Source organism: Schistocerca nitens, chromosome 1 (assembly GCF_023898315.1).
Source record: "Schistocerca nitens isolate TAMUIC-IGC-003100 chromosome 1, iqSchNite1.1, whole genome shotgun sequence".
Taxonomy (NCBI): Eukaryota; Metazoa; Arthropoda; class Insecta; order Orthoptera; family Acrididae; genus Schistocerca; species Schistocerca nitens.
The window spans coordinates 409956876-410101054 of record NC_064614.1 but is presented as its reverse complement, the minus strand read 5'-3'; the positions used below and the strand labels follow the sequence as shown (position 1 = coordinate 410101054).

General features: G+C 42.0%; 1 protein-coding gene across 1 annotated transcript; it reads left to right on the top strand.

Moving 5' to 3' along the window:
* Positions 1–91763: 91763 nt before the first annotated feature.
* LOC126235859 (protein lin-37 homolog) lies at positions 91764–136219 on the top strand. The gene is made up of 6 exons (XM_049944748.1): positions 91764–91961; positions 92718–92871; positions 115331–115531; positions 121754–121943; positions 131582–131730; positions 135470–136219. Exons 1-6 carry the CDS (start codon positions 91940–91942, stop codon positions 135483–135485), a joined length of 732 nt encoding a protein of 243 aa, XP_049800705.1. The 5' UTR covers positions 91764–91939; the 3' UTR covers positions 135486–136219.
* Positions 136220–144179: the final 7960 nt, after the last annotated feature.

The following is a 144179-nucleotide window of genomic DNA, read 5'->3' as shown; positions in this document are numbered from 1 at the left end:
AACCCCGGTGCACACTTGTTATTTGCGTATCGTTTATGTGAATTCATACAACATTGACTTTATCTTATCGAGTTTGGGTTCGAATGAAGCGTCTTGATGTGTGGAATATGATCGTGAGGGCGAAATATGTAAGCAATGAAGGTCAGGAGACCACGACGTCTCACAACTCTTAGCAAGCAGTTCTGCAACCAACTCTCTCCAAATACAGAATGCTAACATCGACTCTATACCTGCGACTAATAATTCTGTCACTGTACCTATGCAAATATATTTTATTTTCTTCCACCAATACACTCTGAAAGTCTTCATACTTTTGCGAGCTGGCTGGTACCTATTACCACTCCAGAAATATACCAATAATTCTCTTTGAATTTCTGAAGACGAATATTCCTGCAGGAATTTTTCTTTGAAGTCTGCAGATCATTGAAAGTATTGACTATGTCATTATCCCAGTGAAATGCATTTCCTTTCAAATGTCCTACCATGAAAACAATTTCTTTTCGTGTTGACAATTACAATGGCAACATGTTCATGAAATTTCTATGAATAGTAACTGAATTTGTGAAACCAAATGAAGATCGCTTCCACTGAGGTAACAGAGTAGTGCTTACTGCAGTTTTTGACAACTTTAAAATCTCTTCGTCAGTTTTGACAAATGTCTCGTCAACAATATGCTTATGTGCGAGCTGTTCCTTGTGAAACGACTCATGCTCTTTTCTCTCAGCATCCAATGTCCAATTCGTTCTGTTACATGACTGTCAGAATTAGGATGCCGATCGAGCATAACAGTATTACCTTTATTAATTAATTTTTTTACTTACTGCCTCCTACGTTCTCTGCAAAAATGTCATATACAACTTCATTTACTTCCAATTTTTTGTGACTTGTAGCTCAGAATCCTTAGCATATGTTACACAGTTTTAGCTTACAGTACCGAGTTCTTATTCTACTTTTGAAACAATAGTTTTTGACCGCAAATCAAAACATTCTTCTAGTTGTATTTATGTTGGGCAATCTAGTTTTCAGTGTCGTTCTTTACTTCCGATTTCAACGTTAACATTTCCGTTAAAACGTGAGTTCTCACACTGTCAACCTCGGTTTTTACATTTTTATTCTCCATTTTTACACTGGCATTATCAGTACTAGTTTTCCCTTCATAATTTTTCATTATCCTTTTGCAATTTGGACTTGAAATTTCGTTTTGTCTCTATTTATGACAACATGCTTGACATCTGGAGACATTTGCTCCGCTACTGACCGAATGGTCATTGCCCGAGTGTCATCAGGACCAGTAGATACTGAATCGCTCAGTTCGAGTACAACTGGTTCATTGCTGAATTGCCCTAGTGAAACGATCTAGGAGATTCTACCACGGTTACTAGCATGCCCAATAGTTCGAAAATAATTTGATACCTTAGCTTTTGCAGACTACTGAGCCATAACGCTCGTAAATGTATTCGTTGTTTTTGCTGAGATGTAAGTCCACCGTCACAGGCTGCATGAAGCCTGTCTCACGCTGACTTTATTATCTGTACTTTCCGCCAACATGTTTTATGACCTACAAGCCGATCTCATCTGTACTCAGCTACAGTGCTCGGGCCCACTACACTCTTCCTTTTCTGGCATTAAAAGGGCAAGCGAAAATCATCAGCTGTAACTTTTCATTGTTGCTTCGTAAGCCCACAATATCCATGGAGAATCACAAAAAATTTATTACTCGCATACCATTTCTACAGCAATAATCCATACTAATTCCCGATACCGTGTCGTTCCATTTTGGAAAATGGTTTACTTTCCCTTGGTTATGACACTAATACGGTTTAGAAATGTTTAATTAATTATAATAAAACATACCGTACACAAAACTTCACGGATAAATTATTCCAGCATTGTACATACACCGAATTACACTAAAGAGAAAGAACCAGCCAAAACCACGCTTCTGCAACGTAATATTGAACAACATGCCTGGGACAGTAAGTGTTGGTCTAACAGGGCTGCGTAACTTAGTTACAACAAGGATCTAGCTTCTCATTCTGCGTACTTGATGTCCAGTTGCACAAAATGGATCTGTTAACCTACGTGCCCTTACATGTGCTGCATTTCTTCATGTGCTCCTCTCTCTTCTGTGAACCTGATTGAAATTTGTCTGAATACAACAATACTCAGAAAGAACAAACTAATCTGTTAAAAATCAAATATATTATTTAGTGCCTTTTTCCTCCAGAGAAATGTGGTCCATATGTTACAACATTTGTGCAAAGCCGGCCGGGGTGGCCGAGCGGTTCTAGGCGCTTCACTCCGGAGTCACGCGACTGCTACGGTTGCAGGTTCGAATCCTGCCTCGGGCATGGATGTGTGTGATGTCCTTAGGTTAGTTAGGCTTAAGTAGTTCTACGTTATGCCGGCCGGAGTGGCCGTGCGGTTCTAGGTGCTACAGTCTGGAACCGGGCGACCGCTACGGTCGCAGGTTCGAATCCTGCCTCGGGCATGGATGTGTGTGATGTCCTTAGGTTAGTTAGGTTTAATTAGTTCTAAGTTCTAGGCGACTGATGACCTCAGAAGTTAAGTCGCATAGTGCTCAGAGCCATTTGAACCATTTTTTCTAAGTTATGGGGGACTGATGACCAAGATGTTAAGTCACATAGTGCTCAGAGCCATTTGAACCATTTGTGCAAAGTTGACAATAACACCCATCAGAATTCAAGAAGCTTGCGGGATTGAAACTAATTCCGTTTGACAAGACGTTATGCCCCATCGAATTAGCTATTCCTACATACCATTACAATCATCGTTCTGCCATATGGGTCTTAGACACAAACTGCCAGTGTAGTTTTAGAATAACTGGCAATAAGTCACTTGATTTCACCATGACACAAAACACCATAACCACATCAGCAACCATCTATAAGAACACTTAGCAGTACATAGTTAGATAGTCAGCATCGTCCAACTTACCATCATTCGGTTGAGTGATGATGTATGACACATCATAAACTTTGTTAAATTAACCCAGCTACCTCTAAGTCTGCAGATGTTGTCACCATCAAAAATATACTCTTAAGCGCCAAATAGAAGCACAGCCTATGTGACTGTACATAGACAGACTTAATCAACATCAAATGAACAAATAAAAAGCTTGTGAGGTAACTAAGATGGACTGCCATGTGGCATAGGTCTGACCTCAGCCAAATCCCGGCGGGCTAGTAATTTCCCTATTAAAATTGTAGTGTCCTTAAATGTTTTCCCCAGTGGAAACTGCACTGGAATACTGCCTCCTTAATTCTCACTCACATAAAATATGTTTTTCAGATGGACTATTTTCCTTTCCCTGGGTTTCCATTCCTAGTACTCATTCGCCTGCCTGTTGGAAAGGGGTGTCTGTCCTCGAAAATTACGAAGAAGTTTTTGTTTTAGATCTTTGTACTCTTATGCCAGCTTCCTGAAAACCTACCGTAGCCATACTTTCCTGCCCGCCATGATGAGTTGGTGTCCTTCGGCACTCTGTCGCCTCTGCTCATGACAGTTGTTGCCTTTGGCTGACGTGTGTTGCCACGAATTTTGAATTCAGTACTTAATTACAATTTAAATATCTCGTGATCCATAACTATGATCGCCATGCAGTTTTCAACAAACTCTCTTAAATGAATGAGCACATCGATACATCTTCTGTTCCATCCTCTTCCTCCTTTATGTAAATGTTGTAATGTATGTAAAACAATCAAACTGGAGGAGAAAGACGCTGAATTATATATTTGCCTTTACCAGATTAGTTGTTCTTTCTTTAATGGTATACTGCTCTTGTACAGAATACTGTAGTATTCCGACGAAGTTCAGCCAGGTTCACATAAGAGTGCAGAGCATAAGGACAACTGCACCACAGATAACGTCAGCTAGGTCAACGGGTGAAGAATGTGTGGCTGTACTTCAAGTAAGCACCATCACAAGGTAGATTCGTATTGCTACTTAGTCACGCACCCGTGATTTTGGCTGGTTCTTTCTATTTGTGTAAACCGATATATGTACAATACTGGAAAAGTTTATCTACGAAATTTTGTGTGTGGTAGATTTTATTCTAATTAACCTGAAATTGCTAAACTACATTAATTTCATAATAGAGAGGAAGTAGATCTTGTTGCAGGTTGAAAGGCTGCCTTCATTGCAGATGGAATGTTCCGTGGATACAAGTTGGTTGGTTGGATTGCAGAGAAAGGGACCAAACTACAAGATCATCAGTCCCTTCTGTGTAAAAGTGTTGACGCTGGGAGTTGTGGTGACTACTGGAGGCATATACCCACAGATACAGATCGGCGTGTGTAGGCTTTATGCAGACACTGTGTCCCAACTTGCCATCTGTTTCACAAGGACATCATGAAATGGGAGGACACCACCCTCTACCAGATCTTTGGTAAAGTATATGTTCGAGTGAAATGGGTTGAGGTGATGGAGAAATTCACTTAAGGTGTTCCATCAGTGGGTCCAAACGACAAACTTGAAATCTATGTAACGGTAGAAACAAGTTGGTTTTATTATTGCTTGCTCAAGGACCTTCTCCTCGAATTCGTCCATGAACAGATTCACCATCATTGGTGGCAGGTGAGACCCCACGGCTTCGCTGTCCATCTGTTCATAACAATTTCCATCAATTAGGAAGTAAGTTGAGGTGAGCACAAACTCGAAGAGTGTCGTAAGATTGGTCCCTAATTTCTTGCATATCAATTCTATGGAATCCTTCCTTTAGTGGCGCCTTGGTGAAGAGTGGCACTAAGTCAAAATTACAACAGATCACTATCATTGAGACGAAGTTCTTGTAGATGAAACTTCCTGGAAGTTTAAAACTGTGTGCCGGTCCGAGACTCGAACTCGGGACCTTTGCCTTTCGCCGGCAAGTGCTCTACCAACAGAGCTACCCAAGCACGACTCACGCCCGTCCTCACAGCTTTACTTCCGCCAGACATCTTGTAGATGAATAGAATCCCAGATGTGATGTTAGCATTTCCCCAATGATCTACTCAGGAGAGCAGTCAGGTGTTTGGTTAACCTGTGTGTTGCTGGTCCTATATTTCTAACTATGGGCTACACGGGTCTTTTGGCAGCCCATACAGTCGTGGCGGAGCAGCAGGTTATAGTCGCTGTTTCTCGACAGTTTTTTCAGTTTGACAGTCTTTGCAGCATCTGCAAGAACATCGTCTCAGTGAGAGTGACCTGCTGCTGAATTTTGACGACGAGTCCCTCTTCACCAGTACTCCAATAAAGGACTGTGGACCCGATAATCAACACTTAGAGACCAGTACAAAATTCATTTGGTAGAACCTAACAGTCGGCGACAAATAAAGCATATGCTGTCATACTTACGATCGTTTGTGTAACATGTCTTAATGACTTTTCGTATGAACTACACTTGTGTGGAGACGGCCATTTGCTCCACCAATCTTTAAAAAATTCTATATAGCCAACGTCGATGTTCCAGTCATCAAAAATGGTCTCCTGTTCGCTGTGACGTTATAATTCGAGGTGAAGAATTAAGACGACGTCACTGAGTTACCAACAAACCAGCAAAGAAACTACACAACTAAAGAATGTCCATATTACTTTTTCACTAATTAACGATCTGTCGACTGTTTCGCAATGCATAGTTTCTCTGTAGTTAAAATTTTAAACCGAATCTTTCTTTTTCGTTCATCATGTATGTACATATTTTTGCTCAGACACACACTACTGCAGGTTGTCACAAGAGACAATAATCTATACTACATTGGTGGATGTGTGACTAAACGAGTTTACTGTTGATACCGTGGCAGCATTTCGGCGCTGCATCTGCTTATTTATATGTGCTTAACAGATTTTTGTTTTTGTGTAATCGATTTTTTTAAAGTTGTTCACAAATTGCAACACCCTCTAAACTTTTCATGCTAATTAAGGCAAAAGGAGACGCAAAACAAAATTAAATACGAGTTACTTCAGATGACACCATATGAAAACTCAGGAGAGAAAAGCGTGGTAAAATTCTTTGATACAATGGACAAAAAGAATCAATGCCTAGACAAACCATACAGTAACGGAGAGCTGATACGTCTATGTAGAATGAAATTACCGGTAAAGTATCAACAGGCGACAGTAGGATGGCTTGGCTCTGAGCAGTATGGAACATCTGTGGCCATCAGTCCCCTAGAACTTAGAACTACTTAAACCTAACTAACCTAAGGACATCACACACATCCATGCCCGAGGCAGGATTCGAACCTGCGACCGTAGCCGTCGCGCGGTTCCAGACTTTAGCGCCTAGAGCCGCTCGGTCACTGCGGCCGGCGATGCTACAATGCTCGGCAGGTTTCTGTACGGTGCGTGGCACCGGGTTTCTACATAAAGGTTGCGCAATTCCCGTAAATTTCGGGTCGGTGGTCTGCGGGTGCGGACCAGGCAACCATAGCGACCCAGAATAGTTCTATAGAATTCAGACCAACTCAACTTGGCGGTCACAACATCAGCCTAAGTTCACCTTCTCAAATCACTGTAAAGCTCCTCAGACCACTGTGGCACGATTGTGGCCTTGTCACACTGTCAGTTAGCCTGCCAGAAGACGGCAGTGGTGTCGAAGAAGAAAATCGTGAAAGAATGCGTTCATGTGGTCCACAACTGTTATTGTGACTTCGATAACTATCGTGGAAGCCCGGGTAAATGTCTCCCATTGCATTAAACTACCTCTGGCAGCCTGTGTCAACAATGCGCGTGTTTCGAGCGTCCTTGCTTCTGGATGCTGGTATACCCGGACACGATGATCGGCCTGGCGCAACAATAAACGCGATCAGCCGACTAGGTGACACGTTTCCATCGATTGTTGGGTCAACATGGGAACATGTATGGGGCATCCGCCGTGGACGCCCCAATTCCAACAATGTGCGTTGGAAGGTATGCTGCGAACACTTGTGCCTGCACCAGCAGTTTTCTCTGTCAGCAGATTGTAACACTATAACACAGGCGATTTTTTAAAAATATTTTTACTAACTATAATCCAATTTTTTACAATCAAAAATATCTGTTTTTCTGTAACTTAGAAGTACCTGTAAGTAAAAGAAAATATATTTTTCGTATTTCTTACGCATCTTGTAACATACATTCTAATAACATTTATAACTATATACAAATTATTACAACACAATGCCTCTGGGTATTGCCTTGTCACGTCAGAGTACGCACAATCGGCACTGCAATGCCAGCAGTGACAGTCAAGCAAGACGAGAAGCTGGTCGATGGGGGAATCAAAGATATCGTACTCGAGATAAACGAGCAATGTTTGCTCTGTGGATTGGTTGCGGTTACAACTCTCTACAGCCTACAGTAATGAAAATATGTACGCTCGAAGATGCGATGCGCACAGTAGGAGCGACATATTTGGTGAGATGAATTAAACGCCAAATAGCATCAAGACCATCCCCCAAAATCATCTGCAATCAACCATAGTGTTCGTGTAACGTCTGGAGCCAACGGAGCATTGTCACAGATGCCAACACCGTCGTCTCAGCAGCATCGACAACCTGTAATAGTTCATATTGAAACGTTTTCATCGACTGCCGTCGTAACTGATTGACTTTGATATACTTACGCATATCAGACTGATGTTGAATATAGAAACACAATGGAATTATAATGGATCTACATCTGACTATAATGAATATACTCATTTTCCTTTTGCTCGTGCCTTTGTCCCACATCGATACAGGGTCGGTATGGTTTTTATGAATTTGGCATCGTTAATTCAAAGGGTGGCCGGATGACATTCCTTTCGCCACCCTGTTACTCCCGGGAAAGAGTATGTGAACACCAACTGTCTGCGCGCTGTGTTATTCGTGTAAAAGTGAGCGGAAGTTTTTCTGAATGCTTGCGTGTAACTGAAGCTGCACTTGGGTGCAAGCTTGGTATTTACTTAGTGGCTGGGGCAGACTTAAAAACCACATCCAGGCTGGTGGGCACTTCGATCTTCGCCGTTTATCCGTCTTATAGGTTCAGTCTGGGGCCAGTGCACCTCTCCGTCCCGGAAGCGGCTATGCGGGTGGGTCCTCTAATGAATATATATCTGACTATACTGATTATTTAAATGCAACGCATAATGTTTATTAACTCCAGTGAAAACAACCGTACTATCTGCTCTAATGTATACAACGACACTTTAAATATTCTAGCAGGCCTCTCGAGTTACCACTTACTTTTGATACTGCCTGCAGCACGCTTGATACTACATCATAAAATTGAAAGAGAGCGATGCTAAACTCTTACGTCTTCTTGTGCAAATCATCTTATTCTATTGACTGGTATAATAGATTAATATTCAGGCAGGAGGTATGTTTCTTGCATAAAAAAAAAGAAATCGAAACTCTGGAGTTGAAACGGCGTTGGCAACATGTACGTGGGTTCACATATTTTCGACTTCGTTTCAGAAGTTTAGACAGATAGCCCTTATGCATCCTCCATATAGTTCCGGTCTCTACCCGTGGGATTTCCATATGTTTATAACCCTGAAGGAAGACATTCGTGACAGTTGATTTGCTTCAGACGAGGAGGTGCACGACTGAGTACAATCATGGTTCCGTAGGCAACCGCAAACATTTTTCCATGAAGGCACTGACCGTGTTGTCTCACAATGGGATAGATGTATGAACAGCTATGGTGATTAATTTTGAAATAATGAACAGTTTGCTTACTTTTTTCCCATGTGTTTCGTTTTCATTGGACTGCCCCTGATAGAACATCGACTCATTCCTTCTCTGGTTTCGGGTCTTGAGGAAGAATGGGCTGCCATTCCTCCTGACACATTCAAGACACCTTTTACAAATTCACTGAATTTTCCCAGAGCTCTTCCAGTAAATCTAAGTCTTCTATTCGCCTTGCCTAATACTGATTTTACGTCATAGTCCCATTTCATATTGCTTTGTACTATTTGATGTATTCAAGACTTTCGCCACTTACTACACTGAAGAGCCAAAGAAACTGGGTACACCTGCCTAATTTCGTGTAGGGCCGCCGCGAGCACGCAGATATGCCACTACACGACGTGGCATGGACTCGACTGGTGTCTGAAGTAGTGCTGGAGGGAACTGACACCATGAATCTTGTAGGGCTGTCCATAAATCTGTAAGAGTGCGAAGGGGTGGAGATTTTTTCTGAACAGCACGTTGCAAGGCGTCCCAGACATGCTCAATAGACAAACTGCCTATTGGCTTCTGTCTCGGGTTCTTCGGCCGACGTTCATCTAATGATTTTTCTGACGTTTCGCCAGGACGAGTGGCTGGCATTGTCAAAGCTTCACCCTCCATTGCCGGTGGTGAACTGGAGGCGAGCTCGCGGCCGCAGACTATATGTACCTGGCGCGCCAACGTCCGAGGGCTTCTCCGCGGTCATTTCCGGTGCGGTTCTCCTCTTGCTACCTGCGACGGTCGTTCGCTGCAGTACGGGAAGCCAGGAACCGTTTACCTTAAGGCTTTCCTCTTTCTTGTTGAAACTGTTCGCGTGTTTTTGGATTTCTACAGCTTCTCTGAACAAGCGCGTGTGATAGTGCTTCTCTACAGCCAGCACTATCACACGCGCTTGTTCAGAGAAGCTGTAGAAATCCAAAAACACGCGAACAGTTTCAACAAGAAAGAGGAAAGCCTTAAGGTAAACGGTTCCTGGCTTCCCGTACTGCAGCGAACGACCGTCGCAGGTAGCAAGAGGAGAACCGCACCGGAAATGACCGCGGAGAAGCCCTCGGACGTTGGCGCGCCAGGTACATATAGTCTGCGGCCGCGAGCTCGCCTCCAGTTCACCACCGGCAATGGAGGGTGAAGCTTTGACAATGCCAGCCACTCGTGCTGGCGAAATGTCAGAAAAATCATTAGATGAACGTCGGCCGAAGAACCCGAGACAGAAGCCAATAGGCAGTTTGTCAACAAGTGGCCACGAAAGCCTTAACAATTTTGTATGCTCAATAGAGTTCCTGGAATCACTCTGTGGCAATTCTGGACGTGTGGGGTGTCTCATTGTCCTGCTGTAATTGCCGAAGTCCGCTGGAACGCATAATAGACATGAATGAATGCAGGTGATCCCCGTGTGGATTTGCTAGTCTCCCATCGGGCGCCTCCCCGGGTGGCGGATAGGGGAATGCTCACCAGATATGGTGGGTACCGGGGAAATAAAATACCCAGAGCGGACCATAACTAGCAAGCCTCCGCCCCTCTAACAAGGGAAGGGGGTTGGCGGCAGGAAGGGCATCCGGCTGTAAAAACATTGCCAAACCAACAGGAATGATGGATGTTTCTCAAGATAAATGTTCCGGAGTAATAGCCTCCCATTCGGATCTCCAGGTGAGGTGTTTTGCGAAGGATCCAAAGGTGTTCAAGATCAGAGTTGGAACTCTAAACGTGGGAACATGACGGGAAAGGGAAGATAAATAGTAGACATGATGCAGAGGAGGAAGATAAAGGTTTTGTGTGTGCAAGAGACAAGGTGGAAGGGCAATAAGGCAAAGATCTTAGCTGAAGGCTATAAGCTACTTTATAGTAGTGCAAGCCCGGAATCAAGAAATGGATTTGGAGTTATTCTGCACAGAAAGCTTCAAGAAGAGGTATGTGAAGTCAGCAGAGTAAATGATAGGATCATGTATGTTAAGATGATGTTTGGCGGAGAAATGGTAACAGTGCTGACAGCCTATGCACCCCAAGCGGGATTTTCGGAGGACGAGAAGGAAAAATTTTGGAGAGATTTGGATGGAGTAATGGTCGGAATACCAGAGAATGCAAGAGTGATAGTCGGAGGGGATCTAAATGGTCATGTTGGCGGAAGGAAATGTGGGGAAGAGTGGTGGTTTGTAGGATGGGGGTATGGCGAGAGAAATGAGGAAGGAAAAAAGATAATGGAGTTTGATAATGGAGTTTGATCTAGTGATTACTAATACCTACTTCCAAAGAAAAAGAGAAAAACTAATAACATACAGGAGTGGCGAAAATAAAAGCCAAATTGATTACATATTATGTAGAAGGAAAAATAGTGGGGAGGTGCGAAATACTAAGGTCATATACGGTGAAGGAATAGCAACACAACATAAGTTGATTGTAGCGGATTGTGAGATGAAAGTACGTAAAAGACAGAGGCACATAAATCAATGTGAAAGGAAAATCAAGTGTTGGAGATTAAAGGATAAAAATTTGAGAGAGGAGTTTAGTGAAAAAGTACTGGGAAAGGTAAAATTGGCAGAGAGTGTGCAGGAGTGGTGGAAAATAAATAGTGCTGTTATAAGGAAGACCGGGGAGGAAGCGTTTGGGTTAACATCTGGGAGAGGGGTGCCAAAAGATAAGGAAGCATGGTGGTGGAACGAAGAGGTGCAGAAAGTTGTGAACGAAAAGAAAGACGCTAAGGGGAATTGGGTATGTCCGGAAGTGCTGAGGATGGGCAAGCATACAAAAGTGCAAAGAAGGAGGCAAAACGAGCCGTGGCTAAAGCTAAAGCTGAATCAGTAAAGGAGGCATACGAACAACTACAGAAAAATCAGGATATGAGACAACTGATACGGATAGGCAAATCAAGAGATAAAGCTTCTAAGGATCTAACAGCAATAAAACAAATGAAAGATGAAACAGGAATAATTCTGCAATGACCATGGAAAAATAATCCAAAGGTGGTTGAATTATTTTGAGAAATTGTAAGAGTGAAAACTGAGGAAGGAGGGGCAAACGAAGGATTAACCATGGATATAAGTAGAGATGAAGTCGAACGGGCAGTTGAAAGGATGAAAAATGGGAAGGCAGTTGGCCCAGACCAGATCCCCGTTGAGGTATGGAAGTGTCTCGGTAAAAAGGGAATTGAGCTCCTTTGAGATTTAATGAAGAAGATTTGGCGACAGGAGGAGATGCCGGACGAGTGGAGAACTAGTGTACTGATTCCAATATATAAGGGGAAAGGTGATGTGCAGGACTGCAGTAACTATAGAGATATTAAACTGATGGCACAAACAATGAAAATTTGAGAAAGAGTTATAGAAGCATGATTAGGCAAGGAGACTGTGGTGTGTGAAGAACAGTTTGGGTTCATGCCTGGAAGAGGAAGGACTGATGCAATACATGCTTTAAGGCGGATAGTGGAGAGACACGGGAAGCTACAAGTCGATCTACATATGGCTTTCATTGATTTGGAGAAAGCATATGACAGAGTCCCAAGGGACGAAATATGGAGAAGCATGAGAGAGCAGTGCATGCCAGAGAAGTATGTGAGGGTAGTGAAGGAAATGTACAGAGGAGCAATGACACGGGTGAGAAGCAGTGTGGGCATGACAAAGGAGTTCCCAGTAAAAGTAGGGTTACATCAAGGGTCTGCGCTTAGTCCCTACCTCTTTAAGCTGATTATGGATGTGCTGGTGAAAGATGTGAAGAAGGAAGCGCCGTGGAATATGATGTTTGCGGATGACGTGGTTCTTTGTGAGCAGAGCATCGACAGTCTTGAGGAAAAGCTGGAGGATTGGAGGAAGGCACTAGAAGAAAGAGGGATGAAAATTAGCAGGCAGAATATTTAGCACTGAAGGATGTGCAGATGAGGTCTTGCAAAATCCAGGATGATGAGCTGTAATCGGTCTGCAAATTTAAATACGTGGGGTCGTACATACAGAAGGACGGATGACTGGAAAGCGAGATACAACACCGAATAAATTGCGGTTGGAACAACTGGAGGAAAATGAGAGGAGTGTTGTGTGACAAGAAGGTGAGCACTTGGTTGAAAGGGAAAGCGTAAAAGTCGGCGGTAAGGCCTGCTATGATATACGGGGCAGAGACATGGCCAATCACAGTAGCCCAGGAAAGGAAGATGGAAGTGGCGGAAATGAGGATGCTGAGGTGGATGTGTGGGGTAACAAGGAAGGGCAGGATTAGAAATGAATTTGTTAGAGGAACTGTAAAAGTGGGACCCCTGGGGAAAAAGATACAAGAGTGCAGACTAAGGTGGTACCGACACTTACAGAGAAAAGGGGAAGAGTATATCGGAAATAGAGTTGAAGATATAAAGATTGAAGGAGCGAGAAAGAGAGGAAGACCGAAGATGAGGTGGAAGGATAAGATATCCGGGGACCTAAGGGAGAAAGGATGGAAGAAGGAAGAGGCAATGGATAGAGTACTATGGAGGAGAAGGATCCAGAAGAGCAATGCCGACCCTACGTGACGTGGGACAAGGCGACGATAAAGAAGAAGAAGAAGAATGCAGGTGATCAGACAGGCTGCTTTCGTACGTGTCATCTATCAGGGTCGTATCTAGACGTATCAGGAGTCCCATATTAATCCAACTGCACACGTCCCACAGCATCACAGAGCCTCCACCAGCTTTAAAACTCCCCTGCCGACATGCAGGGTCCATGGATTCGTGATGTTGTCTCCATACCCTTACACGTCCATCCGCTCGATAAAATTTGGAACGAGACTCGTCCGACCAGGCAACATGTTTCGAGCCATCAACAGTGTAACGGGCCCAGGCGAGGCGTAAAGCTTTGTGTCGTGCAGTCGCCAAGGGTACATAGTGGGTCTTCGGCTCCGAAAGCCTTTGTCGATGATGTTTCGTTGAATGATTCGCACGCTGGGACTTGTTGATGTCCCAGCATTGAAATCCGCACCCATTTGCGGAAGGTCTGCACTTCTGTCACGTTGAACGATTCTCTTCAGTCGCCGTTGGTCCCATTCTAGCAGGATCTTTTTCCGGCCTCAGAGATGTCGAAGATTTGGTGTTTTACAGGACTGCTGATATTCAACATACACCCTTGAAATGGTCATAGGGGAAAAACCCCACTTCGTCGCTTCCTCGGAGGTGCTGTGTACCATCGCCCGTGCGCCGACTATAGCACCACGTTCAAACTCACTTAAATCTTCATAACCTGCGATTGTAGCAGCAGCAACCGATCTAATAACTACGCGAGACACTTGTTGTCTTACATAGGCGTTGCCGACCGCAACGTCGTATTCTGCCTGTTTACATATCTCTGTATTTGAATACGCATGCCTGTACCAGTTTCTTTAGCGGTTCAGTGTATTTTCTTCTTCCTTCTTGTCACAGGCGTTATCTTACACGCATCCACATTTAAAGACAGCTGCGATCCACTCCACCAAGTGTAAATTTAGTTCAGGTCTTTCTGCAATTCCTTACGATCGTCTAACGACGATACTCCTGCCTGTACCTAACAGCACTGACAGCAAACAGTGTTATAGTGCTGCTTGTCCCGTATAAGTCGTTTATGTATGTTGTGAGCATCAGAGATTCTGTTACGCGTCCTTAGTGCACACCCGAAGCTACTTTCGTTTCTGTGGAACGTTCGCCATCCAGCATGACATACAGTGTCCTGTCAGCCACAGCAACTAAAAACCCAGGTTGAGAGCCACGGTGGGGAAGGGGTGGCAGCAGCGAGACGTTACGGCAGCGCAGCAGATGTTTACGTGGCGGCGGCTGACGTCGGTGGCGAATCCGCGCGCCTGCAGCGGCCGACGCCGGTCACGAAGTCGTGACCGCCGCGCGAGCAGGTTTCCCGCGCCACGCCACATCCGTCCGACGCCCCAGCTAGCCGCTCCCTGGGACGAGATGACACCTCGAGCCATTGTATCGCTATCCGGCAACCTTTCGATGCTGTCCAAAGTCCGGTGGCACTGATTTCTTGCTAACAGACTTTATTTACACCGAGTGTCACTTTCCGATGAATAAAAACATTAGTATGACGCGTGCATTCGCTCTCTTCGCATCCTGTTGAAACTGAGCTCTAAGTTCAAAGGTACTTTCATTTTCCCCGTTTCGTATCATTGTACTTAGTTACGTGATCACTTGTAAGACGTTACACGGTTGTGAAGTTTCATGGGGCACAATTTTCCCGGCGACAGTTGTTTACTTGTTATTTCACTGTGCAGTGGTATTTTGTATTGAAATGGTACGCTAAATGACCATTAAACTGTAATACGCAAAGAATAGAGGCAACAAATGACTGCAGCCGGCCGGAGTGGCCGTGCTGTTCTAGGCGCTGCAGTCTGGAGCCGAGCGACCGCTACGGTCGCAGGTTCGAATCCTGCCTCGGGCATGAATGTGTGTGATGTCCTTAGGTTAGTTAGGTTTAATTAGTTCTAAGTTCTAGGCGACTGATGACCTCAGAAGTTAAGTCGCATAGTGCTCAGAGCCATTAGAACCAAATGACTGCACAGACAATACCAGAGATACAGACGACAGTAGCAGGGATCAGACGACTGCGGCACAGGCGAAGACAGCCAAACACAGAACAAGCGCTAAACGTATATTCACTGGGGTGTCACGAAAACAAATGTTCGTTAAACAGTAATACTAGGTCGTAGGAGAAATGTAGAAATAGAGGACAGCACACGCTGCCATGTAGAGTGCCCTAACCTAGATTTAGAATCACGCCACGTGAGAGCGAGAGCCTCGAATCACGGCTTAGGTCCTCGTCCTCGGATGGCGATTATTAGTAGATCTGGCGGTGGCTGCCCAGAAGCGAGATGGTAGAGGTACTGTCTCCATATTATATGCTGAGGTGACAAAACTCATGTGATAGCGATATGCGTATATACAGGTGGCGGTAGTATCGCGTATACAAAGTATAATAGGGCATTGCTTGGTTCAAATGGCTCTAAGCACTATGGGACTTCGCATCTGAGGTCATCAGTCGCCCGCATCTCGTGGTCGTGCGGTAGCGTTCTCGCTTCCCACGCCCGGGTTCCCGGGTTCGATTCCCGGCGGGGTCAGGGATTTTCTCTGCCTCGTGATGCCTGGGTGTTGTGTGCTGTCCTTAGGTTAGTTAGGTTTAAGTAGTTCTAAGTTCTAGGGGACTGATGACCATAGATGTTAAGTCCCATAGTGCTCAGAGCCATTTTTGAGCCATCATGTCCGCTAGACTTAGAACTACTTAAACCTCACTAACCTAAGGACATCACACACATCCATGCCCGAGGCAGAATTCGAACCTGCGACCGTAGCAGCAGCGCGGTTCCAGACTGAAGCGCCTAGAACAGCTCGGTCACATGGGCCGGCGGCGGTGCATTGGCGTAGATGTCATTTGTACTCAGGTGGTTCATGTGAAAAGGTGTCCACACGAAGGGAATTAACAGACTTGAACGAGGAATGGTAGTTGTAGATGGTCGCAGCATTTCCATTTCGGAAATAGTTAGGGAATTCAATATTCCGAGATCCGTTGTGTCAAGAGTATGCAGAGAATACCAAAGTTCAGGTATTACCTCTCACTACGGACAACGCCGACGGCCTTCGCTTGACCGAGAGCAGCGGAGTTTTCGTAGAGTTATCATTGTTAACAGACAATCAACACTGCGTGAAATAACGGCAACGAAAGTATCTGTCAGGACAGTGCGGCGATGTTTGGCGTTAATGGGCTATGGCAGCAGACGACTAATGCGAGCGACTTTGCTAACAAGACGACGTCGCCTGCAGCGCCTCTCCTGGGCTCGTCGCCATATCGGTTGGACGCAACAAGACTGGAAAACCGTGACCTGGTCAGATGAATCCCGATGTTAGTTGGTAAGATCTGATGGCAGGGTTCGAGTGTGGTGCAGATCCCACGAAGCTATACACCCAAGTTGTCAACAAGCCACCGTGCAAGATGGTGGTGGCTCCATAACGGTGTGGGCTGTGCTTACATGCAATGGGTTTGGTCCTCTGGTCCAGCTAAACCGACCATTGACTAGAAATCGTTATGTTCATCTAGTTCATTTGTTCCCAAGCAACGATGGAATTTTTATGGATGAAAATGGGCCATGTTATCGAGCCACAAATGTTCGCTCTTTGTTTCAGGGACTTTCTGGACTATTCAAGCAAATGATTTGACCACCCACATAGCCCGACGTGAATCCCATCTAACATTTACGGGACATAAACGAGAGGTCTTCGTGCACAAAATCCTGCACCGGCAACACTTTCGCAATGAAATGAAATGAAACAATCGTATGGCATTTTTAGCCGGGATATCCGATGGGGGGTATGCAATTGTGGCCATCTATAGAGGTAGCACGGCCCAATATTTCTGCAAGGGACTTCCAACGACTTGTTTAGGCCATGCCACATCGAGTCACTGCACTATTCCGGGCAACATGAGGTCCGACACGATATTGTGGGGTATGCCACGCCTGTTCTCACCTCAGTGTAAATCTGAATTCACTGACACCACGATTGCTGGTGACACCCTTACTTCACTTTCTTCGCAGGAGAGCAGTTCGAGTGCTTATGTTCTTGAAGTTCCCCAAATTGGTGTCGCCACGGGGAAAGCATGAACTGACCGTTCAGAAATGAAGGACAGGAAAGATGCATTTTCTGTTTGTGTGCTGCGTTTGGCGTATGGGCATGCCAACAGACTGCACTGTGCAAAAAGAAGAATAACCCTCAGGTCCTTATCATCATCATTTCATCCCCATCGCCGAAGTGGCGTCAACTCGAAAGACTTGCACCAGGCGAACGGTCTACCCGACGGGAGGCCCTAGCCACACGGCATTTCCATTTTACACATTAATTAACGGCTTCCCTTTTTATTATTCAAGACGACTACATTATAACCCACTAGTTTTATTGTCCACCACATACAAACAAATTTAGTTTCAACCAATAACAGCTACATCTGCGAGGTACAAGAAGTAACAATTGAGTGGCGCGTATATCACCAAGACCAAACACACGCCATTTCAGGGTCTAGTATGCGAAACTACTATATCTAAATAGCAGGTCCCTGGGCGAAGTATCCGTTACAGCAGTTCTACTGGGTTATTTGATGCGGCAGTGCTACATGTTTGGAATCAGCAGATAGGAGAGCGCTGTACGTATAGACGGAAGGGGAATGTGGCCGCAATACGGAATGAGCACCAAATTTCCGACGTGGACCTAACGGGTACTACTGCTCAGCCCACAGTGTTGGATCGATACAGACGCACCACAGCCGATGTGAAGAGATGTGTGAACTGTTCCACACAGTCTGCGTGCGTTTGGGCGGTGACACGCATTCTTTCTGGTTACCTTCCACGATTCAGAAACCTCAAATACGCCAGACTACAATGACGACATGAACTCATTCACTGATGTGCTGACTAGCATGATGTAGAATTTTCGGCTGCTATGCTGGGTCCCATTTTAAAATTGTACACACGATCTGGTGTGGGTGGGGAAACTCATATCATTTTATTGGAATGGAGGAAAGGAGAGTGTAGTTTTGTATGAGATTTGAATATATATTTTTTTGCTGACGGGCCTAACGTTCAGATATATCTGAATACTTTCTACATACAAATTTTTAGTAGCTTTTAGCAGTGGCTGGCAACACGAAAAACGACATCGTGAACTGAAGGTACTAAACTAAATGGTTCAAATGGCTCTGAGCACTATGGGACTTAACATCTGTGGTCATCAGTCCCCTAGAACTTAGAACTACTTAAACCTAACCAACCTAAGGACATCACACACATCCATGCCCGAGGCAGGATTCGAACCTGCGACCGTAGCAGTCGCGCGGTTCCGGACTGAGCGCCTAGAACCGCTAGACCACCGCGGCCGGCAGGTACTAAACTACTTGAAGCTCTTAGGACCCAGAACTGCCTGGCATTTTAAGCTGCAAGGAGAACACAAAACGACTAAATGCAGAAGGGCACATGAAGGACCAATGCTTTGCTAACATAACCAGTATTCAAGCCAAGGTGACGCGTGAATCGAACCACATTCCAAAGGACTTTTCTGACAGTTTCACATGGTTACATGAACTCTCTCACCGTTGTAATCTCGTAGGGAGAGACTATGTGGAACATCTGAAGCATTAAAACTGCCATCTTAACATTTCTCTTTTTTTTTTATTAATCCAGTCTCGAAACGTTCTGGCCTGACGGGATATTTGTAGATTCCTCACTCTGCTTCTTGAAACTTTGTGAGTAGGCTTTCATGGGATAGTTTCCGTCAAACCTTTGTAGACTAGTACTGCAGTTCTATACATTCGCTCACTATCCCCAGTTATTCCGAGTTGTTATGGATCCCACACACAAGAGCAATATTCTGAGACGTTACTTAAAAGTGACAGACGGGTTGCATATTTCCAGTATACTACCAACGAACCGAAGTCTGCCACCTGTATTACCTACGACTGAACCAACGTGGTCATTCCATGTTACTACAAGTGTTACACCCAGATATTTCTACAAATTGACTGATTACAATTCTGGCTCATTGATACAGTCATGGATACTATGTTTCTTTCGGAAGTCAAGAAATACTGCATACACCTTCTCAAACAATTACGTTCGTCCATTTTTGCTCTTCGTATCATTGCTAATCTTGGAAACAACCGTATCAACCTTCTCACATATTTTCCACATTTCCACTCAGTAATGTCGTACGGAATAATTTTTTGGGGTAACTCCTCACTTAGAAAGAAAGTATTGACTACACAAAAGCGAACAGTAAGAATAAAGTGTGGTGTTCACCACAGACGTTATGTAGGTACCTCTTCTAGGAACTAGGCATTTTAACTGTACCATCACAATACATATTTTCGCTAATGACATTCTTCCTAAATAATCCATCATATTTTGAGAAGAACAGTCATGTACAGACCTACAACCTAGAGGGAAAAATGACCTTTGTTACCCATTGTTAAGGCTGTCAGTACCTCAGAGAGGAGTTATGCATGCAATAATAAAATTTTTGATTATTTGCCCAATAACATAAAACATTTGACAGGCAGTGAAGCAAGTTTTGAATAAAAACTTAAAATTATTTCTTCTGTGCAACTCCTTCTATTTCATCGACGAATTTCTACCTAAAAATGTATAGGTAACTAGATAAAAAAAATTTAAAAATCTTGTTTTTAAGGATACAGTCGTGCTCAAAAGTATCCTAACGACCTGAATTGCATTTCGCCTGATTCGAATGCAACCCACATAGCGCAGCTGTCTAGCAGGTCCTCTAATCGCCCCTCGGTACAGTCGTTTGACTATTGAAAATGGTTCCAACAAGTCACCACTAGAAAACACTGCTCTGTATCGCAATAACTCAAGATGTAAATTAATACCAAGGTACTGCAAATATCAGGGAACATCTTATCACAGATAAGACGGTTCTTCAGGCTTGTAAGTTCACATTTATTACAATAAATGACATACATGAAATATTACCACTCTCATTATTACGTCAGATAGGTAATTCACGTAGTAAGTTCGTCGTATTCATGATTTCCTCTTCAAAATAACATACCGTACTTATTATTTAACACAAAATGACATTAAAAATTTAAGTTATTCACGAGCAGCTAGTTGAGAATATGTATGAACTTCAAATGACACGACGAACCGTCTCGTTCTGCATATGCATTCAAACCCAGGACATGCAGACTAAGCAAAGACTTCGTGACTGACGGAAACTAACAGGCATTCCTGACTAGGCACACAGAGAGTGATATACCTCGATTATAGACGGTATCAGTTAGCAAATATCAACTTTAAATTACATAACGTAAACATTGTTAACGGACGCGAATTCCTACCCAGCATCTATTGTCGTTGTTAACGAACTACGAGAGATGTTAAATATTGCTTCTTCACAAGTAACTTACTTGAAATGCAGTGAGGTAAAGCTTTGTGTTGGACAGGGATTCGAACCCAGAACCTAACTGGATTGTCATTGAAGCACAATCAACTGCGACATATCGGATTTTCTCGGCAGTAGCTAGATGTTTTAACTGAAATGACGAGACGAAACATTAATTTTTTCTTTCCCAGGACTCCAACCTGGCACCTATCGCTGTTATATTCTAGAGAAAACGAACGTTAAAAATGGGATTGTTACACCAGCAGCGACATGTGAGCATGTCTGAACTAGAAATAATATGACGAATAGTTCAGTGCAGACTGGGAATCGAGCCCCACACATATCGTTGTTGACTGCACACAAAGAGACGTCAGCTACCGAATTTTTCTCCACCAGCAGCTCGGAATAACATCCTTGAATTTACAATGATTTCGCAAACAGTTCTGTGTCTCACTGGGACTCAAAAACGTCAGATACCGTTAGTGTTGACAACGAATGAAAATACATTAAAAATCAAAATTATTACCCACCAGCGGATAGGTGTTCTCATGCTAGATCTTGATAATACGTAATGAAAGCTTTAGTGCTGGGCCAGGATTCGAACCCTTTCACGCGCAATATGTGGAGATGTTGAGGAATCTGCAGTTTTGAACAAACAACAAATTGCAGTCGAGCTGTATTGTCACGAAGGGATCAAATTCCGCATTAAGGGCGGTCTGAGTTGCATTCCCAGATAAGAACCAATTTTATCGACATACAGAAGCTCAAATAAAAGATGGAATAAGTGTCCTGTGACCCTACATAGCGTTTGTTTCGTCACTAGAAATAAATAACTAGTACAACAAAGGTTACTGTTGATACAGTTTCTACGTGTCGCGACTTCTGACTTTATTGTGGTTCAGCCTAACGTCTACTTGGTAGAGAAGGAATATCATGTTTAACATGAATGTCAGACCATAATGCCATTATACCTTCTTCACTTGGCGTAGCCAGAAGACAACAGAATTTTTCTCTCCTTATCAAAAATCATCAGCAGAAGTTGGAATCCAACCCAGACCCTAAGAATATGAACCTAGCATCAGTCCTAGAGACCAACAAGTTCTTTGCTGTATCACTCCTGTTTCTATCATAACAATGATGCGCCACACTGAATGAGCATTCTGACACACAGACTCCCTGTAGTGGTTTGCAGCATGTTCAGTACATTCATTTACTTGGTTGACCGAATCGCCATGAACTAGCTGCCTCGGCTACCCACTGCATACATTCGACTCACCGAAATAAAATCACGTAACTTACACCTACACAGAACTGCCAACAGTGTAGGATGCAGAAATTTAAACAGAAAGTGTTCCTTTCGACTTGAGCTACTCTATTGCGCTATCTGTTTGTTAAAAACCCCGTGCAGTGCAAAAGAAAAGCTGTAACTGTCTGTCTCTCAGAAGTCTAGATCCGGCCATATGCATTATCTCACAGCACTGGGCAATGCGCAAGTTCTGGAAGAACTGTTGTTGAGTTCTCGAGGTGTTGTAGCTACGTGTCAGCTAGTAGCCTAACGGCAAGCGTCGCGCACTGTGGATAAGACGTCGTGAGTTTGGGCACAATCACCGCTACATTTTTTAAAACTCCATACTGCTGTCTGCTGAAGTTATCGATCTAATGGAACTTTGAACATAATTCCCTTCACTTCTCAACCCAAAATAGTCGCATGTGGAAAAAGGGCTAACTTCTGCGACGTTTTGTTCTTTTCAGGTTTAATAGATGGCCAGGCTGCAGATGCATCTCGAAACTTTTGTATTATGTATGGGGAGAGCGCATCATGCCAAAATAGTCAGAAAAGTATTTTCTACATTATCTGTCGTGTGGCAGTCGCATTTTATTCTTCATAAAACCTCGTTTGATAGCTTTAACTCAGAACAAGTTGTCTGCATGCATGTAATCAATAAACTGCATGTGCATTGTCAGACTGTTATAGATAACATCAGAGAATTCGCATACATCGTTGATGATTAATTTCTCTCTCATGTTAACTAATGTTTTAACAACACTAAAAGAAACTGTACGAAAATTGTGCACTGTATTATAAGAAATGAAATAAAACTACCCACGATAGCCTTACGACGAAAGTCTGTTTCAATAAAACTGAGTATCTGTACACAAGCATGCCTCTATCGGCACGACTTAGTAAAATACTAATCACTTAGATTTCGATTGGGTCTGTGTTTGATTGGTATGCTGTGTCATACTCAAGTGGTATGCAAATGTGGCATTTCATAAATAAAGTTATGTATTCCTAGAAACCCAAAATTTGTTTGTCAGCAGCGGAAAGAGGCGTTACTTGTTGTGCAGCATTGTAAGTTTTCCACCATTGCACTATGAGCCGAAAGTATTTTCTTGCGATTTCCTTATCGATGTGTGATCTGACTGCTTGTAGCTCTTTCACAGAAAGGATAAAAACGTTACAGTCAGCAAGACTGGAACCGCAAACCATAACACTCGCTTTCTCTCAGGTTAGCACGTTTCCACAGAGCTAGGGAAGAGGCATGCGTCTAGGTCTAATCTTACGAGACCAGTAGTGGCTAGAACTCGTAACCGTTATTTGGACGAGATTAGATGCGATTTTCACGTGCAACGACTTTCCTGGGCTGAAAACCGTAAATTTACAATCTTTTGTTACAGCTCAAGCGTTAATAATAACTCAGATTATTCAATGGAAATTACAGGAAAAATCAAGTGAACTTTGAGGCTTAATTCCGTGCACACCAGGAAGTAACTCGCCGATCACAGAGTTGCCAAATATACCTTGCCTTGTTGCCAAATCTCAGTTACATTACCAGCAGGAAGAAGACGAACCGATGCGATCCTACAGTGGGCTGGGAAGTGACCATAGCTGACGTCTCAAAGACGCGGCTGCTACGGCCTGGAATACGTAATGCGTCTGATTCGCATTTCTGTAACTAGGTTTAGGGACTGGAGCGTAGTTACTAATAATACTCAGAGCTGACTGCAAACTAAGCATCATAAATCAGTAACTCTCATAGTTGTTTTCATATACGAGGCCTGTTCAGAAAGTAAGCTCCGATTGATTGCCAAATTGAAACCACAGTGAACATCAGAAATGTTTTACTTGTAACAATTAGCTACACCTTTCAGCTACTTCTCTACGTAGTCGCCGTTCTGACTTAGACTTTTGTCATAGCGTTGTACCAACTTTTCAATAGCCTCATCATAGAAGGCAGCCGCCAGTGCTTTCCGCCAATTCTCCACGCTGGCCTACACCTCGTTGTCTGTGTCAAAATGTTGTCTTCAAAGACAGCGATTCATGTGACCAGATATGAAACTCAGGGGGAGACAATTGCGGACTGTATTGTGGGTAATCACACATTTCCATTTGAAAACGATGCAGGAGCATCTTCATTGCCCCTGCAGAATGCGGCTGAGAATTGTCTTGAAGAAGAAACAGCACGACAGTTATGTAATGTTAGCTGCATAGCTTCAGGCGAAATTTCTCACCAGGCCCTCGTACTTGGCGGCAGACACTATTTTCTAGACATCTTTACGCACTCACTGCGAGCTCAGAAATGAGAAGAGCGACGTGATGCTAACTGGGGTTATACTAGAGACACTACCCAACACATCTGTGCAAAGCTTTATCGGATTTTCATAGTCGTTTCCATTTCGCGACCGATCGGAGCTTACTTTCTGAACGCCCCTCGTATCTTTCGTAAGTGTACTCAAAACTAAGAAAATCTTTGACGAACGTTTTCGTGCCTCACCGATAGTCGAGCACAACAAACAAATAAAAAAAGGCTATGTGTGTGTATGTGTGTGTGTGTGTGTGTTTGAGTGTGTGTCAGAGAGAGAGAGAGAGAAAATGAGAGAGAGAGAGAAAATGAGAGAGAGAGAGAGCAGAGAGAGAGAGTGGGGGAGAGAGATAAAAAAGAATGAGAGACAGAGGGTAAAAAATTGTTGCAAAGAATCTGAATCATGGTATGTAAGGAAATCTTTCATTAAACCGTTCTACATCTTTACGTAATTTCGTATTCATGATCTATGGAAGAAGTATTAATCTAATCTAATCTAATCATATCATATTGCTGACTAGTCATGAAAAGGCACGAATTACACAAATTTTCCCAATATCAGTAACCAAATCTAAATTTGAAAAAAAAAGACGACAGTTTTTATAATAAACAGGGACTCCATTAAAGACCCTTTCGTCCCCGTTAACTAACCACGAAAGATGTGTGATATACCTCCATTCAGAAGGAACAAAGTGTTCATGTATTTAAAGATGAAGCGCATGATGTGAAGTTCTGTGACAGAGATACGAACCCAGCACGCAATCGGATTGTTAACTAAGTAAAATCAAATGTTACGTATCGGTCTTTCTTACCAGCTGCTAGATGTTTGAATCTAAAATAAGGATACAAATTTTTTTGCCTGAGCGACAATCGAACCGCACACCTACCGTCCTTCTTTATCATCCATGAACATAGCTTAAGTAACACTTGCTTACTCACCAACAGTAAGATGTGTGCGTGTTTGACCAGAAATAACGACACCTATTGCGATTGTTGGCAACACATGAACAGACATTAAAAATGCACGTTAATTTTCACTACCAGACTGGTATGCACGTGATAGGGCTTGAAATGAAATTATGAATATTTTTGTACTGGATCAGGATTCGGACCCACATACTTACCTTTGGAGGAGACCTAGAGAAGATTGCAGTCTTGGGAAAAGGAACAAAATTATTGAACTATACTGTTCCGAGAGATTCAGATCCTCGAAAGATGAGATACGAATTCGAATCACAGTCCAGCACCTAATTTTTCAACGTGTTTAGTTCAATCAAGTACAAGAAAAATAAGAGACCTGTTCCTTTAAATGGCTATCGTTTCATCAAATAAAATAAAATTTTCTAATGTAAGTATGTTTACTGGAGACAGTATTTCTGTTTACCATGACTTCCGCCTGTGTCATTTCCCAACGTAAACCGGCTCTGCCCAATTGGTAATGAAGGAACGTGATGTTTAATGCGGACTCCGGATTATAACGTCTTTCTCTTGAGGTTACCAGAGGTTAAGTAAATCTGTTTGTGCCTCTTAAAAGTAAATGCCTGATCCCACGCATTGCTCCTGTGATAGTTCGTTCCACCACACCATTGTGACCACATTTCCCAGCCCCAGGAGTGTGTTGTAACGGGTGATGTGCTTAGCTTACAAAATTAGTCACTCTTCTAGGTATCACAGCCTCGATGTAAAGCCATTTTGAAATATTCACTAATTCAGCAAATTTCTTAGTTCGAGAAAATCCACTGTGAAGTGTGAAGTTACCGGGTAATTTGATTATTACCGTCATTGTTACTATCATTTTCTTCATACAATTGCTGGAACGCATGTGCTTGAAGATCATTTAATTCCTTTTGGTCATTATAGAAGTTGTTGCCCAAGAAGAGGTTCTTTCCCTGTCCACGGAGTCCTTTTCATGTTAATATCAAACACCAGCAATTACTCGCAGATTACATTAAAACTAAAGTAATTGATGAAGACGTTACTTGACAACAAAAACGCGCTGCCTTTCTTAATTTACTTGCGCCTAGAAATGGCTGTCGAATACTGCCAAACCAAAAGCCAAGGGATCTTATTGCCTTCCGTTATACGTCGCTGTCAGTTCTTCCACATGATTTGGTCGACGTGACCTGTTTCAAGTTGTGTATGGCAGAGAATGTTTTAGAAAATCAATTGTTTTCCTTTGCAATAAACAGAAAGATTTTCATTGTAAGCTATCCAAGTTCAAAATTTTCGCATTATTAGTTCAGATTTAATATTCACTTCTATAATGTAGGAAAGTATTTTACAGTTGCAAAACCCCCATCCGACTCATTGACCTAATACTTAGTCACTGACCATAAATTCTAGCTCAGAGTGACACCAGTTTAAGTAACCTATTGTAGCGAAGACTGTTTGCCAGTGCTCTTTTTCACCGGAAAATATGCAATTCACTCATTGGGCTCCAATAGTACACTGTAACAGTAATTTCTGTGTGTATGCAATGCATGCGGATTGTGGAATTTAGTGGTGCTCTCTCTTCCACTTCTGTATACAATATGCCTGACCTAAACGGGCCCTTTATCCTTACAGGCCCAGGGCAGTGCAACATCATTCTGACAACAGTAATGTGCTTATACTGACAGCCTCACTGTTCGTTTTAGCTGATTTTGTAATCTTTTAAATAAAACAACATGACCTTCCAGTGGGAGGCATTTCGTCCCCCTTTTCCTTGTGTGAAATTTGTCAGTAAGCTTTTTGCCTTCCAACCAGCGAAATGCGGCAGAGTACAGCCAGTAAACGATTCACAGACCACGATTTAGTGCCGTTAAGACGATTTCTTTAAACATTGTCGTAGCTGAAGGAATTTAGGTTCTTCTTAAATCGTCTTATGCAGCAACGTTCACAGATATCTCTAATAGGAATAGCTCTTTATCCAGGTACGAAGGTTGTGAGACAAACATCCCACAGTTTGTGTCAGCTTGATCTTTTCGTCTTATAGCACTGCATAAGTATTTTGTCTAAGAGGTATCACAAGTAGTGTTCCTGTAGCTGTGGGAATCATTGGTTGAAAACGAGTTTAACGCCAATAGGTGCAGTGCTGCCAAATATTCAAAATGATTATCAACCAAGTCTGAGTTCATCCACAAACTGAGGCGTATTTCTAATACTGTAGCTATACTGTGTATCTTTGTCTTCTTGGAGTGGGCATTGGAAGACATTTACACACACGTATACAATACTATGAATACTTCGAACGCTCTAGCTATCGTTGCTCTCAAATCTAATTTTGGTAGATGGAAGGATACAAAGAAACAATCAGATACATCGGTGTGGACAGAAACTAAAGGGCAGATGCGGGCACTGTGCAGATCTGCATTTTTTCTTCTTCCGATCTATACAAATAATGTATACATATCAGCGTATGCATTGCTTTCATAATGTTTCCCTCTTGTTTAGTCTTCTAATGATGAAGTGGATCCACACCCATGAGTCTGATTGTTTCTTTGTATACTGCCAACTACTATATTTGTGTGTTACTGCTCGGTGTTCAAAAAGCAATAAATTATGCCTGCTCCCACGAGGTATTAGAACGAGGTCTCAAGAAGGCTAACGAATTATAATCAAAATACACTGAGACGCCAATTTGTCCGTCGTCATGGTGTTAAGTCGGTAGAAGTAGTTGGGTATTATTGCCTGCATCATCGGCATCCCATTGCCGTCTTCTCTTTCGTTTGTGTGTTGCGCATGCTGCAAGAAATATTTGTGTTTTGCTTGCTTCTGTGACGGGTTTCAGCCCACTGAATGCGAGCAAGCTCACGAATAGACTGTCAGTAACTGGAATTACGCAATAATACACTTCAAATGTGTATTTTTGCATTATGTATCCCGATGAAAATAACTGTAAATAGATTATATGCCTACTTGCTTATTACTCGCGTTTCTCGATGCTTTCCTCAGAAAATAAAAAGAGAAAAAAAAGAGACAGAGAGACAGAGAGAGAAAACAGAAATGTGTTTCAAATATCAGCTCGGTGACGCCATGTTCGTCTCGTGATGTAAAGCAAGGATAGTTGGTAGGTAGTATCTCGTTGTACTAGCGATATGTATGGCTACAGGGGTCTTTCTTTTCTCTCTGCAAACAACCAGAACAGAATTCAGTAAGAAAGAGATAAGACGACCTATACAGTGCGACAATTAAACACTCATTCTTTCTTGGTTATTTTGTTAATCCTTAACAATCGTCTATAATGCAGTAAACATCTTTGATTACTGATTTTTTATTACTACCATTATCATTGTTATTCGTCACCTCACATCAGATTTCCTATCACTCACTGCTGCTGATGCACGTTACGAATGGATCAGGATGAATGGAATGTGGGATGTTTCGTCACGGAGAATATACATATTTCTCTCAGCGTCTTATGTTCAGGGTAATATGAAAATCTCAGTAAGAGCAGACGACAACGGGATGCCAGTGATACCGGCAATAATATCCAACTATTTCTGTCGACTTAACACCATGACGACAGACAAATTGGCGTCTCGGTGTATTTTGATTATAATTCGTTAGCCATCTTGCGACCTCGTTCTAATACCTCGTGGGAGCAGGCATAATATTTTGCTTTTTGGACACCGAGCAGTAACACACAAAGATAGTAGACGGAAGCTTACAAAGAAACAATCAGACTCATGGGTGTGGATCCAGTTCATCATTAGAAGACTAAACAAGAGGGAAACTTCACGAAAGCAATGAATACGCTGATTAGTATACATTATTTGTATAGATCGGAAGATGAAAAAGCGCAGATCTGCACTTTACTTTCTGTCTTAATGGGCATGATTTTTAGTTCCTTCTCTTCTGAATTTTCAAATGAATTGATTATTACATGGCACAGAATAATTAGTTAACTGCGTTTCTTACAGCTTCCATTCGCACCAACATTTTTCTACATTCTCGTTCAATTCATGAAATTCTACCTTTCTGATCACAAGACTGCACATAGATGCAAAAGATGTCGAGGTGCATAGTGTTTGTTATCTTACTTTTTGTGACAGGTGGGCAAAGTTTATTTCCAAATACTTTTTATTGTACTGAAATAATCTTTTGTGACATAGTAACAGGGTAAGTGTTTTATTTGTATATATTTTGTGGGAAACTGTAATCGGTATGGAAGATTATACACCTAAATGTTTGACACAACTGATAGGAGAAAACGCTGCATATTAACCAAACCACACGCCTCCTCTCCGTATCCTGCTATGACATGAGCATGGGATTCTCCTCACATACCGCTACAGAGCTGTTCCTAGCACAGCTGAGAATTGGCAACATCGTCACAAACATTTGGCAACAGTGTGACTCTGCAATCACTTCTACGTATGGTACCGAATTGACTCGCTAAATTCGCTTGATATTCCCTTTCCATTTGAATGACCCGTGATATATAATCCTCATGTAAACTAAGACACTGAGACTGAAAATTCAATTTTTTGACTAAAGAAATTCTGTTCTTCACATAAGTGACAACTTTTATTATCTTTCACGATGCGTTATGAGGCTGAGCGACCAATACCATGATGAGAGTGGAGTGCTCGCAACAGTGTGTCCCGAGCCCCGTGGTACAGCCCGTGTCTCGTGTCGCAACGGCTCAATGAATCGTCAGTTCTAACCGCGGTAGGAGCCAGCGTGTGCGAGCTGTATTTTCTGATTTATTTTATGGAGCTACGAATTTCCAGAAAAAATTCAGTAACGAAATCGGAAGAAAAACCTTTACACTTCAAGTCCTCTTGGTAGCTCGACCCAGTAAGTTGTGTTAATGGTCATAGATCTTGGCTTTCTGACTGTCAAGCTGCTTCACAATACAAGCGTCTCTGAAGAAATTCGAATCGACCGTCAACGATACAATTTTCAGTCTTGTTCTTCACATAAGACTCACATGCCAGGGTGATAAGCATGAAGGGAATAAACCTCTTGATTACTGTAGGGCCTCTATGCTAAATTTCCACAGTAGCAGTTAGGAATTCTCTGCAGACATTTACTAACAGCGACTCTAGCGACTTACTTTTTCACTGGGTAGCTTCAAATATGGGCAATTTTGTCGCCATAAATCCAACTGAATATTTTAAATATCACTTCTGAACAGCGTTCACTTCTCCATTAATTAATGTATAGACCTCAAAACAATCAATATGCCTGAGTAGCTATGTAGCGGGTTCTGAAAGGTATTGACACTATGTTTTGCATCCATTTACCAGAGGGAAAGGAACCAAACACGTTACACTGCATTTACTCTCTGTGCCTTGACTAACACATATGAATCCATGAAAAAAATAAATTATTTGAAGAATCTCTTGTGGAAGGAAAAAGAACAGGATATGACACTTTAATTATAGCGCACTGGATCACAATGAAATTAAACCTGTGCCACACTGATGTATTGCATACTAGTGTAATAAAATACCAAATAAAAACGGTTTTGTGCCTCCGTTGCAAAAGAGTGTGAAACACAAATCGTAGACAGATTTTATGGGTCACCACTCAACAACATTAAAGCATTTCACATCCTCGAGAGTGAGGAGTGGAGCAGACGTTGCCGGCAGAAGGCAGCGCAGTGCCTCAGTCCCCGCCGGTAGGCAGTAAACAGGTCACAGAGAACTCAGACGCATGTGGTGTTCAGAGGCGGATGGTCGGCCAAGAAATCTCTCGCTAAAATATTGTTGAACCAAACTGTTATTACCAATGTGACAGAAAGCGAAGTATTTTGTAGATTCGCTTGAAATACACTCATAGCTTCAGCACCGAGAGGAAAGGGGTGATAATAATTATGTCAACGTGTGCTCTCGGTTGCCAGATGTCGTAGTAGCTAGGCCTGCGTTTTACCTCAAGACTACAGTCGCAGTGGAAAATGATGCACTCAGACTGCACTCAAGACTTCTTCCAGGCAGTGACGCAGACTACAATGTAGCCAGATCAAGCATATTGCCGGACATAGAATTCTGATGGCAGCACGATTGTATTGTCCACCTTACGGACAATTTTTTTGTTTAAGACTGTATTTACAACACATATTGCACGCTGAACACCCAGAAAAATTTAAAAAAATATATTTTATGAGAGCAACGTCAGCTACAGCGTTCGAAGTATTCATAGTATTGTATACGTGTGTGTAATGCCCACTCAAGAAAGACAAGGATACACAGTCTAGCTACAGTATTAGAAATACGCCTCAGTTTTTGGATGAACTCAGACTTGGTTGATAATCATTTTGAATATTTTGCAGTACTGTACCCACTGGCGTTAAACTCGTTTTCAATCAATGATTCCCACAGCTACAGGAACACTACTTGTGATACCTCTTAGACAAAATACTTATTCAGTGCTATAAGACGAAAAGATCGACCTGACACAAACTGTGGGATGTTTGTCTCACAACTTCCGTACCTGGATAAAGAGCTTTTCCTATTTGAGATATCTGTGAACATTGCTGCATAAGACGATTTAAGAAGAACCTAAATTCCTTCAGCTACGACAATGTTTAAAGAAATCGTCTTAACGGCACTAAATCGTGGTTTGTGAATCGTTTACTGGCTGTACTCTGCCGCATTTCGCTGGTTGGAAGGCAAAAAGCTTACTGACAAATTTCACACAAGGAAAAGGGGGACGAAATGCCTCCCACTGGAAGGTCATGTTGTTTTATTTAAAAGATTACAAAATCAGCTAAAACGAACAGTGAGGCTGTCAGTATAAGCACATTACTGTTGTCAGAATGATGTTGCACTGCCCTGGGCCTGTAAGGATAAAGGGCCCGTTTAGGTCAGGCATATTGTATACAGAAGTGGAAGAGAGAGCACCACTAAATTCCACAATCCGCATGCATTGCATACACACAGAAATTACTGTTACAGTGTACTATTGGAGCCCAATGAGTGAATTGCATATTTTCCGGTGAAAAAGAGCACTGGCAAACAGTCTTCGCTACAATAGGTTACTTAAACTGGTGTCACTCTGAGCTAGAATTTATGGTCAGTGACTAAGTATAAGGTCAATGAGTCGGATGGGGGTTTTGCAACTGTAAAATACTTTCCTACATTATAGAAGTGAATATTAAATCTGAACTAATAATGCGAAAATTTTGAACTTGGATAGCTTACAATGAAAATCTTTCTGTTTATTGCAAAGGAAAACAATTGATTTTCTAAAACATTCTCTGCCATACACAACTTGAAACAGGTCACGTCGACCAAATCATGTGGAAGAACTGACAGCGACGTATAACGGAAGGCAATAAGATCCCTTGGCTTTTGGTTTGGCAGTATTCGACAGCCATTTCTAGGCGCAAGTAAATTAAGAAAGGCAGCGCGTTTTTGTTGTCAAGTAACGTCTTCATCAATTACTTTAGTTTTAATGTAATCTGCGAGTAATTGCTGATGTTTGATATTAACATGAAAAGGACTCCGTGGACAGGGAAAGAACCTCTTCTTGGGCAACAACTTCTATAATGACCAAAAGGAATTAAATGATCTTCAAGCACATGCGTTCCAGCAATTGTATGAAGAAAATGATAGTAACAATGACGGTAATAATCAAATTACCCGGTAACTTCACACCTCACTGTGGATTTTCTCGAACTAAGAAATTTGCTGAATTAGTGAATATTTCAAAATGGCTTTACATCGAGGCTGTGATACCTAGAAGAGTGACTAATTTTGTAAGCTAAGCACATCATCCGTTACAGCACACTCCTGGGGCTGGGAAATGTGGTCACAATGGTGTGGTGGAACGAACTATCACAGGAGCAATGCGTGGGATTAGGCATTTACTTTTAAGAGGCACAAACAGATTTACTTAACCTCTGGTAACCTCAAGAGAAAGACGTTATAATCCGGAGTCCGCATTAAACATCACGTTCCTTCATTACCAATTGGGCAGAGCCGGTTTACGTTGGGAAATGACGCAGGCGGAAGTCATGGTAAACAGAAATACTGTCTCCAGTAAACATACTTACATTAGAAAATTTTATTTTATTTGATGAAACGATAGCCATTTAAAGGAACAGGTCTCTTATTTTTCTTGTACTTGATTGAACTAAACGCGTTGAAAAATTTGGTGCTGGACTGTGATTCGAATTCGTATCTCATCTTTCGAGGATCTGAATCTCTCGGAACAGTATAGTTCAATAATTTTGTTCCTTTTCCCAAGACTGCAATCTTCTCTAGGTCTCCTCCAAAGGTAAGTATGTGGGTCCGAATCCTGATCCAGTACAAAAATATTCATAATTTCATTTCAAGCCCTATCACGTGCATACCAGTCTGGTAGTGAAAATTAACGTGCATTTTTAATGTCTGTTCATGTGTTGCCAACAATCGCAATAGGTGTCGTTATTTCTGGTCAAACACGCACACATCTTACTGTTGGTGAGTAAGCAAGTGTTACTTAAGCTATGTTCATGGATGATAAAGAAGGACGGTAGGTGTGCGGTTCGATTGTCGCTCAGGCAAAAAAATTTGTATCCTTATTTTAGATTCAAACATCTAGCAGCTGGTAAGAAAGACCGATACGTAACATTTGATTTTACTTAGTTAACAATCCGATTGCGTGCTGGGTTCGTATCTCTGTCACAGAACTTCACATCATGCGCTTCATCTTTAAATACATGAACACTTTGTTCCTTCTGAATGGAGGTATATCACACATCTTTCGTGGTTAGTTAACGGGGACGAAAGGGTCTTTAATGGAGTCCCAGTTTATTATAAAAACTGTCGTCTTTTTTTTTCAAATTTAGATTTGGTTACTGATATTGGGAAAATTTGTGTAATTCGTGCCTCTTCATGACTAGTCAGCAATATGATATGATTAGATTAGATTAGATTAATACTTCATCCATAGATCATGAATACGAAATTACGTAAAGATGTAGAACGGTTTAATGAAAGATTTCCTTACATACTGTGGTGTCACCGCTAGACACCATACTTGCTAGGTGGTAACTTAAATCGGCCGCGGTCCTGTAGTACATGTCGGACCCGCGTGTCGCCACTGTGGGATCGCAAACCTAGCGCCACCACAAGGCAGGTCTCGAGAGACTGAGGAGACCTCGTCCCCAGTTGTACGGACAACATAGCTAGCGATTGGACGTGCTAAGCCTTGCTCTCATTTGCCGAGAGATAGACAGTAGAATAGCCCTCTGCTAAGTTAACTGGCGACCACCTAGCAAGGCGCCATTTGTATCAGTGCCTATAGCTTACTAATATTCAAGAGAGATGTATTCCAAGGACTAATTAAAAGTTAAGTAACAAGCATCTACGTACTTTTCTTCTTATTCATTTATAAGTCTCATGTTCCAGACTTCACGCCCGTCTGCGTTAGCATTGCGTGCCCTATCGGCTACAGCATTGTGTCTAGGCTGTATGGTCTAGACACAACATTATTGGCGACGAGAAAAAGAGTTTGTATTAATTCGTTTGTGTCATGGCTTCGCCACATTCTCCGGATGTACTGTCCGAATTTTATCGCTTGCAGAATCAGCAGACGCAGGCGTTATTGGATGCACTTGGACAGCTCGTCCAGGGTCAACGTGCGCTGCAACCCGATGCGGCAGCCGCCGCTTCATCGCTACCGCTGCCACAAAACGCTGTTGCACCGCAATTTAGACCATTCGTGGCGGCCGATGAAACATGGCAAGAATGGTCCCGCCAGTTCCAGTTTCATCTAACAGCCTACAGAATTCAAGGTAACGAGCGGCAGCCGTTTTTGCTTTCTTGTGTCGGTGTGTCTACCTACCGTGTGATAGTGAAATTGTTTCCCCGTCGCGACGTAGCAACTCTGACCTACGAAGAAATTTTGTCTGCTTTAGATGCCTATTTCAAAGAAACAGTGAATGTCGTTGCAAAACGGTATACGTTCTTTCGTACAAAACGTACGGCCGGTCAGACTAATAGGGAGTGGGTTGCAACTTTGCAAGGACTTACTAGGGAGTGTGCATTTGAATGTGACTGTGGACTTCCTTATTCAGATACAATGGTGCGTGATGCAATAGCACAGAACGTTTCTGATGTTCGCATAAGGGAACAGATTTTGAAACTCGTTAATCCCTCCCTTCAACAAGTGATAGACATATTGGATAGGCAAGACACACTTGACTTTGCTCAGGACTCATTTGAAACTTCGCCAGCAGTGTGTCACATTAACCGGCCCGCCGGGCCCGCTGCACGGGACGCTAAGCAGCCCTCGCGCCCGTTACCGCAGCGGCAACCTACCTTGCAAACACGTGCGCCGCGTAAGCAAGCAACTGCAGTGAAATCATGCCCGCGGTGTGCCACTAGACATTCGCGTGAAAATTGCCCGTCACGCCAAGCTATTGGCTTTTACTGTCAAAAGAAAGGACATGTTCAAAGTGTTTGCCAGAAAAGGCTTAGATCAGACAATCACAATAATTCCAGGCCCTTTGCTTCGCGCCGGAATCGAACCCAGGATAATCAGGCTCATGGACCTTCGCCCATGGACATTCATGTAGTTCATTCCCACCCGTCCAGTGACACTTTAGCTAACAGTGACTGTGTTAGTCCCACACACAGAGTGCGTCGACGTCGCCGAAAATCCCGTAAAGTCGCAAGTGCTTCTGTACCTGTATCAGTTCAAATTGCACGTGACAGTCGCTCTTGTCGTCAGCAGGACAATAAACTTTTTGTGGACTTAGACTTTGAAGGCAAAGTGATACCATTCCAGCTCGATACCGGAGCTGCAGTTTCATTGCTCAATCACGACGCGTACAAACAACTGGGCAAACCGCCATTGCGTGCCGCAAATGTTAAGTTACATAGTTACTCAGGACAGCATATCCCTGTGTTAGGACAGTGCAGCCTTCTTGCAACATACAAGGGACAAACGAAACTTGTTTCATTTTACGTTCTTCGTTCTTCTACTGCAGTGAACTTGTTTGGTTTAGATTTGTTTCAATTGTTTAATTTGTCTATAGTAAATCAGGTCCTATCAGTGAATCAGACTGTGCCTTCCGCCAGTGTTTCTAGTCTTTGTGAAGAATTTGCAGACATTTTTGCACCGGGCCTTGGTTGCGCTAAGGACTATGAAGCGCATTTGGAACTGAAAGAAAACGCACAACCGAAATTTTTCAGAGCGCGCAATGTTCCCCACGCATTGCGTGATGAGGTCGCAAGAACATTACACGATTTAGTATCACAAGGTGTAATTGAACGTGTGCAGGCTTCTCTCTGGGCCTCACCCTTAGTAATTTTACCAAAACCTTCCGGAAAATTGAGACTTTGTGTGGACTTCAAGGCAACTGTGAATCCTCAACTTGTGACTGCTACTTTTCCTTTGCCCCGCCCGGAAGATCTTTTTGACAAACTGTGCCCGGCAAAATATTTTTCAAAATTGGACCTAGCAGATGCGTACTTGCAAATACCTGTGGACGCAGAATCCCAGCGCGTCTTGGTGGTAAACACGCATCTTGGCTTGTATCGCTTCAAAAGACTGCCATTCGGGTGTGCATCCACCCCTGCTTTGTTTCAGCAATATTTACAAACTGTTTGTGCGTCGGTCCCTACTGCTGCGAACTATCTGGACGATATTGTGATCTCAGGAAAGACAGAAGCCGAACATTTGCAAAATCTCCGAACATTATTTCAGGTCTTGCGTCAGAATGGTCTTCGCTTGAGGAAGGACAAATGTGTGTTTTTTGCTCGGGACTTACCCTACCTGGGGCATGTCATAAATGCCCAAGGTATACATCCGAGTCCAGAGCACCTCCGTGCCATACAGGAGTTGCCTTCGCCACGGGATGTTAAACAACTACAGAGTGTGCTGGGTAAAATTAATTATTATGCAAAGTTTGTGCGCAATGCTTCTTCCATTTCAGCTCCGCTTCATCGCTTACGCCGTAAAGGTGTTCCGTTCGTCTGGACGACGGAATGCGAACGCGCCTTTCGCCAGTTGAAATCGGCGTTACTTTCAAATACTTGCCTTACGCCATTCGATCCCCGAAAATCCCTTTTGTTGAGGGTAGATGCATCGGATTTCGGGATCGGTGCTGTGCTTGCGCACAAAGATGGCTCGCATGATCGCCCTATTGCCTTTGCGTCAAAATTGCTCTCCTCTGCGCAAAGAAATTATTCACAGATAGAGAAAGAAGCTTTAGCTCTCGTGTTTGGTGTTACAAAGTTTCACGATTTCTTGTATGGTCGTCACTTTACAATCATCACGGACCACAAACCGTTGACATCGCTTTTTCATCCGACCAAGCTTGTACCTCCACGTACAGCGCAGACATTCATTCGCTGGTCACTTTTTCTCTCGCAGTACCGCTACGATATCTTGTATCGGTCCACTGCTAAGCACGGAAACGCTGATGCGTTGTCCCGTTTGCCTGTTGCTGAGGATAAAGCATTCGATTCTTCCGAACTTGCTTGCATGTTCATTGATTCGGAAACCGATGACGTGGTCGAATCGTTTCCGATTGATTTTCGTCGTGTAGCTACAGCCACAGCTGCTGACCCTGTCCTTGCTACTGTTTTGCGTTTTGTTGCTACGCAATGGCCCTTGTCAAAGTCACGGATCGAGGATCCTTTGGTTCGCCGTTTTTTTGCCCACAAGGAGAGACTTTTTGTACGACGTGGTGTTTTGTTGTTGCGTTCTGATAATGATCAGTCCAGAGTCGTGGTCCCACGTTCGTTACAGTCCTCTGTCTTAAAGCTTCTCCACCAAGGTCATTGGGGTATAGTGCGTACGAAACAACTTGCTCGTCAGCACTGTACTTGGTTCGGAATCGATGCTGCGATTACGAATATGTGCTCCTCTTGCGTGGCGTGTGCCGAACAGCAATCCGCACCGCCGCGGCAATTCTTTGCCTGGCCGAAAGCCACTTCCCCTTGGCAATGCTTGCACATCGATTTTGCTGGTCCATTCTGGAATGCTCGATGGTTGGTTGTGGTCGATGCTTTCAGTAATTTTCCTTTTGTTGTCCGGATGTCTTCCACGACGTCTTCTGCCACTATCCACGCCTTGTCTGCTATCTTTTGCATTGAAGGTCTTCCGCAGACTATTGTTTCCGACAATGGCCCACAATTCATGTCCACAGAATTTCAGTCCTTCTGCGAGGCCAATGGTATTCAACATCTGACATCCGCGCCGTTTTCGCCTCAGTCAAACGGTGCCGCTGAACGATTGGTCCGGACTTTCAAGTCACAGATGTTGAAATTGAAAGAGTCGCATTCTCGGGAGGACGCTTTGTTGCTCTTTTTGTCTTCGTATCGCTCTCAGCCCCGCGATGGTCGCTCGCCGGCTGAATTGCTCCATGGTCGTTCTCATCGCACCTTGATGTCTTTGCTGCATCCGCCACATCAGGTTCCTGTGCAGCGGCAGACTCCTGCTTTTGCTCCTGGCGACGTTGTCTATTATCGCACCTATCGCGGTTCACGGCGTTGGCTCGCAGGGCGCATTCTTCGCTGCCTCGGCCGCGCGATGTATTTGGTTTTGGGGGCCTCTGGTGAGGTGCGTCGGCATCTCAATCAGCTGCGCCTCTGTCGTCGCCTGGGTTCTGCCGCTCCCCGTCTGCTTTCAGCGACGGAGCCGTCCGGTCAGCGCCTTGGGGACCCATCTACTGGCTCGTCTCATCCCCAGGTGTTACCGACGCTGCCTTCCCTTTTGCCTCATGGCGTCGCGCCGCCGCCGCAGCCGCCACCGCCGCCGCAGCCGCCGCCGGCGCCGCCCGCAGTGGACGCTTCGCTGCAACCGCCCGGCGCCTCCCAGGGTCACGCGCCGCCGCTAGCTTCCCGTGACCAGCCGTCCTCCGCCATGGACCTCTTGCCCGCTCCGGACCAGATGTCGTCATCGCGCGTCGGATTCCCCGACGCAATGGATGTCGACCCTTCGGCCCCTCCTGTCTCATTACGTGCGCATACACCGCATGTTGACGTGCACCCTGGACTAGGTTTTCAGGCGTTTCCTAGCTCCCCTCGGACCGAATGGCCGGGTGCGGGTGGCACAGCCTCGCCTGTTGTTAGGCTCCCCACCTCATCGCATACGTCAACATGCGGTCCTCCCCACGGCGGGCGGAAGCCTTATCTCACGACCGTTCGCCGATTTGCGGGGGAGGAATGTGGTGTCACCGCTAGACACCACACTTGCTAGGTGGTAACTTAAATCGGCCGCGGTCCTGTAGTACATGTCGGACCCGCGTGTCGCCACTGTGGGATCGCAAACCTAGCGCCACCACAAGGCAGGTCTCGAGAGACTGAGGAGACCTCGTCCCCAGTTGTACGGACAACATAGCTAGCGATTGGACGTGCTAAGCCTTGCTCTCATTTGCCGAGAGATAGACAGTAGATTAGCCCTCTGCTAAGTTAACTGGCGACCACCTAGCAAGGCGCCATTTGTATCAGTGCCTATAGCTTACTAATATTCAAGAGAGATGTATTCCAAAGACTAATTAAAAGTTAAGTAACAAGCATCTACGTACTTTTCTTCTTATTAATTTATAAGTCTCATGTTCCAGACTTCACGCCCGTCTGCGTTAGCATTGCGTGCCCTATCGGCTACAGCATTGTGTCTAGGCTGTATGGTCTAGACACAACACATACCATGATTCAGATTCTTTGCAACAATTTTTTACCCTCTGTCTCTCATTCTTTTTTATCTCTCTCCCCCACTCTCTCTCTCTTCTCTCTCTCTCTCATTCTCTCTCTCTCTCTCTCTGACACACACGCAAACACACACACACACACACATACACACACATAGCCTTTTTTTATTTGTTTGTTGTGGTCCACTATCGGTGAGGCACGAAAACGTTCGTCAAAGATTTTCTTAGTTTTGAGTACACTTACGAAAGATATATGAAAACAACTATGAGAGTTACTGATTTATGATGCTTAGTTTGCAGTCAGCTCTGAGTATTATTAGTAACTACGCTCCAGTCCCTAAACCTAGTTACAGAAATGCGAATCAGACGCATTACGTATTCCAGGCCGTAGCAGCCGCGTCTTTGAGACGTCAGCTATGGTCACTTCCCAGCCCACTGTAGGATCGCATCGGTTCGTCTTCTTCCTGCTGGTAATGTAACTGAGATTTGGCAACAAGGCAAGGTATATTTGGCAACTCTGTGATCGGCGAGTTACTTCCTGGTGTGCACGGAATTAAGCCTCAAATTTCACTTGATTTTTCCTGTAATTTCCATTGAATAATCTGAGTTATTATTAACGCTTGAGCTGTAACAAAATATTGTAAATTTACGGTTTTCAGCCCAGGAAAGTCGTTGCACGTGAAAATCGCATCTAATCTCGTCCAAATAGCGGTTACGAGTTCTAGCCACTACTGGTCTCGTAAGATTAGACCTAGACGCATGCCTCTTCCTTAGCTCTGTGGAAACGTGCTAACCTGAGAGAAAGCGAGTGTTATGGTTTGCGGTTCCAGTCTTGCTGACTGTAACGTTTTTATCCTTTCTGTGAAAGAGCTACAAGCAGTCAGATCACACATCGATAAGGAAATCGCAAGAAAATACTTTCGGCTCATAGTGCAATGGTGGAAAACTTACAATGCTGCACAACAAGTAACGCCTCTTTCTGCTGCTGACAAACAAATTTTGGGTTTCTAGGAATACATAACTTTATTTATGAAATGCCACATTTGCATACCACTTGAGTATGACACAGCATACCAATCAAACACAGACCCAATCGAAATCTAAGTGATTAGTATTTTACCAAGTTGTGCCGATAGAGGCATGCTTGTGTACAGATACTCAGTTTTATTGAAACAGACTTTCGTCGTAAGGTTATCGTGGGTAGTTTTATTTCATTTCTTATAATACAGTGCACAATTTTCGTACAGTTTCTTTTAGTGTTGTTAAAACATTAGTTAACATGAGAGAGAAATTAATCATCAACGATGTATGCGAATTCTCTGATGTTATCTATAACAGTCTGACAATGCACATGAAGTTTATTGATTACATGCATGTAGACAACTTGTTCTGAGTTAAAGCTGTCAAACGAGGTTTTATGAAGAATAAAATGCGACTGCCACACGACAGATAATGTAGAAAATACTTTTCTGACTATTTAGGCATGATGCGCTCTCCCCATACATAATACAAAAGTTTCGAGATGCATCTGCAGCCTGGCCATCTATTAAACCTGAAAAGAACAAAACGTCGCAGAAGTTAGCCCTTTTTCCACATGCGACTATTTTGGGTTGAGAAGTGAAGGGAATTATGTTCAAAGTTCCATTAGATCGATAACTTCAGCAGACAGCAGTATGGAGTTTTAAAAAATGTAGCGGTGATTGTGCCCAAACTCACGACGTCTTATCCACAGTGCGCGACGCTTGCCGTTAGGCTACTAGCTGACACGTAGCTACAACACCTCGAGAACTCAACAACAGTTCTTCCAGAACTTGCGCATTGCCCAGTGCTGTGAGATAATGCATATGGCCGGATCTAGACTTCTGAGAGACAGACAGTTACAGCTTTTCTTTTGCACTGCACGGCGTTTTTAACAAACAGATAGCGCGATAGAGTAGCACAAGTCGAAAGGAACACTTTCTGTTTAAATTTCTGCATCCTACACTGTTGGCAGTTCTGTGTAGGTGTAAGTTACGTGATTTTATTTCGGTGATTACAAAATAGAGTCGAATGTATGCAGTGGGTAGCCGAGGCAGCTAGTTCATGGCGATTCGGTCAACCAAGTAAATGAATGTACTGAACATGCTGCAAACCACTACAGGGAGTCTGTGTGTCAGAATGCTCATTCAGTGTGGCGCATCATTGTTATGATAGAAAAAGGAGTGATACAGCAAAGAACTTGGTGGGCTCTAGGACTGATGCTAGGTTCATATTCTTATGGTCTGGGTTGGATTCCAACTTCTGCTGGTGATTTTTGATAAGGAGAGAAAGATTCTGTTCTCTTCTGCCTACGCCAAGTGAAGAAGGTACGTCACAGGACACTTATTCCATCTTTTATTTGAGCTTCTGTATGTCGATAAAATTGGTTCTGATCTGGGAATGCAACTCAGACCGCCCTTAATGCGGAATTTGATCCCTTCGTGACAATACACCTCGACTGCAATTTGTTGTTTCACAAAATTGTTGAGGCTTTCGTGGCCACTTGTTGACAAACTGCCTATTGGCTTCTGTCTCGGGTTCTTCGGCCGACGTTCATCTAATGGTTTTTCTGACGTTTCGCCAGCACGAGTGGCTGGCATTGTCAAAGCTTCACCCTCCATTGCCGGTGGTGAACTGGAGCCGAGCTCGCGGGCGCAGACTATATGTACCTGGCGCGCCAACGTCCGAGGGCTTCTCCGCGGTCATTTCCGGTGCGGTTCTCCTCTTGCTACCTGCGACGGTCGTTCGCTGCAGTACGGGAAGCCAGGATCCGTTGACCTTAAGGCTTTCCTCTTTCTTGTTCAAACTGTTCGCGTGTTTTTTGTATTTCTACAGTTTCTCTGAACAAGCGCGTGTGATAGTGGTTCTCTACAGCCAGAACTTCCGTGTCGGCGAATTTTATTACGTGGTCGGTCTCATTCAGTGCGTGTTCTGCCACGGCCGATTTCTCCACCTGCCCCAACCTGCAATGTCGCTTATGCTCCTTGATCCTGGTGTTAATGGATCGTCCAGTCATCCCGACATAAACTTTTCCGCATGTGCATGGTATGCGGTATATTCCCGACATTGAAAGTGGGTCTCTTTTCTCCTTCGCCGATCTAAGACACTCTTTGATCTTCCTTGTCGGTTTGAAGATCGTCTTTACGCCATGTTTGCGCAATATACGGCCGATTCTGTCCGTCACTCTGGGAATGTATGGCAGAAAGGCCGTACCCGACATTTCTTTTTCTGGTTCCTTACTTCGCCGAGTGTTTGGCTCAGTTACACTTCTAATATAATTTGTGGAGTACCCATTGCTCCTCAGGACTGTTTCCAGGTGTTGCATTTCTCGTTTGAGGTGTTGCGGCTCACATATTCGTCCTGCTCTCGTTACGAGCGTACTAATCATGCCCCTTTTCTGGCTCGGGTGGTGGTTTGACAGTTTGTGCAGGTATCGGTCCGTGTGAGTCGGTTTTCGATACACGCTGTGTCCCAGGTTTTCGCCGTCCCTTGTGACCAGCACATCTAGAAATGGTAGTTTCTTGTCCTTTTCTACTTCCATGGTAAATGTTATGTTGGCATGGAGGCTGTTCAAGTGTCTTAGGAAGTCACCGAGCTGTTCTTCACCATGGCTCCACACCACGAAAGTATCATCGACGTACCTGTACCACACCTTAGGTTTGCAAGTGGCCGAGTCCAGTGCCTGTGCTTCGAATTGTTCCATGAAGAAGTTGGCCACCACTGGACTGAGAGGACTACCCATGGCGACGCCTTCCAGCTGTTCGTAGAAGTCGCCATTCCACGTGAAATAGCTCGTGGTGAGACATGCATGGAAGAGCTTTCTGATGTCTAGCGGGAAAATGGAACCGATGTGCTCCAGAGCGTCACTGAGTGGCACTTTCGTAAATAACGAAACAACATCAAAGCTGACCAGGATGTCGTTTGGTGCAAGTTTCAGTTTCTTCAGCTTCTCAATGAAATGTCCTGAGTCCTTAATGTATGTGTCGGTCTTCCCCACGTGTGGTTGGAGCAGAGAGGCCAAGTGTTTTGCCAGCTTATATGTCGGTGATCCAGGAGCGCTAACGATCGGTCTCAGTGGAACGTTGTTCTTATGGATCTTGGGTAATCCATACAGCCGAGGTGGTAGGGCTTCTGTGTTGCGCAGGTTTCTCTGTATGTCCGCCGGCAGAGAAGACGCCTTGATCAATCGATTCGTATTCCGTGTGATACGTTGCGTCGGATCTGCGCTTAGTTTTCGGTACGTCGTCGGATCTAATAGGTCTCGGATCTTTTGCTCATAATCTTCGGTCTTCATTACGACGGTCGCATTCCCCTTATCGGCAGGCAGTACCAATATACTCTTGTCGGCGTTGAGATTCTTAATGGCTTGTACCTCTTCTTTCTTCAGGTTGCAAGCTGGCGGTTTTGCTCGGCGCAGTATCCTGGCTGTTTCCGTGCGTATTTCCTCTGCCCTTTCACAAGGAAGGGCACGAATGGCTGCTTCGGTGTTGGCAATGATGTCCTCCATAGGTATGGTTCTCGTGATGATAGCGAAATTCCCTCCTTTTTGAAGAACAGACACTTCCGCTTCGGTTGTCGTTCAGTGAGGTTGACCACTGTGTGACATGTCGGGAGTCGCCTTGTCGGTCTGGTTCCGGCATCTTTCAAACTTTTTCTTCTGTCGCTCGGTGCAGCGCTCGAGTTCGTTCTGCATGCTCCTGTGAGTGATGCTGTCGATCTTGTCCCAGTCGTCTCGATGCATTCTGCTACTTAGTTGATAGAAAATGTCCAGAAGTTCCTGATCCGTTCTTGCCAAGTCTCTCCGTGTTGTATGTATTCGCTCACGAAGAAAAGCTCGTTCCATTCTGTCGTAGATACGATGTGCTTGGGCGGTGGTGAATAGGCGCTTGCATCTCAAGAACTTCGGTGTAGCACATTCATCTCGGCACCGTGACAGAAAGGCGAGAGAGGACATCAGTCGCGCTTTCTTCTTCCGTCGTTGGTCAAGGCGTCGGTACAATCTGCAAATCTCCTCCCCGTAGAGGCGTAATACAAAATTGTTGAGGCTTTCGTGGCCACTTGTTGACAAACTGCCTATTGGCTTCTGTCTCGGGTTCTTCGGCCGACGTTCATCTAATGATTTTTCTGACGTTTCGCCAGCACGAGTGGCTGGCATTGTCAAAGCTTCACCCTCCATTGCCGGTGGTGAACTGGAGCCGAGCTCGCGGGCGCAGACTATATGTACCTGGCGCGCCAACGTCCGAGGGCTTCTCCGCGGTCATTTCCGGTGCGGTTCTCCTCTTGCTACCTGCGACGGTCGTTCGCTGCAGTACGGGAAGCCAGGATCCGTTGACCTTAAGGCTTTCCTCTTTCTTGTTCAAACTGTTCGCGTGTTTTTGTATTTCTACAGCTTCTCTGAACAAGCGCGTGTGATAGTGGTTCTCTACAGCCAGAACTTCCGTGTCGGCGAATTTTATTACGTGGTCGGCAATGGAGGGTGAAGCTTTGACAATGCCAGCCACTCGTGCTGGCGAAACGTCAGAAAAATCATTAGATGAACGTCGGCCGAAGAACCCGAGACAGAAGCCAATAGGCAGTTTGTCAACAAGTGGCCACGAAAGCCTCAACAATTTTGTATTACGCCTCTACGGGGAGGAGATTTGCAGATTGTACCGACGCCTTGACCAACGACGGAAGAAGAAAGCGCGACTGATGTCCTCTCTCGCCTTTCTGTCACGGTGCCGAGATGAATGTGCTACACCGAAGTTCTTGAGATGCAAGCGCCTATTCACCACCGCCCAAGCACATCGTATCTACGACAGAATGGAACGAGCTTTTCTTCGTGAGCGAATACATACAACACGGAGAGACTTGGCAAGAACGGATCAGGAACTTCTGGACATTTTCTATCAACTAAGTAGCAGAATGCATCGAGACGACTGGGACAAGATCGACAGCATCACTCACAGGAGCATGCAGAACGAACTCGAGCGCTGCACCGAGCGACAGAAGAAAAAGTTTGAAAGATGCCGGAACCAGACCGACAAGGCGACTCCCGACATGTCACACAGTGGTCAACCTCACTGAACGACAACCGAAGCGGAAGTGTCTGTTCTTCAAAAAGGAGGGAATTTCGCTATCATCACGAGAACCATACCTATGGAGGACATCATTGCCAACACCGAAGCAGCCATTCGTGCCCTTCCTTGTGAAAGGGCAGAGGAAATACGCACGGAAACAGCCAGGATACTGCGCCGAGCAAAACCGCCAGCTTGCAACCTGAAGAAAGAAGAGGTACAAGCCATTAAGAATCTCAACGCCGACAAGAGTATATTGGTACTGCCTGCCGATAAGGGGAATGCGACCGTCGTAATGAAGACCGAAGATTATGAGCAAAAGATCCGAGACCTATTAGATCCGACGACGTACCGAAAACTAAGCGCAGATCCGACGCAACGTATCACACGGAATACGAATCGATTGATCAAGGCGTCTTCTCTGCCGGCGGACATACAGAGAAACCTGCGCAACACAGAAGCCCTACCACCTCGGCTGTATGGATTACCCAAGATCCATAAGAACAACGTTCCACTGAGACCGATCGTTAGCGCTCCTGGATCACCGACATATAAGCTGGCAAAACACTTGGCCTCTCTGCTCCAACCACACGTGGGGAAGACCGACACATACATTAAGGACTCAGGACATTTCATTGAGAAGCTGAAGAAACTGAAACTTGCACCAAACGACATCCTGGTCAGCTTTGATGTTGTTTCGTTATTTACGAAAGTGCCACTCAGTGACGCTCTGGAGCACATCGGTTCCATTTTCCCGCTAGACATCAGAAAGCTCTTCCATGCATGTCTCACCACGAGCTATTTCACGTGGAATGGCGACTTCTACGAACAGCTGGAAGGCGTCGCCATGGGTAGTCCTCTCAGTCCAGTGGTGGCCAACTTCTTCATGGAACAATTCGAAGCACAGGCACTGGACTCGGCCACTTGCAAACCTAAGGTGTGGTACAGGTACGTCGATGATACTTTCGTGGTGTGGAGCCATGGTGAAGAACAGCTCGGTGACTTCCTAAGACACTTGAACAGCCTCCATGCCAACATAACATTTACCATGGAAGTAGAAAAGGACAAGAAACTACCATTTCTAGATGTGCTGGTCACAAGGGACGGCGAAAACCTGGGACACAGCGTGTATCGAAAACCGACTCACACGGACCGATACCTGCACAAACTGTCAAACCACCACCCGAGCCAGAAAAGGGGCATGATTAGTACGCTCGTAACGAGAGCAGGACGAATATGTGAGCCGCAACACCTCAAACGAGAAATGCAACACCTGGAAACAGTCCTGAGGAGCAATGGGTACTCCACAAATTATATTAGAAGTGTAACTGAGCCAAACACTCGGCGAAGTAAGGAACCAGAAAAAGAAATGTCGGGTACGGCCTTTCTGCCATACATTCCCAGAGTGACGGACAGAATCGGCCGTATATTGCGCAAACATGGCGTAAAGACGATCTTCAAACCGACAAGGAAGATCAAAGAGTGTCTTAGATCGGCGAAGGAGAAAAGAGACCCACTTTCAATGTCGGGAATATACCGCATACCATGCACATGCGGAAAAGTTTATGTCGGGATGACTGGACGATCCATTAACACCAGGATCAAGGAGCATAAGCGACATTGCAGGTTGGGGCAGGTGGAGAAATCGGCCGTGGCAGAACACGCACTGAATGAGACCGACCACGTAATAAAATTCGCCGACACGGAAGTTCTGGCTGTAGAGAACCACTATCACACGCGCTTGTTCAGAGAAACTGTAGAAATACAAAAAACACGCGAACAGTTTGAACAAGAAAGAGGAAAGCCTTAAGGTCAACGGATCCTGGCTTCCCGTACTGCAGCGAACGACCGTCGCAGGTAGCAAGAGGAGAACCGCACCGGAAATGACCGCGGAGAAGCCCTCGGACGTTGGCGCGCCAGGTACATATAGTCTGCGCCCGCGAGCTCGGCTCCAGTTCACCACCGGCAATGGAGGGTGAAGCTTTGACAATGCCAGCCACTCGTGCCGGCGAAACGTCAGAAAAATCATTAGATGAACGTCGGCCGAAGAACCCGAGACAGAAGCCAATAGGCAGTTTGTCAATTTGTTGTTTGTTCAAAACTGCAGATCCCTCAACATCTCCACATATTGCGCGTGAAAGGGTTCGAATCCTGGCCCGGCACTAAAGGTTTCATTACGTATTACCAAGCTCTAGCATGAGAACACCTATCTGCTGGTGGGTAAAAATTTTGATTTTTAATGTATTTTCATTCGTTCTCAACACTAACGGTATCTGACGTTTTTGAGTCCCAGTGAGACACAGAACTGTTTGCGAAATCATTGTAAATTCAAGGATGTTATTCCGAGCTGCTGGTTGAGAAAAATTCGGTAGCTGACGTCTCTTTGTGTGCAGTCAACAACGATATGTGTGGGGCTCGATTCCCAGTCAGCACTGAACTATTCGTCATATTATTTCTAGTTCAGACATGCTCACATGTCGCTGCTGGTGTAACAATCCCATTTTTAACGTTAGTTTTCTCTAGAATATAACAGCGATAGGTGCCAGGTTAGAGTCCTGGGAAAGAAAAAATTAATGTTTCGTCTCGTCATTTCAGTTAAAACATCTAGCTACTGCCGAGAAAATCCGATATGTCGCAGATGATTGTGCTTCGATGACAATCCAGTTAGGTTCTGGGTTCGAATCCCTGTCCAACACAAAGCTTTACCTCACGGCATTTCAAGTAAGTTACTTGTGAAGAAGTAATACTTAACATCTCTCGTAGTTCGTTAACAACGACAATAGATGCTGGGTAGGAATTCGCGTCCGTTAACAATGTTTACGTTATGTAATTTAAAGGTGATATTTGCCAACTGATACCGTCTATAATCGAGGTATATCACTCTCTGTGTGCCTAGTCAGGAATGCCTGTTAGTTTCCGTCAGTCACGAAGTCTTTGCTTAGTCTGCATGTCCTGGGTTTGAATGCATATGCAGAACGAGACGGTTCGTCGTGTCATTTGAAGTTCATACATATTCTCAACTAGCTGCTCGTGAATAACTTAAATTTTTAATGTCATTTTGTGTTAAATAATAAGTACGGTATGTTATTTTGAAGAGGAAATCATGAATACGACGAACTTACTACGTGAATTACCTATCTGACGTAATAATGAGAGTGGTAATATTTCATGTATGTCATTTATTGTAATAAATGTGAACTTACAAGCCTGAAGAACCGTCTTATCTGTGATAAGATGTTCCCTGATATTTGCAGTACCTTGGTATTACTTTACATCTTGAGTTATTGCAATACAGAGCAGTGTTTTCTAGTGGTGACTTGTTGGAGCCATTTTCAATAGTCAAACGACTGTACCGAGGGGCGATTAGAGGACCTGCTAGACAGCTGCGCTATGTGGGTTGCATTCGAATCAGGCGAAATGCAATTCAGGTCGTTCGGATACTTTTGAGCACGACTGTACATGCACGAGTAGGAATAATATGATAATGTGGTCACTAATGTTAACAGTAATTATGTATACATATACTGTAAACTGACTCGTTCCACATCATTTCGTATGAAAGAATCGTTCAGATGATCCATGGAGCACGTAACTAAGTAACTAGCCTTGGTCCCTGTGTTTCTAAAGCTCCTGTGAGAGAGCGTAAGCTGAGTTTCTCATTATGAATGTTTTCGGAATCCATGCTGGATGGTACGGAGAAGATCGTTCTGTTCGAGATACCTCATTACGTTTCAGCACAGAACATTTTCCAAGATTGTACAGTAGTGAAATTGGGCTCTAGTTTTGTGGATTGTTTCCTATATTCTTTTTGTAGACGAGCTCGACCTTCGATTCCTTCCAGTCGTCGAGCCCAGCTTTTGTTGTATTATGGTTCAGTTTCGTGAAATAATCAAAAAGCTGCGCAACAAAAGGCAAGTAAAACGTACGCAACGTCAAAATCAGGTGTGCCCCCGCTGTTGCTGCAGTGAGCGGTATGGAGAAAATCGTGCAGCTCCGGCATAGGAAAGAGAAAGACTAATTCTGTTTTTCAAGCCATTGCAGGTGAAGTGAACGACTTTTTCTTGACGAAAGTCAGCTTTCTAGTTGTGATAAATTATCAGTCATACGGGTTTTTCCTACAAAAATGTTCCTACGCTCACAATATGGAAAGTAATCAATAGAATCACGTCTGGGGCAGTAGACAATGAGTGAGGATACGTATGATTATAAAAGTTGCCGAAATTATTTTCCCAGTTCTTACAGACATTTTGAATCTCTCTGTCGGCAGTGTTGCATATCCAGATGTGTGGATACAAAGCTTGACTGGACCAATACCCAGGAACAATAAACTATAATCGCTAGTCGAATATACTGCTATTAGCGCATTACTCGCAGGTCAGTAAAAGCTAACGGACTATCTTAAGAGTTAAAAAAACTACGATAAATGTCAATTAGGCTTTCGATAACGTCATTGCAGAGCACTGCACTAAGCAAAATGATTGAGGACATCAAATGTGCCGTGGTCAGGCTTGAAGCGATCATTTTGCTTCATTTTAGCAAGGCTTTTGATACCAATTATTTAGATAAATTACTTGTGAAAATGAAACACCTTAATTTCTCAAACAGTCCAATATTATCAATATTATGATTCGACAGCCACATTTAAAATACATATCAATGAGTTTACTATTGGTTGGAGCAGTTACCTAGGAAACATGTGCTCTAAAGGAGTCCGCTAAGGTACAGTTCCTGGTCCGTCACTTTTCTCGCTGTACATAAATGATATTTTACGTATCCAACATTCTTGTAAATACATTTACATGCTGATGACGTCTAGTTATATCTAACCCTAGAAACACCGTTGTCGTATCAGGTGAGAATGAGAATGGCTACCATTGTGTAGTATCACGATGGCCACGGAACATGGTTTTTAAACAAAACCTAAGAACCTACATGTCATCCTCATATAACGTCGACAGTTAATCAGCGAACATTTCCGTGAAACAGTTAGCCCTTAACTCTTGATAGCATCCAATGAAACCCTATCAAAAAATAAAATAAAAGGTCTCAGGATAATCATGAATGATCCTCTAAACAGAGAAGCACAAAGTGTTACCGCATGTAAGAATACTTCTTCCTGCCGATTCTTTACAGCTGTGATGTTATTCAGAACTCCTTTGACTCGACCTAGCCGTGAATGCCTGCGTAAAATATGTGTGTACCATTCGATTGTTAACCAATTTTCATTCCATCAGGTACCGTTGTGCACAGCGACAGTAGACTATGAGGAAGGAGAGGCACGTAGCAGTCAGTCGCTGTCCCATTAGTTCCTATTATTCTTGCAAATCTAGATTTCGGCTATGAATAGACATCTTCAGTTCATTTTCGTTACAATTCAACAGACTCGCGGTAGATCATGTCAGCATGTTTCTTACAGGCATATAGGCAGGACGCTGAGCTATATATATCCGAAATCTAAATTTGCAAGAATAAAAAAAAACTAATGGGATTGCGACTGATTACTGTGTCGCTCTACTTCCTTATCAGTTGCTTGATCGCGTCAGTCGTCCTTCTGCTCAATTAGTGTGAATACAACGGGACAGGCGACGTGGTTTTCAAACGCTCTGGTTTCTTCACCGGTTTCTTGGTCATTTTTGTCCTTAGTACCTCTTCTCGCATACCTAGCACATATCATCATTCCGTAACTTCAGTACAATATCTGATCAGCCCAGCATTATGGTTGGACTTAAGCATTGCACTGAATCTTCCACCATCTCCTCAATTTCGGACATACGACTCTGGAACAAATTATCCTGTAACGTGAGTCATATCCAAAGCCACTCCGCGTTCAAGAGGAGATTAAAGATTTAGCATAGCTCCCCCACGGCGTATCCCAACTGCGCTTCCTCTGTCAAAAGTGAACCAGTATTTCTATCACACTGTCAACACTATCCGTGCTTTCCTCATTTCTGTCTATTTCTGGCTTATTTTCCCCCCACTTTATCTGCTAATTTTGCTCTATTATTCCTCGGTCTTTCCCAGACAAGTCCAGCCTTTCTCAAGTTTTGATCGCTCCTGTGCGTCTGCCATGTAGTTCTGTTAATACGTCATTACAGTCGATAGGATAGAAAATACGCATTCCTCTTCAATTTGCTTTCTGATTTCTTTGTTTTCTTGCCGATCCTATTAACTCTAATCATTCGTCTCTTCGTTGAGTACTGAGCGAACCTCAGGTTTGTAATCGTTTTCGTACTAAATCCCCAAGTCTCACTGCCATAAGGTATACGTGGTAATACACATTAATCACAAACGTCATTTTCAGACACACTGCAAGCTTCGTTTTGGAAACACTACTTACTTTACCAAAATCACTGGAGATCAGTTTTACTCCTGTGCTTATGTCTTTTGCTATCTTAGGAGTCAGCATTTGTCGGTAACAAATTATATTATCAACTATTTTCCAGATTTCGAAAGTCTTCAAGTAAATGCCTAGGATCAAAGACAATTTACAGTGAATTAATTAACGGTTTCAGATGGTGAAACATGAGCAGAAGTACAATTCCTTCGAATCCGCGAAGACGAGCGTCGAGTACCCAGTATCATCGGTGAAAGTCTTAAGATTACTAATTTCATTCAACGTAGCTTGCAGGTGTGAAAGTAGATTTTCAACTATGATAACAATGAAAGCAATAGCAAGTAAACAAAGTACTTGCAGAATGCCTCACAACGCACATTAACAAACACGAAGCCAAATACAGAAAGGCAGAAACAAGTAGCACTAACCGTCTCATTCTTCCTTGAGTTTAATAATAAACATTAACCAAACACTATTTGCCTTCGTCACTTTAAAAGATATGTGTTAATATCTCCGACTTCCAAATCTTAGTTAGGTGCTAAACTTTGTAGGGAGCTGTGGCGTTACCTATAACTTGTGGTCTAAAAACAAATTCTGAGCCCCCACAAATTACACAACAAATCCTGGCTTTCATCGATAACAATGATGAATTAAACTGGCTGCAGTTTATTCCAGGAGTTTGGTCCCATAATTCACTTGTGCTGAAAGTGCTGTGTTATATGTGGCTGGCCTTCACAAAAATGAAGTGCTGGAGATGTCAACGACCTACCTCAACATCATCTCAGTCACAACTGTTTGTGGCATGCCTTAAACTATGTACAGATATGCATCTCCCCACTATATTAAGTGATGTGAGGTCACAAAACGAAGCATAAGTACATACTTCATACAAGAATTAAGGTCCTTAGTAGCAAGCGCTATTTTAATTTACTATGCTTTAAACATAAAAGACATTTTCATTTATATGTTAAATCAATCAGAATGTATAAAAATGTGCTAGGAACAACACTGTAGTCAGTTACTCTGTCTACGGTTCGAAATTTTCACGAATTTTAGAATGACTGTGAAATAATACATAAATTGTCTCACCTTAAAGAAATTGTGCCGATTCCAAAACTGGTCTTACATTTTGCGAGTGAAAAAATTTCCAAGATTGTGGAGAATTTAATGTTGTGATTAATATTTTATTAATATTAATTCATCTGATGTTTTGGAGTTCCTGTTCCAAGTGTAACATCATCTTTTGTTCTCTGGCATCAGTTAATTGAACGTTACTTTTGAAAATAGTTGTTTAATTGAATTTTGATATGCATAATCGATCGCTTTGTCAAGATGTGATATCCTATCGTGATCTTTAATTGTTGTTGTTGTTGTTGTTGTTGTTGTTGTTGTTGTCGTCGTCGTCTTCAGTCCTGAGACCGGTTTGATGCAGCTCTCCATGCTACTCTATCCTGTGCAAGATTCTTCATCTCCCAGTACCTACTGAAACCTACATCCTTCTGAATCTGCTTAGTGTATTCATCTCTTGGTCTCCCTCTACGATTTTTACCCTCCACGCTGCCCTCCAATACTAAATTGGTTATCCCCTGATGCCTCAGAACATGTCCTACCAACCGATCCCTTCTTCTAGTCAAGTTGTGCCACAAACTCCTCTTCTCCCCAATTCTATTCAATACCTCCTCATTAGTTATGTGATCTACCCGTCTAATCTTCAGCATTCTTCTGTAGCACCACATTTCTTTAATTGTTATAGATCCTCAATCCGTGGGAGCAAAATATGGGGTAATGAATTTATCTGGTTTCAATATTTGAAATATTAATTTCTTACCGTGATCTTAAAATACGATTTCAGAAGGTTTGTATGGTATCTACGGAATCAGCAAGCAATGAGCAATTTCGTGCTGTTAAAAACATGTCTTATGTGCAGTAAAAATAGAATTTATGAAATATCAGTTTGCCGGTAGTTTATGGTCGCAAAGCGTCGCAATCGACTTTGCCTCGGTAACTGGTAGTCGATTGCTTAAATTATATCTGAGTGTACTTGCTGATTCCTGACTTGCTTTAGTGACAGTGGCCTCAGAAAGGTTTTACTCACTGCTCTATGGACTACACTATAGTAATAATACATTACACTATTATTTGGAAAAAGTGAAGCCGCTAGACTGAGAGATACGGTCACAATGCAATTTATTACACCGGCTAGCATTATAGACCCGTACAAGCACTGTGACTGTGGAAATCCAGAACTGAGTAGCACCACGAAGTGCTGCTAGACGTCGTGGCATGTAATCAAACAGAGCCGGCTTATGCTGCTGGGGAATGCTCTGCCACACAGTTTGTATGTGCGTCTACAAAGCATCAGCTGTGGCTACAGGAGGGGCCTGAACGAGCAAGTTGCCGACCGACCATATTCCAAACATGTTCGATGAGCGACATGTCAGGAGAATGGGCAGGCCAGGGAGGCAGTGGTACCCATTCTTCTTTGAAGAAATCTTGCTCTTTCCTCACTTTTGTATCCTGCCTCGAAGGCAGTGCATGGGTCTGCTCCTGAATACTTAAAGGTTGGCCGAATGAAGGAAGCGAGTAGAAGCAGGTGAGGTAAAACACGTCGGTACTGCAAGTAAGTTCAAATGATTCAAATGGCTCTGAGCACTATGGGATTTAACATCTGAGGTCATCAGTCCCCTAGAACATAGAACCACTTACACCTAACTAACCTAAGGACATCACACACATCAATGCCCAAGGCACGATTCGAACCTGCGACAGTAGCGGTCGCGCGGTTCCGGACTGAAGGGCCTAGAACCGCTCGGCCACAGCGGCCGGCGATACGAAGTCAAGTGAGGACCACTTCATCCCTTCGGGGAGTTCGAAACCAAGTGTGCCTTGGGCGAATACTAGGTTTGACCGATTGCAGCTTGTTGTTGGCCACTTCCAACCACTACCTTTCCCACTCAGCCAATACTCTGTCACGCACGGCGCGACAGCCTGTAGGGCGACGTTAAGCCGAACTGCGGTATTCTCCTGGTAAGCTGACTTTGCTGTTCTGTCAGCTTCCTCATCCCCCTCGATTCCCATGTGTCCAAAGATCCATCAGAAGCCACCTCTTTCTCTTGCCTGTGCAGAAGGTGGACTGAGTCCTAGACCGTCTGAACTATACTACACTCCTGGAAATGGAAAAAAGAACACATTGACACCGGTGTGTCAGACCCACCATACTTGCTCCGGACACTGCGAGAGGGCTGTACAAGCAATGATCACACGCACGGCACAGCGGACACACCAGGAACCGCGGTGTTGGCCGTCGAATGGCGCTAGCTGCGCAGCATTTGTGCACCGCCGCCGTCAGTGTCAGCCAGTTTGCCGTGGCATACGGAGCTCCATCGCAGTCTTTAACACTGGTAGCATGCCGCGACAGCGTGGACGTGAACCGTATGTGCAGTTGACGGACTTTGAGCGAGGGCGTATAGTGGGCATGCGGGAGGCCGGGTGGACGTGCCGCCGAATTGCTCAACACGTGGGGCGTGAGGTCTCCACAGTACATCGATGTTGTCGCCAGTGGTCGGCGGAAGGTGCACGTGCCCGTCGACCTGGGACCGGACCGCAGCGACGCACAGATGCACGCCAAGACAGTAGGATCCTACGCAGTGCCGTAGGGGACCGCACCGCCACTTCCCAGCAAATTAGGGACACTGTTGCTCCTGGGGTATCGGCGAGGACCATTCGCAACCGTCTCCATGAAGCTGGGCTACGGTCCCGCACACCGTTAGGCCGTCTTCCGCTCACGCCCCAACATCGTGCAGCCCGCCTCCAGTGGTGTCGCGACAGGCGTGAATGGAGGGACGAATGGAGACGTGTCGTCTTCAGCGATGACAGTCGCTTCTGCCTTGGTGCCAATGATGGTCGTATGCGTGTTTGGCGCCGTGCAGGTGAGCGCCACAATCAGGACTGCACACGACCGAGGCACACAGGGCCAACACCCGGCATCATGGTGTGAGGAGCGATCTCCTACACTGGCCGTACACCACTGGTGATCGTCGAGGGGACACTGAATAGTGCACGGTACATCCACACCGTCATCGAACCCATCGTTCTACCATTCCTAGACCGGCAAGGGAACTTGCTGTTCCAACAGGACAATGCACGTCCGCATGTATCCCGTGCCACCCAACGTGTTCTAGAAGGTGTAAGTCAACTACCCTGGCCAGCAAGATCTCCGGATCTGTCCCCCATTGAGCATGTTTGGGACTGGATGAAGCGGTCTGCACGTCCAGCACGAACGCTGGTCCAACTGAGGCGCCAGGTGGAAATGGCATGGCAAGCCGTTCCACAGGACTACATCCAGCATCTCTACGATCGTCTCCATGGGAGAATAGCAGCCTGCATTGCTGCGAAAGGTGGATATACACTGTACTAGAGCCGACATTGTGCATGCTCTGTTGCCTGTGTCTATGTGCCTGTGGTTCTGTCAGTGTGATCATGTGATGTATCTGACCCCAGGAATGTGTCAATAAAGTTTCCCCTTCCTGGGACAATGAATTCACGGTGTTCTTATTTCAATTTCCAGGAGTGTATTTTCTGGGAACATGCGCTGAGTAGCCGATAAAATGTCGTTAAAAATCCTATTTAAAACAACATAGATCCTAAAATGTTGTCCTTTTGGACTTCTATGTTAATATACTTGGGATCTGATAAATGTTTCACTAAAAACTTGGCCTTATATGAAGCACGAGCTACCTCTACCGTTTGTACCCTGTTTTCAGATGTGTTCAAAACGTCATCTTATTTCTGACGATTCTAGTTTTTCCAGTAGAATTTTATGGTTAATAATATCAAAGCTCTACGACAAATCTAAAAATATACCTGAAATATTCATCCTTTTCTTGTGTATCAAGTACCATTTTTGAAATTTCTATTACGGCTGATTCTGTACTTCCGCTACTTTGAAAACTGAACTGTACTTTACCGAGGACGTTATATCTATTCAAGTAATTCATTGTTCTGTCTTTCGTAATGGATTCTATTATTTTTGTGAATGAGTCAGTTAGCTGGGCCTATGCATTATTTAATTACACAGACTGGCACCTCATCTATGCCTGGTGACTTCTTGTTTTTTACATTTTTGTACCGTTCTCCTTACTTCATAGTCTACGGAGGGTAACGCCATAATTGCACTTGCGCCAACGTTTTTAGCGGTGCATCATTGGATATTCTGAATTTTTGGTTGGGTAGTGGGGCGAAAGGGAGCAAACAGCGAGGTCATCGGTCCCATCGGATTAGGGAAGGAAGTCGGTCGTGCCCTTTCAAAGAAATCAACCGAGCATTCGTCTTCCCTAATGCGAGTCCAGTGTGCTAACCGCTGCGCCACCTCGCTCGGTGGAGTTCTTAGTTCCAGTTTCTCTGCTATACCTGAGTAATATTCATCCACAAAATCTGGTAAGTACTGTGAGTTGTTTATCGACCCAATCCTGTCTTTTATCTGTAAGTTAATTACGAATCTGTTTCTTTTTTCCTGTTTCTTCTTTTACAACCTTCCAGACCGCTTTGTTTTTATTTTCAGCATTAAGTACTGTTTTGTTATTTGCTGACTTTTTTTGCAGCAAACAATACCTTTCTGTCAGCAATTACTCCTGAAATCAACTTAACTGTAATAGGTACAGATCAACGGTAGTCAAAATGCGGCCTGCGTGCCGCATGCGGCCACAATCAAGTATTCCTGCGGCCCACGGTTCTCAGCCGAATTTTGTATTAACATGCTTCTAGCAACTAACATCCGAATCCAGAAAAGTCAACTGACGTTAAGAACTTCTTAAGAGTGTGGTTTTCATGTTCGGTAAAAAAAAAAAAAAAAAACAATACTTTGAGAGACAGTAATGTTTCAAGATGTGCTTCATTTTAATTTACATTGGTTCATACAGCCGTGAGGTGAGTGAAGTTGTTCGCTTACCTCAGGTAGAGGGGTAAGTAGCACAGCTCCTCCGGGTTAGAGGGTGTGAGAGAGGGAACCTTTCGTTGTTTTTCTTTCAGTACTGACAACTCATGGACGTGCTGGACGTACCAAGCAACTACTATCATATAAATTTCGACGTGGAAGTAACCTAGATTCGTGAATGCGCGTCATAGAGACGATAATCTTTTAAACGCCGTTCATATTCGTAGCAAGGATTATGAAACTAAATTAAGGTTGTTGTAATAAAATGCAATGAGTAGAAGAAAAATTATATTCAGAACATTTACTAAACATTTGCGATCGTGTCTCACATTGCATTAGGCATTTAAATATAGTACAGTTACTGTTATTAACCAGTTAATTTTCCGCTCTCACAGACGGCACAACATTTCGTTTGTGTCGCAACTTTGGGATCGCTAACGATGGCAACAATACAAAACAGAGAAAAGTCACCACTAGGTGTTCCTAGTGGTGCCCAACTTATCGCGCCCTTACTGTAGCCAGTCGATTGGAGACTTATAAGGTACTAATTTATGTAGCAATTCATAACAAGATCGATACATATGAGGCCGTAGGCGCCCGCCTACAAGGTTGGTATTGGCTCTTGAGCAAAAAGTTTGGCGACCACTGCTACAGATGTACTACGTAAAGTTACGTATGAAAATTGCTGCCGGACTCAAACCCAGACACCCCGCTTATCGCGAGAGATCGCATTACCGCTTAGGGTATCCGAACATGCTCCCGGACCGACGCAAACTTCCACCTGCCACACACATACCTATTTCTTCCCATAGATTAGTAATTCATTTACTCTCACTCGCACATGTCGTGATTCCCGTGCAAGTTCTAGTATCAGGACAACGAGAAGTCATAGAGCATCATTGTCATTTTCGTGACACGTCCCTCTTTTCCTTATGTACACTCCTGGAAATGGAAAAAAGAACACATTGACACCGGTGTGTCAGACCCACCATACTTGCTCCGGACACTGCGAGAGGGCTGTACAAGCAATGATCACACGCACGGCACAGCGGACACACCAGGAACCGCGGTGTTGGCCGTCGAATGGCGCTAGCTGCGCAGCATTTGTGCACCGCCGCCGTCAGTGTCAGCCAGTTTGCTGTGGCATACGGAGCTCCATCGCAGTCTTTAACACTGGTAGCATGCCGCGACAGCGTGGACGTGAACCGTATGTGCAGTTGACGGACTTTGAGCGAGGGCGTATAGTGGGCATGCGGGAGGCCGGGTGGACGTACCGCCGAATTGCGCAACACGTGGGGCGTGAGGTCTCCACAGTACATCGATGTTGTCGCCAGTGGTCGGCGGAAGGTGCACGTGCCCGTCGACCTGGGACCGGACCGCAGCGACGCACGGATGCACGCCGAGACCGTAGGATCCTACGCAGTGCCGTAGGGGACCGCACCGCCACTTCCCAGCAAATTAGGGACACTGTTGCTCCTGGGATATCGGCGAGGACCATTCGCAACCGTCTCCATGAAGCTGGGCTACGGTCCCGCACACCGTTAGGCCGTCTTCCGCTCACGCCCCAACATCGTGCAGCCCGCCTCCAGTGGTGTCGCGACAGGCGTGAATGGAGGGACGAATGGAGACGTGTCGTCTTCAGCGATGAGAGTCGCTTCTGCCTTGGTGCCAATGATGGTCGTATGCGTGTTTGGCGCCGTGCAGGTGAGCGCCACAATCAGGACTGCATACGACCGAGGCGCACAGGGCCAACACCCGGCATCATGGTGTGGGGAGCGATCTCCTACACTGGCCGTACACCACTGGTGATCGTCGAGGGGACACTGAATAGTGCACGGTACATCCAAACCGTCATCGAAACCATCGTTCTACCATTCCTAGACCGGCAAGGGAACTTGCTGTTCCAACAGGACAATGCACGTCCGCATGTATCCCGTGCCACCCATCGTGCTCTAGAAGGTGTAAGTCAACTACCCTGGCCAGCAAGATCTCCGGATCTGTCCCCCATTGAGCATGTTTGGGACTGGATGGAGCGTCGTCTCACGCGGTCTGCACGTCCAGCACGAACGCTGGTCCGACTGAGGCGCCAGGTGGAAATGGCATGGCAAGCCGTTCCACAGGACTACATCCAGCATCTCTACGATCGTCTCCATGGGAGAATAGCAGCCTGCATTGCTGCGAAAGGTGGATATACACTATACTGGTGCCGACATTGTGCATGCTCTGTTGCCTGTGTCTATGTGCCTGTGGTTCTGTCAGTGTGATCATGTGATGTATCTGACCCCAGGAATGTGTCAATAAAGTTTCCCCTTCCTGGGACATCGAATTCACGGTGTTCTTATTTCAATTTCCAGGAGTGTATATTATATCTGATGACGAAATATAGTTTCAAATACTGACATTTATTCTTGAAACCCAACTTAATAACGACAGTCTATGACTTCTCGTTGTCTTGATTCTAAAACCTCCACGGAAACCACTGGATGTGCGGGTGTGGGTAAATGAATAATTTATGAGAAGAAATAGGTGTGTGTCAGATGGAAGTCTGGGTCGGGGTGCGGAGTGTGCTCGGACAGCTAAATGGTTAGGCGACCGCTCGCGATAAACAGCAAATCCGAATTCGAGTTCCTGTCCGGAACCAATGTTCGTATGTCGCTTTTGGCAGTGTATCTACACCCATTACAATTAAGTTCAATTTCAGGAATAAATTTCGATGTTTGAAACCGTAATTCGTCGTCAAACATAAATATATATATAACAAAAAGACGGACCTTTGACGAAAACGACAATGGAAAGTCGTTGTCCTGATTCTAAAGCCTGAATACCTGCGTGGGAATCACGAGATGTGCGAGTGTGGGTAAATGAATTAATATTTTAGGACTAGATGTTGATAGGTGTGTGACATATGGAAGTATGGGGCAGTCCAGGGACTGTACTCGGATAGCCTAAGTGGTAAGGCGACTGCTCATGATAAGTCGGAAATCCAGGTTCGAGTACTGGTCTGGCATAAATGATCATATGTCACTTTACGAATAAATTTCAATATTTGAAACTGTAGCTTGTCATCAAATATAAACCTTCTTGCTAATCTTTTTGTATGTGTGGTAATAGTTTAGAACACTGGCTCACTATGGAATGAGCTATTGTACAATCTGGAAGGACTTTCTTGTACCTCTTGCCACCCACTTGTTTTTATAGGGCATTGCTATTAATGTAGATACTTTTTTTTTAATAACTGTTTAGTTTGTGGCGCATTCAGGTGGGAATACTCGTAGCAGAATAACTAAGGCAGTCAGTGCAGATAATATGTGTTTTGTTATCAATACCACGCACCCTTGGTCTTGGTGTAGCGTCTTCTGTCCCGCCTTCGAATCCTGCTGCTGCTTAAATTTTGATTAATAATCAGCATTGGTGGCCGAAGACTTCCGACATAACAAGCCACCCTCATTCTGCCAACGGCCGTGTCAAAGAAGGCGGAGGAGCGAACAGAGGAACAGGGCACTCTCTTGTCCCAGGGGTGGGAAACTGCCCCTTAAAGGCGGAGAAGGAGCAATGATCAACGGCATGAGGCTGCAGAAGGCAATGGAAACCATTGCATTAAAGGCACGTAACGAGTGTCCACAGGACATGTGGCCTGTAATTGAAGAAGTGTCATGATGATTTCTCCATCGGCAAAAGATTCCGGAATAGTCCCCCATTCAGATCTCCGGGAGGGACTGCCAAGGGGGAGGTTACCATGAGAAAAAGATCGAACAATCAACGGAAGGATAAAAGGACAACGTTGTAAGAGTCGGGGCGTGCAATTTCAGGAGCTTTAACGTGATAGGGAAACTAGAAAATCTGAAAAGGGAAATGCAAAGGCTCAATCTAGGTATAGTAGAGATCAGTAAAGTGAAGTGGAAAGGAAACAAGGATTTCTGGTCAGATGAGTATAGGAAGGTAGGGCAGAGAGTGTGTTACTGTGAACAGTTCACTGATAATGTTGTTCTTATCAGAATCGACAGCAAACCAACACCGACAACTATAGTTCAGATATACATGCCGACGTCGCAAGCTGAAGATGAAGAGCTAGAGAAAGTGTATGAGGGTATTGAAAGAGTAATACAGTATCTAAAGAGATATGAAAATCTAATAGTTATGGGGGACTGGAATGCAGTTGTAGGGGAAGGAGCAGAAGAAAAGGTTACAGGAGAAATGGGCTTGGGACAAGGAATGAGAGAGGAGAAAGACTACTTGAGTTCTGCAACAAGATTCAGCTAGTAATAGCAAATGCTCTGTTCAAGAATCACAAGAGGAGAAGGAGGTATACTTGGAAAAGGCCGGGTGATACTGGAAGATTTCAGTTAGATTTCATCCTGGTCAGATACAGATTCCGAAATCAGATACTGCATTGTAAGGTGTACTCAGCAGCAGACATAGACTCAGACCACAATATAGTAGTGATGAAAAGTAGGCTGAAGTTTAAGACATTACTCAGGGAGAATCAATAGGCAAAGAAGTGGGATACGGAAGTACTAAGGAATGACGAGATACGGTTGAAGTTCTGTAAGGCTGTAGATAGAGCAATAAGGAGTAACTCAGTAGGCAGTATAGTTGAAGAGGAATGGACATCTATAAAAAGAGCCATCACGGAAGCTGAGAAGGAAAACATAGGTACAAAGAAGGTAACTGCGAAGAAACCGTGGATAACAGAAGAAATACTTTAGATGATCGATGAATGAAGGAAGCACAAAAATGTTCCGGGAGACTCAGGGATACAGAAATAAAAGTCGCTGAGGAATGAAATAAATAGGAAGTGCAGGGAAGCTAAGACGATAAAAAATGTGAAGAAATCGAAAAAGAAATGACTGTGCGGTAGGACTGACTCATTATACAGAAAAGTTAAAACAACCTTGGGTGAAATTAAAAAAAGGGTGATAACATTAAGAGTGCACCGAGAATTCCATTTTTAAATGCAGACGAGAGATCGGATAGGTGGAAAGAATACATTGAAAGCCTCTATGAGGGTGAAGATTTGTCTGATGTGATAGAAGAAGAAACAGGAGTCGATTTAGAAGAGATAGGGGATCCGGTATTAGAATTTAAGAGCTTTGGAGGGCTTAATGCAGAAGGCAGAAGGGATAGATAACATTCCATCAGAACCTTTAAAATCGTTGGGGGAAGTGGCAACAAAAAGACTATTCACGTTGGTGTGTAGAATGTATGAGTCTGGCGACATACCATCTGACTTTCGGAAAAACATCATCCACACAATTCCGAAGACGGCAAGAGCTGACAAGTGCGAGAATTATCGCACAATCAGCTTAATAGCTCATGCATCCAAGTTTCTGACAAGAATAATATACAGAAGAATGGAAAAGAAAATTGAGGATGCGCTAGATGACGATCAGTTTGGCTTTAGGAAAGGTAAAGGTACGAGAAAGGCAATTCTGACGTTGCGGTTAATAATGGAAGCAAGACTAAAGAAAAATCAAGACACGTTCATAGGATTTGTCGACCCGGAAAAAGCGTTCGACGATGTAAAATGGTGTAAGACGTTAGAAATTCTGGGAAAAATAGGGGTAAGCTATGGGGAGAGACGGGTCATACACAATATGTACAACAGCCAAGAGGGAATAATAAGAGTGCCCGGCCAAGAACGAAGTGCTCGTATTTAAAAGGGTGTAAGACAAGGATTCAGTCTTTCGCCCCTACTGTTCAATCTGTACATCGAGGAAGCAGTTCGTGATGACTGGGTGTTGTGTGATGTCCTTAGGTTAGTTAGGTTTAAGTAGTTCTAAGTTCTAGGGGACTGATGACCATAGATGTTAAGTCCCATAGTGCTCAGAGCCATTTGAACCATTTTTTTTTTTTTTTTTTTTTTTTGTGAGGAAGCAGTGATGGAAATAAAAGAAAGGATCAGGAGTGGAACTAAAATTCAAGGTGAGAGGATATCAGTGATACGATTCGCTGATGACGTTGCTATCCTGTGTGAAAGTGAAGAAGAATTACATGATCTGCTGAATGTAATGAACAATCTAATGAGTACAGAGTATGGATTGAGAGTAAATCGAAGAAAGACGAACGTAATGAGAAGTAGCAGAAATGAGAACACCGAGAAACTTAGTATCAGGATCGGTGGTTACGAAGTAGATGAAGTTAAGGAATTCTGCTACCTAGGCAGTAAAATAACGAGAGACAGACGGAGTAAGCAGGACATCGAAAGCAGACTAGCAATGGCAAAAAGGGCATTTCTGGCCAAAAGAAGTCTACTAATATCAAATATCGGTCTTAATTTGAGGAAGAAATTTCTGAGAATGTACGTCTGGAGTACAGCATTGTATGGTAGTGAAACATGGACTGTGGGAAAACCGGAACACGAGAGAATCGAAGCATTTGAGATGTGGTGCTACAGACGAATGTTGAAAATTAGGTGGACTGACAAGGTAAGGAATGAGGATGTTCTGTGCAGAATCGGAGAGGAAAGTGATATGTGGAAACCACTGATAAGGAGAAGGGACTGGGTGATAGGACATCTGTTAAGACATGAGTGAAGGACTTCCATGGTACTAGAGGGAGCTGTAGAAGGCAAAAACTGTAGAGGAAGACAGAGATTGGAATAAATCTAGCAAATAATAGAGGACGTAGGTTGCAAGTGTGTCTCTGAAGTTAGCACAGGAGAGGAATTCGTGGCGGGCCACATCAAACCAGTTAGAAGACTGATGACACAAAAAAAAAAAAGAAACACGACACAGAGAACAACCCATACATGTACAACTACTGTTCAGAGGGAACTGACTTAACCAAATATTGCCTCATTTTAGACCCTCTCCCTGCTGACCAAAGAGTCACCTTTTTCCTTGCTACAGTTATCGATTACCGATGGTACAGTCACCACAGAGCGCTCTTCCCGCCCCCCCCCCCCCACTCTCCCCTGGGAGTGGGGAGCATTGTTGGGGGGGGGGGGGCAGAGGTTATTGGGGCCTCTGTTGATGGCAGAATCTTCGCTACATAGGGCACAGCCAGACCGGTTCTCAGCGAGAGGATGAAAGAAAGTGTGTGGTGTTATTTCAAATGGTTCAAATGGCTCTGAGCACTATGGGACTCAACATCTTAGGTCATAAGTCCCCTAGAACTTAGAACTACTTAAACCTAACTAACCTAAGGACATCACACACACCCATGCCCGAGGCAGGATTCGAACCTGCGACCGTAGCAGTCCCGCGGTTCCGGACTGCAGCGCCAGAACCGCTAGACCACCGCGGCCGGCCGGTGTTATTTTCATCCCTCTTTGAATACAGGTGTTACTGCACTAGCTAGAGAGAGAGTCGATGGTATCAGCCATAGCATGACTTTGTCTGGTTGAGTAGTGTAAGAGAGGTGGGTGGTCTAGGCTGGAAGAGTGGTAGGATCAAAGTTGCACTTGCCCCACCCTGCGTTTGCATGCACGGTGCTTCTTAGTAGCTTTGCTGGTAAGGTCTAAAGCAGGACTACAACAACTGATAATCGTGGCGTGGACATGGTCGGTTCAACATCGTGGGGCAGTTTTTAGCTGCAAGTGAATTGGCTGTGGAGGAACTCCTCATCGACCTGCTGCTCCCTTGCTGCCCTTTGGCAACGATGAAGTTATCGACAGGCTTCCCTGTCACGTCTTCTGGTTGGAATTGCTGCACATCAAGTGCTGTTTACGTTTGACATCTCACATGAGTAGCTCTGTCTTTGAGGGGCGTGAGAACTGCCGTTTGTATGTGCGGTACCTTTGTCGGTAACGCTGCTGGTGTCCTGCAGAGCCCACGCAGCTTTAAGACACTTCATTGTAACAGTGTTTGGTTTCCCGTAGTCAGAGAATGTCAAAAGTGTTAGCTCCGCATTTTATCGTTCCAGGGGGGCGTGAATATCGATGCTGCAAAACACGGATGATCATATCAGCCCATAACACGACACAGTCACAGTCTTTTAGAACTGGATGTACAAAAATTTCGGGTAAGCTTTGTACCTGCAGAGGTGGTAGTCTGAGGCACGCAATGTTCTGTTTCACTTTGAGAATGAGAGTAGGTAGTTCCTTATCTGTCGGCGGTTGTGTCAGCAAAACGAAGCCAACTGGTAACGTGAGTGGCTCATTATATAGGATTTCCGCTACTAAAGCACGGAGATCTTCGTTATGTGCAAACTGCACTCCTAATAGCACCCACAGCAAGGATTCTGTCCAATCGTCATTCTGATCCATAAGTGGTGTTTTTAGTGTATGGTGCCAGCAATCCACCAATTTACTGTTTTGATGATGATACACTGTGGTGTGGAAGAGCTGGACACTGCAAAGATTAGTCTTTGGTAAATACTGATGACTCGAATTGACGATCTTATATGTCATGAAGAGGGCACGTCATCTAAAACGTGACATCCATTGCTGTACAAATGCTCTCTCCGTAGTTTCTGCGGTGATAATAGGGAGAGGTATAGCTTTGACCCAGCAACAGACTCAGTCAGCTGCAGACAGAATGTGCCAGAATCCTCTCTACTCTGGGAGGGATCTGATTAGGCCAAGGTGAACATGTTGAAATCAGCCCTTTGGTATCGCAAATGGACCCTGTTTCAGATGTGTTTGACATCCTATCTTACAGCGTCGGCAAGTTTTACAACTTTGTGTCCGATTTTTGCAGTTTCAGTTGACATCTGACCGTACAATACAGTCTGTTATTACTTTGGTTGTGGGCATAGTCCTCAGTGTGATAGCCCATGTTTGTTGAAAATAGCTTTCTATATGTTGAGTGGGATGAGGGGTCTGATGTGGTTTCGTGACATTTCACACCAAACTAGAGCAGAGGAGCCAGGCACAGTAGGACATTCTATTTTCAACCCAGTCGTGGCGTTATCTAGGAGGCTGGAAATTTGCCTGTCCCATTACCGTTTTTTGGATAGATCATCGTAGTTGGGGTCCTCCAAGAGTATGTTTATATAGGAGAGGTAGTCTGTGACAATGTTTTCTGCTGGATGTCAGTTGTAAATTGTGTGACATAATCCAGGTATTGAAAAGGGTGTAGACAGCTATCTTACAAGTTGTCAGCCTTCTGTGTTGTCTGTGAAATGACGCGCCACTGTATATACTTGCAAAAACTCCCTACTGTATGCTGACCACTTGCTAGTTTGTGGGGAATAAAACGCAATGGTTGCTGTACTTCTGTTACATTCTGTTGAAACACTGCTACAATCACCATATCACTCATACCAAAAGTGACTGACAAGGGATCCGTCATTCCAAATTAATAATATAAGTGTAGACCAGATGTGGCTTAAATTCAAAGAAATAGTATCGGCAGCAATTGAGAGATTTATACCAAATAAATTACCAAACGATGGAGCTGATCCTCCTTGGTACACAAAACGGGTTAGAACACTGTTGCAGAAACAACGAAACAAACATGCCAAATTTAAACAGACGCAAAATCCCCAAGATTGACGATCTTCTACAGAAGCTCGAAATTTGGCGCGGACTTCAATGCTAGATGCTTATAACAGTTTCCACAACGAAATTTTGTCACGAAACCTGGCAGAAAATCCAAAGAGTTTCTGGTCGTATGTGAAGCTCGTATGTTAGCGGCAAGAAACAATCAATGCCTTCTCCGCGCGATATCAATGGAGATACTATCGAAGATAGTGCTGCCAAAGCAGAGTTGCTAAACTCAGCCTTCCGAAATGCCTTCACAAAAGAAGACGAAGTAAATATTCCAGAATTCGAATCAAGAACATCTGCCAACATGAGTAACGTAGAAGTAAATATCCTCGGAGTAGTGAAGCAACTTAAATCACTTAATAAAAGCAAGTCTTCTGGTCCAGACTGTATACCAATTAGGTTCCTTTCGGAGTATGCTGATGCATTGGCTCCATACTTAACAATCATATACAACTGCTCGCTCGACGAAAGATCCGTACCCAAAGACTGGAAAGTTGTACAGGTCACATCAATATTCAAGAAAGGTAGTAGGAGTAATCCACTAAATTACAGGCCCGTATCGTTAACGTCGATATGCAGCAGGATTTTAGAATATATATTGTGTTCGAAAATTATGAATTACCTCGAAGAAAACGGTCTATTGACACACAGTCAACATGGGTTTAGAAAACATCATTCCTGTGAAACACAACTAGCTCTTTATTCCATGAAGTGTTGAGTGCTATTGATAAGGGATTTCAGATCGATTCCGTATTTCTGGATTTCCGGAAGGCTTTTGACACTGTACCACAGAAGCGGCTCGTAGTGAAACTGCATGCTTATGGAATATCGTCTCAGTTATGTGACTGGATATGTGGTTTCGTGTCAGAGAGGTGACAGTTCGTAGTAATTGACGGAAAGTCATAGAGTAAAACAGAAATGATTTCTGGCGTTCCCCAAGGTAGTGCTATAGGCCCTTTGCTGTTCCTTAGCTATATTAACGATTTTGTAGACAATCTGAGCAGCCGTCTTCGGTTGTTTGCAGATGACGCTGTCGTTTATCGACTAATAAAGTCATCAGAAGACCAAAACAAACTGCAAAACGATTTATCAGAAATATCGGAATGGTGCGAAAAGTGGCAGTTGACGCTAAATAACGAAAAGTGTGAGGTCATCCACATGAGTGCTAAAAGGAACTCGTTAAACTTCGGTTACGCGATAAATCAGTCTAATCTAAAAGCCGTAAATTCAACTAAATACCTAGGTATTACAATTACGAACAACTTAAATTGGAAGGAACCCATAGAAAATATTGTGGGGAAGGCTAACCAAAGACTGCGTTTTATTGGCAGGACACTCAGAAAATGTAACAGACATACCAAGGAGACTGCCTACACTACGCTTATCCGTCCTCTTTTAGAATACTGCTGCACGGTGTGGGATCCTTACCAGATAGGGCTGACGGAGTACATCGAAAAAGTTCAAAGAAAGACACCACGTTTTGTATTATCGCGAAATATGGGAGAGAGAGTCACAGAAATTATACAGGATTTGGGCTAGACATCGTTAAAAGAAAGGCGTTTTTCGTTGCGACGGAATCTTCTCACGTAATTCCAATCACCAACTTTCTCCTCCGAATGTGAAAATATTTTGTTGATACCGACCTATATAGGGAGGAACGATCACCAAGATAAAATAAGGGAAATCAGAGCTCGTACGGAAAGATATAGGTGTTCATTCTTTCCGCGCGCTATACGAGATTGTAATAAAAGAGAATTGTGAAGGTGTTTCGATGAACCCTCTGCGAGGCACTTAAATGTGATTTGCAGAGTATCCATGTAGATGTAGATGTAGATGTATATGTAGGTGTGCCAACATTGTAGCATGACATACACTCCTGGAAATGGAAAAAAGAACACATTGACACCGGTGTGTCAGACCCACCATACTTGCTCCGGACACTGCGAGAGGGCTGTACAAGCAATGATCACACGCACGGCACAGCGGACACACCAGGAACCGCGGTGTTGGCCGTCGAATGGCGCTAGCTGCGCAGCATTTGTGCACCGTCAGTGTCAGCCAGTTTGCCGTGGCATACGGAGCTCCATCGCAGTCTTTAACACTGGTAGCATGCCGCGACAGCGTGGACGTGAACCGTATGTGCAGTTGACGGACTTTGAGCGAGGGCGTATAGTGGGCATGCGGGAGGCCGGGTGGACGTACCGCCGAATTGCTCAACACGTGGGGCGTGAGGTCTCCACAGTACATCGATGTTGTCGCCAGTGGTCGGCGGAAGGTGCACGTGCCCGTCGACCTGGGACCGGACCGCAGCGACGCACGGATGCACGCCAAGACCGTAGGATCCTACGCAGTGCCGTAGGGGACCGCACCGCCACATCCCAGCAAATTAGGGACACTGTTGCTCCTGGGGTATCGGCGAGGACCATTCGCAACCGTCTCCATGAAGCTGGGCTAAGGTCCCGCACACCGTTAGGCCGTCTTCCGCTCACGCCCCAACATCGTGCAGCCCGCCTCCAGTGGTGTCGCGACAGGCGTGAATAGAGGGACGAATGGAGACGTGTCGTCTTCAGCGATGAGAGTCGCTTCTGCCTTGGTGCCAATGATGGTCGTATGCGTGTTTGGCGCCGTGCAGGTGAGCGCCACAATCAGGACTGCATACGACCGAGGCACACAGGGCCAACACCCGGCATCATGGTGTGGGGAGCGATCTCCTACACTGGCCGTACACCACTGGTGATCGTCGAGGGGACACTGAATAGTGCACGGTACATCCAAACCGTCATCGAACCCATCGTTCTACCATTCCTAGACCGGCAAGGGAACTTGCTGTTCCAACAGGACAATGCACGTCCGCATGTATCCCGTGCCACCCAACGTGCTCTAGAAGGTGTAAGTCAACTACCCTGGCCAGCAAGATCTCCGGATCTGTCCCCCATTGAGCATGTTTGGGACTGGATGAAGCGTCGTCTCACGCGGTCTGCACGTCCAGCACGAACGCTGGTCCAACTGAGGCGCCAGGTGGAAATGGCATGGCAAGCCGTTCCACAGGACTACATCCAGCATCTCTACGATCGTCTCCATGGGAGAATAGCAGCCTGCATTGCTGCGAAAGGTGGATATACACTGTACTAGTGCCGACATTGTGCATGCTCTGTTGCCTGTGTCTATGTGCCTGTGGTTCTGTCAGTGTGATCATGTGATGTATCTGACCCCAGGAATGTGTCAATAAAGTTTCCCCTTCCTGGGACAATGAATTCACGGTGTTCTTATTTCAATTTCCAGGAGTGTATGATCAAACGATTGTTGCATTTGCGAGATCTGTGCAAGATTTCTTTTGGCACATGCTTGTTTTCCTGCCAACGAATTCGTCAACATAGCCTGAATGGCAGCCACATGGTGTTAAGTGTCATTGGTATAAGGTCGCCTTGCCTAGATACCGCACAATTCATAGTAGTTCTAGGGCTGCAGCTGCTGGCAAATGAGTTATGTGCACTGCATAGTTGGTCGGATGTCATCATTGCTAAAGGAAAGGCCAAGAAAGATCACTTCAGATTTTGCAGTTGGCATTTGTCGTCATTGATTATGATGCTGAGATGTTTCAGTGTATCAAAAATGATTGTCAAAAAATGTTCAAATGTGTGTGAAATCTTGTGGGATTTAACTGCTAAGGTCATCAGTCCCTAAGCTTACACACTACTTAACCTAAATTATCCCAAGGACAAACACACATACCCATGCCCGCGGGAGGACTCAAACCTCCGCCAGGACCAGCCGCACAGTCCATGACTGCAGCGCCCGAGACCGCTCGGCTAATCCCGCGCGACTATGATTGTCAGATGTTCCTCATGGGAAAGGGGAAAAGACTAAAATATCATCCAAACATGATATCAGAAAGGGTACTTGAAGAAAGAAATGTCTATGAAATGCTGCCGAGTTTGCAACAGGTTGTAGGGCGTGAATAGAAATTCTTAATGCACAAACGGAGTGATGACCACTGTCTTCATTATGTCCTCCTTGTCCATATGGATTTGCAAGTAAACTTTTCTACAATCTAAAGCAATGGCAACAGAAACACCTGCTAAGGCATCGGTAAAGCCTTGAATGTTCAGGACCAGGTAGCTATTGGGGATTGCACAACTGAGCAACTGATAATCAACATATAATCGACATGTTACGTCCTTTATGGGGATGAGATGGATGGGAAACTTCTAAAGGCTGTCAGACTGTCTGACAGTTCGAGCTCTCACTAACTTGTCTGCAGCTAAGTGGGCTGCACAAAGCCTGTATAGGGCCAGTCGTTGCGCTTTATGGTGGACCAAGACACCAAGCAAAATATTAAATTTATTTGCAGTTCTGTGTCGGACAGTACTCTGTTGCGATGTCACATGAGTCCTGATGAGCAGGGGGTCACATACAGGAAGTGCTAGGCACTGAGAGAAAAATTCACTGATTGACCCTATAGGTGATGGGACAGGTCTTGCATGGAGTCTGTCCCAGTGGCATGTGTGCATCTGCTATTGAAGTCTCAGGGCTTACATTCTCATTCACGATATTGATGCTGGAATGATGTGACTGTGGACGTGAGGTGTTGCAGATAAGAACGTGCAGCACTGTGCTTACCTGAGATCAAAATATTTTAGAATGCAAATTGTGATTTTCCTCACTAAGGCTGACCATCCGACGGTTTCATTATACTGTGTCAACACTGATCTCATCACATGGCAGTTGTGAAGAAGTCACAGATAGTTATCATAAGCAACGACAGGATTTGATGCCTGCAAGTCGGTATCTGTTGACGGTTGCTGTGTGTATTGTGGCAAGGCACTGATGACGCCAGTGCTGTGGTGTGTGAGGATCCAATGTGTCAGTCAGATCCAGAGAGATGAAGGAAGTCTGTGCCCAAGGCAGGTTCTCCGAATTCTGTGACCAGAATGTGCCACAGAAGTGGGTCACACCCTGGTCGACGTTCAAGTTTCGGTTTCATAAATCGCAATAGGAGACTCATTTACAGCAATACGTCACACGGCTGGTATAGTCCACTCTGACAGTGGATCTCCATGGAAGGTGGTGCTCACTTTTGAACCACTGTCAGTGAGAAAGAATTGATTGGTTGAGTGATCCAATACATTGAGTCTGCCATCGTCGTGAAACTAGGTTGGGCGAAATTCATTTGGCCCACATGTCATGGCCGGCCGGTGTGGCCGTGCGGTTCTAGGCGCTTCAGTCTGGAACCGCGTGACCGCTACGGTCGCAGGTTCGAATCCTGCCTCGGGCATGGATGTGTGTGATGTCCTTAGGTTAGTTAGGTTTAAGTAGTTCTAAGTTCTAGGGGACTGATGACCACAGATGTTAAGTTCCATAGTGCTCAGAGCCGAGCCACATGTCATGACTGTGGATGACTTAGACGAGTGCTGTGGTCTGGGCCACCTATTGTGGATCTCGTTTCAAGTTTGGGTAACTGCATGACGGCGAGCAGTTGCATGCTTTGTCACTGAAGAATGCATGGAACCAACACTGGTGAGACTGTACCAGCTTGCCTGGGCACAGAATGTTGTTGGCAACTGGGAATGTGTTTGTTTCGATTGGCTGGTGGTCACTACTCTTGCAACAGTGGCTGGCACATCATCCTTGGTAACATCCATGACCACTTGGTTGGGTCGGCTGGCTGCTGCCGAGTGCCATGGCATAATCCTTAGTTGTGGTGCTGACGTTTTGTACAGGATATCCACATATTGTCAATGTTGTGACACAGCTAAAGGTCTAAAAGTCAAAATTAATTTGCATTCCATCATTTCATTCTCAGGCAAAATCATGGCCGTTTGTATTTGTGACAGTATCATCAAGAGCCACAGCATCCAAGGACTTTGTGTCACATGAGGATCAAGTGAATGAATGTGCAGAGGAGCCTCCAAAGCCGATAGGATGTCTTGGTGTCTAATCATTCATTGTAAACGACTTGATGTCGTTGTTGTTCCAATATCTTTGCTAGCTGGTGTGGCAATGCTATGTTTCCTGAGTCAAATTTGCTAGCAATTAGCTGATGATGTTGGCATGCTCTATTATGTAGCTCAAGAGGGCCACACATTTGGAGTTGAAACTTCCTGGCAGATTAAAAGTGTGTGCCAGACAAAGGCTCGAACTCAGGACCTTTGCCTTTCACAGGCAAGTGCTCTACCAGTTGAGCTATCCAAGTATAACTCACGAGCCATCCTCACAGCTGTCCTTCTGCCAGTACTTCTTCTCCTACCTTCCAAACTTCACAGAAGCTGTTCTGTGGAACTTACAGAACTAGTACTCCTGGAAGGAAGGATATTGCGGAGACATGACTTAGCCACAGCCTGGAGGATGTTTCCAGAATTAGATCTTCACTCTGCAGTGGAGTGTGCACTGACATGAAACTTCCTGGCAGATTAAATTTGTATGCCAGACCAAGACTCGAACTTGGGACATTTGCTGTTTGCAGGCAAGTACTCTACCAACTGAGCTACCCAAACATCACTCACAGCCCATCTTCATAGTTTTACTTCCACCAATACCTCATCTCCTACCTTCTAAATTTCATAGAAGCAGAGTGAAAATGAGGCAGAGTGATGAGGCAAAGTACACTCAATAACAATATCAGCTGCTGACGCTCACTGCGGAGTCACCAATGTAATGCATCCTGATAGGAATATTCATAGAGGAACAACTACGACAGCTAGTGTAGATAATATGCAATTTATTATTGGCACCAGATATAGAGAAAATCTAATGCATACACACCTATTTTTCAGAGTGGACTGACTGAATCAAAGTTATTCTTATCACAGGCACTTTCCCACTGATTGAAAAGCCACCTTTTCCCTTGCTCTTATTATGTTTATTTATTTATTTATTTGCTGTCCATACAACAATCAGATTTCAGACATTGACATAGATCAGTTCACATATACAAAGCTTTGGTTCACGCATATATAAATGCATACGTTGAAGTAAAGAGTAAAGATCAGTTTTTTGTTGCAAAAACAAACTTATGACTACACTCTTTTACAAAGAGTCTCACAACATGAAGCACAAATCCTTACATTGATATAAAGAGTGGAGATAATGAATTATTGTTTTTTTTTTTTTTTTTGTTGCAGAAACGAATTTATGGCTACGTACTCTGTTATACAAAGAGACATTACAAGTTGAACTGTTTTTCTCTATTAATAAACGATTTTTATTCTTTAAGGTGTTTAAATTAGCTCTCTTGAGAGCATATGGAAGTCTGTTGTGAAAAATTGTTGCTACTGTGTGGAGACTACAGTCTGCAGCCTTTCTTTCTGCTCCCCTGTATGTGCATTACTGTTTATTACATTATCATCTGGATTTAGTTCCACAAGCCTGCAAAATATACATAGAGTAGATGGTAAGTATTTTACATGTTCTGAAAATTTCTCTACAAGGATCTCTCTTATTTTCCAATCTTACTGCCCTTCCTAAACCTGTCTGAATAGACTATGGTGCCCCACCCCATATCTCAACACCACACATAAGATGCCACAAGGTTAAATATTCTGCATATCTTAGAGAATTTTGCATCTACATTGTTTTCTGTATACTCTTCATCCCAACTTTAGTTTACCACTACCCTTGTAAAATCTTGAATATTGAGTATTGAAAGAGGACTTTGTAGACTTGCAGTCTTGTGATGGTTGACTTACCCAGTGTAGCTTTTAGGTGTATCAATTGGCAGAAATGATACTACACTGTATTCGCTGTCTATATTTGTAACATCACGGATCACTGATGCCTTGGTTTTTGTTACACTTATTGCAGTGATGACCAACAAATACATGCCAAAACTGTGAAGAATATATATGAGACTGTTACTGGTTTCATCCATGATATTTGTATTTATATCTATTTCTTCAAATAAAATTATCTTGTTTTTGGGCACTGTAACTTTGTGCAGGACCTCAGTTAATTTGTTAAAAAAGGTGTCTATACTATACGTAGGTGATCCATGCACAGGAAGAATTATGTTTCTTTATTTTGTAAATACGGATATCTATTAGATTAATAACTAATATTTCAAAAAGTCTCTCATTACTAACTGTGGTAAGATCATGTCTGAGTTTAAACTTTATTCCTTTTTTATATATGAATATGGGTCTACCCATTTTAAGGAAGACCTATAATAATAGCTAGCCCTCTCATGTGAACAGTACTTTCTCATTCTCAACATTTTCACACTCCTAGACTTTTTGATCCCTGCTGCACATTCCCTCAGCCTACTTTTACCTTAGCCCACTTGAAGAAAAGTGGTGTGTGTGTGTATATATATATATATATATATATATATATATATATATATATATATATATATATATATATATATCTAAAAAGAAAGATGATGAGACTTACCAAACAAAAGCGCTGGCAGGTCGATAGACACACAAACAAACACAAATATACACACAAAATTCAAGCTTTCGCAACAAACTGTTGCCTCATCAGGAAAGAGGGGAAGGAGAGGGAAAGACGAAAGGATGTGGGTTTTAAGGGAGAGGATAAGGAGTCATTCCAATCCCGGGAGCGGAAAGACTTACCTTTCCCCCTAAGGTAAGTCTTTCCGCTCCCGGGATTGGAATGACTCCTTATCCTCTCCCTTAAAACCCACATCCTTTCGTCTTTCCCTCTCCTTCCCCCCTTTCCTGATGAGGCAACAGTTTGTTGCGAAAGCTTGAATTTTGTGTGTATATTTGTGTTTGTTTGTGTGTCTATCGACCTGCCAGCGCTTTTGTTTGGTAAGTCTCATCATCTTTCTTTTTAGATATATTTTTCCACGTGGAATGTTTCCCTCTGTTATATTCATATATATATATATATATATATATATATATATATATATATATATATATATATATATATATATATATATATATATATAAGGTCTACATTTTAGTTCACTTGTATCTGTCATACTTCGAGTCTTGTAGTGAGTAATATTGCTCCTTTTATACTGATCAATGTCTCTATAGGTACCTTAATGAAAAAATTCAATGCCCTCATCTAAGTGTTGCTGATCTGGAAAAGATATATGAGGGCTTGATTTGTATATTGAATGGAAGGCGTGATAGTTTTGAACACTATTGGGAATTGTTTTTAAAAGAAAAACCTTCAGAAGTTTATGATCCCTCACTTCCTCGGAATCGAAGTAGACCAAAGAAGTATGAAAACAATGACGCCAGCTCACTGCACACTTGCTAAACCCCAAAGGAATACTACAATGCTATTTAATTTACATTGAAGTTTGTGGAACGGTGCAATTGAGCAGTTTGCTTCAATTGGACTCACACAGGCAATTGCAGTTGAACAAGAGTGCTTGCTTTAGCAAACAGAGGTGAAACAAATTTGGAAAAATCAACTGAGTTTTTCAAAAATGACCTAGACATTGAGAGACTGCGTTTACACTTGAATGTGTTAGCCAATATCGCTAACAAAAGACAACTGGTCTTAAAAAAGTCTTAAGAAAGTACATTACACAAGAGCCTGCAGTTGGAGAAATGTTATGCAAAGTAGTGAAGTGCATTAAGCTTCTCCAAGTAGTTCCAATCATGACAGCAACAGCAGAATGATCATTTAGCACCCTTAGACATCTGAAGTCATATCTCTGATCAACAATGAGACAGAAGTGATTGAACGACTTGGCTGTTCTTCATGCCGACCGAGATGTTTTGGATGTATTGGATACCGACCAGTCATCAACGACTTCATATTCAGTAATCCGGTCAGACAGTCGACATTTGCACCTTTCTAAAGGCACTCTAGCCCTAATAATGGCATTTAGAGCAATATTAAAAATCTTTATAAAATAGTGAATTAAATACATACATAGTGTTAAATTTTCAGTTTAGAAATATTAGTACTAGTTTAGTACTGTATTACTATATTACTATAGTACTGTATTAGTTATTTTCAAATACTTAAATATTTTTAGGGTGTAAGACCCAATTAAAACCCGCTATTTACATACTTTTTGACTGAAAGTATTAGGCATACTGTGTTAACTTTATTAACTGTATTTTTTGCATTAACTTTGAGATATTGTTTTTATTTAATGAACCCTGAGCCTTATTCAAAGTAGGCGTAAATTAGCTATTTCACTTATTAAAGTGTTATTACTGTGCAACAGCAATATTTATGTCTTATTCTTTTAATGATAGTTTAGGGTTTATTTAAATATAATTTCAGTCTTTTCAGAGCTATATATTCACTGTTCTGTAATAGTTTATAAGCATGATTATTACTGTAAATTAAATTAGCTTTTTATGAAGATACCATGTGTGTTTATGTTTTGTTTCTTTTTTCAAAGCCAAAAAATGTCGGCTTGCCGAGTTTCCCAGAGTGTCGAGTTATTGAGAGTCCAGTTTTCGGGGTTCTAATGTTGATCATATGAGTCTAAAATGCTTAAAAACTTAAAACTCACTATTTTTCATCTAAAATTTAGAAAATTTCCTGGGGCACGACCCCCAGTATGCCCCCCCCCCCCAAAGATTTTTTATAAGCTGGTGCCCCTGGCCTGGTCTGTTGAGTCAAACTAGTACAAATGGTAGGGTTCGAGTGTGGTGCAAATGATGACTGGAAAACCATGGCCTGGTCAGATGAGTTGAACTGGTTCGAACTGATGGTAGGGTTTGAGTGTGGCATGAATCCCATAAAGCCATGGACTCAAGTTGTCAACAAGGCACTGTGCAAGCTGGCAGTGGCTCCATAATTGTGTAGGCAGTGTTTACATGAAATGGACTGGGTCTTCTGGTCTAAATGAACTGATCATTCACTGAAAATCGTTACGTTCAGCTACTCGGAGATCGTTTGTAGCCATTCGTGAACTTCATTTTTCCAAACGATGATGGAATTTTTATGGGTGGCAATGCACCATGTCACCGGGCCACAGTTGTTCATGACTGGTATCGAGAATATTCTGCACAATTAAAGTGAATGATCTGACCACCCTGATCACCTGACATGTTGCTTGTGCAGGATTTTGTGCATGAACTGATCCCTCGATTATGTTCCATAAATGTTCAAGGGTGAATGTTTATGGGAAATATTCAAGAGATCAGATTATGCACAAAATCCTGCATTGGCAACACTTTTGCAATTATAGACAGCTATGGAAGCTGCATGGCTCAATGTTACCGCAGGGGACTTCCAACAACTTGTTGAGTCCATGCCACATCAAGCTGCTGCACTACACCAGACAAAAGAAGGTCTGACACAGCATTAGGAGGTATCCCATGACCTCTGTCACCTCAGCATAGTTCTACATGAGTAACCTCTTTTATATGTCTATTATCTAACCATGTGGTTATGTGGTGCTCAGATGGACACATAATGTCTGTCTTTTCGGAGCTCTCTAAATTTTCTAAACAGACCAGAAGCTCTTCTACATAATTACACAGTGCTCTAATATTTTGACGAAATAAGCTAACCTCAAATTTCTGCGCACCTTTAAGCACTTTGTGGGGCTCTTGTGTGATTTTTACTTATTTCAATATAGGGTGCTGAAATCCTGATTATAAACTAAAAAAGGTACCTCTTGGACTCCAGTAACCACATGGCTCTTGCTTTGTGTGACGCTGACCAACTGTATATTTTCTGCAAGAAGCTCAGTTGATCTACCTTTTCCTCTCCTATTCAGGTATAGGCCATAGCTAGTATATCTCTCAGTTGTAGTAATAGGCACTGCACTTGTATGAGATTTCATTTCAATCAGCAGCAGCCTGCTCAACTCACAAGGTATCCTGTAAGTGCAGTTTGGTAAGTTCAATCCTTACTAAGGCTCATTTGAAAGTGTTGTGTTAACAATTATGACAGGCAAAAATTAGCTGCTAATGACTCACCATGTGCATCAGGAGGGTAACAGAAAATGAGTGTCCAGAAGGTGCAGAGTTCAACCTTCTATGAGATGCATGTATTACATTTCACAAAATGGATATTGTAGACATTCAATAAATGTTCAAAACAAACGATTAATTTCCACCGTGAACACCAAATGAAAAATGGTACACAGTGGTGATCATAAAAGTTCGCACCATCGAGATCAAAGATGAACTCCTCTGGCATTATAACCTGTGCAGGAAGTTAGCTAGGTATCCACTCTTAAAGACCCCATACAAGGTCATACTGGTGTAACAGGGTGCTAAGAACTGATGGAATGCGATGGCATTCAACTGAATGTGAAACAGTCTGTCGAAGAGTTTATCATGAAACTGACTATCCTTTACGATGTAACAGCAGGCAGTAGAATAATATGTTTTATGGGCATGGAGAAAACAAATATCCAGAGGCTGAATTTGTCCTGTGGTTCCAGGTGGTATTAACAGTAATGTCTCATACTTTTCAGGGGGGATAGTTTGCTCTAGACTAGTATGATTTTTATACACAGAATGGGAATCAAGCAAAAGAAAGTTATTTTGACCACCAATTGGTCAGAAGCAGTGCTCACTTCACAGTTGTAGTTCTCTTACACCCATTTTCCCACCCTTGCTTACTGCAGCATAAATATTTCCTACTGCCCTAAGATCATGCACACCAGGGGTCAGAGGACCTCCAACTTCTCACAGCACAATAACTTTCCAGCTAACTTGCCATCCAGACTAACAGTCAGCACAATTTTATATGAATGCATTAATGCATTGATGTTAGTTGTTCTTGGTACAACTCTCTTGGTACTTCCAATTTCCAGGGTTCCATTCACATGCATTTCCTCTTCAAATCCTGATTGATCAAAGCTGAAAACAAGTTTCTTACTGAACAATAGGATAAGCTTGTTTATCTTGTGGGGTTTTCTTTTGACACTCACAAAGTCAACAGACAAACACACTTTATTAACACACAATCACATGAAAAATAGCAGAGCATTCGAAACAACAACAGCCACATCAGTTCCAAAGTTCACTGACTCTGAAGGTAGAGCACACCTTGTTCCACAGTCATTGGCAAATGACAATCACCACAGAGGCTGACCCACCCACCCCCTCTCCGTCCCCATGGAATGCATGGTACTGGAGAAAGGAATTGGGCATAGTCGAATGCAGTGGTGTTGCAGGCCTCTCAACAGATGTTGGTTGATTGTGCAAGACAGCACAACAACCCATGTTGTGGCTGATCTGAATGGAAAGCATGGATGGACCATTTCTCATGGAATCAGGAAGGTCCATGCAGGGTGGACTGGAGAAGGTATAATGCACCATCCAGTAGGGAGGACTGGACATGTAAACTGGACCAGCACAGGAAGTTGTGGCGGCGGAGTGGCGAAGAGGGGGACATGTATCTTGAGCATCCTGTTGGTGCCAAGTGTCACTTTTATTCCAGCCCCATCCACTCCATCTGGAATGGGGACTGTGCACAAGATGGTTACATATGTGAGTGTGACCTCCTGCAAAGTGTCCCTCACATGAAGGATGAAGAGTGAACCATCTTGGAGCTGCAAGGAAAGCTCACTGTGTGGGCACCCATAAGCGCATAAGTGTTGATAGAAAAGCAAATCATGTCAGTGGTAGTCATAGTGGGTAATGTAGAGGAAGTGGAGGGAGGGGAATATTGTAGCTCGGGAGAAACACTAGAACACACTGGGGGAACAGCAGATGATAATACTTGCAATGATGTAATGTCACATTCAATGTATGGTTCAGGCAGCCAATCATTACACACAGAGTTTGAATAAGGCAACTGATGGCAACTGGTGGGCATAGGCTCAATCCACACAAGATCTGGTTGGGCCAAAGGCAGAGTGGTGATATATGCGGGTTCAGGGCCACTGCGTGATAATGGAGAACTTAACTAAAGAGATTGTGTGACAGATACCTCAATTGTCTAAGCTGGTTTAACCAGCTGAAGTGAAACTGTCTGGTGTTGGCCACTGACAAGGGCATCCGTAGTGCCACCGTGCATGGCAATACCCAATGCAAGTCAGAGTAAGGCAGCTGTAGTGCCAGTTTGATCATCTGATCCAGTAATGTAATACTCTCATGAGTGCAGAGCCAAATGCAAGAAAACCAGGAGATGGGTATCTGGTCATTCAGGAGGTATATGGATAGCAGCTATGTGCAACCACACATGCTTGATAAGAGTGGAGAGGTCAGATAGGTCGATGGTTGCAGCACCATTGATGGATTCAGATTGGAGGACTAATGTCTTGCTATGCAGGAACATACCAAGTGACCCCTGGAGGTTTGTCTTATAAGCCGTACAGATTCCTAGCATGACCCAGGGAAAGGTGTTGAACTGCTAACTATCGTGGCACATGAAGGCCACTTTCAGATTCCTGTGTCAATGCTTGACAAGTTCATTGCTCTGAGGGTGGTACACTGTAGTGTGAAATTTATCCACACCACTCAGTATGCAGAGTTTTCTAAACAATAGTGTTTATTTATTTTATTTTTAAAACTGCCTAATCCCATCACTGGTGATGGATGTAGGGCACCTGAATTTAGCTATCCAGAAAGATACCAATGCTTATGCTACAGAATCTGCCATAATGTCTGCAAGAGGGATTGCCTCCACCCACCATGTAACATAGTTGATGTTGGACAAGATATATCTGAAACCATCAGATGTGAGTAATGGTGTAATGAGGCCTAGGTGCATGTGTCAGAAACGGCCTCTTGCAATGTCGAATTTCCCCAGAATGGGTTGTGTATGTGTGCTGACTTTGCTGCACTGACACAGCACACATGTGCAAGCCCACACAAAGCAGTCATTCTTCATGCATGCCCACATACAAAGTCTCGCGATGAGATGCATAGTATCCTTAGCACCAGGATGTGAAAGATTATGAAAACCAGCAAAAACTTGGCAACACAAAGCAGCCGGGACAATAGGCTGAGTGATGCCCATGGACATATTGCACCATAATGGCATGACCAATCCTGGTAGGGTGCAAGACACTATCTGTAGGGAAGTGTAAGAGATCTGACATAGGTTCGATATCACTGTCCTGTAAGAGGGCCAGTTCATCGAAATTAATAGGATATGAAATAGCATTTACACATGACAGACAATCAACCACCACATTTTCTGAGCCATGGATATGTCAGATGTCCATCATGTACTGACAAATGAGATTCATCTGCCGAAATCGGCATGGAGGAAGGTCAGTGGCAGGATTCCGAATAAGTCCACAATGGGACAATGATCCATGAAAATTGTTATGTTCCTTCCTTCAGTATCTTTGCAGAAACATTTGATGGCCTCACACGCCACAAGAAGTTCCCTTTAGAAAGCAAATCACTTATGTTGAGCTGAGGATAGTTTTGTGGGAAAAAATGGAGTGGCTGAGTTGTGTTACCGTCATGCTGTTGAGGAACTGCACCTATTGTGAAATCGCTCGAATCTGCTCTAACAGAGATGTGAGTGTGTGGCAAGGGGTAGGCGAGAGTGATGGCACATTCTAAAGCTATTTTGAGATCCTCCAAAGCTTACATCATATCATCAGATCACTGTAACCAGCAATTACTGGAAGTTCGTTTGCTGGCTAATGCATCAGCTGATGAAATTGGCAGATTGTGTATGTCAAATTGATGGTCCCCAAAAACCAGCGCAGTTTGTGAAAAGTCACTGGGAGCGTTAGATTGTGGATGCAGTCAACCCAACCTTTTGGAGGACATATACCCTCACAGAAGACGATGCACCCATAAAAGGTACTGGAGGTGTGTCAAAGTTGTGATTTGTCATTATTAATCTCAACTCCATTACACGGCAGCAAGTCCTGTACCATGGTCAGGTGTAGCTCATGTTCTTGTCAGAGGAGGAAAAAATGAGAAAACGTCATCTAAGTATGCGTAGCAGTAAGAGCAGTTAAAGACAAGTGAAGTGAATCTATGAAATGTTGCCATGTTTGAGCCTTGTTTTTGAGGTCATAAGGCATGTAATAAAATTCATAAAGGCCAAAGAGGGTGATCAAGTCTCTTTTTGGTATATCACAGTGTTCCATAAGTATTTATAAATATGCCTTGCAGCAGTGCTAAACATTGAAAATGTGTGGTCCACTAAGTAGCTGGGCAGCCTTGAATGTGTGAGATATGATAATTGTTTGTTATGGTACATTCATTGAGACAATAATAGTCACCACAGAGGTGCATTGTGCCATCATTCTTTGGGACTAAGTTTGTGAGAAAAGACCAATCACTGTCTGACAGGCAAACAATGCCTGACCACAGTCTTAGCAAGGTGTAGTTTGTGTGGAGGGAGGCAGCATGCTTTGTGATGCTCTGGTGGGCTGTCTGTCATGACAATTTTATGTGCCATTCCATACGTATTAGCTTTCATTTCAACCAATGAACATGACAGAGGGATGTCTCGAGAAGGAACTGGTAGCACACAAGAGTCATTAATCAGATACTATCGGGCAGGCGATGCCAGGCACACTAGAATTGTAAGAGGCACATTGCTGGTGTTGAAGTAGGGTGGCGTATACGGGTGGCGTATGAGCCGTCATGCATCACCAAGAGCCTGCATAGCTATTGAGAAGGTGCTGTTCAATTCTGCATTGCGAGCGTGAAAATCGTTGACTGCAGAGCGCTTTATTGGAGCTGAGTGATGGAAGCGGTGAGGCAGTTCACCAGAGAAGAGCTCTTGATGAGAGTTGTGTCAGTATTATCAGGGGTCTGAGGGGAAGGGGAAGCTGAGAGAGGGTCTGAACATACAATTTGTGTACCCAAAGCATCATGAAATAAAGCAAATGAAGGAATCGGGCAACAGGCCGAAGTGAATCAGGAAATCAGTTCCAAGTACTAGGTCTTTGATGCTGGCCATGTGGAAGGACCACATGAACAGTTCACCGGGAGTGAGTTTAATAGATAACACGACCATGACATCGATGCAAAGTGCCAGTTTATTTGCTGCCCGAAGGAAAGGTTTGTCGGTCTATTTGTACATTTTTTAAAGGCAACATTGATCAAAAGCAAGAAACAGTGGCTGGTTTGGATCATTGGCTGAGTGACTTCCAAACCCTAGCAATGGAAAGGTATCTCATCATATTTACATTGGTCTTATGACTGTCAGTAACTAAACGTACTATAAGAAAACCTCACTCCTCAATGTCTCTGATGACAGACAGTGTAAAATTATGCAGTTCCTTGCCTGAGATTTGTTTGATGAAGAAGTACACAGCAGGCAGCCTTTACTTAGTGCATAAGCCCGCTATCAAGGAACATAGTAAGTTGTTGGAGAATTTCACATTAGCTCACATGCTTGTCATTCTTAACTTCAGATGAATTACCTCTAGCATTTTGATAGCTCTTCTTAACAGATGTCATTTTATTATCAAAGAAAGTATCCAGCTTTCTGTTATATCGCAACTGTTGTTTTATTGCCATTTCAATCACTATCAAAGAAAAAAAATTTTTTTCAATCTCATTCGTACACTTAGCTTCTAAGGTTAATCTCTCTTTTACAAGGTTTTTAACTCCCACTTCACATGAATTGTCACCTACCTAGTGAGATAGTGTGCTCATACAAGGCAACTGAAAGATATTTTTCTAACATACCTGTATGCTTCGGGCGATACTGCTTTTCACACTAGGCTATACAATGTTTTATGGTATCTTCTGTGCATATGGGAGAGGATTGCTTGAAATTTGCTGTTGCACAAGAAGAAAGAAAGATTTTGCATTAGATGGATCTTGGTCTGCTGTTCTTATTATATGTATGAATTTTTTTTTGATAATTACTGTTGTAATTGGTTGTGAGTGGTTTCATTGAGTTTCTTTTCAAGCATAAAAGTTTCAGTTGCAATTTATTTTTCTCTATTTTGATCATCTTTTCGTCTAAAATATCACACTTGAAGTGACTGGAAGACTGTAGCAGACGAATTAATAAGTCAAAATAAAACAAATGCAGTAAGTAAATTGCTAAACCCCCCACATACAAATCATACTATGGTTTTCATACCTACAACAGATGCAGAAGTGTCAAACCTAATAAAACAACTTAAAATTAAACATTCATCTGGCTTGGATGGTGTCACATCACATCTCATAAAGGAATGCAGAGAATGTATATTAAAACCATTGACACACATGCTGAATGCTGCGATAGAAGAAGGTATATTTCCAGTTTCACTGAAAGTAAGTAAAGTGAAGCCAATATTTAAGAAAGGGAACAGGGATGAATTAGGAAATTACAGGCCAATGTCATTGATCTCAACATTTGCTAAAATCTATGAAATGATAATAAAGAATAGAATTGTAAGTTTTATAACAAAGTACAGTATACTGCATTCATCACAACATGGTTTCAGAGAAGGGAAGTCAACAAAAACAGCATCAACAGATATAATTGAGCACATTCTTAATTTACTTGACAGGCAACAAAAGACTTGTGGGATTTTTATGGACCTATCTAAGGCATTTGATTGTGTGAACCACTCAAAATTAATGATGAAATTATATCAGTATGGAATTAGAGGAAAATGCAATGACATACTTAAATCATACATTACAAATAGGAAACAATGCACAGAAATCAGACTTACTAGTGGGGGAAATATAACAAACTACAGATCAGAATTACAAACAGTTAAACACGGTGTGCAACAAGGGTCTGTGCTTGGATCAATACTATTTATACTCTACGTAAATGACTTCCCTAGCTATATAAATCAGAAACTTATAATGTATGCTGATGACAACAATCATTTGCACAGCTGACACAAACGAGGAGCTTGAGATGGAAGCATTCCTGACTATTGAAAATGCAAATAAATATTTAACACAAAACAACCTGTTTATGAATCAGTCTAAAACAATGAATGTAGTATTTCAGACCAAGCATAGTGAAAATTATAATATAAATGTTAACATAAATGGAAAGACTATTAAAGAAGTAACCAGCACAAATTTTCTAGGAACTATAATAGACAAACATTTGGCATGGGGGGAGCACATAGATGCACTGTGTAAAAAGATAAACAAACAGATCTTCATCATGCATAAAACAGCTAAGACTGTGGATGATAAAGTCCTCAGATCAATGTATTATGGACTTGTCTTCCCACATTTGTCTTATTCAGTTCATATATGGGGAAATGCACAAGCCGGCTACCTAAAACGAATATTCACAATTCAGAAAAGGGCAGTGAGATGCATTGCAAAAATACCACCAAGACAGACCTGTAGGCAAGCTTTTGTACACTATAATATTATGACAGTATATTCACTGTACATATACCAAAGGATAATGCCGGTAAGGTCAAGTGATAAACACCTAAATAAAGATGTACACAAACACGGTACAAGAGGAAATGAAAATTACTACATGATAAACAGAAATCTAAAAATTGTCTATGACTGCCCCAGAAGAAGCAGGCAAAAGGTTTTTTAATAAACTCCCCAAAATCATTAAAAATGTTTTAAAAATCATTTGAAACTACATCTCACAGAGAAATGTATATACAGTTTGAGTGAATACTAAGATGGTGTTTAAATATATCATTACTGAAATGTACCTTTAAAAATTATCATTTCTGTATGTTGTTTGGATTTGTGTGTACATATAATGTGAAACATGTAAAACCTTTGTATGATTATGGACTATTTCTGTTTAATTATTTGTTTCATTTACATATAATGAAATCAAGTTTGATGTTAATAGGCTATTGTATGACACACCCAATACTCCCAGCTGGATTTTCAGCTGGAGTCCATGGGCAAAGAATAAATAAATAAATAAATGACAATTATTATTGTCGCGATATTCATGCAGGGAGGCCCCCGAGGTAATGCTTTGATCATTGATTTGCTCAGTGCTGTCATATTTTCGTTTTTCGTATGTCACATTCAATGAATGTTTGGTAGTAGGCTCCCATTCTTCTTTAACTTTTCCGACTTTACAGGCGGGATATAAAGGGAAAAACGAGGGAACAACAACATCCTGCAATTTCTTAATTTTTAATCCAAGTCGGTAGTCAGATTCTCGGAAATGAAGGCTACATGCCACATAAGATCTAGAGTTCAAGTTAGGTGTGAAATCTGCTTTGGATATTTCTTTAAGCTGTTGTCCTCAGAGGCCACATTACCACTTTGGCCGGTGCAAAAGGCCACACAGGAATACACCAATGCTGTCAATAAGGTGACACCTGTAACGAGACATCACTGTGTTAATGTAATGCATGGTAAGATCATAAGAAATAACTAATTTGAACAAGTGTCCCGAAGGAGTGACAAACTAGAGATTGCATGTGAAACACGAAACGTAGTGACCCGCAGAATACCGTTGCTGATAGATGCACAGACGGCAAGTCACACGTGGGGAAACCGGTAATGGTGAGTGTTATGGGGAAGCGTTGTAGGAAAAATGCGGAGTGCTGGAGGAGAAGTGCCGTTCTAAACTGAAGCATATGGTCATATTTTTTGTAAATATTAAGTGGGACCACTCGACGCCCACACTTGTATGGTGACTATTCAAAATAGCCTGTAATCTCTGCTTTGTGTAGTATCTAAAAAGAATTTCGATGAAAATGCAGCGATTTGTTTTCTCCTGGCTTGTTAACCATTTGTTAAAAATTACGTTCTTTCATCGAAAAAGTCTGTAGTTAGTGGAATAACACGGTAGATAATGAAGTTTTGCACAATAACGATATGTCAAAATACTCTCCTCTTTGCATGCCTTTTTGCCAAAATCTCATTTCGATATCTGAAACAGTGTTATGAAATAAAGGTATGCTGTCGATATTTCACTCTGGCTTTTTCGCTGGCGCGGCGATATTGCAAATGAGTGTGCTGCATCAGATCCATTTTCTCGAGATTGGTGACATCTCTACCCAAGTTTAAAGAAAAATACAGTGTGTTAGCTAAATTTCATACGCAGCATCATATTATGTAATATGCACCAAACTCAAAATCATAGAGCCCTCTATTTTTCAATGCAAACTTTTCCGAATGTCACACAGTGTCTTACTTCCACATAAATATCACGATAACTATGACCACTAACCAAATGGTGGGAACACCATTATGAACCTGACATATAAATCTACAAATAAAGCAAAAATGATTTTTTTTTTACCCAACAGTTTCTGTAAGTCCGTTTGACAAAAACTGCAAAGCGCTCGCCTCTATCCAACCGGCCGAAATGTGGCAAACACTTGTCGGCGGCCTCCCCTTCTGATCAAACGAATGAATTCGCCTGTGCTTTGGACGAAAATTGGTCACTGCCACTGCACACCAGTCGCAGTATCGTGCGTGGACTCTACATCCGATTTACGCAAGTTCCGTAGTGGTGTCGCATAATAAATTACTATGGTTACATACCTCCTTATAATGAAATAAATCTACCGTAATTCCGTAATCGCATCTCAAAATATACTCTCGCAAATCTAAGAGAGAGAAACAACGAAGCACAATGTTCGCTCCATTTGTATTGTTGTTTCTGATATTTGTCCCGTTCGGGTTTACTATGGATTTACTGCACACTACTAGCGCTACAGCGGCCCACGTGGTTAACTCCGAGATATTTGCTGATTAGTACGCCCGACCGAAGAGGGGAGGGTGGGAACATATCAGTAGCGGGCGGTAACAGTGCTTCGTCGCAGATGTTCGAAATTTCACAATACAAACGAGGATCGATACAATCAATGAAATATTATGCAGGAGCGACACGATCAGTAAAATAAGCGAATCAAGAATTTCAAATCGACGCACGAATGTGGCACGTATGATCTCACAAACAGAAAAATTCCCAAGCCGGTTTTTACATGTAAATAAACATGCACATGGCACGGACTTTTACTTAGCTGATTCCTTGATAACTTCTACACTAACGTGCCGAGGATGACCACTGCAGCGTTAGTTTATCTCAGTCAAAATCGCGAAAATGTGCAACACCAAATAAAGCACTTCTTCTGCCAACATCTATCTACATCTGCTTCTATACTCGGAGAACCATTGAGAAGTGCATGGCAGACGGAATGTCAAGCTGTAACAGTTATTAGGGCTTTTTTCCGTTCCATTCACATATGGAGCACGGCAAAAAGATTGTTTAAATGCATCTGTATGTGCTTTAATTAATCTGCTGTTATCTTCACCATCCCTATTAGAGCGATATGTAAGGGTTGTAGTATATTCCTAGAGTCATCATTTAAAGCCAGTTCTTGAAACTTTGTCAGTAGTCTTTTGCAGGATGGTTTTCGTCTATCTTCAAGAGTACGCCAGCTTCGTTGTTTCAACATCTCAGTGACGCTCTTCTGTAGCTCAAACAAACCGATGACCATTCGCGCTGCCCTTCTCTGTATATGTGTAATTACCCGGCAAGTCCTGTTTGGTATGGGTCCTACATACTTCAGCAATTTCTAACCTGGGTCGCACGACTTTAAAGTAATCTCCTTTGTAGACTAATTATATTTCCCTATTATTGTACCTATAAACCGAAGTCTGTTACCTGCTTTACCCACCACTGAGACTGTGATGGTTCCACTTCATAGTACTATTAAGTGTTACACCCAAGAATTTGTATGAGTTTACACATTTCAAATGTGACTCAGTAAGATTATATTCATAGAATACTACAGTTCTTCATTTTGTGAAGTTCACAGTTTTACATTTTTGAACATTTAAAGCAAGTTCGTGATCATTGCACCACTTTGAAACCTTATCCATACCTGACTACAACAAATCGATGTCAAGGGTATTGGGTAGCAGTTTAGTGGATCACTTTTGCTACCCTTCTTATAGACATGTGCGACCTGTTTTCTTTCAACTATTGGGCCCAGCTTTTTAGTCGAGGGATCTAAGATAGCTTATAGTTTACAGAGGTTCCAACTCAGTCGCAATAATGTGTAGAATCTGGTAGGGATTCCATCGGGCCCTGGGGCTTTGTTCAGTTTCAACGATTTCAACTGTTTCTCAGCGCCACTGATTCTCATATCTGTTTCACATATCTTTTCGGTGGCACGAGAATTAAATTGGGGCCATACTCCTCGGGTTTTCCTTTGTAAAGGAACATTTGAAAAGCATTTTTGATTTTAGTTTGCTACTCTCAATTTCAGTTCCTGCCTCATTCATGAGTGACTGGACACTAACTTTGTTGTCCCTAACAACCTTAACATATGACCAGAATTTCTTTGGGTTCTGCGAAACATCGTTTGACAACACTCTGCTACGATAGTCACTGAAGACTAGATGGATTGCTCTCTTGACTGCCAAATGCGTTTCATTCAGTATCTGTCTATAGCCCTTTACTTCGGTTTATACCTTAGTTATGCAGTGGTCTCCGTATCTTTATATTTTTTTTTACACTGATTGTATATCATGGAGGATCTTTCCCATTACGAAATGTCTTACTGGGTACATATCTATCCAGTGCATGGTCAAATATTCTTTTAAACTTGAGCCATAGTTGCCCTACTTGCTCCTGTCCTGAGCTACGAGTTTCAAGTGCCTCAGTGAGATATGACATTAATGTTTCTCTGTCAGTTTTGCTGAACATAAAAACCTTTCTGTTTGTTGTAGTTGCCCTTTGTGTTTTGGTATTTATTATTGCTATCACTTCGTCTGGTCACTGATCCCAGTTTCGGTGGGGACTTCCTCGAACAGATCAGGTGTGTTTGTTGCCATTACATCTCATATATTTCCATCACGAGTGGGGTTCTGAAATATTCTAGATAGATTCCAAAGAAGGCATTTAGTAACGTTTCACGGCTTGTCTTGTCACACCCACGACACATTACCCCGAGTGAATCTTGGATGATTAAAGTCTCCTCTAATGGTTACAATATCGTTAGGGAATTTATGTACGAGCGAACTGAGGTTTCCTTTTAAGTTTTCCGTTACATCAGGAGATGAGTCTGTTGATAGACAGAAGACCTGTATTATACTGTTTTGCCCTGACTTGATACTGAGTCTTACCCAAACAATATTACATGCAGCTTCAATTTCCGCAGCAACTGACGATAATACGTAACGAAAAGTCACACATTTAATAGTAAGTTTAAAAACGCATTAATACATATATTAAAGAGTAATTTGTACTAAACTAATTGTTATGAGTTATGACAAATTAAAGATCAAGAGCACAACAAATCGCACGTCTCGCCTGGCATAAGGCTGCCAAGAATCGGTACAAAACAAATTATGGAGGCACTATAATATTCTTGTTTGTGAATACTTTATTTTGGAATTTGGATTTACTTTCTCCTCAGGCATCACCCGTTGTTGCTCGTTTTCATACACTGTGGGACATGTTCAAAACACGCGGTGTGCAGGTGTTTATAAAGGGTAATATACGCAGCTAGCCACCAGAGGGCTCTCTTACAAATTCAATCAAAATAGAGACACGTTCAAAACACGCGGTGTGCAGATGTTTATAAAGAATAATAAACGCACTTACGCAGCAAACCAGCAGAGGGCACTGTTGCAAATTCAAAATATTGACGGCGAAAGTAGAGCTGCCGCAACCCGAAGCTAGGTGGAAATAGTGTTATAATGAAGCGACGAGTGCGTGTTGGTACGTTATTTGATAGTGCAATTATATCGTCGATGTATCTATGAAAACATTTGTGTAGCTTGAAATCTTCCGTAATAGTTTAGTATGATAAGCTGTTGTAGCATGCTTGGTATAAGCTAAATATCGGGACTTATCCGTATGATTGGTGCTATGCAGACCAAGCACGCGGTAATTCTACAAAAAATCCGCCTGTCCTTAGTTTCTAATAACTTAATCACTTAGTTATTGCATTCAAGTGGATGTTCGCTTGACAATGTTTGCGAAAATGTATAAAATGGAAAGTTATTTAAAAATACAATTTGTGCTATATTGTACTGCATGTGCATTGCTATACATGTAGTGTTTGAATGGTCGGGACAGAATCTTCAACGAAAGATGTGGAGAGAGGGACTATTCAGTTTGCAGAAAGCCTATTATGGGAATTTCCCAATAAGGAAATCCAGTGCTTCCGCCTTATATATTTCCCAGTTATTGTAAAGAAGTGAAACTGTTGAGTGCAACTATTGTTGTTAAGTGATGTGATTTATTATCTTTTCAGTTCAACGTTGTCTGACGATTTTTTGTTTATATTCGCCTCCAGTGTCTAATTTGAAAATTATAACTGATGAAATAAATTTAAAGTTTGTATTTACAAATATTTTCTTATCTTCCACACTGATGTTCTTGTTTTTATCAACACCTTACTTGAATAATCACAACTTTGGTGGTATATTGATTTCTCTAAAGTGCTTGACACTTGAGTTTTATATTTTATAGGTGGTGAAGATGTGCTAAATGCACGAGATCGTCTCAAGGGAGCCCTGCAGGAAGTTTTAGAACATAGTGACGAGTCTTCAGTATCAAGCCAGGATGAAGGAATTCAGTCAGACTCCTTTGCTCGAGTCAGTGTCCCAGTCAAGAAACCAACAGTGTGAGTAAACATGTAAAAGCAGTCTACACAATCAGACGTAAGAGGCTAACTGATTCTCCCAAGTAAGCCATGGAGCAGTATACAAGGTAAAGTATCTGCTCCTCATGTTAAGTTACATTTACAGACTAAAAACATATAGACATATATTTTAATACAAATAGACCATCATATTTTCATTTATAATGCAGAGTTGTACTGCACCACACATTGCAGTTTATGATTTAGAGAAAAAGAACTTGTAAATGAAATGAATTAGTTTCAGGAAGTCTGTATTTTTCTTGATTTTTTTTAATGAAACAAATAAGCATGTTTACAGTATAGTACTGTAATAATGTCATGGTCTTTATCCAATTATTGCATGTTCTTGTACATTTCTTTGTTATTGGCCTATCTAAAATAAATATATAGTCATTTCTGTGTGATAACTATAAAATCATTCCGTAATCAAGAAAAATTACATGGTGTGCTATTATTATTAATATTATTATTTTCAGTAGCCATTATGATGCAGTACAGTTGATACGTGTTGTATCTTTACACATAGATATTGACAGGTCTTATACACTAAAGTTGGGAGTACATTAAAGTTTGCTTTTCTGAGGGATATGATAAGTAAGAAATGATGAACTATAATGAAATTACAAATTGTTTTTCAGCAACGATGTCGTCATCTTCCCATAAATTTGATGAGAAAACATATTTAGAGGGTAGTATGTCATTACAATTTCTGCAGTATCATTTGCTAAAATATTACTTGCTGTTTTCTTTTTTTAGTAGTTCCTGATGCAATTAGGTTTTGATGCAAAGAACTTTACTACTTTTATACTGCTGTTGACAGAAATCAGTGTCATATTTACAGTTTTCTTTCTTTCTTTCCTCCTCCTCCTCTCTCTCTCTCTCTCTCTCTCTCTCTCTCTCTCTCTCTCTCTCTCTCTGGTGGTTTTTTTTTTTTTTTGGGTGGGGGGACACTTTTTTTTTAACTGGGTTTACATTTGATTAGAAGACTAATGACATTTATGAAAAAATTGAAGACGGATTTAGAGTTCAGAGAGAAGAGATAAAGACTTTGAGGCTTTCCCATGACATTGTAAATCTTTCAGAGACAGCGAAGGACCTGGAAGAGCAGTTGAACAGAATAGACACCATCATGGAAGGAGGATATTAGATGAACATCAACAAAAACAAAAGAAGGAAATGTAGTCAAATTAAACAAGGTGATGCTGAGAGAATTAGATTAAGAAATAGTAACTTAATATAGTAATGAGTTTCGTGATTTGGGGAGCAAAAATTTTTAGTTATAGACCCCAGCTAATCTGCCAGTCACATCAACCATTGGAACAATTTGCAGGAAATTTTCTCCATTCTTTAGAGCCAGGGGAATATAATGAGCATGAGGAAAGAGTTCCTCTATTCCAGTAAAGTCACCACTTTCATCTGCAGGAACCGTGAAACCTTTGACATCATTATTGTGCTGAAAAATCCTTCACAGAAGCAGTTTCTTGATGCAACTGATGTTCTTATGTTGGATTGTGGCACTAAATGTAATTATCATATTTGCCAGTTCCTTCCAAATTTGCTTGTACAATTTCGTCACCTTTCACATGACATTTTAGAATGGAGCGAAACTTACCCATGTTCTCGTCATCATGTTTGTCAACTTCACCTTAATGTAATCTCTTGATGTCGACAAAGAATCTCCACCGCCATGATAGATACTGTGCAGTTTCTATTTTTATTTTATTTTATTTTTTTTTCCACCTGCTCCACCAAGCCATGGTTCAGGCAATATTTTATATCTTTTGTCTTGGTCACCATCATGTGAACAAAATTGTCACCATTGATTACAGCAGCCTTACAGTAAATGTTGCTCTCATGGATGTTGAAAATTTAATAGCATGTTTCCACTTTGAAAACTTAGAGGTTACCAGGGATCCAACATTTTTTGATGACTACCTTAACTTGAACTTATCTTAATGAAAAACGCACAGTTCTTACAGAAGGCCCATCCTCTTTGGGAGAGAGTACTAGCCTAAAATATTTTGGGAAAAATTATAAATTGTGTTGGGCACAAAAAGGCTTTGAAAATGTTACGTGATGTGGTGTTCATCTTTTTTGTTATTTGAATGCATTTAATCATGTGTGTCATACAGCCTGGTGATGGAGTGTCAAAGCTTGATGTGTCAGTGAAAGAAGTTGATTTTCTTTTAATGTCTGGCAAAGGTGATTGTGAATTAGCAATGATACTTCTAGTGTTTGAGAACTGCAGAGGTGGGAACAGGGGTGGATCATTCATTTTCCTGGCCTGAGAAGACAGAGTTTCTCGTAGTCAAGGTGTTTTGGAGAAGTAGTTTAAAATATCTCCACTTTTTGTTTTGTGATGCATTGTCTTAGCTCTCAGAATCAAGTTTACACTATACTAGCTTTGCTGACATTGGTATTCGCAACACTTTTATATCAGTAATTTAACATCTGGTATGCAGAGAATCGTGTATGAAATAAACTAGAACATTTCCTGGTCATTGCGTGCTCTGACATTGTCTCCACCATGTCTGTAGTGCGCATTATTTCTGTATCCATTGACATTCATTTATGGTTACTGTAATATGGTGAGACTGAGGTTGTAAACTTTGTATTTAATTCACGGAAATACGGAAGCGTCCGATCCCGCCCGTCTGCTTTGACCCATGACGTCACAAATATGGCAGAAACAAAAACAAACACACACACACTTTCCACAAGAAGCCTAATGACACTAACGGGACAAGTGCGGGAAATGGGGTGTTTTGGGTGGGGGGCAAACTAAATATAAACAAATTTAGACGCCTTGCGTAGCTACAACGTGTAAGTGAAGACAGCTATGCATGAATACCCAACCACCTCCCCAGGGGTCGTAACCCCTGCAACCCATAGAAGATAAAGATGCTTCAGTAGCTGATTAGTGTTTTTTGTCTTTAAAAAAAAAAAATCTCACGGGATAGAACGAACAGATCAGAAAGATAAATATAATAAACTAAAACAGAAATTGGAGGAAACAGATAATTAAAATAGGTAATAAGTGTTTTTAAATTAAAAAAAAAGAAAAAATCTCACGAGATAGAACGAACAGATCAGAAAAGTAAATAAAATAAGATAAAACAGAACTGGAGACAGCCACACTCAAACCAAACTCCGCGCCGTCATGACGTCACACACGACAACACCCTTACGTCACGGGTCAAAGCCGACGCGTGGGGTCAGACACTTCTGTCGACCCTAATTCACCACTGAAGTTAAACTGATATGTATTACTAAAAGAAATCTGGAAACATGTAATGTTACTATTTAAGGGGAGTTGGAATGCCCTAGTCCGACAGTGTTAAATTTAGTGACTTGGCTTCCCTGTGTTTCAAGATCCACTGTAGCCATTGACATGAAACTTTTACAGGACATTAAACTGTATTATGATTTGAGTTGACTGAACTGTGATAATTGCATTTCAACCACTGTTTTCGGAAATACAATTTTTTAATTACATGGTTAAAAGTTTGTGTACTTTTTTTGTGTGTTATCGTAAATAATTCTAATTATACAGGGTGTTCAAAAAGTCTCTCCACAAAGCCATATGATCGTTAGCCGCGCGTGCTATATGATAGTTCGCCTCCCTGGCTTACTTCACTTCAAGTGGTCTCTCCTAACATTCCACTGTTTCGTTTATCTCAGCCAACGTCAGTAGTATTGTTGGTGTGTGTCGTTACCTGTTGATGTGAGCGTTTAAGATTAGCTCCTCTGTTCGTTTGTTTCATTTTTGTCATTGTTAAAATGCTAACCATTGAAGAATGTGTGTTTTTAGTTGAACAGTTGTTCAAAGCTGGCTGTAAATACACAGTTTCAGTTTGTCAAACATTTAATTCAGTTTTCCCAGAGACAACACTTCCACATCGCGATACTGTGCGAGATTTGATTAACAAATTTCGAAGTATGGGTTCAGTGACAGATGCACCAAGAAGTGGTCCTCCTAGCGTTTTGTCCGAGTATAAACTACTCGATAATTCTGATATAATGTCCATGAGTCCAAACAAGTCAGTAAGAAAACTCGCCCAGGAAATTGATATTAGTGTCAGAATGGCCCACACAGCTGTTGTAAGAAAAAAATTAGAACTTTTCCCATACAAAGTGACAGTCGTGCAAGAACTGAAAAATACTGATCATGGCAAGAGACTGCATTATTGTCAATGGTTCAAAAATTTCGTTCAACAAAACGGAAGAGATATTCTTAGCGAAACATTTTTCACTGATGAGGCGTGGTTTCATTTATCCGGGTACATGAACTCTCAAAATTCTCATATGTGGAGTACTACAAATCCATTGTGTATTCATGAGGAACCACTTCATTCTGTGAAAATAGGAGTTTGGATTGCAATTTCTAGATGTCAGATTGTGTGTCCCATATTTTTCTACGAAACAATAAATACACAATGATACTGCGGTGATATTCTGTACCCATTCATAGGAGAACTTTTGTTATGTGAAATACTGAACGGTTATTTTCAACAAGATGGTGCAACCATGCATACAGCTCAGGTTTCAATGTCACTGCTTGCTGATGTTTTTGGTGATCGCATAATTTCACAGGAACTTTGGCCTCCATGATCGTCTGACCTAACACCACCTGACTTTTTCTTCTGGAGTGCAGCGAAAGCGACTGTCTATAAAAACTATCCAAAATCCATCCATGAATTGAAATTGAAAACTGCAATATCCACTCTCACTGCTTCTGTTACAGAAGAAATGTTACAGCTTGTGTTTGGAAATATGATTAGACGAATTGAATTGTGTATTCAAAACGGGGGTCACTTTCAACATTTAATGTGAAAATTTGTAAGTAGAAACGAATATTCAATAAAGTTATAACTTTTATTTCACTGAGATTCAGTTTGATATATTCACTGCAGCATATGGCACACGCGGCTAACAATCATAAGGCACTGCGGAGGGGCTTTTTGAACACCCTGTACGTAACATTATGTTCTTCTTTTAGTTCAGTAGACTCAGGATATGTATGTTATTACTCCCTGAAAATTTGAATACTCTACTCGAAGTGGTTTCTAAGATTTAGGGGAAAATGAAACAGAAAATGTAAATTTTCAGGAACAGCTTCTAAAGTTTCAAAAGACTGTAACTCACTTAATATATGTTTATTTTTTTTAGTCACTCAAAAGCACCCTGCATCGTACTGTATATTATCCTCTTGGTCTTTTTCCAAGTTTTTTCTTCTTTCTGGACTCCTTAGTGGTCAGTTGTGCTGCATACTCTGCTTTATCAATGCGAACTTCATCCATCCATTCAAGTTCTCTGATGCAGTTTGCTCCAGGATTAATTTCCATATACCGTAGTACTTTCAACCTACTAATGTTGCCATCATTAAAGCAAGAACAGCATCACTGAATCCTACTTTAGTGTCTTCATTCCAACAAAAACATTTTATGGTAAGCAAGTCCATATAAGATTATTGAACGACTCATTGGGATTTTGAGTAGACCATGCAGACACTTCTCCAGTAATTCAGGATTTGCCAGGTCTCTGTAAATAGGTTTTATCATATCCATGACTGCTGCTGGGATGGAATGTTTATGGCTGTATGAACTGTTTGAGTACTGGGCATTGCGGTAATTGCACCATGAATCAAGTCAAGGAGGACAAAGGTGGTGTAAAGGTTTTTCATCAGTTGACTGTCTGTGAAAGAAGGTGGCCCATTCTGCCTGCTTCATTTTCAACAAATCCTCAGTATTATTTCTAATGGCCATCCCATAATACTGCTGTAGCTCATCAATCATTTTGTCTGTCAGCCTGCCTCTTTACGATTTTACCATCAGAAAGTTTCTTGTCTCTCAAACTTTGTTTCAACTTCCTCAGCCTGATGCCCATCCTCTTCTGGACATGACCTTTATAACACAGCAATCCACAGCATTCTATATAAAAAAATTACGAATTTTATTAGATCTTGAAGTGATGCACGTAAAAATTTTAACATTTTCAACCGGTGTAGATTATATTTAAAATATATATAATTTGGGAAATTGCTTTATAATGAGATAAAAACCTGAAAATGTGGAAAAAAAATTTCCATTCTAACTGCCCTTAGTAGAGCATTTGTTTAAATAAAGGAGCTTTAATGCTTTATAAAAAGCTCTAAGCTCAATTTACTATTAACCAATCACAACATACAAACAAGCTAGTCATCAGTGATTCTCTTTTATGCAGAGATTCGTTTGGAAACAATCTGTGGTTGGCATATTGTAGCAACACACAACCTGCTTCTTCACGTACTGAAGAAGAAGTGTTGTTTATCTTTGTTTTCTACCTGTAATATTATGTATGATATTGTGTGCACTTGTGCAAGAAAAACATGTAATTTCACATTTTGGGGGTGGGGGCAGCTTAAGCCTAGAATCCCAACCCCCACCCCCCACCCCACACACACACACACACACACACACACACACACACACAGCTTTAAATATGCTGCTACCACTGACAGGGATACTATCACACAAGTTGTACTACAAATTTTTGTTAAATATTTTGTTTTCTCAACTCAACATGACATCATTCAGGTAACTCACAGGGAAATCATGTTGTTGTTTGGACTTTTGAAACATGCATAGCAACAGTTTATAGAATAGAGAAGCCCTCACCCCCATGTGGTTCTACTTTCTCTCTGATTCGTGCAACACATTTTGCTCTGCAAAGCTTGTTTCATGTGAAATTGTTCAGTGACCCATTGCCCTTATATCACAGTTGTTTGTGAACATTGGGTGTAAGAATATACATAATGAAAGCGAGTTAAAACTTTTTTCCACAATTTTTTGATCAAAACTAATGTTAGGAGTCCATTTTGAAATGTGGGCCTTTTTCACCAACTGACATTGAGAGGCAAGATAGCTTGTAAATTAGTAACGACTACAACTTTTTTTATTTATAAACCAATCTCAAGATTTTTGCTACTGTCATAATAAAGAGAGAGAATCAAGTACAGTAGTACCTCAATTATTCAATTTTCGATTAACCAACTTCTCAGATTATCCAACCATGTGTCCAACCATCCGACTGTGCCAGTGTTATTGTTAGATTTTACCCCTTTTACAACAGGTATCCATCTGAGTCACCCTTCTCATGCATGCTCATTTGTGATTAAGAAGTGTATATAATTTTGAAAGACTAGAAGTGTCTATAAATCAGAAAAGAAAACGTGTCCACAATCGAATAGAAACTATGTGTTCTGCAAAGACTTAACAGAGGTGAGTCAGTTAGTAGATTAGCCTCTAAAATCAGTTAGTAAATTAGTCTCAGAAATGGGTGTTGGAGACAGCTGTCAAAGACTGGAAAAAGAAACGAAAAGATTTGAAGCTTTTTTTTTTTGTTTTTGCTAACTGTACCTGGTGAAAATGCTTTAAAAAATAGAAAATATTGAAAAAATCAAAACTTGAGCTCTTAGATAACAATGTGTGGGTTTGGTTTTGTCGGGAAAGGCATAAGGGGACGGTTAGCTTCATCACTACATTAGGCAGGTTGCTATTTCAGGTGAAAAACTTTGTGTTGGGGAAGAAAAAAAAAAGTCTCAGAAAATAACCTAGTAGCTAATCAGTTATACAACAGTGACGACACTGGACTAAAGTATAAATGCTCTTTCAAGAAACTCTTGCCTCAAGGAATGAAACATTCACAGGCACACAACTAGCAAAGGACAGGCATGGCCATTGCAACATGCAACAATTTAAGTGGTGACCATAAATTTCCATTATTTGTTAATTGACAAATCTAAGAAACCAAGAGCATTCAAAAACATAAACATATCATGACTTGCCATTCATTACAAAGCTAAGTAAATCACTTCGGTGATTGGTTATTTGTTGAAAGAACAGTGTCTCGATGCATTTGTTCCAGCTGTTTAAAAATACTTTAAATCAAAAAACCTACCACCCCGTGAATTTTTATAGCTGGCCAACATCCCAAGCCACCCTCAGTGTCTGAACTTCAACAAGGTGAGAGGAAAGCTATGATTTTGGCCCCCCATATGATTTCAGTAATCTAACCAAAGGACTGGGGTGTTATTAAGTGGTTAAAATGATGTTACAGGAGGAAGTACGTCAGTGGTCTGTGATATTTTTGAAGCAATGAAAAGTTCCAACATAAAAGATGCTGTTTACATAGTCACTCTACAAAAATCACAGAATAAAGTTTGTTCTGTTGTAAACTCAGAGCAAGAACTTCAGAATGTAACGAATCAGGTGCTGCTACTTTATTTGCCAATTTGCAAACTCTTTGGAATGATATCCAGCATACTGATGTAGAGGAATGGGTAGCAGAAGGTCCTGTTGCTGCTGTTAACAATGAAGAACTTGAAGACAACCAGATCATGGATCTTGCTTTTCAGTAGTATAGTGTTGAGCAAGAGTAGTCAGATGATGAAGAAAAGGAAGAATAAGATCAGCCAGTGTCATCAGAGTATGAGTTTGAGACTGCCCTCAAATAGTGGGAACAACATCCAAGTGCTATAGCCATGGGCAAAGAAATGACGTGATGCGGCTGCCAAGTTAAGGTTTAAGAAAGTGAACCGAAAAACATTTTATGCTTTTTAAAATAATGTTAGGTTTATATAGCTTTCTGTTTTCCTTGCTCTTTATTATAAGTGTAATTTTTTGTGTAATTTTAGTTTATTATGCTGTTTTGAGCACTGTAAATAACTTGTTTCATCTGCTCTGATTATCTAATATTTTTAGTGTTTCGACCACTGCCTGGTCCCAAGAGTGACAGTTAGTCGAGATTCTATTGTATAATATGCTGGAATTTTGCATACAAATAACTACAAATCTGTAATGAATGTCATTTATAAAGATTTCATTTTGCAAATGTCAGGATCCCCCCTCCCCGAAAATGACAAGTTTCACCATCTTAATTTTTGTTCCACATAATGCCTATTGTCACACTTTTCAACATAAAAAAAAAGTTATTCGAAAATAGTAGACTAGCTTCAGCAGGCTACATGAAGTTTCCTGCTGTGACAGGTAAAAATCTTATTTGTTCCCTATCATAAGTGTTAGAGATGACATGAATTAGTCATTAACACTTTCTTGTTACCCACTTTCAGATTCTTCATAATACATCTTTGATTGAGCGATTGTGGCAGAAAAAGTAAAATTATCCAGATCTTTTCAGCAACTTGATGTAGAAATCATCATGGAAAACAGATGTTCTGTCACTTTTGTGTCAGTACAAGTGTGTCACAAGTAAAGCCGTAATAGCAAGGAGATTGACTTAATAGGCACATCAAGTCTGAATCAAGCTGAATATTCAGTTTCTGAAGCTAAGAAGTACCTGTGAAAATATTGACTGTTTATTCTTGTCATCAAAGTCTCTATTTGGGAACATTTGAAGACAAACAACTTGCTGTGACCCTTTTAATAGGCGTGGTAAAAAGTCTTAAGAAATCAAGTGCATTTATGATTTCAGCAGCTCGACCATTGCAAACTAATGTTGGGAGTGCATTTTCCTTGGTGACAGCCAAGCGGGTTAAAGTATAGAGTAGCCAGTGAGAATCACTGAATCTAATGACTTGTTTTGGCAGAAAACATAAATTGATGATTTGTTTTCGATGTAGATTGTGTGAGATTGACCATTATTGATTTGGCTATTCTGGATTATAAAATTAGTTATTGGTTTTGAACATACTTCTTGTATTATATGTTTTCAGAGTATTATAGGTTTTCTTGGGATATTGTTTGGTATTCTAATGTTAACTTATAGTTTGTTTATGAGTTGATAATGCCAATGAATGTGACAGAAGGAAATCTTGCTGTAGTAACAGACTGATCTGTAGAGAAGCCCAAAGTCTAGGTTAGGTTGAAGTGTAACAGTTTGGTTGTGAGTTGGCGAAGCCAACAAATGTGAGTGGAGGAAAATTGGCTGTGGCAACAGACTGATGTGTAATGTAGACCAGTGATTGTTTTGAAAACATTGTGGATATTTTCCAAATGTCCAAATTTTTGAGATGGTTGCTATGCTGGATCCTAAGAGTATTTCAGTTTTAAGGAGTTTTTTGTTTTATATAACATTCTGCACAATGTATTCCACTATTGAACCACGCAGTTTTGTACATTTATGGAATGCTATTTTCTCTTTGGTTACACCACCTTATGTAATCATCCATCTCATTACTTGCTTTGTTCACTTCCCACCTTCACCACGCAATCAGTCACCAACTGCAGCACCCAATACAAAAGCAGCTGACACCATACATGCACTTCTACGTAAGAAATCTGTGAAGTTGATTCCTAAATCATCGTAAGGGAGGATAAAATTCTTATATTTATCTCAGATACTAAGCTTTGCATACTATGCCATAAGGCCATTTTACCTTCCGCATTTTATAGTTTACTATCACAATGATATAGGCCAATTCTCCGGAACTAAAAAAGACTGAAAGTGGCAAAAGTGTGTATAAGACAAAAAGACTCACTTGCTTAATCCAAAAGATTTGTACCTAGCTTTAAAAAATCTGTTTGATAAAATTGGTTTTACAAAGCTTTTGGAACTTCGTCTGAAGGAACATGGTACTGTAAACAGTCATGGGATTCAGAACATTTCTGTACATTTATCACCAAGATGTAAAACCATTGATGCTTGCCGCACATGTAAAGGGACCATACACTGAGCTTTTAAAAAAAACTTTGCAGTCTGGGAAATGAGGAGTGCATGCCGCATTACTGTTTGTGTCTTGAAGAATATGATCTGCTTACTTTTTTGTTGGAGCTGGAATCCTTACAATATGATGAAAAAGTTGTTTTTAACCAATGGGTCCAAGACTGGACACATTAATGAAAACAGGCAATGAATTTGTTGTGTATCTCACCCATAAACTTCCGAACTTCACACAACATAGTTACATATCAGAATCTCACAGCCACTACTTACAATCAAGCAACAAAACATCTGATACTCCGTGTGTAATTACAGTGGATTTTGGGGGGGGGGGGGGGGAATTTTGCTCCAGAATGCTGCACAAAGCTTTCACTGGTATAACATTCAGGTAACCCTTCATCCTTTGTTGTGTATTATAAAATGCATTAAGTCAGTGTCATTGTGTTGTGTAAGTGATTGTATGCAGCATTATAAAAACACATTCTATATTTCCTAGAAAATAGCTCTAACCTATATAGTCCCCACTTGAACTAATACCGCAAATCCAACATTGTATTTACTTCAGTGATCTCAGTTCTGCACAATATAAGAACTTTAAGAACTTTTTAAATATGTAGCATCACAAGCAAGATCAAAAGATCTGTTTACATTTCCCAAGACTCATGTTCCAAGAATAAAAACATTGTATGTTGTGACAGAGGAGATAACAAAATTCTCAAACATGTTACGGAAATGATATGTGAGACTGGTTCTACCATTCCTGGGACAAGAGTTAGTCATTTTTTCAATCTATTGAATGAAAGTAGGTCACTGATAAAGCCTGTATCGTCACCTTCTAAATTCGTACAAGTTGATCTTGGGTTTGAAAACATGGCCTCTATCACTGTTAAAGAATAAATGTTCATTGCACCTATCAACAGTACTAGTAGTGGCTTGAAAAAATTCTGGAAATCATTGAAGAACATAAAGATGGAAAGGTCAAATTCATGACACCAAGTGGACTTTCCTCAATTTATTCATAGCCATTTCGTGCAGATGTTTACTGGATCCCTTATGAAAACATTTTAATGATTTTTGCCTGCTCCCAGCACAAGCATATACTTTCCTATCAGACACAGTATTCTTCATTGATGACTTGCTTAAAAGAATGAACATTATTTACAATGCTGTGAATGTATTTTATGTTAATTGAAGATCATTTGTTGTGCACTATTTTGAGTCACAAAATGAAATGAATATTGAGGGGACGATTTGGATGTGATTCGGTTAATGAAAAGGGGACATACAATTCAGGGTTTATTTCCCCAAAACAATTAATTAATTGTAATAAATTACACTGTGGCTTACAAATTACAGTGACACAACCAATCAAGCTGCTTACAATATGAGGTAATAAAAATGTTACATACCACCGGTAAACAGAGAAACTTCAAAACTCTTTACAATTTGATACATTAACAAATAATCATTGTGCATTAAACTACATACTTTCACCTAATACAGTTAAATTTTTAAATGTGAAGCACAAATGTATAATTTACAATTAAATTTTCAGTTGAAGTTACTCCTTCCTATACCTTCTTTAAAAGAGTGATAAAATTTCCAACAGGTATCTCAATTAAAAATGCCCTAAAATCCTTAACACAACAACACGTACATGACTAAATATATGTATGGCAAAGCCCAACATCAACAGCGCAAAACACATTCAAACTCTCGCCAACATGGGCCGCTTGCCGGTCAAAACATGTTACGACTACAGCAGCAGGCAAACTTACATAGTCAATAACACAGGCCACCTAGCAATCTTTCCAAAATCAGTTTACACGAAGAAGGAAGAAGGGGGGAGGGGGGGACACAATAAATACCATACGCAAGTGCACTTGACAAATCTACTACTAAAAATACAGTATAAAAGGCTCTCAATTAATGATAAATCTGGGATAGGCCCGGCAATGTTGCACCTGAGCGCTAGTAGCCAAAATAAGGTTGACAGATACCAAGGTCTGACATCATTTTAGGGCTAACTGGCACAACAAATAAATAAGAGTAAAAGAACAAGCAAATGCCAATGCCCAAGAATTTAAATAGGATTAAGTACACACGAGGCTAAAATCAATTGCTAGCACCTTGGACATCGTCTTAAGCTTAGTTGACACTACAAATAAATAAAGCTAAAAGAACAGACAAATGACAATGCCCAGCAATTTAAATAAAAATAAGTAAGCACAAGGCTAAAAGCAATTGCTAGCAACTTAACAAGCACACACAAAAATATCAGACTGCTGCCACATCACAAAACAGAACAGGTGCGCGCGCTGTCCCCAGCAAGCCAGAAAACCAATAACACACACTCCAGCAACCGAGCCAGCCTGACCACAGTAATTTCAACTCAGAATCAGGGCGCATGAGCACACTGGGTCCACGCAAAACACACACTGCCAAATAATTCCCACCAACAGATACGGCTGCCCCCCCCCACCCCCCCCCCCACCCCCGGGCAACGGCCGGGTACACACCAGCAGAAAACTCGACACCCAGACTCCGGCTAAAACGGAATCACGCAGAAAATATAAACAACAGCTGAAGTAAGGTGAAACGAACCCCACCATGCAGACCGCACGGAGCAAACACACAGAAAGCCTGCCCTGCAGTCCTTACAACTCCTGGGTGCAGAAACCCAAGCGATATCGTGGCACCCTCTTCAGAGGCGGAGAACCTCGAGCGATCGCGTGTGGTGATCCATCAGTTGTCCACTACACCACATCATCAACATGCCACACTGCCCAACGTCCAAATCAACGAGGCCCGCCAACAATGAGACCACACCTCCGCGCCGGGGCAGAAGGCAAAATACCACCAGCTTGGTGCGAATCCAACTGCCGAGCCGAGCGCACACGGCCCCCCGCAAAAAACACTCCAGAGGGCAGCAGCCGCCTCAGCACCTGTGCAGGCCGAACCAGACGGAAACAGAAATACAAGTTGCTATCGATGGTGCCGGATAAGCAACGCACCAGAGAATTGGCACAAATATATTTTTATTTATGTTCTTTCAGTTTTAAGTCACTAAATATGTAAATTCTTTTATGTTGACAGACATGATAATAGGAATTATGTGAAACAAAAATAAAGACAGTTGCACAGGCTTCCACGGCCAGAGCCATTTGACATAAAAGTTTTCCAAGTATTGTACTGTGTAATAATGTAAAAAACTATACTGGAGAAACCACGTTTTGGCAACAATTACAGTGGCCTTCTCTTCTGGGCTGAGTAGAACCAGAAGAAGGCCACTAACCATGGCTGAAATGGTTGTTTCTCCAGTATAGTTTTTTATGTTGTGACGCAATACAATACTCAGAAAACTTTCATGTCAAACATAAAGATGGTAAAACTTGTGATTTTGACAAAAAAATTGGAGAAATGATATTCAATCCTTTAATCTTTCCAATGACACTCCACTGAACAAAACTGATTCATAAATAAACCAGTTATAGTGGTTACGAACTGTTAACCCATCTTTCCTACTGATGTCAGTATTTGAAAATGACTCACATCTCAAAATGTCTTCCTCATTGTAGTTTAATAAAAAATTATTTTAAACCTCTTTCATTGTGCACTTCCATACAACTAGAAAACTTTTATTCCAGATTATATTTTTACTACTTTGTTTTCGTCCATTTTAAGTACATACCACAACTTTAACATTGTTTATACAGATGGATCCCAGCAAGAGAATGTCCTCGGTTGTTCTGCTATTTTCCCTAATAGGGTATTTAAAGTGTGTCTTCCAGAACAATTTATAAATTATGCTGCACAATTATATGGCATTCTGATGACACTGGAGAGGGTTCACAGACATCACTGTACAAGATTTCTCGTCTGTTCTGACTCACTTAGCGCATCGTGAGCACTTCATTAAATATATCCAGTAGATGGGCTGATTCAGCTCATCCATGACTCCTTATAGCGGCTCCAACACCTTGGCAAGGAGGTGATCTTTTGCGGGATACCTGACCACATCAGGATACAGGGCAACAACACGGACAACAAAGCGGCCAAGGAAGCATGTCGGGTTGGTGCTGTCCAGCAATGTTCCATCCTATTGCATGCCATCATTTCATTTTCTGACAGATGCAGCATGTGTCAGTGGGACACTGAATGGTTGCAGGTGACAGAAAACAAACTGCGGCGACTCAAATCAACCACAAAGGCAGGGCGGACTTCATGTCAGCCTCACTGCTGGAAGGAGGTTCTGCTTACCAGACTGCACATCGGACACATGGCTACCTCCACCAGCAGGAAGATCCAACACACTGTGAAGTTTGTGGCATGCCACTTTCAGTTCAGCATATGTGGCAACATGTGTTCTGTATACTGATATTTGGGCAGTCCTCAGTCTCACTGAAGATCTGCCCACCATCCTCGCAGATACTGATTCCAGTGTTCCATAGGTGGTGAAATTTTGTGAACTGTCAGGTCTTGTCCATAAATTGGTGGGGAAGGGAGGTAGACTTTAATACATTATAAACTGCTCCGCATGTGGGGACACCATTCGTCTCCATCCATGAGATTAGCTTACTGACTTTTCGTCAGGGTACTGATGACCATGATGTCAAGTGCCCCTCATCTCAAATCATCATAGTCATCATCAGCTAGTTTTGTGCTGTTGTCTCATGCCCTAGTCTATTAAATCGCATACCCAGCCATCTGCCACCTGCCCCATCTACCTGCACCCATAGCTAGCCCACTGATGGCTCCCCCCTCTCCCATGAGTCAATAGACACTTCCTCCCCAACACCCTCCCTGCTTCCTGCCTCTCACCAACCTTCCCTCACCCCACCCCATATCCCCACTTCACCCCAGTACACTCACCGTGGGCCAGGAAAGAGCTGTCAGTCGACTGATCACAGTATAGGGAGACAAACATGTGTGTGTTCGCTGCAAGTTTGAAAAAGGAAGGGCATTCTGAAAGCTATCCAAGCTTTATACCTTTTGGTTGTGTATCTATCGATGATGCAGCAGTTCTGCCTTTCAGTGAGTTGTCTCCTTTATTCCTAAGTACATCACAATTCTTAACTAGAAGTTTCCATACATTATTAGATTTATAACAGATGTAGATGTCTGTAAATCTGGAATACGCCTTTCAAAATCCTGAAGATAGCAGAAATAAAATACAGGTAGCAAAGAATATTTAGAACTCATACAGAAACCATATGGCAGTTATGTGAGTGAGAGGACATGAAAGAGAAACAGTGTTTGAGAAGGAAGGTAACAGAATTGTAGCCTACCCCAATGATTAAGGCCAATTAATATTTTATTTGCCGAGTTTATAGTCCTGGAATATAGTGTTCACAATCAATTGACTGAATGCAAGCTCAACATATATGAATCACATCATTCTGCTTTTCATAAACACAGTAACACATACATGCCACTAATTAAGGTAATTTATTGCCTCAGACATGCCATAGACCCCATGAGGCCACTAGATGCTACTAGACTCAGCAGTTCTGTTCTCTTCACACATTTCTGTGCCAACAGCCTCCAGCTTTACTTAGGTGCCACCAAATGAGGTGGCGCAGTGGTTAGCACACTGGACCCGCGTTTGGGAGGATGACAGTTCAATCCCGTGTCCGGCCAACCAGAGTTAGGTTTTCCATGATTTCCCTAAATTGCTTTAGGCAAATGCCAGGATGGTTCCTTTGAAAGGGAATGGCCGTGTTCCTTCCCCCTCCTTCCCTAACCAGATTAGACTGATGACCTCGCTGTTTGGTCTCTTCCATCAAATCAATCCAACCCAACCCAACTTAGGTGCCGGACTTGAAGAAATCAGTACAACCACTGCCCAAAAGAATAACTCTCTCTCTCTCTCTCTCTCTCTCTCTCTCTCTCTCTCTCTCTTTCTTTCTCTTTCTCTCAAATAATGATCTGATGGGTGCACAACCTGGGACTTAAAGAAAATGTGATAGAGTTCCAAGTAATTTTAGTATAATATTAAAAATTAATTAATTCTGAATTTCACAAAAAATTGTCTTCTGTTTTTCTTGATGGTATCCCAATACTATATCAGAAAACTATGAAGAATTTAGGTATATTTTTGGATGATAATCTCAACTGGGCAGAAAATACTGTCACCACACGCAGAAAGACTCTGGCTTATCTCTGTACCCTTTAGAAGTTTTGGAACATATTTCTGCAGGATGAGAAACATAAACTTCTGCAGTATCTTATTCTGGCAAACCTACACTGCCGTGATGTAATCGAACACAGCACAAGCAATAAAAATTCTAGGCAGTTAAAACTAACCCTAGTGCCTGTGTGGGCTACATCTTCAACATCTGTAGATTTGACAGTGTCAGTGTGTCATTTGCCCATATATTACGATGCAGATCATAGAATTTGCATGACTACCAAATGCTTTGTTTATGTGTGCCATAGGATACCTCATGAGAGATCAAGTACCTGTTATATCTTAATAATCATACGCAAGCTATCTGAGAAGTGCACATCCAAAAACAAGAACATTTGCAAACTCCTATGTTACTGCTGTCCAATTATGGAAAATGCTACCACGTACTCTACACAAAGTGAAATCTGCCCTGTTGCATTTAAAAAGAAGCTGAAGCAATTTCATTTCTCAGCCTTATACACTTTCCCTAAAAAATTACTACAAATGGCCATTTCTTTAGGCCAAACAGTAAAGTAAATGTTGTAATCTTCTTCCAGTTATGTTTCTCCCTCTTTTTAGTTATAACAACTACTGTTCCCTTGATTGATGTCATAGTTATTTCTATTGAATTCCATATTTGGTGCAAGACTTCATGTGTGCCATGATGAATGTAATAGATTTTTTGAATAATGTATTACCATTGGTGCGAAGACTTCAAAGAAAATTTCTGTTGAATATCTTTTGTTTGATTTCAAAAGAAATCTCACTAATTGCCTGAGAGTCCTTCAATACCTTTAATATTGTTTTAATTTTTTTATTTACAATAATGGCAACACCTGAATCCCCCTCTCCCTTCCCCCTTCCCCTTGGTCTACTCCTTTGTAGCAAAACATATGCAGTAATTTGAATTCTGTTGTGGAAAAATTCTGGTAGCCGTACTAAATCCCACTTGGTAATATTTAACTCATCGTCCAGCTTCACTAACCTATCTCCAGATCCTGAAGTTGTGCAGTTTATTGTTCCTAAATAACAAGTATCGGGAACTGTATACAGTATTCACACTAGCTTTTGAGCACTAACTCTTTTTATAGCAATAATACATACATTCACACACACAATCACACAGACTCCCAAAGGCACACTCCTGTAATCACGGAAGTGTGCATTTGGGTGTCTGGGCGGTTGAGTGTGTGAATGTGTGTACTGTTGCTGGAAAAAGAGTTACAGGGTGAATGCCGTTTTCTATTGTGTGTTAGTGTGCTCCATGCATCAGTCCACTATTTTATGCACAGTGAATACTTAATTATCTGGACCGCGGTTATATAGACTCAGAAATTATGTGGATTGTCAACCACGAGTATATATGTTTATAGTCCAGTTTGTGCCTGCCCTTGATTTAGACAGTTGCCATTCACTCCACTGCTGTGTTGTAGCTGTGCTTAAGAATGTCAAAGTGCAAGAGAGTTGTGTTATTGCATAAAGATAAAATAAAAATTATTGATTCAATAACATTAAGTACGGTGAAGGTACTTCTACGATAATTACACCTGCAAACTTGATAGTGAAGGGAGAGGTTAACAACAAAAAGTCATGAAGAAATCAAAAAATGAAGAGACATTAATTTGTTTTGTTGCTTTTTACAAAAACAATCTACAGGGCATGGTGAAAAGGCATTACATTTAAATGAAATATTAGCTTGTAATGAATCAGTTGAGAGAAGTAGTAAATGGTAATACAGAGATTTAAATCTCATGAAATTCACAAATTGGAAATGCAAAGTGGAAAAAAAGTCAACTAATGTAGATGCAAGAAAATTCTTTTTTTGGTTTTAAAAAAGAATTGAACAAAAATGAGTATGGCTTGGGGACTTTGTTTATTAAGCTGATGAAACTGGATGAAATCAGAAATCATTACCATCAAGATCTTTAGACTCTTGGTGAGAGAGTTCAGCTCCAGGATATATAAAACTAGTAAAGAGCAAGTAACAGTATTAGTTTTGTCAAATGCTACCAGGACCCATAAAATGCCTTTGCTCCTCATTGGAAAACCTAAAAACCCTAGATGCTTCAGAAGTATCAGAGTTCCCTTAATTCATATATATATACAAAAAAATGCATGGATGACAGCCAAAATATTCATTGACTGGTATGACAACATTTGTATCCATGAAGTAAAAAATTAAAATAAAATAAATAAATGAAATTGGTAAACAGAGAAAACTTTTACTGCATAATGCACCAACCCATTTTACAACTGAACTGTTAGAGAGGAAATTGTATATTTACAATAAAATTTTTGCCTTCTAATGTAATCCCTACTATAACCAATGTATCAAAGTGTTACGGAAATATTAAAACAACTTTACGTAGATTGTTCTCTGGTGTTGAAGGTAACATAAGTCATTTTTTTTATCAAGCAAATGAATTTAATGGAGTGTTGTTACTTGGTTGTCCTTGTATTGGATTTGATTGAAAGGAAGACTTTGAAAAAAATTTGGATCAGAATATAGAAACAGAGGGATGAAAATTCAGTAACCGGTTTGGATGATTCTGTGTGGAGGATTTAAGTGAACTAATGACAAACATAAAATATGCCAGGAACATGGCTCCGTTGATAGGATAAAGTGGCTCACTTGTGACAGTAATGATGAAGGTTTTCAGATCATGTTGAATGACAAAATTGTTGAAAACATATTGCACACAAACGAACAGCAGGAAATGCAAGAAGATGAAACAAAAGAAAGCGTGGATGTGAAAAATGATGCAGGACCACCTCGCGTGGAAGCATTTCAAGGTCTGGAAATGGCTTTCATCTACATCTACATCTACATTCATACTCCGTAAGCCACCCAACGGTGTGTGGCGGAGGGCACTTCATGTGCCACTGTCATTACCTCCCTTTCCTGTTCCAGTCGTGTATGGTTCGCGGGAAGAACGACTGTCTGAAAGCCTCCGTGCGCGCTCTAATCTCTCTAATTTTACATTTGTGATCTCCTCGGGAGGTATAAGTAGGGGGAAGCAATATACTCGATACCTCATCCAGAAACGCACCCTCTCGAAACCTGGCGAGCAAGCTACACCGCGATGCAGAGCGCCTCTCTTCCAGAGTCTGCCACTTGAGTTTGCTAAACATCTCCGTAACGCTATCACGGTTACCAAATAATCCTGTGACGAAACGCGCCGCTCTTCTTTGGATCTTCTCTATCTCCTCCGTCAACCCGATCTGGTACGGATCCCACACTGATGAGCAATACTCAAGTATAGGTCGAACGAGTGTTTTGTAAGCCACCTCCTTTGTTGATGGACTACATTTTCTAAGCACTCTCCCAATGAATCTCAACCTGGCACCCGCCTTACCAACAATTAATTTTATATGATCATTCCACTTCAAATCGTTCCGCACGCATACTCCCAAACGGCTCAGAAAACAGTGCGGGATACCATGAATATGCTACAATTAAAACGAATTCATAATGTAGCAGCAGTGAAGAAGAAAAATGTTTGTCAGATGACAGTTACCAAATATTTTTAAATAAAGATTGACCTGTGTAACTTGTGTTAGGTATTTCATGAGTAAGGTTGCAGTATTGTAGAAATTTTAAGAAATATACAAAACTGCATGTAATTTCCTTATAAACATTTATTTTTGTTGTTTTTAATAAGTTTAATTCATTTTTGTGTTTCGAATAAACACCTAATGTTGTGTATTAACCCTAGAAAGACAACCATACGATAACGTACCTAAAAGGTGTAATTTATTGTTGAGGTTACAGTATCTTTCTCATCACGCTGTCTGTGGTGCGAATTGGTGGGCAGTCTGTTGTATTTATTTCCAGTATTTATTTCCAGTAAAAAAGATAAATGAGTAGTAGTCATCCAGCCTAAAACTGTTTCTCAAGGACAATCCCTTCAATTTCATGGATGGATTTTTATTTAAAACTGCTAGCCAGAAAAAATAATTTTTAAATGTAGTTTCATGACTAGAGCCAAAACAATTTCCTTCATGTCAACACTAATCACACATATCCTGTAAACTGACTTGTCCCACATCATTTTGATAAAAGAATCGTTCAAATTATCTACGGAACATGTAATTGACTTACTAGTTGTATGGTGTGAACATCTGAACTGGACATTGGGATCTCATCTGGCTGGTTTCCTTAATCCTCATTAGGCAGTAATTAAGACCTCTCCACTCAGCTCTTAAAAGAGTTTTTTGCTATTTAAATTAATATATTTTTCCAACTTGGACATGCACCAATGTAGTAGTAGTAAGGGAACACTGCATGTGGCCTTTCTGTTGATGACAACACTTTCTTAATTGCACAGAAAGTTCTGGTTGAAAATTACGAATTATTTAGGAATAAAGGAGGTGACTCGCCAAAAGACAGAAGCACTGTGTGATCAATATGTACACAAACAAATGGGGCAGAGCTTGGCTAGCTTTTGGAATGTATTTCCTTTTTCTAGCTGTAGGAAAAACGTGCACACAAACACCCATACACTTACTCACATGCATGTGCCTGTCTCCCTACATTGTGCTCACTTGACTGCCAGCTCTTTACTGGCCCTTGGTGAGTGTACTATGGGGAGGTGCAGTGGCTGCAGTAGAGCTGGTATATGACGTGGCTGCTTTCACAGGTGGCTCGGCCTGTAATGGGTTGGATAAGTCTGTGACAGGACTGGGGTAAATGGTGCTGGGTGGGTGAACTGGCCAGGTCTTGCATCTGGCTTTTTCACAGATTGGTCCCCCGTGGCAGGGGATGAGGGGTGGGAGTGGCATATGGATGGACAAGGATGTTGTGGAGGGCGGGTGGATGGTGGAACACTACTTTTGGAGGGGTTGGAAGTATCTTGAGTAGGATGTCACTCTTTTCAGGACATCATGATAGATAATTAAAGCCCTGATGAAAGACATTGTTCAGTCATTCCAGTCCGGGGTGGTATTGAGTGACAAGGGGGGGGGGGGGCACTTTTTTGTGGTTGGTTCTTGTTATGGATGTGAGGATCAGGTTTGTGTGTGTGTGTGTGTGTGTGTGTGTGTGTGTGTGTGTGTAAGTGTGGAGGGTATTGCCTGTCTGCAGATGCATCTAACCACGGGTGGCGAGGCTGTATTCACCCCATTCCACACACACACACACACACACTGCAGTAGGCTCATCCTGGGCTAGTAAAGAGCTGGCAGATGTGTAAACACAGTTTAGGGAGACAGGCATGTTTTTCTACAGCTAGAAAAAGGAAGTGCATTCCAAAAGCTAGCCAAGCTCTGTACCTTTCGTTTGTGTACCTGTCGATGACACAGCACTTCTGCCTTTCAGTGAATTGTTTCCTTTATTCCTTTTTTAATTGCATATTTCTTATCTGTGTCTGGATAATACAGATAAATCATTACAAAAAGCCAGTTAACAATGTTACCAAGGTAGATCACTGTTTTAGGACTCTTTTAGACTTGCAGACTGAAACTACGTGTGCTGTCTTCGTGTTATGTAATGCTAATTCTTAGGGCTGATACTTATAAGTGTGCTTTGCAGATAGTGCCTCTGAAAATGTTAAACAAGGTATTTTTTCCTTGCATAAGCTCATTTGCACAGATAAATGTTTCTCTTGTCCACAGGGAAGCCATTAACAGATCTCGGACACAGCGCAAGCGACGTCGACGTGAAACCATTAAAGAAGGGGATTTCCATCACACTTATGTGATGAAGCTGTTTGATAGAAGCGTTGACCTGGCCCAGTTCAAGGAGGATGCTCCATTGTACCCAGTGTGCCGTGCCTGGATGGCTAATCAGCCACATAACACAAACCTTGTACCAAAGTGAGTACCTGGTATGTTTACTAACAGGTACCTCTCAATAAGGCAACATAAAGATCTCCACAGGTTATTTTACAGTTATAGTTCTTAAAGCTCTGATAACAACTTGGGTGTGGTGCATTTTCAAAGAAATTTGTGTAATAGTAACATCTCACCCAATTTATGGTTGCAACTTTAAATAATGTGGTATTATTAGAAGTGGTTGAGTGCCATCCATTGTCATATTTTGCATAATACTTAGCCAGTATCAGCCATTGATTTGAAGTGAAATGGGAGAGTAATGCTTATTAGGTTCTATTCTATTCTAAAATATTCTATTTTATTAAGTAAGCCGCATGTGTGCCTTGGGTGCCACAGTACTGGATGGTGGTGCAATTTCATGTGTCTCAGGGATTAGTGATCTTGACTAATATGCCTCTATTGTGAGAGAACTGTACAAAATTTTATTAAAAATTACTTCAGCCTCTGTAAGACATGCTATATGAGAATGGGAGGGAGGCAGTTCAAATGAAACATTCGTCACTTCTGAGGCACTTGCTACACCCTGTTCAATAAGTCTTGTTTAGATAAGTGGGGCTCTGTTTGGATCAACTCAGGTAATGCCGGACGTGCTTGGAGAAATTCTGTAAGCTCATATGATATTAACCTGAATGACACAAGTTCAGGACATTGAATTGAAAGAGGAGGAGCGGAAGATGAACTTCATCGCCAGTGGCCTCCTTGTATCCAGACCTCACACCTTGTGACTTTTATCTGTGAGGTTATGTAAAAGACTGCATTTTTATCCCCCCTATGCATGACACATTGAACATGCTTGGAGAAATTCTGTACGTTCGTCTGACGTTACCTGAATGACACCAGTCCAGGACGTTGGATTGGAAGAGGGGAAGCAGAGGATGAACTTCATTGCTGATGGCCTCCCAGGTCTCCAGACTTCACACCTTGTGACTTTTATCTGTGAGGTTACATAAAAGACAGTACTTTTATCTCCCCTATGTCCGCAGCATTGCATAGTTGAAGCTGTAAATTTGATGATGAGAGATCAGCTGCTTCGTGTGTGGCAAGAAATGAGTCACTGTTTTGATATTTGTCAAGAAATGAGTCACTGTTTTGATATTTGTCAAGAAATAAATGGTGCTGGCATTGAATGCATAATGATTTGAACTTTTCTCTTTCCATCAACATTGGAATTGTGTTTCTATCTTTTGTAGTTTGGAAGCAATTAATGTTTGTAATCTGTTCCTTCTTTTTGAATAGCTCTGTAGTTAAATCACTTCAGGCTAAAAAGATATAGTCCCCAGAAAAAGTGCATGAAAAATGCCTAGATTGTACTGAATAAGACAACTCGCTCAATTTTACTAAGGAAGTTGTTGATGTGATTGAAAGTCCAAAACATATTGAGGTTGGTCACTGTGAAACATTTATTCACACATTCAGTTACCTGAGTTCATTCACCTGGTAGCAACATCATGTATCACTAACCCAATCCACTACCGTATTTACTCGAATCTAAGCCGCACTTTTTTTCCGGTTTTTGTAATCCAAAAATCCGCCTGCGGCTTAGAATCGAGCGCAAAGGAAGCGGAAGTTCGGAAAAATGTTGGTAGGTGCCGCCACAACTAACTTCTGCCGTCGAATACATGTAGCGCTGCACAGGCATGCTTTGTAGGCACAAAGATAAATACTGGCGCCAAAACTTCTGCATCAGTAAATAAATTAAAAAAAAAAGAAAGGTGGGAGACGAGCTTTTTTTCTCCGCCCCGAGTTTCGACCACTGCATTTGCTGCTATCTCATTTAAATCCTGTCTGCCTAATAAACTACGAAACTAAGAGTGAGACAACAGCAAACGCGGAAGAATATACGTATCGTGTCATGTTTATATTCGTATTATTCTTATGCATAATAGTGATACAGTCAGAAATGAAGCACGGCAACTGACTAGATTGTTAAATCTAAGATGACTAATTTCTGTGCAGAATTTGATGTACTAAAAAAGCGGCCACAAAGATTTTCAAACGGAGAAAAATTTTCTCCTAACTCTCGTTCAGAACATGTTCTATCATACGCACTCTATTATTTGGTTCTTGTTGATCATTATCAAAGAAAGCAGCAGTGTAACTAACAACAAATATCAGTCTCTTGCCATTGTTTCGGTAATGAGACGACTCCTCTCTATTTTTTATTTGTAAGCGGAGGTAGCGCGCACAAAAGCAAGCCATGCCGCGAGCGGCGACAGGCCGTAAACACGCACTATCAGAATGCGACAAACAATGCATGACAGTACAGTAATGCATTTTCAGCTTAGAGTGACGTAAACACCTATAACAAAGAAAACGGCACTTATCAGATCAAAGCAAAATAAGTAATCGATTCAAATCAGACGAAGCACGTCAAAAAGGAAGGGTACCCGTACGGAGCGCCTGACGCATAGCAATGGCTACCTGGTAAAGCTTAACTGCTAAGCTTACGACTCGAACGAAACTACTGTAGCTGTATCGTCATTCATTCGACCTAAATTGTGTCTCATATTACAAGGTACCAACTTTGTTTCGATTTGGAGGTGCGGCCTAAAACTTTTCTCTCTCTTTGAATTTCGAATCTCAAATTTCAGGTGCGGCTTACATTCGGGAAATTTTTTTTCCTTGATTTCGAGTCTCATTTTTCAGGTGCGGCTTAGATTCGAGTGCGGCTTAGATTCGAGTAAATACGGTATTTCAAATGAGACACCACCACAGCAAGCAATGTATGTGTGATGTGGAAAATGTGGTCAAACAGTACATGATGATGGACACTCTTGCTCAGGTCCTCCATTTTGTTTGAACTGCAAAAACAATCCTGCTGTTTGGAATCTTTACTGTCAATTATATATTAATGAAAAGAAATTTGAGAAATTAAGTCACAAGAAGAATGCCTCATTGGGAAGTAAAACTTTACTTTTTTTGTATTCTCAGAAAGCACTAAGCTTTGTAATATCGTTCTTCAGTAACTAAACAGCAATTTGTAAAAGTCTTCCTCAATACATACTTTACCAATTTAAATTGCTGCAAAAACTTGCACGTGCAAAAGCATTTTGAAGTTGCTGTGAAGGCAGTGGTCTCACCCACCCCCACCGCACTCCCCAAACCAACATCAATACTCACAGGATACCCCTGAAACCACAAATTCATCTCTGCAGACAGATGGAGCAAAGTTAAGGCGTCTTCATTACAACTAAGCAATGATGATCACAATTGAAGGAGAATGTTGTACCAAAGAACTCAATAATGAAAAGAAAATATTACATTTGAAGTCCACCCCAGGGCATCTGCAAACCCCTCCAATAACTTACCTTCTGCCACAACCGCCTCACTTTGACAGTGGCAAAGAAAATATGAAACTTTTTTTTTAAAGCCATTGGTAGTGTAACATCAATAATACGGAGTTCCTATTAGTGTTCCTTATTTGTGGTTGATGTTACAATCTTCTTCTCTTCTTCAAACCTCAGTTATCTCTTAGAATTTACAACTGATCGTTAAGAGGCTGGAGAAATCGGCAGACAGTACTGGTACTAGATTTTACACTGAAAAGAAATCTGTGTACTTTTTCTCTGTGTGTGTCTTGTTTTTACGTTTCCAGAAATGAAACTGAAGATGCCATTGGCCTTATGCCTAATTAAAAAATTTGTTGGTTGCCACACTTGAGGTATCTGAAAGAATAGTCCATTTAAGTGCATAATATTTTATAACACACAAGAGAAGGAGTGGACAGAATACCTCAGCCCCAATTTGCAAATCAGCTTGGGTTCTGAAAAACATTGGCAATGCAAAACTGAACTTTGTCTTCATTCAAGATATCCTTAATCCTATGGTTAGAGATAACTGAGTTGTTTATAAATGAAAAACACAAATTTTCGATGTTCTCCAGTATTAATTTATTTAATGAATCAGTTTTTGGCTCATGAGGTCACCTGTAGAAGGTAACTATTGCATTAATGTCGAATTAATGTTGCTAATACTATGGGTGTTTGAAAAGTATGTGCAAAGTCCGAGAGTGGCACCACCGGCGCGTATCGAGGTCATGTTTCGTTAGTAGTATCTTTGGAAAGAATGCACACCAAGTTTCAGCCATATTGGTCTATTTCTTTGATTTGGCATTCGTGTGAATCAAGGAAGTCGAGTGATTGTCAAAAAAAGGACGAAAAAGAATTTTGTGTGGTGATTAAACATTACTTTAAGGCAAAATGCTCAGGAGACTAAAGAGAAGCTTGATAAAGATTACAGTGAATCTGCACCTTCGATTAGAACAGTTTATGAGTGGTTTAAAAATTTTCGGAGTGGCCATATGGGCACAAGTGATGCTGAACGTTCTGGGCGCCCTGTGGAGGTTACGACTCCAGAAATCATTGGTAAAATCCATGCTATGGTGATGGAAGACAGAAGAATTAAGGTGCGTGAGATTGCTAGTGCTGTGGGAACCTTGAATGAATAGCTACATAATATTTTGCATAAACATTTGGACATGAGAAAGCTATCTGCAAGATGGGTTCCGTGATTACTCACACTTGACAAAAAATGGAATCGTGTGAAGTGTTGCAAGGATGGTTTGCAGCTGTTCAGGAATAATCCGAAGGACTATAAGCATTGTTTCGTCACTGTGGATGAAACATGGATACATTACTATACTCCTGAGACCAAACAACAATCTAAACAATGGGTTACCAAGGGAGAATCTGCACCAAAAAAGGCAAAGACCATTCCTTCGGCCAGAAAGGTTATGGTGACTTTCTTCTGAGATTCGCAAAGGATAATCCTCGTCGACTATCTGGAAAATGGGAAAACTATTACAGGTGCATATTATTCATCGTTATTGGACCATTTGAAAACCAAGCTACAAGAAAAACGCCGGCAGTTGGACCGCAAAAATTTCCTTTTCCATCACAAGAGTGCACCAGCACACACCTGAGCAGTTGTGGTCACAAAATTAATGAAAATAGGATTCCAACTCATTTCACATCCCCCCCTATTCTCCAGACTTGGCTCCCTCGGACTACTATTTGTTCCCCAATTTGAAGAAATGGCTGGCGGGACAAAGATTTTATTCAAACGCGGAGGTGATTGCAGCAACTAATAACTATTTTGCAGACTTGGACAATTCCTATTATTCAGAAGGGATCAACAAATTAGAACAGTGTTGGACAAAGTGTATAAGTCTAAGAGGAGACTTATGTTGAAAAATAAAAAAGGTTTACCCCAAACACGTAAGTAGTTTTTATTTTGGCACGAACTTTTCAAACGGCCCTTGTATATAAACATGGTCAGATTATTAACACATTCTTAGTGTAGAAAAATCATAATAGTACACACAGTGGTGGGTTGTGCAAAATTTTACCAATGTGCTACAATTTAGTGCCCTATAACCTTTTGAATTATAAGGGTATTAATTGAAAGTAAATTACATATATAATTTTTACATATATAAATTGAAGATTAAACATATTTGAATTTTGTAATTAATCATTAACATGGCAAAGAATAAAATAAAATGAAAAAAATCATGGTAGCAGCGAGAATTGAACCTGACCCAACAAATTGCCAGTAAGAGCACTTGATCACTCGGACATGGCACTGTTGGGTTAACTGCTCCCCAAAAATTCCTCATACTCTGCTTACACGATATGTTACACAAACACTTTCAAAGAAAAATACTAACCTGGTGCTGTGAGCAACATAGCACTCATAGTGTTAGAAGGGATGACATAACATCAGAGCATGCGCAGTCAAAAACAGGCAGCTGTGTCCCTTCTCTGTGTACCAAGGGTGGCCATCATTTCAGCAGTAGACACTGATTTCAAATTATCATGGAGAGAACACTACAGAACAGAACATGTTTTCATCCATTTTATTTGTGTTCCAGCATGCCTTTAAAGAGAAATTCTTAATTTTAGTGTGATTTCTTTCTTGCACTCAATGGGAAATAGCATAATTTTAGTGAAATTACTGGCTTGCTTCCCAAGAGAAATGACATAATTTTAGTGCAATATTTACAGTGTGCCCTAGTACATTAGCGCATAACAACTGGCGAGCACTGAGTGCACATGAATTTTTGCATGATATTTATGGTTTGTGTTCGAACATAGTTACGCAGGAGTGGCAATGATTTTTCTCTCTCTACTTAGCAGTTAACTTTCTAGCTAATAGAAGTTAGAATCCCTGACAGCTGTAGTGATGATGTGATGTACATTGTAGGATGCGAACACCTACGCCAGAACCACCTTCAGAGGATGTAATGGAACAAAATGCAAAGGATCCTGTACGCAACATGTACAAGATGCCTCCTCCAGAACCCCTGCAGTTAGACCAAAAGAACTATCAAGTCAACATTCGAATACCATCACCATTACCCAGGGAATGTACAGAGGATATTATTCTTGATTATGTGAGTGTTAATTGCAGTACATATTACTACTGTAGCATTGACATGTTGTGTAATATTTTATTTTACCTTGAGAGAAGTAATATTTCATACTACTTTGTACAAACTATGAAGCACAAACTGAGCTTTACACAATTTAAATAAGATCTATATTAATAATAAAACTCTAAAATCATTGTATCTGTGTGTTTGAACATGCTTAACTTGAATGTAACTCCATCCCCATTGACCCTGACATTGCTTGCTGGATTCAGTGAGTCTACACAAAGGTGGGAGAATTACTTGCGCCCATTCATGGTGCACTGCCAGGCAAGGAATATCGATCCAGTATATAAGGCAGCCTTGCTGTAGTCCATCAGAGTCGGTTTATAAGAAGTAATCAAAATTGAGCCTGACACTGAGCTCGAGAAACTCCCCTTTGGTGGGGTTTGTCACTTGCTGATACAGTATTTTGGACATGAAACCCATGTGGTGGCAGAATGGTTGCAGTTAACCCTGCCCCACAAGTGATCTGCACAGTTGTTTGCAGCCTGGATCACTGATTTGCAGGCTCTCTCATGCAAGTGTCATTTTGAGTGTCCTAAATGTGCTACCTCTTATGCAGACTCACTAGCCTGGTTAGCATCTTGAGGTTAAGACCATGATGTTGACCCTGTCTGACCCTTTTTTAGCCAGTGTTGCCCAGATTGGAGACACTCAAGAGCTGATGGCGACAGCAGCAGATGTCCTTTCTTGTAATTGGGAGGTGGCTCAATTACCTGTGCACGGAAAATGGCCCCAAGAGGTAACCCCAGTGGCCCCACCACCGCCAAATTACATGGTGTTGACACTGTCAACTTCAGCACAGTTGCCTTGCTGCACAGCCTGTCTTCACCCACACCAAACTCAGCGAATGCGCAACAGTCACAGCATCATGCTTCCCGCTCTTGGCGGTTTTCAGATCCTCAGCATCATTCTTCTTCTTCTTCTGCTTGTTCGGTGAGCTAGCAGTCCTCTTCCTGTTGTCATTTGTTGCAGGTTCAGTGAGACTGACTGTATGTAGAAGCCTTGTGTGGGGTATGCTGTCACATAGGTCGTTTGGCAGCTGTTTGTGACAGTCAGCAATTGCAAGTCAGATATTGCATGACCCTGTGATTTCACTGGGCCAATGGGGCAGCCTTTCACACGTTCATCCCAGTGTATTTTGTTAACATTTGTGGAGAGGTGGCTGGTTGAATTTCCAGGTGAAGTGGGAGTAATGGTCATCCTCATTAATTAAGATACATGCAGGCTCTTGGAGTGCCCAGAGTTGCAATGGGTGCTACATTGGGGTGTGTCTTATAGTAAATAGTGCATTCTTTTGTGGGGGGAATTCTGTCTCCGCACTTTATGAGAATGGGGAACAGCGACTTATATTGTTAGTGGTCAATTCATCGTTGGCACAAAATGTTTTTGGGCTTGTGCTTTTTCTGTTTTTGGCTTCCAAATTGTTGACGAGGTACATTATCATGATTTGGACTCCTTACTGTGGTCATACTGCCCACTATTGGAGAAAACTGTGGGCCGTTTCTGTTAAGCTGCTGGCCCCATTCCCTTTGCCATGCACGACAAGAAGATAAAGGCTGAGTTGCTGTGTTGGCAGGATCATTGCTCCATCTCTCTTACTCCATTGAGATAGTTGACTACCCTTTTGGTTGTAATTCAAAAACTCAACAGTGCCGTGTGCTAGTCCAGTGATTTTAAACAGGTGGTCAGTATGCAAGGTAAAGGTGTTTGCAAAGTTGTTGGAGGGCCAATATTTTTCACACATAAACTTGTGCAGCCTAAGATTGCTGCTGAACGCAGCCTCTTGGACTTTCTTGGTCCTCAACACCCTGTTTGGGCTTTACCAGTTTAATCACTTACCTTTTGGAATTAATCACTTGCTTTTCAAAGTCTCATGCATACCATAAATTTATCAACAGTATTTGGGGCAGTTGATTAAGGGCATTTCCCATTGCATCAATTACCTTGATGACATCTGGGTGAAGGGCCCTACCATAGAGGAGCATTTACGAAACCTTCAATCAGTTTTCCAGCGCCTCCTGGAAAATGTTCTTTATTGCAAGGTGGAAAAGTGCAGTTTTTCTCTCCAGAGAGTCATTTTTTGGACATGTGCCTAGCAAAGATGTCCTCGTTCCCATGGACAACATCACTGCCATCATCAGCTTGCCAGTGCAGCTCCGGTCTATTTTGAGTAAGATTTTGAGCTATGCTCAGTTCTTTCCCCTGGCCATGTGCATCTGTCATCCTGTTTCCTTTTTCGCCAGAAGGGTTTTAAACTTTATCTTTTCTACAGATTGTCAGGTGGCTTTTCAGTCTCTCAAGCAGTGTTTGTGTTCTGCACCCTGTGTGGTTTCTTTCACACCAGGTAATCCTTTAATCCTGGCCTGTAACACATCCCAGTATGGCATTGGTGCAGTTCTGTCCCATCAGAACTGGGATGGCACCAAACAGCCCATCACTTACGCATCGAAGATGCTTTCTGCTGCCATGCGTAATTATTCACAGTTGTAAAAGGAGGTGCTAGCTATTATTTTCAGTGTTAAAAAGTTTCACATTTTCTTATATGGAGCAACGTTCGTCCTCATCACTGACCTCAAGCCACTGGTTTCTTTATTTCACCCCTGGTTCCAAACTGCATGATGGGACTGGCCACTGATGGCAATGGTGGACCCTCTTTCTCAGTAACTATTGTTAAGACATTCATTACCACTCCACCGCCTAGCATGCCAATGCTGATGTGCTGTCGCAGCTACAGTTCAATCAGCAAGAGACTCTCATGTTCACGATGGATGGTGCCTTGCAGCACACATTGTTGGAGTTTCTGTTGACAGCCCGAGAGGTCACAACAGCCGTGGGTGCTGACTGCTTCTATGGAAAAATCATTTTGGCGACCCAGATGGGTCAGCTGGAGTCCTCTCTTTGGGTGCGGATTGGACATGGCATATGTTTCTCCTCTAATGTGATCAGCTCAATGTTGTCCAGAGTCCTTCTACTTGCCACGGAGGAGCTGTGCTGTTGAGAGGTCATACCAGTGGTGTGGTGCCCTTGCATACTCCAGGTGCTTTGTGTATCGAATGGATATGACTCTCATTATGTCGTTGGTGCGACATTGTGTCTACTGGCCAATGATCAATTGTGACATAGAACTTTTGGTGGAGGCCTGTGGGGCCTATGCACAGAATCAGTCTGTACTACTGTGCTAGTTCATTCTTTGGGCGGTCCTGGGGCACCGTTGGGACAGTGTGCTCATATATTGCACAGGTCCTTTTTTGGGCAGCACATGGTTGTTACTGGTCGAGATATTGTTCAATTTCCTGTATTTAACGAAGATCTCCTCCACATCGATGACCGCCACTGTTTGCACATTGTCCGTTATTTTAGCCATTGAAGACGCTCGAGGATCCTCATGTCCGATAATGGTAGGCAGTTTGTGTCATGGGAGTTTGAAGATTTCTGCATTCACAATGATATCCAGCATCTGACTACCGCCCTGTTTTACCTCGCTTCTAACTTGGGGGTGAACTGTTTTGTTTGTACCTTTAAGACCCAAATGAAGAAGTCAGTGTCTGTTTCTCCTCATAATGATGCATTGTTTAGGTGACAGTGGTCCACAGGTGCAGCGTGGTGGAACGTTCGCGTGAACACCAGCCGCAGGGTCTCCTGGATTTGTTGCACCCTTAGTTGCATGCCATGGACTGCTGCAGCCCACCACAATTTCCTCCCAGAGCTGCTGTTAAGGCCGCTCCTTTGGCTGCCATGTGGTATGGTGGACCACAAAGGTTGCCAGTTGTTTGTGGTGGACGTTGATAGGGAGCATATGACCCACAATGCGAATCAGTTACATCCACACACTATCATGAAATCACTGTCATGGTTGTCTGGCATCTGGCCAGTCGGATGGCAGGGTTGATGACGACATTGTTCCAGGTATGGACCTCCACTTGCAGCAGTGCGCTTACCCATTGCCACCCCCCTTGCTCTCTCCACTATACTTCTGTCACCTTCAGCCTCCAGCCCTAGTGATGACAAAGAAGACTGAAATTTCACTTAGCGTAAAACACAGATATTATGGTACAAGGCACAGCATGTTTGTAATACTGAATGTAGAAAGGGAAGTTAGACTGCCAATAAACAATGGCAGCAGATGCAGAATATTCCAGAAGCTTCTCACATTCTACATAACATTGGGTGTGCCCCAGGGAAATGTGTTGGGCCCCTGGCTATTCATATTATGTATTATTGACCTTGCAGACAAAATTAATAGTAAAATCAGGCTTTTTGCAGATGATGTAGTTATCTATAATGAAGTACTCTCTAAAAGAAGCTTCAAAAATATTCAAAAAACAAAGATGATGTGACTTACCAAACGAAAGCATGTTGATAGACACACAAACAAACAAACACAGACATACACACAAAATTCAAGCTTTCGCAACCAACGGTTGCTTCATCAGGAAAGAGGGAAAGACGAAAGGATGTGGGTTTTAAGGGAGAGGGTAAGGAGTGATTCCAATCCCGGGAGCGGAAAGACTTACCTTAGGGGGAAAAAAGGACAGGTATACACGCGCGCGCACACACACACACACACACACACACACACACACACACACACACACACACAGACATTTGCCTTTACAAATGTCTGCTTGTGTCGGTGTATGTGCGGATGGATATGTGTGTGTGTGCGCGCGAGTTTATACCTGTCCTTTTTTCCCCCTGAGGTAAGTCTTTCCGCTCCCGGGATTGGAATCACTCCTTACCCTCTCCCTTAAAACCCACATCCTTTTGTCTTTCCCTCTGCTTCCCTCTTTCCTGATGAAGCTTGAATTTTGTGTGTATGTCTGTGTTTGTTTGTGTTTCTCTCAACATACCAGTGCTTTCGTTTGGTAAGTCACATCATCTTTGTTTTTAGATATATTTTTCCCACGTGGAATGTTTCCCTCTGTTATATTCATAAATATTCAGTTAGATCTTGATAATATTTCAATGTGGTGCAGTGATTGGCAACTTTCTCTAAATGTTCAGAAAGGTAAAATTTTGCACATCAAAAAACGAAAAAAACGTAGTATCCTATGACTTTCATATCAGTGAGTCCCTGATGGAATCAGCCAACCCATACAAATATATTGGTGTAATACTTTGTAGGGATATGAAATGGAATGATCACATAGGTTCAGTCATGGGTAAAGCAGGTGGTAGACTTCACTTAATTGGTAGAATACTGGGGAAGTGCAATCAGTCTACAAAGGAGATTGCTTACAAATCACTTGTGTGACCAGCTCTAGAACATTGCTCGTGTGAGTGGGACCCATACCAGATAGGACTAACGGCGGATATTGAATGTGTACAGAGAATGGCAGCAAGGATGGTCACATGTTTGTTTAATCCATGGAAGAGTGTCACAGAGATACTGAAGGAACTGAACTGTAAGAATCTTGAAGATAGATGTAGACTATACCGGGAAAGTGTATTAAGAACGTTTCAAGAACTGGCTTCAAATGGTGACGCTAGGAATATACTACAACCCCCTATGTATCGCTCTCATAGGGATAGTGAGGATAAGATTAGAATAAGTACTGCACACACAGAGGCATTCATATTATCATTCTTCCCACACTCCATGCATGAATGGAACAGGAAGAAACCCTAGTAACTAGTAGAATGGGACGTACGCTCTGCCATGCACTTCACAGTGGTTTGCAGAATATAGACATAGACGTAGATGTATGGAGAATGCCATGATACCTTGGGCATCAAGTTTTCAGCCCCGGCAGTTGAATCGGTAGCAATTTGGTTTCCAGAAACACTGACGTGCCACCTGCTATTTTGCTAACAACATATTAAAATACACACATCAAAAAAAGTTTTGCATCACCTCGGTTCTGAGAGTTCTGGAACCTGTACAGAAAATTGGAATAGAGGTCAACATAAACATCATTTGTGCCCTTTTTATTGCTCATGAAAACCACACATTGCATGTTGTACCACCATACAGCGAGACCTTCAGAGATGGTGGTCCAGATTGCTGTACATACTGGTATCTCTAATGCCCAGTAGCACATCCTCTTGCATTGATGCATCCCTGTATTCATTGTGGCATACTATCCACAAGTTCATCAAGGCACCGTTGATCAAGATTGTCCCACTCCTCAACGGCGATTTGGCGTGTGATTGGTGGGTCATGTCGTCCATAAACAGCCCTTTTCAATCTATCCCAGACATAGTTGATAGGGTTTTGTCTGGAGAACATGCTGCCCACTCTAGTTGAGAGATGTCGCTATCGTGAAGGAAGTCATTCACAAGATGTGTACGATGGGGCTCGAACTTTCGTCCATGAAGATGAATGCCTCGCCAATATGCTGCTGATACTGTTGCACTGTCGGTTGGAGGATGGAATTCACGTATCGTACAGCCATTACAGCGCCTTCCATGACCACCAGCGGCATATGTCGGCCCCACATAATGCCACCCCAAAACAGCAGGGAACAACCTCCTTGCTGGACTGTGTGTAAGGCATTCAGCCTGTCCGGATTGCCTCCAAACACGTCTCCGACGATTGTCCGGTTGAAGGCAAATGTGACACTCATTGGTGAAGAGAACGTGATGCCAATCCTGAACGGTCCATTCGGCATGTTGTTAGGCCCATCTGTACCTTGCTGCATGGCGTCGTGATAGCAAAGATTGTCCTCGCCATGGACGTCGGGAGTGAAGTTGCGCATCATGCAGCCTGTACACAGTTTGAGTCATAACATGACGTCTGTGGCTGCACGAACAGCGTTATTCAGCATGGTGGCATCACTGTCAGGGTTCCTCCGAGCCATAATCTATAGGTAGCAGTTATCCACTGCAGTAGTAGACTTGGGCGGTTCCTGTCTCTCTGTATCTCCTCCATGTCTGACGACATCGCTTTGGTTCAGTCTAAGATGCCTGGACACTTCCCTTGTTGAGAGCTCTTCCTGGCACAAAGTAACAATGCGGACTGCAGTATTGAGTGTCTAGGCATGGTTGAACTACAGACAACACAAGCCATGTACCTCCTTCCTGGTGGAATGACTAGAACTGATTGGCTGTTGGACCCCGTCTAATAGGCGCTCCTCATGCATGGTTGTTTACATCTTGGGCTGGTTTAGTGACATCTCTGAACAGTCAAAGGGACTGTGTCTGTGATACAATATCCACAGTCAACGTCTGTCTTCTCGAGTTCTGGGAACCGGGGTGACCCAAAACTGTTTTTGATGCGTGTAAATGTATTATAAGGTTTCACATAACACGTTTTTTTTTTTTTTTTTAGATTTTTCTGAGACATCACAACATACTTTTGGAGAGAGTTAAAGTTAATGCTTTAGATGTTCAATGACTAAGTGGTTCACTTCATTTTTAACTGCTAGGAAGCAAAGGACCATGATAGGGAGCGCTTGCAGCTCTCAAAATTACGGGACAAACTACTACTGGCATGTCACAGGATTCAATTCTGTGACTATTCCTCTTCCACTATATAAATGACCCACCATCTTATTCTGATAGAGTGCACATTGTGCTCTTAGCTGCTGATGCAAGCATCATAACCAAGCCGAGCAGAGCTGTGGCAGCACGAGGAACAATAAAAGATATATTCAGAAGTATTGTTGATTGGTTCTCAGTAAATGGTCTATCATTGAACTTACAAAAAATACAATTCATTCACTTCTGTACAAGGTGGGATATATCCTTAGCAGTATGAATGGGGTAAGGAAATACTTTAAACAGTTTGTTCCAACTTCCTGGGTGCACATATTTATCAGAACTTAAATTGGAAATCACTTACTTCAGTTCTTTTCCAGCACCAGAGTTGACAACATTTGATCTAAGTGTCATTGCTGTTTTTGATTAGGAAAACATTTGAAAATAAGATTATGTCGCATGATTTCATATGGAATAATTTTCTAGGACAAATCCGCAAACCGGCATAAAAGTTTTCATTGGACAGAAACAGGTATAACTTGTTTTGTCCATCCTCAAACTTCAAGTAAGCAAATGTTCAATAAATAGGCATATCAGGAACAGACTCACAATAAATTTACTCCTTTGTGGAGTTTGTTGTGAAGAATCAGGTGCAGCTTGAAAAGAGTAACAACATTCCTTAAGAAAGAAAAAACAGGAACAGAATAGCCTCAACTATCCATAACTTACAGAAGGAAGCTAAATATGGAGCCATCAAAATATTTGACAAACTATCTTGTGAATTAAAGGTACCAAAAGGTTATGGAAATTTTAAAAACAAATTGGAATGATTTCTACTCAACACCTTCTAGTCTGTTGGTGACTTTCTGAGTAGATGGTATGTATGTAGTCGAGTTACATTTATTAAAACTTGTAGAGTATGATTTTTAAAAACTCAGTTAAGTAAATGGCTAGCAAGTAGCCTGAGAAAATCTATCTTATTTGCAAGCTTGCTTACACATTTCACATCATAGTAAGTTGTTGCACATATGACAACTGAAATGTGCAAAAAAAAAAATTGCGTAAATGAAACTAAACAGCTAAACTGGTATGTCGTGGCTACCTGTAGGTTTTTATCCATCAAATCTACCATGAAAAAATGCAGCATCAAATAACACTCATGGCTGTTGAATTTGATATTATCAGTGTGTTTTCATTTCTTTCCTGAAAAAAGCCAAAATGGTGGTCACCAAGTACACTTTTGCATCTTCTGGGACAACAGCAACAATCATTTAATATGGCTGTTCTGTAGCTCTCTCTCTCTCTCTCTCTCTCTCTCTGTGTGTGTGTGTGTGTGTGTGTGTGTGTGTGTGTGTGTGTGTGTGTGCGCGCGCGCATTAGCAATATTTGCAAACAAATGACTTGTGAAACGAAGTACTGTATAAATTGTGGATTATATTCGGTAAATGACCCCGGAGTCTGATGCAGCAGCTATTAAATAAAAATTTAGTTATTCGAGATGTGTACATCAAGGAATACAGTAAGATTCTAAAACTTTGGAAGAGTATCATGTCCACAGACAATATTACATGCCAGTTGTTGGTTAGTTTGCCATAGCAGACAGCATTTTCATCTTCAAGTGTTATTTCTTTTATAAATGTGTTTGTGGCCCCTGATTTAACCCTGTGCAAAATGTATTTTTGGAGCCAACCTTTGGGTTTTGTCTTCCTTGTATTTAACTCTTACCACAGCTGTAATGCCGTAACCTGCACTATAATGTTAACACCCTCACATACTATGATTTCAGTTGATGCCATATTGAAAGCTGTGCAACTCGTAGAATTTGTGATGTCCTGTGTGAACGGTAGTTCACAGTGCCACTACATAATGCCCCAACTAATGGCATCACATTAGTTGTGTGTGAACCTGGCTTCATTTTAATTTTCCTATTCTAAGCATATTGCAACTTAAGAAAGTTTCACTTTCATGTGATGCATAGAATAAATGATTGGACTCAGCAGCTGCTTGATCTCTTAAGCTTATGATAATATCCAGTAATGTGCAGTAAATTGAGTATTGTAATAAATATCCATGTGTGAAGTACATCTGTATGTACTGTAGATGCGACATATTTTACAAATATAGATTTTAAGTCCATTGTTATGACACACCTAACATTTGACTTTCTTTTGACATAGGACATACAGCCTGCTGTGCCAAAGGAGATGCTATTGCAAGAACATCTAACTCGCTGGACAGCTGTAAGAAAAAAATGGATTGCAGCTGCTCAATATAATGAAAGTCGGTATGGTGACAGTGGCAATATTCTCAGAGCAATATTCAAAAGGTATGGAGACATTTTCACAGAATTTTGGTTCTGTTGCTGTAGTACTTCCGTTCAAATAAATATTGTCACGCCGTAACCAGAATCAAGTCCAAATTTGAATACAGGGTCATCAGTAAAGTACAGCACTTAGCACCAAAGCCACATGCATTACTGACAACAACATACAAACAAAACACAACTGCTGGCTGGACAGTGAGTGTTGCTATTGTTAAATACATTGAATGACAGAGTGTATAAACATTACAAACATAAGAAATTTTGAGAACCATCTGGAAATGACAAACACTAATAATATTTGCTCACAATCAGATTTGGACTAGTGGTGTGCAGGATGCCAGCTAGTGGTGATAACTGTTGCTCCTTACTGCATGCGGCTCAGCTTGTGGCATTGCTCCCTCTCCTTTAGAAACAGCGACCTGGGTTTTATTTATTTATTTATTTTTTTATTGGAGCCAAGTACTGCATCCCAGACCTAGACATTGTCAGTGTGCCTCTTTATGGCCTTGCTTGAGGATTCTTGCATTCAGGTCATGTTTGAAGGTAGCCTCTCAGATCTAAGATTCACAGTCTTTGAGTCTGTCTTCTGTTTCTTTGAAAGAAAAGCCCTCAGAGTCAGCTTGCACCTCAATGTTCTGGGACTTTGTATGGAGAACATGGATGAAATCTCTACACTTTTGTCTGCTTGGCAATGGATCATAATCCTGACTTCATATGTGACGTCTGATTAGCATCAAAGGAGATGGTATTGCCCAAAGTACCATTTTAGTAACTTACCCAGTAGTCCCATTATCCCCACTGGCATAAAAATCCTCTTGGGCTGTATCCCACTGGTTGATATTTGTCATTCTAGCGATCTTTGTCCTTATAGGAGTTCAGAGTTCATTTTTGAGCCAGTTTTATACTTCTTCAGTACTGATAATGAGGTGTTTCGCTTAGTCATTCTGAGTACCGGCCAGTTGAAAGAAGAAACATGTATCCATTGTCGTTTCAGCGACTGGAAAACTTTCAAAATGATGCCTTCTACAATGAACTTTGCTATTTCTGGAGCTTCAGCATTTGATAGAGCTTCGATGACAGCATAGAAAGTGAGACCATCAGTGCAGACTATTATCCATAGATTCCCATTTGTCAACTTCAAGAATCTCCTTAAGACATCGATTCCAGTCTGGTTGAATGGCACTTTTGCAGCTGGATTTCGTATCATGTGTCCCGGAGGTAGTAAAGGCAAGTGCTTAAGTTTATGGCACACATAGAGTCTTAACAAATTGCAAGGGACCTGTCCAGTAATACATGCATCTGATTTTGTTTAGAGTATTCATGAATCCCAGGTGACCACATGTTGGAGTGGCATGGAAGCACTTTCAGGATAGCTAGCTGTAGAAGAGCTGGGATGATGAGAACCATTTACATCGTAATGGATCATAGCTCCTCTTAGTGTTACTAATTGGAATTCTCCTTTGATCGACTTCTCCTACTTCAAGGCATCTGTGGCTCTCAGCAGTGCTGGAGCTCCACTCTGTTCAGCAGAGTGTCATTCAGTGCAGTAGTGATGACTGAGATTTCACCCACACTGCTCAGTTATGTCAAAGGATTCCCTTAAAAGCTGTCAGCTCATGTTTGCGTCCACTTTTTATGCCACTGTGATGTCATACTCCTGAAGCCCAAGTGCTCTCTCGCCAGTTGACCCGACGGATCCTTCAGGCCATTCAACCTGCTTAGAGAACGGTGTGCATCACAGTGATGGTAATTTGCAAAATAAGTATGGCCAGAACTTGTTGATGGCCCAACCAACTGCAAGGCACACATTCTTTGTTCTGAAGTGGTATGTCTTAGGTTTTGAGATCTCTCTGGAAGCATAAGCTGTCACCTTCCTGAATTTGGACTAGAACCACTAGTGTCAGTGTAAAGTTCCGTCTCAGGTGCATTTGAAAGATGATGGAGATTGGTGCTGAAGATCGATGCACCTTTTCAACATAATCAGTTACCAGTGCGAGAGGTAGCAGGATCAGTACCCAGCATCTCGCCAAATGTCGTGTCATAACCAGGATAGAGTCGATCTCTGAGTGCAGATTCATCAGTGAAGTAGAACACTTAGCACACTGAAAGCATGTTTATTACTGTTGTATCCGTAATTGGAGAAACAACAAATAACGATTGGCGTGAGTTCCAAATTCTGTTTATTGCCAACAGTTCCACAATAACAACACAACTTGGTGCTTGATCAAGAGCAGCGACTGGGCTGCAGAGTCCAAATGTGGTATGGTAAACAGTCGTAGTGTAGCGTTGTTCCGGGGTGCGACGTTGACGTAGCACGTAGGTAGCCTAACACAAGACTGCCAGGCATGGCGGCGTATGCGGCTGGCTATATAGGGCGAATGGCGGAGGAATATGCCCACCGTACCCGAGTCCGCTTGTCGTGTCTTGTTATGATTGGCGGCGCGGCCTCACGTAACTATCTCTCGGGAGGATGCCGGCCAAGGTTGCCATAACAGTTCGGAGGCACTCAGTGTGTGAGGCCCGTGCCTGCGCTGTACAGCTGTGCTGAGCTGCGCATAAGCGGGGCGTGCCGGCCATTGGCTGTATGACGTAAAGACCATGGCCACGCAGTTGCAGGTGCCACGGTGTGGGCATTGACTATACCACAATTACTGACACGAAATACAGACGGAACAGAACTGCCTTCTGGATGGAGGGTGCTCCTATTTTCAGAAATATCAAATGCTCCAGAGTATGTAAAAATTATAAACATAAGAAGTCTGGAGCTTTCTAAAAATGACAAATACTGAGTAACAAATATATGCTCATTACAGTACTGTAAAATATGAGTTATACAGAACAGATTGTACACACTAATCTTATTCCACGACAGCTTCCTCTGTTATGGAACCTTTGTGAAAGTAGCTAAATTGTGAACAAGATCCAAAAGGAAGTTATTGCTTTCAGCAACAAAAATGTAGAAAGAAAAGACAACTGCATTTTTTCAGAAGATTTATGTAGAACTTTCTTTCTTGGTTATATAGATTGAGTCAGTCTGCTGCCACAGCACCCCAGATTTTCCAGATTTTGATTTGTTGGCATACTTGACTCCATGCATCAGCTGTTACCATTGGAATTAAAAGTTTTCAATTCTTCACAGTGAAAATGTAGTTGGGAAAATACTTGACAAAGTTAAAAAGTGTGTAAATTCTGAATAACTGCAAAAGAATGAAATAATCCCTAACTAGAGCATTGGTAGCTCTATGAGGCTCAGGCAGTTCATAGATGACGCTGTTATCTATAAGAAGGCTACAATACCAAAAGCCTGTAACAAAATGCAGGAAGATCTGCAGAGGATTGATGATTGGTGCTGTCTACTTCCATCAACTGAAGAATTGCCGTCCTACACAGTGGAGATATGTATCAAGAAACAACAACGTTCTGTGATAGAGCGCTTTTTGATATACACAACAAATGACAGTCTGCCAAGCTGTATTGTTCCTTAAATGGCAGTACATGCCTCTCCAAGTCGTTTTACGTGTTTTCCTATTATACGTTTTTTGTTTTTTTCTGTTTTTTTTTCTGTTTGGTATTATTAACTATTTTTAATCATCATATTCTACGGTTATAGAAACTGGATGGATCCCAACTCATGTTGAGCACCAGTAGTGCTGTGTATAGTTATGGTTTACTTTATTGTTAAGTTGTGAAATGCAGTTCAAAAATGATTCATTAGTAATAATTTTTTTTCCTCTCATTTTAGGGCCCAGAATCTCTGAGATGAAAGGGAGGACATGGACTGTACAAAGAAAAATATGTTGATGCGCAACCTTAAGTACCAGTCTTCCTGATTTTCGTATGAAGGAACGAAGGTCGCATTTAAAGCAACGTGGTGCACACAGAACTGTTACCCTATCCTTGTGTATGCTTTGTGTGTGTGTGTGTGTGTGTGTGTGTGTGTGTGTGTGTGTCTATATACAAAACTGAGGTTAAGGAAAACACACACACACAGTAAGCATCCATAGTTGCTAAGTAAACTTCAGGCAGTCCATTTTCAGAACTCATCATTTTTTGCGCCTTTCTGATGTTTAGCATCTCTTCTACTCACTGAATAGTGATCAGTACTCATATCAATACTATATTCCATTCTACTTTTTCCAACAACTTATGAACATATTTCTTTGAGGATTGTTCTTTCTCCACTGGTGAAATACCAATTCTTTGATCTCCAAATATTTAATACAGCTAAAATGACACACCTCTAAATTATTATTTCCTTCACAAGATTAAATTTTTGTAGAATTTATATGATCAGTGGACTGTGTAAAATACGTAATTTAATAGTAATTGTTGTATGTGTGTGTACCTTACTGTGTGTGATGAAACTAGAATGTAGAATACTGTCAGAAATTTGAGTGACTGCCAGACAGTAACAGCTAAAATGTTAAATGTGTTCAGATAGAACTCAAAATTTTGTTCAGATGGTATAAATATATTTGAAATTTAAAAAGTTTTTACATCATTTTTTTCTTTTATACCTTACAATTTACAGTTGTTTTGGTCCTTGGGCCAAGAAAATTGCAGCTAAAATAAGAAGACAACACTAGTAACAAGTAATTTTGGTAACGTTCTGTTATGGTCGATTCAGTAAAATGATTTGAAATTAAGGAAGCTCAGAAGATCGGTGCATGTTTGACTCTTTGTTTTTAACCAGAAATATAACCTCACTCAAGTAATTCCATCGCAAATTATGAACATAGGAATACGTTGCATAAACAGCTGATATTAAAGTAATTGTGTCAGTGTAAAATAATAGAGTGGTTCTCAGAATGAAACAAATGGTTTGAACACTACAGTGCTTTACCAGGAACAGTCTTATGTGGTTTTATGTCTAGTCTTCCTCTGGCCTAATAGCTGGTTCACTTGACCTTTCATGACAGTGAACATAGAATCTATACACAGGTCAATGTATCATTTTGACAAGTCACCCTGTGTTGCTCCAGCGAAGTTACAGTCATCGTGCAATTTGAACAAGAGACCATTATTTTATAGTTTGATGAACTGTTGGTTTTAGAATCAGTCTTAATCATAAGCTGATGTACAACAGTGATTGTACAGACCTTGGTGTAGATTATAATTTTAAAATTTTATCTGTGGGTTAAAATGGGAGAATATTTACTGTGGTGAGAACAAATTTGCTGGTACCTAAAATTAGACAAGTGCACAGAAGTCTTAAATTGGAAGTGACAAATTCCTGGGCTGCTTGGCCACGCCATTTCATCTACTTCTTTATGGTAGTGCAGAGATACTCGTAGTGCTTCCTTCTTTTCTTACATACTTTGTGCCAGAAAGAACTGAAGATGGCTGGTAGGGGAAGTGGTTTCGGTCAAAGATATCATTCTTAAATTCAGTGTTCAACTGCAGAAGTGCTCATTGTAAAGAAATAAAATTGCAAGCACAGTTCTGAGAAGTGCGCTGAAAACAGCCAGTGAGCCATTGTGATCTTGTGCTGTGATGTAGCTGCAGATTACTTACACACATACCAATGGCAACACAAACACCATGTAAAAACAGCTCAGTGCTCCAGAAATGTTGGTCTTCATCCTCACAGCCGGATGGCTATTGAAATAGGAACCAGCAGGTTTGCTTTACTCAAATGGAAATGCCACAGAAAGTGTGAAGGCTGGATGGCACTGTTCGGTGAGCTATTTACCTTATAGCTGTCTATTTACTTTTTGGAGACCACCACTGATACCTGCTGAAGACTGAACCAACCATGTGGAATTCTTTCAGTTCTACATCTTCCTAAAGATATAATTTTGTTAATATAATGTAAATGGATAGATGAAAAAATCTACTCACCAAGCAGTGGCAAGGGAACACACAAAAGAATTCAACTTTTACTAACTTTTGGAGTCAGTGGCTCCTTCTTCTGGGAGAAGAGTTGAAGAGGAAGGAAGACAGGTGAAGGAAAAGGACTGGAGAAGTTTACGGAAAGGGGTACAGTTCAGAAAGGTCACCCAGAATCCCGGGTCAGGGGAGACTTAGCGGGCGGGATGTGAAGGGAAGAGTCTTTCTTTCTCATTCTGTCCAGTAAGTCTCCCCTGACCCAGGATTCTGGGTGACTTTTCTGAAGTGTACGCCTTTCCCTAAAACTCTCCACTCCTTTACCTTCACCCCTCTTCCTTCCTCTCGAACTCTTCTGCCATAAGGAGCCACTGGCTCCAAAAGCTTGTAAAAGTTAAATCCTTTCATGTGTATTTTCCCCTGATGCTGCTTGGTGAGCAGATTTTGTATCTGTCCATTTACATAATAAAGATATACTTTGTCCCTCATGTATGCTTCATTTATTAATATGACACTAATGAGTATACCCAGCCTCTGGTGTAATATTTGGTTTTAAAGCAGTAAATCTGTAAGAAATGATGACCACTAAAGACATTTCTATAAGTGTGTTGTTAGGACTACAAAAAATTGTTGTTTGTTATGTAGTCAAACTACAGGGTGCAGCAACATTAACTACCTAATTTCAAAACACAATAAATTTCATTTTATGAATAAGGATTTATTATAGTTTTAATAATATAGGTACATATCTTACATTTTTTTTTTTTTACATAGTTTTGAAAACTATCAGACAAGTGGTCCCCCACATTGTCCATATTGTCAATAAGCAAATTTCTGATGTTTCTCATTACCCTTATGAGCATAGCAGTGTATATGATGGCAATTTCTGCCTGGATGTTGCAAGTCCAATTCTTCAAGTTGTAAACTGTTGCTGGCTGTCATTTTCTTCAAAAAACCAAGGACCAACAATCCCAGCTAAGGAAATTGCACACCACATTGTAATGCAATTCTCAAGGGTTGCTGTCGGTCCAGTAGCTCATGTTCTGTTTGTTGACACATCCAGTCAAGTGAAAATGGGCTTCATCGCTGTAAAACCAATTGTGTGTGTCCTCAGGAACATTTTCGAGAAGTGTGTCACATGATTCCTCCAAGAACTGAAGTCGCGTTCGGAGAGTTGCTGCAAAGTCGCCAACTTATACAGATTGTAATAAAGGTGGTCACGAAGAATTTGACCCACTGAATGACCAGAAAGTCCACGGGCACAGAACTCTGTGGGGATTGCAAGATTGAAGCTCTCACTGCCTCAGTGTTCTTACATGATCTGATGGGCTGAGAGACTCCAGTTCTTTGTCTTGGCATACTCGTTGTTTGTCTGAGCTTACTGACCCATGTAATAATATATTTCTGGTCTGGGACACAAACCAACTGGGCTTCATTGAAGCAGTTTCGGAAGATACGCTGGGTTGTGATCTCAGAGCATCAGTTCAAAAAGTAGGCCTTGACAACAACTACATGCTCCTCACTGTACCGACACATGGAGGTGACTGTCCTTGAAGGGAAAAACAATTTAAAACTGTCTTCCAAATGAGACCACTCCCATCCTGCTACAACTGCAACAGCCTCAACTGTGCGCATGACAAACAAGAAAATTATGTTGCTGCACCTGGTATGAGTGAAAGGTTTTTAAATGGCCATGATACAAGTGTTGGAAGGTATATGGAGAATGAAATTCATTAAAGAAGACACCTGAAGTTAATTTTATTTCGTATTACAGATGGTATGTTGTTGTTGTGGTCTTCAGTCCTGAGATTGGTTTGATGCAGCTCTCCATTCTACTCTATACTGTGCAAGCTTCTTCATCTCCCAGTACCTACTGCAACCTACATCCTTCTGAATCTGCTTAGTGTATTCATCTCTTGGTCTCCCTCTACGATTTTTACCCTCCATGCTGCCCTCCAATACTAAATTGGTGATCCCTTGATGCCTCAGAACATGTCCTACCAACCGATCCCTTCTGGTCAAGTTGTGCCCCAAACTTCTCTTCTCCCCAATCCTATTCAATACTTCCTCATTAGTTATGTGATCTACCCATCTAATCTTCAGCATTCTTCTGTAGCACCACATTTCAAAAGCTACTATTCTCTTCTTGTCTAAACTATTCATCGTCCATGTCTCACTTCCATACATGGCTACACTCCATACAAATACTTTCAGAAATGACTTCCTGACATTTAAATCTATACTCGATGTAAACAAATTTCTCTTCTCCAGAAACGCTTTCCTTGCCATTGCCAGTCTACATTTTATATCCTCTCTACTTCGACCATCATCAGTTATTTTGCTCCCCAAATAGCAAAACTCCTTTACTACTTTAAGTGTCTCATTTCCTAATCTAATTCCCTCAGTATCGCCCGACTTAATTCGACTACATTCCATTATCCTCGTTTTGCTTTTGTTGATGTTCATCTTATATCCTCCTTTCAAGACACTGTCCATTCCGTTCAACTGCTCTTCCAAGTCCTTCACTGCCTCTGACAGAATTACAATGTCATCGGCGAACCTCAAAGTTTTTATTTCTTCTCCATGGATTTTAATACCTACTCCGAATTTTTCTTTTGTTTCCTTTACTGCTTGCTCAATATACGGATTGAATAACATCGGGGAGAGGCTACAACCCTGTCTTACTCGCTTCCCAACCACTGCTTCCCTTTCATGTCCCTCGACTCTTATAACTGCCATCTGCTTTCTGTACTGTAAATAGCCTTTCGCTCCCTGTATTTTACCCCTGCCACCTTCAGAATTTGAAAGAGAGTATTCCAGTCAACATTGTCAAAAGCTTTCTCTAAGTCTACAAATGCTAGAAACGTAGGTTTGCCTTTCCTTAATCTTTCTTCTAAGATAAGTCATAAGGTCAGTATTGCCTCACGTGTTCCAGTATTTCTACGGAATCCAAACTGATCTTCCCCGAGGTCGGCTTCTACTAGTTTTTCCATTTGTCTGTAAAGAATTCGTGTTAGTATTTTGCAGCTGTGGCTTATTAAACTGATTGTTCGGTAATTTTCACATCTGTCAACACCTGCTTTCTTTGGGATTGGAATTATTATATTCTTCTTGAAGTCTGAGGGTATTTCGCCTGTCTCATACATCTTGCTCACCAGATGGTAGAGTTTTGTCAGGACTGGCTCTCCCAAGGCCGTCAGTAGTTCCAATGGAATGTTGTCTACTCCAGGGGCCTTGTTTCGACTTAGGTCTTTCAGTGCTCTGTCAAACTCTTCACGCAGTATCGTATCTCCCATTTCATCTTCATCTACATCCTCTTCCATTTCCATAATATTGACCTCAAGTACATCGCCCTCGTATAGACCCTCTATATACTCCTTCCACCTTTCTGCTTTCCCTTCTTTGCTTAGAATTGGGTTTCCATCTGAGCTCTTGATGTTCGTGCAAGTGGTTCTCTTATCTCCAAAGGTGTCTTCAATTTACCTGTAGGCAGTATCTATCTTACCTCTAGTGATATGCGCCTCTACATCCTTACATTTGTCCTCTAGCCATGCCTGCTTAGCCATTTTGCACTTCCTGTCGATCTCATTTTTGAGACGTTTGTATTCCTTTTTGCCTGCTTCATTTACTGCATTTTTATATTTTCTCCTTTCATCAATTAAATTCAATATTTCTTCTGTTACCCAAGGAGTTCTACTAGCCCTTGTTTTTTTACCTACTTGATCCTCTGCTGCCTTCACTACTTCGTCCCTCAAAGCTACCCATTCTTCTTCTACTGTATTTCTTTCCCCCATTCCTGTCAAGTGTTCCCTTATGCCTTCCCTTAAACTCTGTACAACCTCTGGTTTAGTCACTTTATCCAGGTCCTATCTCCTTAAATTCCCACCTTTTTGCAATTTCTTGAGTTTTATTCTACATTTCATAACCAATAGATTGTGGTCAGAGTCCACATCTGCCCCTGGAAATGTCTTACAATTTAAAACCTGGTTCCTAAATCTCTGTCTTACCATTATATAATCTATCTGATACCTTTTAGTATCTCCAGGGTTCTTCCATGTATACAACCTTCTTTCATGATTCTTAAACCAAGTGTTAGCTATGATTAAGTTGTGCTCTGTGCAAAATTCTACCAGGCGGCTTCCTCTTTCATTTCTTAGCCCCAATCCATATTCACCTACTACGTTTCCTTCTCTCCCTTTTCCTACTACCAAATTCCAGTCACCCATGACTATTAAATTTTCATCACCCTTCACTATCTGAATAATTTCTTTTATTTCATCATACATATCTTCAATTTCTTCATCATTTGCAGAGCTAGTTGGCATATAAACTTGTACTACTGTAGTAGGTGTGGGCTTCGTATCTATCTTGGCCACAATAATGCGTTCACTATGCTGTTTGTAGTAGCTTACCCGCATTCCTATTTTCCTATTCATTATTAAACCTACTCCTGCATTACCCCTATTTGATTTTGTGTTTATAACCCTGTAGTCACCTGACCAGAAGTCTTGTTCCTCTTGCCACTGAACTTCACTAATTCCCACTATATCTAACTTTAACCTATCCATTTCCCTTTTTAAATTTTCTATCCTACCTGCCCGGTTAATGGATCTGACATTCCACGCTCCGATCCATAGAATGCCAGATTTCTTTCTCCTTATACCGACATCCTCTTGAGTAGTCCCTGCCCGGAGATCCAAATGGGGGACTATTTTACCTTCAGAATATTTTACCCAAGAGGACGCCATCATCATTTAATCATACAGTAAAGCTGCATGCCCTCGGTAAAAATTACGGCCGTAGTTTCCCCTTGCTTTCAGTCGTTCGCAGTACCAACACAGCAAGGCCGTTTTGGTTACTGTTACAAGGCCAGATCAGTCAATCATCCAGACTGTTGCCCTTGCAACTACTGAAAAGGTTGCTGCCCCTCTTCAGGAACCACATGTTTGTCTGGCCTCTCAACAGCTACCCCTCCGTCGTGGTTGCACCTACGGTACGGCTATCTGTATCGCTGAGGCACGCAAGCCTCCCTACCAACGGCAAGGTCCGTGGTTCATGGGGGGAGATGGTATGGTGTGATCAAAATGATACAGGCACATAATGAATGTGTGTCTGTCCCCCACACAGTAGAAAGTGGGATGTTGAATGGAGCTGTAACTTGTATAATGTGATGACCATGTAGAACATGATGCCTTCAGCATTTTATCATTGTTAATTTTCAGCCATGTGTGAGCTGCCAATTCTGTCAGATGCATTTATTGACTTTTAGGTATGTTTAGACAACTTAACTGCTGTCACAATTTTGGAATGGAAATCTTTGACATATTGCTGCAAGAGGAAAGATACATTGCACTTGACTGGAACATTGAAAGAGTGTTATACTGTTAAAGAACTTGATGGTTTTGTTTAAGTTTGTAATACGTTAAAATGAATGTATTGCTAGTAAAGCAAGGTTTGTTTTTCCAAAAGATTTTCCTCTAAATGTGAGAATACATATAAACAATGTTACACTGAAAGATTGAAAGAAACTCCCCTGTAGAACCAAAGTACAATTTACCTTATGTTCTCAGAAAAAAAATCTTTGCTACTTTGGAGAATTACCACCCACATTCTCTGGGATTTCTTTGTTGAAAAAGAAGCAATGCAAGAATTAAGATTGATAGTCACAACTTAAAAAAATATAAATTTTTGCCCTTGTATCAAAGTACAGAGTGAAGTACGAGGTGCATTCAAGTTCTAAGGCCTCTGATTTTTTTTTCTAATTAACTACTCACCCGAAATCGATGAAACTGGCGTTACTTCTCAATGTAATCGCCCTGCAGACGTACACATTTTTCACAATGCTGACGCCGTGATTACATGGCAGCGGCGAAGGCTTCTTTAGGAGTCTGTTTTGACCACTGGAAAATCGCTGAGGCAATAGCAGCACGGCTGGTGAATGTGCGGCCATGGAGAGTGTCTTTTATTGTTGGAAAAAGCCAAAAGTCACTAGGAGCCAGGTCAGGTGAGTAGGGAGCATGAGGAATCACTTCAAAGTTGTTATCACGAAGAAACTGTTGCGTAATATTAGCTCGATGTGCGGGTGCGTTGTCTTGGTGAAACAGCACACGCGCAGCCCTTCCCGGACGTTTTTGTTGCAGTGCAGGAAGGAATTTGTTCTTCAAAACATTTTCGTAGGATGCACCTGTTACCGTAGTGCCCTCTGGAATGCAATGGGTAAGGATTACGCCCTCGCTGTCCCAGAACATGGCCACCATCATTTTTTCAGCACTGGCGGTTACCCAAAATTTTTTTGGTGGTGGTGAATCTGTATGCTTCCATTGAGCTGACTGGCGCTTTGTTTCTGGATTGAAAAATGGCATCCACGTCTCATCCATTGTCACAACCGACGAAAAGAAAGTCCCATTCCTGCTGTCGCGCGTCAACATTGCTCGGCAACATGCCACACGGGCAGCCGTGTGGCTGTCCGTCAGCATTCGTGGCACCCAGCTGGATGACACTTTTCGCATTTTCAGGTCGTCATGCAGGATTGTGTGCACAGAACCCACTGAAATGCAAACTCTGGAGGTGATGTGTTCAACAGTCATTCAGCGATCCCCCAAAACAATTTTCTCCACTTTCTCGAT

Excerpts from the sequence above, each read along its gene's own strand:
- LOC126235859 (XM_049944748.1), top strand. The coding sequence starts at position 91,940 with ATGAAGCGACGAGTGCGTGTTG. Across the intron at positions 115,532-121,753 it reads AACACAAACCTTGTACCAAA|GATGCGAACACCTACGCCAG; the intron begins GTGAGTACCTGG and ends TGTACATTGTAG. Across the intron at positions 121,944-131,581 it reads AGGATATTATTCTTGATTAT|GACATACAGCCTGCTGTGCC; the intron begins GTGAGTGTTAAT and ends CTTTTGACATAG.